The sequence below is a fragment of the Lampetra planeri genome, chromosome 36 (assembly GCF_965212315.1).
Source record: "Lampetra planeri chromosome 36, kcLamPlan1.2.h2, whole genome shotgun sequence".
Classification (NCBI taxonomy): domain Eukaryota; kingdom Metazoa; phylum Chordata; class Hyperoartia; order Petromyzontiformes; family Petromyzontidae; genus Lampetra; species Lampetra planeri.
This window is the reverse complement of record NC_136142.1, coordinates 9,458,858-9,586,338: the sequence shown is the minus strand read 5'-3', so window position 1 is coordinate 9,586,338 and position 127,481 is coordinate 9,458,858. Positions and strand designations below refer to the sequence as shown.

The following is a 127,481-nucleotide window of genomic DNA, read 5'->3' as shown; positions in this document are numbered from 1 at the left end:
GCACCGCCAGAAGATCCAACCGATGATGGAAATTCACCAATCCCGCACTGAACCGGCGTGGTGAAGTATGGTTAAACCCCCCCCCCGACCCCCATAACAGACGAGCAATTACATCAGCTCGCGTGCCGGTGCTAAGTGGATAATCAACATCGCAGGATTGTGAGAGGTAGCGGCAGCTTGGGGGGAGGCATTTGTGAGGGTCGCTAGCCCCCGAGATCCCTCCCTCGATAATGCTAACGGCCGGGCTAGCATCATCAATCGCCCCCCCGCTGCTAGGTTCCTCACCCGTGGCGTGGGAACCATCGCCCGAGGATTCCCCTCCCCCGCGGGTCCGCGTAGCCGGCATGGCTAATTACCGAGTAGTATTCTGCCCCTCCCTACTACGATACCTCCCTGTCCTAATCGCGCGCCTGCAACCCACACGGAGCGAACGTACGCACGCCCACACACACACACGCCGCTCCGCGCACTCCAACTCAACTCGCGTTATGATCGCGCACCTGTATCGCACACGGGGTGGTCGCACGCACACACACGCAGCTCCCCACGCGACACACTGCTCAACAAGATCACGCGAGACCACGCTTCGCTATTAATGATTTATTATATGCTACCTGCGAATTGATGTTGAATCAGTGAGTCGACGAGGCTGGCCTATTCCACCCAAACCTGTACCTATTCCCTATTTATCGGCTTACGCTACCCTACTTCACCTCCCCACTCACTGTTTGGTGCCCGCGGTGGTTCGCTGCTCCCGGTGCTAACAGCGCACCTCGACACGTCGCACGGACGTCCGGGTCGCTGGCTGGAGCTGCTGCGGGTCCGCTGGCCTGGAGAGAACCGTCCGATTTCCCCTTTGCGCTTCCCATTTATCCTGATTCCCGGACCCCTACCCCCTTCCCACGCACCGTGCGCCTTCGCTATGCTAATTAATCCTTTGTCCGCGCGGCGTGAACTCCAAACAATGGCACGCGCCCCCCTCGCCCGGGCCAGGCAGCTCCGCGGTGCCTTTGTTCCGCTAATCAATGAGCGACCTGCACGGCGCAAATTCCAATCAATCCTTTTCTCACGCAGGCCCCCATCATCGAGGTTCATGCGGCGGTGTCCATCACAAAGGCCCGTCGTGGGAAGCTGTGCATGGCTCCTCGCGCGCCTCCCCTCTCCCAATTATTTATACTAATAGCCTTATCCTTTAACTCCCCTAACAATGGTGCCTGCGCGCTCAAGCGTAATTATCCCAACCCTCCATGACTATGCGCAACAGCTCCTGCGGTCCCGCTATTCGTGCTGTCCCGTCCCTCCCCTGCTTGCCCCGTCGACCCGTGGGGGTGTGTGTGGGGGGAAAATGCACCTCAACCGCGGTGGCCGAATGCCCCATGCCGCGACCACACCATATTACGGCTGGTCGCAGCGCCGCGGCGCAACGTAGCACGGGGGAGGTCGTCCAATTCCCTGATCGCCGGAAACCGTGAGAGTTAACCCCGATAAGAGTTTCTCGGATAAAAACCGGTCGGCCAGGTGACCTCCCCTCGGAGCTCTATGGGGGGGGGGGGGGGAATGCGTGCGGGTGTGTTCGTGTGAGGTGAGGTGAGGGGGACGCGGGGTTGGCTCCGTTGCTTGGTGGTGGCGAAGTCGGGGGTTTGGGCGCCTGCCGAACGGCTTCGTGGCGGCGGCATCACACATTCTCCCAGCAGTGGATCGATTGATCACGGTTGAAGATGATGATAGGACTTTGAAATACGCAGCTGGAGGACACCTCTAACTTTCAGAGTGTAAGTAACTGTTCCCGCGGTTTCAAGAGAGACTACACTCGTGACAATGTGTGTCCGTGTGTGTGTTGTTGTTGTGTGTGTCCGTGCGTGTGTCACCGTGGTCGGGCGTGGGGAGCGGTAGTGTAGTGGTTAGCGCGCTGCGCTACGAACCCGGCGACCCGAGTTTGATTCCCGTTCACGGCTAATATTAGTAAAGATGATCTGAACGGGTCCCTGGGCCTTCCCTAGGGAGACAAAGGCGGCCGGGCGTGGTGTTGGCCACCCACCCCCTCGTATGCCGTGCCGGCCTTCGTAGGTGCTCGCTAACAGCACTTGCCCCTACAGTCTGTTAAGGCTATACGGGGGATCATTGTCTTTTTTTTGTCACCGTGGCGAGTGGTGGCGCAGTGATTAGCGCACTGCGCTACGAAACAGCCCACCCAAGTTCGATTCCCGCTCACGACCAACCGGTCCTGGGCCTTCCCTATGTCAACTCAGCCTTAAATGGCTACCTGCTGCGGTGTGTAATAAGCAATAGCACCGGGGAGACAAAGGCGGCCGGGCGTGGTTCTGGGAGCACCCACCCCCTCGTGTTGTTGCCTCAATATCGGTGCTCGCTCACAGCACTTTCCCCCAACAGCCTGTTGGAGGCTACACGGGGGATCTTTGTCATTTTTGTAATGTTTGGTGCGTCACTGCATCACGCACGCACCTTCCCCGCGCCACAGGAGCAACTCCCTTCATGCCTGAGCGCTGACACTGCGAGCCCTGAATAGGGCTTTGTTTATATACACGCCTCTCCCTCGCTGCCATGTCACGCGATTTCACCGTCCGGGACCTTTCGGAAATCTGCCACTCCTCTTGCCCTCGTCGTCTGCTGCCCATGCGGAGGCACGGTCGAACCCAGCAGTGGATAGACCATGGTTTCGTGATGATTCAAATCGTTGATTGACGGTCACATTTTCACAGCGGCGACGACGATGTCGCTGTCAGCAGTGGCATTTGGAAATGTGACTGGCGGTTCTCGTCGTCGTCATCATCAGCAACAGCAGCATGAGCCGTGATCCAAGGCCGTAGCCATAGAGTCAACATTGGGGGGGAGCAAATCTTCCAGGGGGTTTGGGGGTCTCCCCCCAGAAAAAATAAATCTAAATTTGAAAATAATTTCCTGCCTAAAATATTAAAAAAATTCACTAACACATAGGATGGACTTTTAGTTTATTTTTTTACAATAATATCTAATATTATAATTGCGGCCTTGCCGTGATCTATCCACTGCTGGATGAGCACCTCCACCGTCCTCCACCTTTGGGTTATTGCGATTCCGCAGTCCGTGTCGCGTCTTGCAAACGAGCTGATCTTATCGCTCCCGCTGGGGACGTGGTACTGGGGGCACGTTCTCTCGAGCGGTAGCGCCTTTGCCGCTTGTTGACGAAGTTTGTGGGTGAAACGATAAAAATAAACTCGCGGCCGTCCTGGTAAATAACTGCGGGTGCTTTGAACAAACTGACCGCGGCGTCTCCTTCACAGTGGGGGCCTTTCACAGACCCCTAGACGTTTTTTCCGTAAATGAGTAGCAGGCCAAAATGGGACCTTATTGCCAGTATCAAAGTATGAAAAAACAAGAGTAGGTTTTATAAAACACGTGTTAAGATGTTCAAATGCCAATAGAAACATTTTGCAATGTGTCTATAAGTCTGCATAAACCACACACACGTACTTGTGGCTTACATGCAAACAAAACATGCTCTGATAATATAAACATTGCCTCGTCTCGCCAGTATCAGAGCAGAGAACGCCAAAAGGCGAACAGCACAAATAAAATGCCACTATCAGGGAATGTATAGCTCGGAATGAGCAGCTACGAAATGGGACCTTTTGCCAGTATCAAAATATGAAGACATAAGACGAGGTGTGACCCTTTCTGGCAATAAAACAGGAGGTGTATTAGGATGTTCAAACAATAAACAGAAACCTTTTGCAAGCAACCAAGTTAGTGCGTTAACCACACGCACACATGGTGCTTGTGTTGAACACGCAATAGCAGGCCATTGTGCGTCGGTGTCACGGGTCCTGATTTGACAAATCTGAAAACGACCCCACAAGTTACTCAATTGGGTAAAAAACCAAAATCACGGAGCAACATCGCCCCCCCCCTACTGGCGGACTTCAACACACCAGTCAAACGTAGCGCCAACGTCATCGCCGTTGCGCTATAAGAAGTGTGGGAATACCTCACGCATTCCATAAACAGTATCGTCCCTCAGCCATCGCCCCCCGTCGAAGCCACGATGTGACCCTGACCAATGCCCTTGACACTGTCTCTCAGACTTCCCAGTGTCATTTCTGGCTTGCATCTGTCCAGCCTTCCTTGCGGAATGCTCAAGTCCATGGGGGTTTCACTGTCCGTGTCTCTCGCCACGGACAGTGAACTTCTCTTTAGTTTGTTGTCCTTCCCACGCACCTCCGACGAGCGCGGTTGGCTACGTACGGTGCGAAGGAAGTTCAAGATACACGCATACCTACACAGCCGATGGGTCACAGCTATCAATATGCAATTAGATTCTTGTTATGATGGCAATGTGTTGAAGAGTTAGGGTGATATCTTCTGGCCACGGCGAGGGTCCTTCAGGAGAGAGTTCGTGTGGTTCTGCTATTCCTCCTCTTCCGTTGAAGGAGCGCAGACTGTAGTGGTTTAACCAAACGGTCCAATGCGCAATTACCGGAAATGTTCGGTTTACTGCTGCTTGCCATCGTATATAACCACCATGACTCTTAGGGCGTGGAGAGGCCCTAATCATCCAGCAGTGGATGAATGACAAACACGGCTTGATTCCTCTGGGAATATTTTCCGGACGACCCCCGCCCAACTGCCCCCCCGCCCCACCACCACCACTAAACCTTCAAGCCACCGAAACATTTTCCGGAGAGTAGCCCCAGACGACTCCGGCTTCAGTGAAGCCACTGGCTGTGCGTGCAGCAGTGGGTGTGCTCTTCTCAAAATACTGAGCTCCTCTTGTTCAGACTCCTGCCATTCACAACTCTGGAGCAAGCCATCACATTTCACGCGCGCCGATTATTGCGAGCTGTGCTGGCAACAGAGGTAATTGTTTTCTTGCTCAAAGGACTTCAGTGAGCTTTAATTCGTTCCGTTATAACATTACGCTATATGTGTACACAGTTGCCGAGCACAGGGGCCAACAGCCAGCAACGTCAATCGGACAGCAACGAACAGCACCATCAATGCTCTAATATGCATATGAGTAACTGAACGCGTTGATTGAATTGGCCAAAGTTATGATTATTATTGTTGTTGTAAAAGAGCTTGGGGAAAAGAGACGACGATGATGATGGGAGGGGAATTTCTCAGTGATCAGTGTGGGCAGAAGCAGAAAGGAAAGTGAGGTTTGGTGGGGGCCTCAGTAGGAGTGAGTGAGTAGGTGGGTGGGTGGGTTGTTGTGACCTGCAGTGTGGTGAGTGGGTGAGTGGGTGGGAGCCTGAGTAGGAGTGAGTGAGTCAATCAGTGAGTGGGCGAGTGGGTGAGTGGATGAGTGAGTGTGTGAGTGGACGAGTGAGTGGGCGAGTGAGTGGGTGAGTGAGTGGGTCGGTGAGTGAGTGGGTGAGTGAGTGGGTAAGTGAGTGGATGAGTGGGTGAGTCAGTGAGTGAGTGGATGAGTGGGTGAGTCGGTGAGTGAGTGGGTGGGTGAGTTGTTGTGACCATAAGTGCGGTGGTGGATCTAGAGGTACATTGAGAACGAAAACAGTCTTACCATATGACAGTACTGTAGTGTATATTGCATTTCTCACGGTGTTTATGTTCGCGTGCGTGTCGTGTTGCTTTGCCGTTACTTCCAGTGCTCATGAGGATTTACTCAAAAGTTATTCGGCTGCCATCCGGTCGACGCTGTGAGCCTGGGAACTCCACAAATCAGCAATGATGCACAAGGCTGCCAGTCACTACGAAGAGTTCCGACGTCGTGGGTGAAATTGTTGTTCATTTAAAGCAGTGGTTCTTCCCCTTCACTGCAGCCTTGCACCCCTTTGGTTCTCAATAGTATTTTTTTTACAATGTTAATAAATACAGAGGGTTTTGATGAAACAAAGTAGTTGTTGCGCTTACGTGTCCGTGCTTAATTTGTGTTTTCGATTATTTACCTTCTAAAATACAATGTGGCCATGTCCCGCACCCCCAGAAAGGGCACCACGCACCCCCAAGGTAGTGCGTGATGCACGCCAGGTTAATATTACCACAGATTTAGATCGTTCTTTCACATTTGGAGAAAAAAACCCACATGCAATTGGGAGACCCGCATCAGTCACAATATACGAATGACACGATCATATTTGGTGCCTTATAACAATAACAATTATTCCTGTGTTATGGTTGGTTACCCAGAAAAGCCTCACCGAGTCTCGAGATTACTTTTTGCAGAAGGTTCGTGCCAAGTTTTCGGAGTAGGAGGGAGGCGATTCTACTGCCGTTGTTGCAATGCCAATTGAGTCATTTGGCAGGTAATTGTTTTTAAGCATTGGCAATGTTTTGGCCAGAACCGTTTACATGTGCATATATATAATCGTACGGTAAACTAGGTTTATTTTACCAGGTAAGGCCCACTGAGCTATGTAGCTCTTTTTCAGAAGCGACCTGGCCACAAATGATTGCCCAATGAAGTGGCTTATCGAGTGTCAATGTATTGCAGCCAAACACTCTAAAACGCGTAATGTTTATAATGTGAAGGAATAAACGGGAGGATCCGGAGAGAAAAATCCACGCGACCACGGTGAGAGAGAGGGAGAGAGACACCGCAAATTTCAAATACACAGCAGCAGGCGTCAGGGTCGGGATGGAACCCACGACTTCCTGCATACCAAGCGAGGTAGTTAACATCTCCTGTGTACCAGGCGAGGTAGTTAACATCTCCTAGCCACCACGGCACTCTAAGTCATGGCAGCGCCGTAAAGCTCGATGAGACGACAAGCAGCGGAGCATTGCGCATTGAAAAGAAACATCATTTCAATCAGTGCACATTTGAAGGCGATGGAAGGGAACGGGGTGATGGGAGGGACGTGGTGGGGTGATGGGGGTGTTTGGAAGTCTTGAGACGATGGGAATGATCAGAGGGGTAGATGGAAATGATGGGATACCACGTTGGTCCAACGTTTCCCACCACAATCCCACAGCGTTGTCGCGTCTCCCCGTGTGGGCGTTGGGAGGGGATCCTCGCGAGGGGAGGCGGCGACGATTGGAGGGATGAGAGAGTGGGCCGCTGTGGACAGCGCCGTGCAGGGAGAGGGGAGGAGATGAGAGGGGAGGTGATGGAGGGGAGGTGATGGGCGAGAGAGGCGCGTGGTTATTCTCGCGGCGCGTCGCTGGGGGCAGCAGCAGCAGCGGCAGGAGCAGCAGGAGCGAGCTGGGTGATTGCGGCGACAGCGTCAGGGATGCTCGGGGCCTGTGGCCGCGTGGGCCTGAGCTGTGGGGAGACGCGGCCCGGGTGAGGGGCGGTCGGGGCGAGGGGGACGATCCCGACACGGGGACCAGGGGCCGGGGCCGCCTGGGGCTGCGGGGCGGAGCGCGGCGAGGTGAGTCGGGGGGCCGCGCATCGCCCGGCCCGCGTGTCCTCGGCGTCTCCCGTGTCCCCCGTCTCACTCGTCTCCAGCCCCTGTCTCCCTGTCTCCCCGTGTCACTCGTCTCTAACCCCTGTCTCCCCGTGCCCCCCGTCTCACTCGTCTCCCTCGTCTCTAACCCCTGTCCCCCTGTCTCCCTATGTGTCTCACTCTCTCTTATTTCGCTTTCCTACTCTCCCTCCCTGTCTCCTCCTCCTCCTTCCCAAACGTTACCAACTCCACTGTCCCCGTGTCTCCCCTCTCTTGTTTACATCTTTCTCCCCCCGTGTCTCCCTCTCCCCTCTCCCCGTGTCTCTCTCTCCCCGTGCCTCTCCCTCTCCCCGTGTCTCCCTCCCCCCGTGTCTCCCTCTCCCCTTGTCTCTCTCTCCCCGTGCCTCTCCCTCCCCCCGTGTCTCCCTCTCCCCGTGTCTCCCTCTCCCCGTGTCTCTCTCCCCGTGTCTCTCTCCCCGTGCCTCTCCCTCCCCCCGTGTCTCCCTCCCCCCGTGTCTCTCTCTCCCCGTGCCTCTCCCTCCCCCCGTGTCTCCCTCTCCCCGTGTCTCTCTCTCCCCGTGCCTCTCCCCGTGTCTCCCTCTCCCCGTGTCTCCCTCTCCCCGTGTCTCTCTCTCCCCGTGTCTCTCTCTCCCCGTGTCTCTCTCTCCCCGTGTCTCTCTTTCCCGGTGTCTCTCTCCCCGTGTCTCTCCCCCCCCCCGTGTCTCTCTCCCCGTGTCTCTCCCCCCCCCCCGTGTCTCTCTCCCCGTGTTTCTCCCCCCCCCGTGTCTCTCTCCCCGTGTCTCTCTCCCCGTGTCTCTCTCCCCCCCCCCCCGTGTCTCTCTCCCCGTGCCCCCCCCCCCTCCCCGTGCCCCTCCCTCTCCCCGTGCCCCCCCTCTCCCCGTGCCCCCCCTCCCCGTGCCCCCCCTCTCCCCGTGCCCCCCCCTCTCCCCGTGCCCCCCCTCCCCGTGTCTCGTGTTTCCCTTCCTCCGTGTCTCGTGTCTCCCTCTCCCCGTGTCTCGTGTCTCCCTCTCCCCTGCCTCATCTTTCCCCCAAGTTCCCCTTCTCCGCCTCCTTGCTCTCTCCATGACCGCCCTGGCCCCGTGTTCCTGTGACGGTGTCTCTGTCTGTGCGTGTCTTGAGTCAAAGCTGGCAACAGTGGGCAGCTCATGCGGTGCATCTGCCAAGCCGTCTGAGTCGGTTCACCCCGTTTCTACGATCGCCTTCTGGCACCTGCAAGGTGCACATAGCCTGGCACAGGCACCGTGGTGACGTCACGGCGACTGTAGCTGCTGTTACGTAAACGCGTCTGTGCTCTGCCTGTCGGCGATTGCACTCACACGTCACAGTAGCTTCCTACCTGTTCATTCGACAAACCCCAGTATAATGCACTAAACTAAACGACATATTTAGTATTTTACCAGGTGAGGCCCCACTGAGCTCTGTAGCTATTGTTCAGAAGCGGCCTGGCAATCACAGCTCGACGAAGTGGCTTATCGTCACGTGCAAATGTACAGCAGCCAGACGCTTTAAACGCGTGACGTTGTTGATGCTAAATGTGGAGGGGAAAACCGCAGGACCCGGAAGAGAAATCCACGTGACCACACCGCAAACTCCAAATATACAGGCGCCAGGGTTGGAATCGAACCCACGGCCTCCTGTATGCATGTTGAACTTCTTTCGCACCGTATGTGCAGCCATCCCTGCTCGTTGGAGGTGCTTGGGGGGAAGGACTGGCGCGGTAGTTAACATCTCGCCACCGTGACACCCGCACAGCAGTGTAGAATGGTCCGGCCGCTTTGTCAATCCACTTGCAGGTTGTGAAAGTCGTTTGTCCATACTTCACCACACTGCTTCGTGCGGTTTTGTTTGAAGGTGGTGTGGCAGGGGAGACCCAGGAATGGTTCGGATGTCCCTCGCCACTGATGGTAGCCGTGGCTGGGAATCGAACCGAGGTCGCGTCGCCGGGCTTCGTCGAGCGCTGCGCTAACCGCCGTGCCACCGCTCCGCCACCCTCTCACATTGGCCGACACTTGTGGAAGAATGTACAGGCTGACCCTAATCCTGACTATTAACCCTAAACACACAGAATCCCTCCCGGTAACCCTATCTAACCTCTAACCCTATCTTACCTATAACCCTATCTTACCTATAACCCTATCTTCTCAGCCAACCTCATATCTAATCAACAGTAGCAAACAAGCCTCTATTTATATCCCTAATCATACACATGCCTGTAACTCTAACCCTTAGCCATGTCTCTAACTATAACCGTAAATTCATCTCTAACCATAACCCTACACATGCCTGTAACGCTTACCCTAATCCTTAGCAAGTCTCTACCCATATCCCGAATCATACACATGGCCTGTAACTATGACCCTAAGCATGTCTATAGCTACAACCTCAAACAAGTCCCGAACTCCAAACATGACCAAGCCACTGACTCACAACCATGACGGGCGTCTAGACACCTGGCTGGCTCTGGCGGGCTGCACGAGCGTGCCCAGCTTCGTGTTGACGCTGTCGTCACCAAGCGCCTCCACGTGGACCTGCTGCTCGTCCCCATTCTCAATAGGGAGCTCTTCAAGTTGCCAGCCGACTCGTCAGCCACCGACTCTTTTCACGGTTGTGTGTGCGGGGCTTATCTTTCCACCCAAGATTTCCCGGGTCACTCGTGGAGTGGGGTGGGTGGCACGTGGCTAGTGGCGGCCACAGACATAGCGAGAGGTGTGCAAGGGGTGGACACATTTTTTGAGTCTCTGGTACGGTGGCGAGATGTTACTGCCTCACCTGGTATACCAGACATGAGTTTGTGGGTTCGATCCCGACCCTGACGCTTGTATACTTGGAGTTTGCATGTTTTCCCCGTGGTCGTGTGGATTTTTCTCCGGGTCCTCTGGTTTTTCCCTCCACAATTAGAAACACGCGTTGATGGTATTTGGCGGCTAGAATTTCCACGTGATAAGTCTAATCGTTGAGCGATCATTTGTGGCCAGGTCGCTTCTGATAAGAAACGACATAGCTCAGTGGACTTGTAGCAGCCACAGCCATCGTGAGGTATACAGGATGTGGTGTGCCAGGTTCTGTAATTCAGCCCTGATTGTACGCAAAGCCTCCAACGTGAAGGGTACGGACGGCTACGGTAGTTTCTATTTTCAAGCCTTTATTTTTTGGTGTTTCTGGATAGTGTCCGAGCATTACACAAAGTGTGCGCTGTGTTGTGGCGGCGCGACTCGCTTTGTTGACGCGTTAAGGGGCTGCCGTTTGCTCTGCTCCTGGATTGAGTGGTGCGTTCCGGCCGGTTCGCTCAGAGCTAAGCAGGGCTGAGCCTGGGCTGCGTGTGGGCTGGTGACTCCCTGTGCGTGCCTGGCTGTCATAGGCAGATGCAGGCCTCGGTGGTGGGCAGCAGAGAGCCAGTGCAGCAAAACCCATTTTTGTGTTGTACTGTACTTCCATGCTTCCTCGATGTGTGCCTCCTGCCTTCGCCAACCCGCGCTGACCAGCCTGGTGAATTGTTCACGTGTGCTCCTCCCCTCTTCCGGTATTCTGGAGAAATCTTCTACTTCCCATTATATGTCCCAGTCTTTATTTTGTACTTCAGAGGTGACAGCTAGACGCAGGGCAGTGGCGGTGGTTGTGGTGGTGTTTGTGTTGTTGGTGGTAGTGGTGATGGTGCTGTGTTGGTGGTGGCGCTGGTGGTGGTACTGGCGGTGCTGGTGGTGCTAGTGTTGCTGGTGATCAAAACCACGTGTTTGTCCCAATGCCAGTGTGGCGTGAACACTATTGGCCTTGTGGAGACGGGGGGCAGCCACACCTCACCCTGACGCAAACCTGGGAACAAGGCGCCACTTTCCTGAGGTTCGGTGGAACAGATGGCCCATTCGTACAGGCAAACCGAGCTCGCACACATGCCAGCAGTGTGCAAACAGCCGCTAGCATCTTCGTACACACCCTGATGGGAGTCGCGTTAAGCTTCGATTGCCTCCACTACCTTCACCACCACCTTCGCCAGCATCATCACCAAAGACAAAGATCCCCCATATAGCCTTAACAGACTGTAGGGGCAAGTGCTGTTCGCGAGCACCTATGAAAGCCGGCACGGCAAACGAGGGGGTGGGTGGCTTACATCACACACCGCACCAGGCTCACGCTTTGAAAGCTGAGTCGACCTAGGGAGCGGCTCAGAATAGATTACATTATGAAACCTCTTTCCGGAAACGGGTACGGTGATCAAAATCAAGCGGCGAAGTGCACGCGCGTCTGCTCTCCTCGCACTCCCACACTCCCACACACGCAACGGCAACAACAACAACAGCAGCAGCCTTGCGCCTGTGCCAGACTAGGTGCGCCACGAGGCCACGTGAAGTGTCGACGACTCGTTGGCAGTAAGTCATGGGACAGGCCCAGCAGGTGCCACGGGTTCACTGAAACAACTGGCAGATGCACCAGCAGCTGTGGCCCCCTGACCATGCCGCCTCGCTGCGTTTTAGCTGCCCGACGCTCCGCTCGTTGTTGTGAGCGTCACTCCTCTTTCCCACCATTGTTGCTGGAGGGCGACTGCTTCCAACTGCCCAGCAGCAGCAGCAGCGTCCTTCACGAGCCTCCTCCATAGAGGCCGATCTCCACTCTGCCTGTAGCAGTCATCGGCAAGTCCACTTTAGCTCCTCATCCTTCTTCACCGCGCCTTTCGGATTAAACACCTGCACACGTGAACACATGCACATCTACAAAGGCAACAACCGCCATTCGCCACTAAGTGGCGGTGACGTCACCACACCGCTTGTGCCAGGCCATGTGCACCTTGAGTGTCGAACGCCCGCTGGCAGGAGGTCACGGGGCAGACCCAGGTGCCACGGGTCGACTGACTGAGATGACTGGCTGATGCACCACCTGTGCCCCCTACTGTGCCAACTTGCTGTGCTTTAGCCACCCGGCGCTCCACTCGTTGTTGTGAGCGTCGCTCCTCCGCCCTCTGTTGTTGTTGGAGAGCGACTGCCTCCAACTGCCCAGTAGCGTACTTCACGAGCCTCCTCCACAAAGGCCGATCTTGACACCACTGGTACCAGTCATCGGCAAGTCCACTCAGCTTCACATCCTCCTGTACCACATCACTCCATCTCTTCTCTAGCCCGTGCCGCGGCCGTTTAGCCCCCTCGATCCGGCCGAACAAGAGCTGTTTAGGCATGCGGTGGCTGGGCATGCGGGCTACATGGCCCAGCCAATGCAGCCTTGCCTGCCGGAGGAGCTCACCGATGCGACTTTGTCCAGATCTTTCGAGGATTTGTGAGTTCACACAATCCAGCCTGGTTATACCCGGGATTGATTGTAGGCAGGCCAGCCTAAATGTTTTTAACCGGCGGAGATGTTCCATTAGGGGGGTCCACGTTTCGCAAGCGTAGAAAAAAGAGGGAATGACCGTGGCCGAGAAGACCCAAAGCTTTGTGCGGAGCGACAGACCAGGTTACGCAACCGATGAACAGATAATGCCGCTTGACTGATTCGGAGTGAGACCTCTGCTGTTAAACCAGAGCCGGTCATGAGCACACTGCCCAGGTATGGGAAACTCTCCACTCTCTCCACAACTGCCCCATCACCGATTGGCAGTTGTGTGGGTGGAGTGCCCGATGGTACAAAATACCCAGGCAGGTGCTTCGTTTTGGTGGGGCTGATGGTAAGGCCCCACCTCCTAGTGGCACACTCCAGTTTCAGCAGCAGCGCCTCCAACTCCTCCTCTGAGTGAGCCGCAATTACCAGGTCGTCGGCATACATAACGTGGTTGACCAATAGGGAGCCATCCCTTGACGGCACCCGGGCATCGATCAGCCTCCCATTGTATCTGTACCAGATGGAATTTCCTCCGGTACAGCTACTGAAGGCTTCACTAACTACATGGTCGAAATAGATGTTAAATAGTGTTGGAGCCAGAGGACATCCCTGTCGCACCCCAAGGTGTACAGGGAATGGCTCTGACTCCTGGCCACGTAGTTTTACCCGGGCCTGCTCACCATCATGAAGGTCCTTAATGAGCGTGAGCAGAGGGTCAGGGACTCCGAAAGCACGAAGAACAACCCAGAGCCCAAGCCTACTGATGGTATCATAGGCCTTGACCAGGTCAATAAAGCATAGATGTGGGTCTTGCTGGAATTCCCTACACCTCTGCTGTAGCAGACGGACAGAAAATATGGCATCTGTGCAGGATCGCCTTCAGTACTTCCTCAACGGATGGCACCTCAGCCAGCCACTCACAGGGGGTGACTTCCTCCTCCAATATTTGAGGCACCACAGCCTCAGCAGAGTCATCCCCACTTTGTCCCACGATGTTATCCAGGCTGAGGGGTTCCCCCTCCCCCAGGACCTCACAGAAATGCTCAGCAAATCTGCAAGCCTGTTCCTGGGGGTCGGAGATTGGATCACCGTTTTTCCCCTAATGATGGTAATAGGTGTGGCGCTGCAGGTTACTTTTTTGATGGAGTTAAATAGTGATTTGTGATCGCAGGCCACTGAGGCAGACTCCATCTCCTCAGCAACCCGCGATCACCACTCATCCTTGCAGCGCCTTACGGCTCTCCGAACCTCCAATCGAAGGCTGCGGTAAGCCTCCTCATTCTCTGACGTGGGATGCTGTAGACGATTAGAGTGGGCCTGTCGCTTTTTCTCAACCATCCTGAATACCTCCTCTGTCAGCCAGGGTCTCTGGGGAGGTCTGGACCGTGTACCCAAAGCAGCCATTGCAGCTGCATGAGTCACAGTCCTAAACCTCGCCCATTTCCCCTCGACATCAGGAGGAGTGGGGGACGATGCCAACCCCAGCCGCAAGCGATTATAAAAATTCTCTACAAAGACACGCACACACTCACACACATATATACGTGTAGCCTTAACTATCAGGTGGGGCGAGAGCTGTAAGCAAGCATTTATTAAGGCTATCGGGGTGCACACGAGGGGGTGGTGTGGCCAGCATTGTGTCCAGCCGCCTTTGTCTGACCATTGCTGATGATTACACACCGCAGCAGGTACTCATTGAAGGCTGAGTCGACCTAGGGGAAGTCCCAACACCGGTTCACACGATTGCCGCTGACGTTAGCTGTGGCCGGGAATGGAATTGCATCTGTGGCACTGCGTGTCGACCGCTGCGCCTCCGCTCTTTGTCACACATAAAGAGACACATTCACACACGCACGCACTCACAGACACAACGATCGCCTGTGTAGCCGTGCAGGCTAGTTACATAAGTCAGGGGCATCGGGGGTGGGTGCGGAGGAGGGGAAGCAGCATCGCTGCGCTGCAAAGCTAGTCATCTTGAGTTCGATTCCAGGCCAGGGCTAACATCAGCCAGCAGTGGGTTATGTCTGAACCAGTGCTGGACCATCCCCCCCCCCCATCTTCACCAACCTACGCTAAGTAGGGCCAAAGAGCCCCCAAGACTTGCGCACAGCGTTAGGTGGGACCTGGGACAGACTTTTGGGGCAAGTGCTGTTCGGAGCACTTACGAAGGCTGGCAAGGTACCGAGGGGATGGGTGGCCAGCACCACACCCGACCACCTTTATCTTCCCAATGGCAATGTTTAAACACCATACCAGGTACTTATTTTATACTTGGCCCTGAATCGGTTCAGATAATTGTCGCCGGGACAACTACAACAACCACCGTTTGCCACGATGTCGCGGTGACGTCACCACGGCGCTTGTGCCAAGCTAGGTGCACCTACACACACATGTAGAAACATCCACACATCCGCACACACGCACGTACAATCATACCCCCATGTCGCCTGTTAGGATATTTTCATAAATCTACATGCTTGTGTAAGACATGTATCCAGAGAGCTGATCAAACACATTCAGTCATTCTTGGCATGTTCCCATGAACTTCTCTTATTGATTCCTTCCCCCGGTGTTGAGGACTCGGGCTGCCAGACACTGTTTCATCTCATCCACCACGCTGTGTTCAACCACACCACCTCACTGCAGGTCACAGCAACACACCCACTCACTCGCTCGCTCACTCGCCCTATCGCCGACTCAACAACTGCAACAATCGCTTGGTGGTGAAAGACGTCACCACGACGCTTGTGTGCCAGTCCAGGTGCACTTTGAGGCCACGCGAAGTGTCGAAGGCTCCGCTGGGAGAAGGTCAAGGGACGGACCCAGATGCCATGAGTTGACTTGACTGAGATGACTGGCAGATGTGTCGCTCCTCTGTCCTCTGCTATCGTTGCCTCCAACTGCCCAGCAGCGTCCTTCACGAACCTCCACAGAGGCCAATCTTGACACCGCTAGTACCAGTTATTGCCAAGTCCAATCAGCTCCACATCCTCTTGTACCACATCACTCCATCTCATTTCTAGCCCGTGCTTGGCATGCGGGCTACATGACCCAGCCAACGCAGCATCCCTGCCGGAGGAGCTCACTGATGGGGATGTGACCAGATCTTTCAAGGATCTGTGAGTTCCTCACAATGCAGCCGGGTGAAAGCCAGGATGGATCATTGGCAAGCCAGCCTGAATGATTCACTCACGCACTCACTCCCAGTCATGCTCTTACTCACCGCACTGCAGGTCACAACAACACAACAAAGACAAAGATCCCCCATATAGCCTGAACAAACTTTCGGGGCAAGTGCTGTTGGCGTCTTAGGATATGAGGGATTTCCCACACCTTACCCCACCGCACGTGACCTGCCGATTGACTAAGTGCGGCGATGTCTGTATATATGTATGTACGTTGAGCTTATTTCGCACCGTACGTAGCCAGAGGTGCAGGGGAAAGACAACAAACTAGACACAAGAATCAGTTCTAAATAAATGAGTTTGTCAATCTAGATGATGATGATTGAAAAGTGCACACAGCTCTCAGTGGCTTCCTCATATCGGAAGGGGAAGAACGTTCCAGACGGCCGCAGAAGCGCATCTGAAAGCAACGCGCAATGCGGTGACCACCGTCTTTGTTTGATGGTTCGCCAAAAGCCACTGCGAGGATGACGGAGTTCTCTTGATGGTTTATGCTCCTCGACGAGATCAGCGATGTATCTCGGTTCGTTTGTGGCGAGCACTTTGCGTGTAATGAGTGCCACCTTACAATGTATTCGTTCTGCAACCGGAAGCCATTGCAGCTTGGTGAGCACTGGATAGACATGGGGGGGGGGGCGGGGAGGAGGGGTGTAAGAAACGCGCACCCCCATCGTTTTGGCTGCCGCGACGGGAGATAGAATCGAACCGGCGACCTCTGGATGTCAAGTCCAGTGCGCGAACCCATAGCGCTGTGCGGTATTGTGCAGTCCAAACTATCGGCCACCGTAGTCTGCGCTGCTTCCACGGCTGCAGGAGGAGGAACGGCACAACAATTCACGAGCTCTCTCCTGAAGCCCTCGCGGCGTGAACAGCAGAGCCCGACATTGGCGTCTATCTCCTGAACGTATTGTCACGTACAGGAATAAGAATAGTCTATGGGCAATGTTAGCCTACTGCCAATATTAAGTCTATGGGCAATGTTAATCCATGGGCCATGAAGTAAATCGCATTGGCGTTTAGCTGCTGGACACATTGCTGCGCGCCATCGTGCGCGGGGATCGATCGGTCTAACAGTGCAATGAAACATTCTTGGGAAAGAAAAAAAACTGTAAACACTGAAAGGTAGAAGTGACGCCGGGGGCCATGGGAACTGGCAGAAATTCCTTCGGAGGAATCGCGAATTGTCGATTAACGACCTCGCAACGACGTCCGGGGGCGAGTGCGCGCGTTGCCGCGTGTGGCCCGGCCACGGGGGCGTGGGGGAGGGCCCGGCCGCGAGCGGTGGCACGGCCGTGGCACTTCCTCGGCGCTGACGCAGGTGACACAGAGTTGTGGCGGTTCTCCTGCGTCGTGACGAGGCCGTGTGAAATGTCTCTGTTTGGTCTCATTTCTCACAGATTTTATGCCGGGGGGGGGGGGGGCAGGCAGGGGGGGCAGGCAGGGGGGGGGGCGGCAGGGGGGGGTTCCCATCACATCACATTTAGAATCAACAACACGCGTTTTGAGCGTTTGCGCTGCTGTAAATGTCTCCACGTGATAAGCCACTTCGTTGAGCTATAATTTGTGATGGCCAGGCCGCTTCTGAAAAATAGCCCTATAGCTCAGTGGGCCTTAGCTGGTTAAAATAAAAAAACTGTTTAGTTTTATAGTTTATAGATGCCCCTCCGTCAGCACAAGGTGTGCGCTGCATCAGCCTACAATTGTACATCGTTGAGGTGGAGGAGTGCGGGCGGGGGTGGTGGGGAGAGGGGCAGGGGAGTGGTGAATAACGAGACATGACAGCGATGCGCACACGCCGTGCTCTCTCCCTGTTGTGCCAAGAAGTGTTGCCGGCCGCAGGGTTTCCCTGTCATCGAACCGGGGCTCTTCCCCCGGTGGCTGCCGTGACAGCGCGGCGCAACAAACCGCGCCGCGATAAGCCGCCCGGGCGTGCCGCTAGGGAACCCGTCCGGCAGCGGCTACCCGTTTTCCATGCCGTCGTACCGCCCCCCCCCCCCCTCAGTGGTAACATCATGGCGGAGCAGTCGGAATCGCTCAGAGAAGGGCGCATTTGGTGCCGTGTTGGAATTTGCCAGAACGTCACACCGTCTCGTATTTACAGGCATTCCTTGACCTACGCCAAAGAGGCGTTCCTGGAAAAGCGCACGTTTTATCTCAAAATTGCATAGGTCAAAAGCAATTTTACCCATAAGGAATAATGGTAAAGGAGGGGGTTAGGGGATTTCACTCACACTCGCAGACATAATCTCCTATATTATCCTCGCATATATCAACACAATACAAGCACCCACAATATTATACTCGGTCATCAATTCTTAACGACCTGTGTCCCTTGCTACAGTACCCTCTCAATAATAACCCCCTTCCACTCCGGATGTTCGCCATCCGAGCCACCTGCCTTCTTCATTATCCCTTCACACTTCGTCATCGTCCCGCACCGGCAACACCATTGGGTCGCAGTGCCAGGCGAGGGTGGGGAGTACGTCGCGTTGCGGGTGACGTTATTCCGAAAATCGCCTCGCGTACGTTAATAAAAGATCTAAAATATTTCCAGAGCGCCGACGCGTTACTCCAAAATGGCGTACCACAAAAGTGCGTGAACCGAGGGCTGCCTGTCCCGGCACATCTCCACCGTCGGTACAATACTCGGCTCGTGATGATCGCACACAGCCCGGTGATGCGGTCTCATGTACATTCATAGAGCGTTTTCACTCGAGGCGCTCAGTGGCGTAGCTTACAATAACGGTGACGCAGAATGGAGTGGTGTCGTTGACAGGGGCATGCTACATGGATTGAGGAATGAGTGACCGCGACAGAGGGGTAGTTAGGGATCACGGAAGGTTAGCGGAGGGACAGGAGGATGTAGTGGAGGGGCGAGAGGAGGGAAGAGAATGGATGATAGAGAAGAGGTGAGGCTTTAAGAGCGGAATGGAAGGAGGTTAAGCATGACAGCCAATGCTAAATAAACTGTCTCGGCCTACTCTTCTAAGCTAGCCTGATGTGCCGCGCCTCGCCAACGTGTTCTACCCCCGGCCAGACCCTGCAGCTGCTGAACAGGAGACACGCGGTGACCTCCAACATCTACACTGACAATGTCCCACCATAGACTCACATTAACTTCTTTTTTCGTATGGCTGATGTAAGATGCAGAGCATCAACTACATTTTCACATTGAGGTGGTCAAGCACAGATAATCGCATCAGGAGCAGCGGAGCGTATTGCTGTAATGTCTTCTAGACTCGCATACAGACCCACATACTCACACGGAGACCCACCGACCCACACGGAGACCCACAGACTCACAGAGAGACCCACAGACTTGCCCTGAGACACACAGACTCGCATGGAGACCCACAGACTTGCCCGGAGACCCACAGACTCGCACGGAGACCCACAGACTCGCATGGAGACTCACAGACTTGCATGAAGACCCACAGGTTCCCACGGAGACCGAGACTCGCACGGAGACCCACAGACTCACAGAGAGACCCACAGACTTGCACGGAGATCCATAGACTTGCACGGAGACCCGCAGACTCGCCAAGATACCCACAAACTCACACAGAGACCCTCAAGATCTGCTTCACAGTCTGCCACCATCTGCCGTTAAGTCTTCTATTCCCTTTCGTTGCTGGACTCGTGGAGATCGCTCCAATGGCCATCAAGACAATCGGCCATCCTCCCCTCTCCCCCCACCCACTTCTGTACTTGCGCACGTCCACCCAGATTCTCTCGTGATGATATTCGACGTATGAATACAACAAAAACGCGCGAATGCCGGGAGACGGCGCGTCGGGTCGTGACGATGGTCCCTGTCGGCGTGCGTAGAGATGCTGCCGGACGAGAGCTCCGAGTGGCTGCACGAGCTCCTGCAGGAGGTGCAGCTGGAGCAATTCTTCCTGCGCGTCCGCGACCAGCTCAACGTGACGCGCCCCGAGCACTTCGACTATGTCAAAAGCGATGACCTGGAGAAGATCGGCATGGGCAAGCCGGGTGAGCCGCGGCGCGGCGTCGCCACCCCCCGCGCTTGGGGAAAAAGAAAGTGAACGCGTTTGTAAATATTTGGAGGGGGTAAAGGAAGCGGCGCTGCAATCAGTGCCGGATGGAGCTAGTGCGGTGCCTGTAGCATATGTTATAAAGGGGCCCTAAATAAATGTAAAAAACGCATAAATATTAAAACACAAATTTTTTACTTGCATAGTAAAGTAATTGTGTTTTTTCATTTGCTATACAGCCAGATAATACGAAAAATCGCTCACCTTAAACACCCAGTCGTTATTAAAAGTTGAAGGCGGTATAGTACTATAGTAATAGAGCAAGTGCAGATTCACTGAAACGGAATTGATAGTTTGAAAGAGTATAGTGCGGGGCCCTTGAGAGTGCGGGGCCCGTAGCATGTGCTACTTTGGCTACTTGGATAATCCGGCACTGTCTGCAATTGGCTCACTCACGCCGCTGCCGGCGGAAGGGGCCCTCCGCTCGAGGGAGCTCGAAAGGAGCGCCCCGCTAGCTAGAGGATACTTTTGGCCTACTCTTCCACGGTGGGCTGGACGTCACCGGAAAAAAAAAAAATCTGGCGCCAACCCACGTTTTACCCCCTCCCCTCCTTCTCACACCACGCGGCCTGCCAGTCGACCAACCGCGGCGGAGTTTCTGTCGACCCTACCTACGGTTTGTCCGCGGCGAACCGATAGTGCCGCAAGTGGGTTTTAGCGGTGATGGTGGCGGCGGCGTGATGGTGGTGGTGATGGCGGTAGCGTGGTGGTGATGGTGGTGGTGGCGGCATGATGGTGGTGGTGATGGTGGTGGTGGTGGCGTGATGGTGGTGGTGGCGGCGTGATGGTGGTGGTGGCGGCGTGATGGTGGTGGTGATGGTGGTGGTGGCGGCGTGATGGTGGTGGTGGTGGCAGCGTGATGGTGGTGGTGGCGGCGTGCGCTGTGCCTGCAGGCCAGAGGCGTCTCTGGGAAGCTGTCAAGAGGAGGAGGACCTTGTACAAGCGCAAGACCTGGATGCCCAAGGTCTCCTCTCTTTTCAATGCTTCCCATGCCGAGGTTGAATGCCTCCGTCCGTCCACCTGCTCGTCTGTGCGTCCGTTTGTCTGTCTGTCACGTGGGGGTCTGGGCAACTCTCGCAAGAAGATGGCCCGATATGAACGCAGCTGCACCATCGGGTGTCTTTGCCGTTAGCGGGTCGTCCTGTAGGCGGCCGCGCAAATTGACGAAAGGGTCGCCCGTAGCTCGGGAAGATAAAATGCGGCGATGAACAGCGGCAGAGCCGTCTCGGCGATGACAACGACGTCAAACGCCGACCGCGCATGCGCGCGGCCCGGCAGCATTGTTACACGTTACGTAAACTCGCTATCGGCTGGGAAGATAACGCTGTTCATCGCCATGATCGTCGGCCATGGTGCAGGTGACCTGATGGCGGCAGTGGTAGTGACGCAGGTAACCTCCAGGTGGTGGCGATAACTCAAACAATCGCCGCCACCAGCAGCAGGCCACCTGCACCACCAACAACAACAGCCGCCATTCGCCACTAAGTGACGGTGACGTCACCACAGCGCTTGTGCCAGGCTACATGCATTTGGAGGCCACGTGAAGTGCACCACCTGCAGTATACCTCCACCTGGTGAACTGCAGGTGGTGCAGGTGGTGTTGGTGGTGCAGGTGACTGGTGGTGGTGTGGGGAGCGGTAGTGTAGTGGTTAGCGGGCTGCGCTACGGCGATCCGAGTTCGATTCCCACTCATTGCCAACACGAGTGACGATTATCTAAACCGGTCCTGGGCCTCTCCTAGGTCGACTCAGCCTAAAATGAGTGCTTGGTGTGGTGTGTAAACATTGCCACTAGGGAGACAAAGGCGGTCGGGCGTGGTGCTGGTCACCCACCCCCTCATGTACCGTTCCGGCCTTCATAGGTGCTCGCTAACAGCACTTGCCCCTACAGTCTGTTAAGGCTTTATGGGGGATTTTTGTCTTTGTTTTTTGCTGGTAGTAGTGCTGGTGGCATAGTTGTCAACTCCTTATCAGTGCCCTACCTTATTACAGACCAATTCAGGCCTCATTGGTCACCCCATGCCCGTTATACATCTCAACGTTCAACCTACACATCACAAGGGAGAAACACAAACAAATAGACAATTTTTTTCACCCGCATTGAAACGGCTGTCCGCCGTATGGACCTGAAAACTCAATCTCCCTGTTCCAGAATCCGGGGTAAACCGTGTGCGTTGACAGCTTCGTTTTGGTGGTACTTGTGGCGGTGCTGGCCGTGGCGGTGAAGCTGGCGGTGGCGATTGAGACCGCGTCGCCGACACCCGGAGCGATTTGCCCGCCCACAGGTGTTCATCGGCAAGCAGAGCGAGTGCCCGTCGCACCCGTCGCTCACCTTCCGCAAGGTGTCGCCCACGCCGGGGGGGCAGGACCCCCCTCCGCAGAGCCTCACGTGCCTCATCAACGAGAAGGAGCTGCGCCTGCTGGAGAAGCTGGGCGACGGCTCCTTTGGAGTCGTGCGGCGCGGGGAGTGGTGCTCGCCCTCGGGGCAGCTGGTGAGGACTGTCGTGGCGGCGTCCATTGTGCCCGTCGTCCCCATCATCCGCATCGCCCCCATTGTCCCCATCGTCCCCATCGCTCCCATCGCTCCCGTCACGCCTATCGTACTGTCGTGGCGGCGTCCATTTTGCCCGTCGTCCCCATCGTTCCTATCGCTCCCGTCACGCCTATCGTGACCAGCGCGCCCATCGCCCCCATCGCGCCATCTCGCCAGTTGTGTCCCGATGAAGCGCCCGCCAGCTCCCCCCGACGCGACCGGGCTGCACGGCGGTTGTTGTTGTTCTAATAATAACAATAGGAACATTGTTTATCCAGGAGAACCATGCCGCTGCTACATTTAGTGTTTATTTGTGAGACGTTTTCAGCCGATTAATGACGACGAGTCGTCGTGTTTATTATTCACGTGGGAGGAGGACAACGGAGCGCCCGGAGAAAACTCCACGCCTCGCGCAAGGGGGCAACGCTCGATCCCCGTACAGACGCAAACAGGTGGCGATTAGTCCCCTTGCTGTGCTGCCTTCTCCTGGCCAGCCAGCAGTACGGTGCCTCTTCGACACCCATGGGTATAAAGGAGTCTCACAACGACATCCATGCGGTGATCCCCACCAACCCTCGCTGCTGCCTCCACAGCGCCGGGTCACGGGCAGCAGCCACGTGCAGCGCGGCCGCCGCCGTTGCGATGCTCGTAGTCGGTGCTGAGGTCGTCGTCGTCGTTGTGCGCAGGTTCCCGTGGCGGTGAAGTGCCTGAAGACCGACATGCTGAGCGCCCCCGAGGCGCTGGAGGACTTTGTCAAGGAGGTGAACACCATGCACATGCTGGACCACCCCAACCTGATCCGCCTCTACGGGGTCATCCTCACCTACCCCATGAAGATGGCAAGTGCTGCATCACCTCCCAACTCTCTCCCTCTGAAACCTCCCCCGCATCAACTCCCAAACGTCTCTCCGCAATGTCTCTCTCTCTCCCTCCATCATCTCTGCCCTCCCTGTTGGTGGTGGACCAGCATCATGGTGGTGGTGATGGTGGTAATGGTAGCGGTGATGGTGGTGGTGGTGGAATATTGTGGTGATGGTGGTGGCGATGGAGGAACGTGGTGGTGGAGCAGTAGTGGTGATGGTGGAACACTTGTAGTAGTGGGCCAGCGTGGTGGTGGTGGTTGTGGTGAAGGTGTTGATGGTAGTGGTGGACTACCGTGATGGAGCAGTATGCTGGTGGTGCAGGAGCAGTAGTGGTGATGTGGGACCACCGTGGTGACAGTAGTCGTGGTGGTGGTGGTGGTGGACCGGCGTGTGGTGGCTGTGGTGACGGCGGTGGTTGTGGTGATGGTGGTGTTGGAGCGCCGTGTCACACCGCCGTTCGTCTCTGCCGGCGCACGCAGGTCACGGAGCTGGCGCCCCTCGGCTCGCTGCTGGACCGGCTGCGGCGGAACCAGGGCCGCTTCCTGCTGTCGACGCTGTGCCGCTACGCCGTGCAGGTGGCCACGGGGATGAGCTACCTGGAGACGCGGCGCTACATCCACCGCGACCTCGCGGCGCGCAACATCCTCCTGGCCGCCAGCGACCTCGTCAAGATCGGCGACTTCGGCCTCATGAGGGCGCTGCCGCAGAACGACGACCACTACGTCATGTCCGAGCACCGCAAGGTGCCCTTCGCCTGGTGGGTGGCGCTCCACCCCTCCTCCCGCACCCCCCCCCCCCCCAACAACTCACGCAGACGTTCGGCGAAGTCCGCTAGATTGGCCCCCTCCCCCCGGATCGGATCCGGCCGGTGGCATATTTATTATTTCGTAGGACACGCCAGATTTATCCCCCGGGGTCATGAATTAACCTTGCTTTGCACAGATAATAATATAAATATATATGTACGCAGGTTTCCCCTCGCTTTGTGCGGTAGACCCGTTTCGGGAAAAAAAAGTGGGCGCGCAAAGCGAAATTGCGTAGCGGTCACCCAACCCACAATGCACCGCGCGAGGAGACAGCTGCCCGCCGAATGGCGCGCTCAGTCCACGGTACACACACGATGCTGTCCCACATCCCACCGCATAGCCGCAACGAATTGTGGGTAGAAGTAGGTTAGCTGCTTATATACAGTATACACAAAATCGCAGAAACCGAACCTGCAGCTTCAGGAAAAAATATGTTTTACCGGACATTCAAATGCACAGCCCACTCTGAGGGACACGACCGGAGATTGACGCAAACCACCACAAGATGTGAACTGCAACATCGGCGTCATCGGCGTTTGTGAACGCCGCACGACGACGTTTATAACCGTGAGCCGCTCCTCACTCGCCGAGGGCCGGCGATTCGCCAGCCACGTGGCCACAGCTGTCGGGCGAGTGAACCGGCGCCTTGAATGAACGACGGAACCGGACGACGCATACCCTAGTCTTCACCGCTCTCCTGAGGATGCGGACGATGAATAAAGCAGCAGAATTCGCGCTCGTCTAGCGTCGTCCGTGCTCGTGTTTTGTCTGTGCCACCCTTCCCCGCGCCCTCCCCTTCAACCCCCACATGGCCCCGGATCACCGCGAGTTCACTTTGCTCGCAGGCTGCCGCGGGGGCGAGCACACAAGCCCTGTCGTTCATCCAGCAGCGGGTAGAGCCTGCGTTGGCTGCAGGTCTCCGACGCGTTCCCGGGTCGTACCGCGCGACGTTCGGCATGATGTCCGACGTTTTGCTTCGCGTGCCGGAAGCCTCTTCTGGAACTGAACCAAGCCGCTGACCTTCTCGCGTGATTGTACAGCGTTGTAGCCTCTTGCCTCTGATTGGATAATCGATGGAGAAAGTGAACGCTTTCAATTCAGCCACCTGAAGACGCGGTGGCCTGTGCCCCCCCCCCTCGCTGCGTGTGCCACCCCCCCCCTCCTCACCGCGTCTACCACCCTGGCCCCTAGGTGCGCCCCCGAGAGCCTCAAGACTCGCACGTTCTCGCACGCGAGCGACACGTGGATGTTCGGCATCACGCTCTGGGAAATGTTCACCTACGGCCAGGAGCCTTGGGTGGGCCTCAACGGCAGCCAGGTACCGCTACAGGCAGACACCCCGCGATCGCTCTCTCTCTCACGCTCTCTCTCGCGCTCTCTCTCTCGCTCTCTCTCTCGCTCACTCTCTCACTCTCTCTCGCTCTCTCTCTCTCGCTCTCTCTTGCTCATGCCAGAGTCCCTGGTGCGATACTCGAGTCCCGGCAGCTATAATTTAATTGTCATGCCCGTAATACGATCGTATCGCATCGATGATCGCGACGCTATCGACGTTCACGCTGCGGCAATGGAACGGTGCCGCGACAGATCCTGCACAAGATCGACAAGGAGGGCGAGCGGCTGCCCAAGCCGGAGGACTGCCCGCAGGACATCTACAACGTGCTGCTGCAGTGCTGGGCCCACAGGCCCGGCGACCGTCCCACATTCATGGCCCTCAAGGACTTCCTCAAGGAGGCACGGCGGCTCACCCTCACCGCACACGGCTCGCCCTCGCCGGGTAAAAGACGGGTAGTGATCATAACGACGTCAATAAATAGATAACGTGGCTGCCCCTCGCCCCCCCGCCGTGTCCTCCTCTCCCCGCCCCAGGCCCAGCCCACAGAGATGCGGGCACTGCAGGATTTCCACGAAGCGGAGAAGCTTTCCATCCAGGTGAACGACGTCATCACGGTGCTGGAGGGGAGGTGCGCCCAACGCCTGTTCCTCCGCGTCATCGTGACGGCGCGCGGCGCGCCGGCGGTCGCCACGGCTCGGCGTTGGATTATTTTGCGAGTCCGTCCGTCCGCACGCCCGCCCGTCACGCCTGCGAGGACGGGCGGCCGCGACGGGGGGTCTGGGTGGCGCACGGCGGCGGTAGCGAGCGCGCCCTGCACTGCGCTCCAGAGGTTCGCGGTTGGAGACCACCGGGCGCCCCCCGGTTGATACTAACCGGGTGCGGTGACCAACGCCGGCCCGACCGGCCGGCCGGCTCGTGGTCGCAAGGTCACGGGAGGTCAAATGTCGGTTGGGGGCTAAGTCCATCGTCCCTCCTGGGTTGACGGAATGAGCCAAATGAGTAGCACATCGTGGAGGGGTGGGGGGGTTGGAAACCAACAGTGCTACAGATAGACTCGCCCCCGTCATAGGAACGTGGAATTTCCGCAAAGCGGGTTCAGGGCTGTAAAGGGGATTTGAGCACCGACCTCATTGCTCAACACCCGAGCAGCGGGGGAAACCACTTTAGGGAACTTTTGAACCCAAAACACTCGCCGCCTGCTTCAATGCAGACGTCACAGATCCCGTGACTTTATTCCACCAAGAGGAGGAGGCCGTTGTGAGCCGGCGTCGCGTTCCAAGTTTGACAATCATAACAAGAATGTGACGTCGCTGTCAACCCCTTATCAGTGCCCTACTTTATTGCAGACCAATTCAGACCTTATTGGTCATCCCATGCCCTGATAAATCTCAGTGTTCACCCTACAAAGGCCCATCACAAGGAAGAAACGCATACAAATACAAATTTCCCTGTACAAGAATACGGGGTAAACCATGTCGGTTGACAGGTATGATGATAATGGATTTTTATATCGCGTCGTTCACGACGCTGTGCAGGACGGAACAATCAATGAACAAAAAAAGAATATAGCATCTCGCAAGATGCCACGGTGGCGAGATGTTAACTACCTCGCCTGGTATACAGGAAGTCGTGGGTTCGATCCCGACCCTGACGCCTGCATATTTTGAGTTTGCGTGTCTCCCCGTGGTTACATGGATTTTATCTCCGGGTCCGATACATTTCCACACGATAAGCCACTTTGTTGGGGCTATTGATTGTGGCCAGGTCGCTTCTGTGGGCCTTACCTGGTCAAATTAAATATTGTTGAGCAGTTTAGTAGTTTAACGACGACACAGCGCGACCGAACCAAGGTCAACGCAATGAAAAGGCCGAAGTAAGTGATCAGATTCATCTTTTGTAAGGGGACTCGAACAAGTGGAGGCGACTTAACTCGGCATATATACTGAGCGGTGAGCGCGTTCCTACGCCGCCGCCGGAGCTGCGGACGCGTGGCGCCACCCCACAGCCTCGCCGATTGAGCGGCTCCCATAGCGGAGGAATGAAGCACCCACGGACGGGGCGCGGGCTGCACCGAGGGGGAGATCGAATTACCCTCAAACTACCCGGTCGGGTAAAACCGGCAGAGCAGCATCGCGCTCTTGCAGACTGATGCCCGCCTGTGAAACACTCAACTAGTGCCTTCCTTCCTCCCTGCTGCGATGGCGTTTGCGCCGGAGGAACGGACGCGAGTAGCAGGCGCTCTCGCCCGTTTGATTGACGTTGAGAGCGGCGCTCGCCCCACACACCACAGCGCCTTCCTCCGGTCACCTCTCGGCTCTCGGCCCCCAATCCGATCGTCTGCCGCAGTCCGGCCAGGGGGATTCCCCGCCGTGGGGGGATGTTAACTCCCTCGCCTGGTATGCAGGAAGTCGTGGTTTCGATCCCGACCTTGACACTTGCTGCATATTTGGCGTTTGCGTGCCTCTCTCCCCGTGGTCGCGTGGAATTTTCTCCGGGTCCTCCGGTTATTTCCTGCTGTACATTTCCACGTGATAAGCTACTGCGTTGAGCTATCATTTGAGGCCAGGTCGCTTCTGAAAAAAATAGCTATATAGCTCAGTGGGCCTTACCTGGGAAAATGTACAGTTTAGTTTTATATTTTATAGATGCCCCTGTCAGCACAAGGTGTGCGCTGTGTGTACGCATCGCTGTGCGAATTTGTGCGATGGAGCGTGCGAGTGTGAACGCACGAATGAACGTGCCACGCCGCCCTCAATGGGTGCTCGCGAACAGTACCTGCCCCGAGCGCCGCTCGCCGAGCTCGCATGGAGACCTTTGACCGCGCGCGTCCGCGTCCGTGCGTCCGTGCGTGCGTTTGTGCTTTCAGAGCTGAGAATTATTGGTGGCGTGGACAGAACAAGCGGACGCTGCAGGTGAGTCGGGGAAGAGCCCGAACCGGTGGTGCGGTTGGCATGGGCCCTGGCGCAAGGAATGAGATGCTCACTCCCGCCCCCCACCACTCCCCGTCCCCCTCAAATTCCTCCCCCCTACCAATCGCCTGCCTCACTCAAATTCCGCCCCCCCCACCAATCCCCCGCCCCCCTAAAATTCAACCCCCCCCCACCAATCCCTCGCCCCCCTCAAATTCCACCCCCCCCCCACCAATCCTCCGCCCCCGCAAATTCCACCCCCCCCACCAATCCTCCTCCCCCCTCAAATTCCACCCCGCCCACCCGATCTTCGGTTCACCCCAAATCTCCTGTGACGCTCTGGCCGCGACGTTCCGGCCGCGACGCTGAGATCCTGGTGACGGGCCCCGCAGGTGGGGCCCTTCCCACGGAACGTGGTGACGGCCGTGGCCGGGCTCTCGGCCCACGACATCAGCCTCCCGCTCAAGAACAGCTTCATCCACACGGGGCACGGCGCCGTGCGGCCCGAGAACAGCTGGGGCCACCCCGACCGCATCGACGAGTACGCTCGCTCACCCTCGCTCACCCTCTCGCCCTGTCACCCTCTTACCCTCGCTCACCCTCACTCCCCCTCAACCACCCTCACTCTTGCTCACCCTATCACCCTCAATCACCCTCACTACACAGACGAGTGCGTGAGATCAACACTGACCCTCACTCACCACACTGACCCCCAGTCACCACACCAACAAGCGTGTGACCCTCTGTGTGTGTGGGAGCGTGTGTATACGTGCGTGTGTTTTCTACCTTAAATGAGTACCTAGCGCGGTGTGTAGTAAACATCGCCACTGAGTGTGGTGCTGGCCACCCACCCCCACGTGCGCCGTGCCGGCCTTCATCGGTGCCGCTCGCCAACAGCACTTGCCCCAACAGCCTGCTCAGACTATACGGGGGGGATCTCTGTGTGTGTGTGTGTGTGCGCGTAGCCTGTACCTGGGCAACCCCATGGAGCCACCGGACGTGCTGCAGGGAGCCACGCTGCCCACCTCCCTGCCCGGCCGTGTCCGGAGTGAGTGCTGGGGGAACCCCACACGCGGTCCCGCGATCTCCGCGATGCACAGCGGTGCCCGGTGACGTGGGCCCCGCTCCGCACGGCAGGGCGCGTCCGCCGGGCAACGCTCCCCAATCGCTCACGGGCCGCTCGCTCGCAGCTCACAAGCGGCTCGTTTACTGACGGCTCTCCGCACGCGGCGTGCGTGTCTGTGCGTGCGTGTCTGTGCGTGCGTGTCTGTGCGTGCGTGCTCGCTGGAGTGTGCACGGGGAGCGGGTATCGTGGTGGTTATCGCTACGCTGTGCCTACGAACCCGGCGACCCGAGTTCGATTCCCGCTCACGGCTAACACCGGTGACAATAATCTGAATCGGTCCTGGGCCTCCCCTAGGTCGGCTCGGCCTCAAATGAGTACCTGGTGCGGTGTGTAAACAACATCGCTAGCACTGGGGAGACAAAAGCATCCGGGCGTGTTGCTGGCCACCCACCCCTTTCGTGTGCCATGTCGGCCGTTATAGGTCCTACTCGCTAACAGCACTTGCCCCAACAGCCTGTTTAGGCTATATCGGGGGGGCTTTGTCTTTGTCAGTGGGGTGTGCTCACCAATGGCTCACTCAGGCTCACTCACAGCTCAGTCACTAAGAGTTAATTTCCTGGCAGCTCACTCACTACCAGCTAACTAACGCCTCGCTTGCCGTGTGTGTGTGTCGCACGCTCGCCGTGTGTGTGTCGCACAATTGCCGTGTGTGTGTGTGTCGCACGCTCGCCGTGTGTGTGTCGCACTCTTGCCGTGTGTGTGTATCGCACTCTTACCGTGTGTGTGTGTGTCGCACTCTTGCCGTGTCTGTGTGTGTCGCACACTTGCCGTGTGTGTGTGTGTCGCACTCTCGCTGTGTGTGTGTGTGTGTGTGTCGCACGCTCGCTGTGTGTGTGTGTGTGTGTCGCACGCTCGCCGTGTGTGTGTGTGTGTGTCGCACGCTCGCCGTGTGTGTGTGTGTGTCGCACACTCGCCATGTGTGTATGTGTGTCGCACGCTCGCTGTGTGTGTGTGTGTGTCGCACTCTTGCCGTGTGTGTGTGTGTCGCACGCTCGTCGTGTGTGTGTGTGTCGCACGCTCGCCGTGTGTGTATGTGTGTCGCACGCTTGCTGTGTGTGTGTGTCGCACGCTCGCCGTGTGTGTGTGTGTGTCGCACGCTCGCCGTGTGTGTGTGTGTGTGTCGCACGCTCGCCGTGTGTGTGTGTGTGTCGCACGCTCGCTGTGTGTGTGTGTGTGTCGCACGCTCGCCGTGTGTGTGTGTGTCGCACGCTTGCTGTGTGTGTGTGTGTGTCGCACGCTTGCTGTGTGTGTGTGTCGCACGCTCGCCGTGTGTGTGTGTGTGTCGCACGCTCGCCGTGTGTGTGTGTGTGTCGCACGCTTGCCGTGTGTGTGTGTTGCACGCTCGCCATGTGTGTGTGTGTGTCACACACTTGCCGTGTGTGTGTGTGTCGCACGCTCGCCGTGTGTGTGTGTGTCGCACACTTGCCGTGTGTGTCGCACACTCGCCGTGTGTGTGTGTGTCGCACTATTGCCGTGTGTGTGTGTGTCGCACTCTTGCCGTGTGTGTGTGTGTCGCACTCTTGCCGTGTGTGTGTGTGTGTCGCACTCTTGCCGTGTGTTTGTGTGTGTCGCACTCTTGCCGTGTGTATGTGTGTGTGTGTGTGTCGCACCCTCGCCGTGTGTGTGTGTGGCACACTCTTGCCGTGTGTGTGTGTGTCGCACGCTCGCCGTGTGTGTGTGTGTGTGTGTCGCACGCTCGCCGTGTGTGTGTGTGTGTGTCGCACACTTGCCGTGTGTGTGTGTGTTGCACGCTTGCCGTGTGTGTGTGTCGCACACTTACCGTGTGTGTGTCGCACGCTCGCCGTGTGTGTGTGTCGCACACTTGCCGTGTGTGTGTGTGTCGCGCGCTCTCTAACCGCTCACTAACGGCATTGCGTTCCATCACTGTGTTCCATTCCCCCCCTGTCGTTGCTCAACCTCTGTGCCTCCCCTTTTCTCTCTCTGTCTCCTTGCTGCTTTATGCTGCTGGGGTAGAGGAGCCCCCACCTCGTCCCCCACAGCCGGCCATCATGGGCAGCAGTAAGCACGGCAACGCGATAGCCACCGCCACCGTTGTTACGACCGCCACCGCCACTACCGCTACCACCATCACCACCGCCACTATTGCCACCACCACCACCGCCACCATCACTACTACTGTCACCACCGCCACTACCGCTACCACCGCCGGCACCGCCGCTACTACTGCCACCACCACCGCTACCACCACCGCCACCACCACTACCACTGCCACCACCGCCACCACCGCCACCACCGCTACCACTGCCACCACCGCCACCACCGCTACCACCGCTAACCAGCTGGATCGCAGTTCAAGGAGCTCACAGACGCTTGAAAGTGCTGAAAGCAGTGCCTATTATCGGCAAGCTCCTCTGGCAGTCGATGCTGCGTTGGCTGGGTCACGTAGCCCGCATGCCCAGCCACGGCTTTCCCAAGCAGCTTCTGTTTGGCCGCATAGAGGGGGCTAAACGGGCGCGGCTGATACCAGCGGTGTCAAGATCGGCCTCTATGGAGGAGGCTCTTGAAGGACGCTACTGGGCAGTTGGAGGCAGTCGCCCTCCAGCAACAACGGAGGGTGGCACCTAGGCTGCCACAAGAGCCGTGAGGACATCACCTCCACTTCGTGGTGAATGGTGACCATTGTGGGGGCATCTGCCGATATCTGCATACTTGTGCGCGAGTGTCTTCACGCATCTTGTGTGTTAATACGTCATAGTGCCTGCGTACTTGCGCGTGACCGAGCTGCATGCCTTCGTGTTTGTGTCTGCGCGTCCGTGCGTGCAGATCCACTGTACGACCCCGTGGCCGCGGAGGAAATCGGGGAGATCGTCCCCTCGGCCGCTCGCGATTCCGGCGGCGCTGGCGGCGGCGGCGGGGGCTCCGTGCCGCCAGTGACAGGCGGAGGCGGCGGCGGGGAGTCCGGCGGAGTGCGCAAGCTCAACCTCAGGAGGCTGGCGCTCCCCCGGCCGCACCGCGGCGCCGCGCGCCCCTCGGCTCGCGTGGCCGCGGTCCCCTCGGAGCGGTCGCGCGATCGCACCATGAGCGCCTTCTGCGAGGAGGTGTCGCTCATCGACCTGAGCGACGAGGGGCCGGCGCCGCCGCGCCCGCGCTCGGCGCTCCCCTCGCTGTCCGCGGGTTCGGGCTGCCTGCTGGGCAATTCCCCCCCCGCGAGCCCCACGCGCTCCCTGCCTCGCCCCCTGCACCCCATCTCCCTCTCGGGCTGGGAGCTCTGCTCGCCCGACGGCGCCCCTCCCTACGACTGCGTCCCCCGCGAGGACGAGCGAGACGCCTGCCGCGGCGACGCGGGGTTCGCTCCCGACGCCCCCGCCGCGGGCTCCGGGCGAGGCTCCCCGTGGCCCCGCGACGGCCCGGCCTCGCCCGCGGCCCGCGGCGAGGCCAACCCGGCCTTCGAGGCCGAGGCGCCGGCGTGGCGCCCGCGCGACGACCGGGGGACGGGCGCCGGGGAGCGGGGGGGCGGGCCCGACCCGCGGCAGGCGGTGGAGCTCTTCGCCGAGCTGCAGAGGGAGTGCTTGGCCAGCCTGGAGCTGCCCGCCAACCCGCGCCTGCTGCCGCCCTCCGTCTTCGCGGCCCGATCCTCGCTCTCCTCCACCCCGCGGGTCCCGCCCAGGGCACCCCTGGAGCCGGACGCGACGGCGCCCTGCGGGGGCGGCTGGGGCGGCCGCGCCTCCGCGGCGCCGCGCCTCCCGCCGCGAGAGTCCGCGTCGTCGCTCCCCGCGTCGTCGCTCCCCGCGTCGCGCACCCCGAGCCCCTGCGGATTCCCGGCGGACCGGCGCGGCAGCGTGAGCTCCGTGTCGTACCCTCGGCCTACCGTCGGCGCGGGGGGAGTCGGAGGCGGCGGCGGCCTCGGCCTCTTCCTGCCGTTGTCGCAGTCGCACTCGGAGCTGAGCTGCGCACGAGAGAGAACGACCCCCGACCTCTTCCCCGAGTCGCTCGGCGCTCCCGGAGCTCGAGGGCCCTGCATCCTGCCCATCATGCGCGACGGCAAGCAGGTGAGCGCTGGCTGAGCGGAGCCCTCGCGAGTCCCCGTGGCACGGCGCTCCGTGCGGTTCGCCGGCCACGCGCGCACGAGGGACGTTTCTTTACGACGGGCCGAGAGCGGTTCGACTCGCGAACGCGCGGTCCCGACGCCCCGAGCACGACGACGCGGCGGACGTGAACGACCGCCGGCTCGCGTATCGCGGTCGTAGCCCCTCGTCAGGCCCAATGTCGTTTACCGTCTCCGGCGTTGACGCCCCAGGTGAGCTCCACGCACTACTACCTGCTCCCCGAGCAGCCCGGAGGCGTGCCAGGAGGAGGAGCGGGCGCCGTGGGCGCCGTCGGGGCGGCGGGCGAAGCGGGGGGCGCGTCGCACTTCCCGGGGGCTGGCGGTGGGCACCGCCACGGCGACGCCAGGAGGCCCGTCACGGCCGCCGTGCGGCCGCTCGGCATGGAGGAGCGCGGAGGCGGCGGCGGCGGCGGCGGCGGCGTGGTCGTCGCGACCCCGACGGTCGCCCCTCCTCCCGACGCGCGAGCCCTGAGGCTGGCGTTGCCGTTGGCGCTGCCGTTGGCGCGGGCGGGACAGCGGGGCCAGCGGAGCGGCGGAGTGGGGGGCGGCGTCGGCAGCGCGGCGGATCCCCAGACGCCCCAGGACAAGATCGGCCAGGTACACGGCGGCCGACCGCCTTCCGGCTACGGCCCTTCGTAGCCGTTTGCGACGCGAGACGCGCCGACGCGGTCGCTCGCCTCCGCTGCCCCGGCAAACCCCGAGAGCGGGCCGAGCATCGCGCCTCGGAACATTCGATGGGGCAGCCACAGCGGCAGCTATCCCCTGTGTGGCCCAAGACGGCTCGGCACCGCGAGCAGGAATGTGTCGGCCAGTAGGGGGGGGCCGATGTTGCAACGTGGCTTTCACCCATTCAAGTGATTTTCGATGAAATGTTGGCAAATTTGGACCGTGACGCCGGCAGGCGTGCCCTCCTCATCTTCAGATACCATCACCTATTTACGGTTAATGCATCCGCAGTTTGAATCAGGGCGGCCAGCCACTGGGGCTTCAAACACAAGCCTCTGCGACTCACCGCTCGTTCGTGCCGTGACGGCACCCCGCGGGCAGGTTGGGTGCCTGGGCCCGAGGAATTTGTGCGTAGGCGTGCGTGGGAGCAGGCGTGCGTGGGAGCAGGCGTGCACGTGTGCGTGCATGCATGCGGAATGGTGCTGCGGTGGTTAGCGTGCCGCGCTACGAAATTTGATTCCCGGCCACAGCTAATATAGGTGGCGAGTGAATTTTGGACCGGTTCTCGGTCATCTCGGTTTTAAATGAGTACCTAGTGCGGCTTGTGAACATCGCAATTGGGGAGATAAAGGCGGCCGGGCATGGTGTCGGCCACAGCGGTATGTTAAAGGGTGCACGGGGGATGTTTGTGTCCGTGCGTGCAGGTGCAGCTGCTGGTCCATGGGGTCACGACGGACGAGTGCCAGGCGGCGCTGCAGGCGCACCTGTGGGACGTGCCCCGTGCAGCGCACTACCTCAAGGTACGCGCGCACTGCCTGCTGTTAGCGAGCCGCTGTGAAGGCCGGCACGGCACACGAGGGGCTGGGCGGCCAGCACCACCCCCGGGTTGCCTCTGTCTCCCCAGCGGCGATGTTCAAACACCGCACCGTGCACTCATTTGAGGCTGAGTCGACGTTGGGGAGGCCTAAGACTGGTTCAGATAATCGTCACCGGCGTTGGCAGGAATTGAACTCGCCTTGCTGGGTTTATCGCGCAGCGTGCTGACCACTGAGCTACCGCTGCCCACCACCTCAACGCGCACACACACACAGTGTGCGATGCGTGACGTGCGAGCGAGCGTTCTGACGGTGCGACGGGCAGGGCTGCGTGTTCGCGTGACGCGTCGTGCGACGATGGGGGCGGCAGGGTCGTGGCAGCAGCGTAGTGGTGACACTTGCGGCTCGCAGCAAGAAGGCCCTGAGTTAGATTCCCCTCTCGGGTTCCTTTCTGCTCGGAGTTTGTGATGTTCTCTCCCCTGTTGTGCAGAGTACGAGGGAGAGTGTCTGAGCGTGGGTGTGAGCGAGTGAGTGGCTGGGTCATGTAGTCCGCATGCCCAGCCACCGCATGCCCAGCCACCGCATGCCCAAACAGCTTTTGTTCAGCCGGATAGAGGGAGCTTAACGGGTGTGGCACGGGCTAGAGAAGAGATTAACTTTTGCGATATGGGAGGATGTGGAGCTGAGTGGACTTGCCGACGACTGGCACCAGTGGTGTCAAGATCGACCTCTATGGAGGAGACTTGTGAAGGACGCTGCTGGGCAGTTGGAGGCAGTCGCCCTCCAGCAACAATGGAGGGCAGGGGAGCGACGCTCACAACAACGAGCGGAGCGCCGGGCAGCTAAAAGACAGAAAGTTGGCACAGTAGGGGGCACAGGTGGTGCATCTGCCGGTCATCTCAGTCAGTCAACAAATGGTACCCGGGTCTGTTCCTTGACCTCCTGTTAGTGAACGTTCGACACTTCACGTGGACTTAAAGTGCACCTGGCCTGGCACAGGTGCCGCTTAGTGGCGAATGGCGATTGTTGTTGTTGTTGGAGTTTGTCTGTTCTCCCGTTTTTCTGCATCGATTTCCTTCGGGTTCTCCAGTTTCCTCCCATTCTAAACAAAAAAACTCCATACAATGTAACTGGTATTGGCTGTCACTTTCTCAGTGCTAAAAACAAATACTGCACCTGCAAATGAATTTCACAGCAGCGGCAACATCGCCCCCTACTGCGAAAACTTGGCAGGACCCTCCTGAATAAACGTCTTAAGATTCAGTGATAGTTTTGCTGGGTAAACCAGCGTAATAATAATAATAAATGATGATGATGATGTTGGTGGTACCACGTGTCAGGTGGAGCAGCTCTTCTGCCTGGGGTTGAAGAGCCGGGCCGAGTGCCAGCGAATCCTCGAGAAATTCGACTGGAACCTGGAGCTGGCAAGCAGCTTCCTGCTCGGGCACTACAGCTCCCTGCGCTACCGGTACCCTGGAGCCCCCACCCCACCCCCACCAACACACCCCCTCTGCCCCCCCACTCCGCCCCCCCACTCCGCCCACCGTGAGCCTCCTCCCCAGTAGCAGGGCCTCGTCGAATGCGAGAAGCCCGTGGCTGGTGTGCTTGCATCAACGAATTCATCATCGATTCGAACTGATGATTCTCGCATGTTACGGGGGGGTGGGGGGCACGTTGTCGAATCGCGTGCGTGCGTGTATGCGACTTCGTTTTCGAGCCGCACGAATTCTCCCCGCCGCTGGGGTTTTGCTCAGGATTAACGGAGGTGAACCGCGCAGTTGAGACGGGGGACAAAAAAATAACCAAGCGACGATCCAAAAGGACCGCAGAGAAGTCGGGCGGGGGAGGGGTTGGAGGGGAAACCACTCGCACGCACGGATTTAATGTCGGATTTTCAATCTGATCGTCCCGCAGCTCCAAGCCGCCACCACGAGGCGGTCTCCCATCGAAGTGACTAAACCCGGCTCAAGCCTGCTTGGCTTCTCAGATTCGATACAGTCGGGCTCGCTGGAGATGGTCGGGTCCGCCGGGGGCGACCTTGCCGTTAGCCGGGTTTGCCCGTGACGCCGCGTGCGGTGCGTGTTGTGCTCCGCAGGCGCTGACGACTCCGCCGGCGGTCCGAGCGGGGCCCAGGTGGCCGGGGTGAAGGGGGACACCGCCCCGCTGGGAGTGAAGGGGGCGGGCGTCCTGCACGGGGTTGGGTCCCCCTGACGCGAGGACGGGCGGCGGAATGAATGTGCCGTCGTCACCGCGTGGCGCGGCGGCCGCCGCTGCTGCTGCTGCTCCTGCTGCTGCTGCTGATTATTCTGGGACCAGCACAGCTGGGCCCTGTCTTTAGGCCTCGCCTATCCCCACCACCCCGCGGGGCATCCCGTATATTTATTTACTGTTTGTTTAAATATCCATGCCAGTCGGTGGGGAGAAGAGGAAAAAAATATGATTTTAATATAGCAGAGTTAATATAGCAGAGTTGTGTTGACCTTGTTTTTGTTGTTGTTCCAACAATTGCAATCGTTACACAATGTGCAGAAATGGATTCCTGTGGAGTTGACTCGGACCAACCCTGCGTCACCCACCAAGATCCCACCACCACCGCTGCCGCCGTCATCAATGAAACCACGGTGGGGAACGTCCGGCACGCCGGGCGGGCACGTCAGGAGACCGCGTCTCACACGGGCCCCAGATTTAATTTCACACGGTCCCTGCTCACACCCCCTTTGTGAAACGGGCCGCAAAGGATATTAACCCCCTGCCCCCCCCACCCCCCCCCCCCCCCCAGCTCTGTCATCCCAGTAATACAAGTGGATACGCGACGGTTAGTCGATCAGCAGGTTACGTGCGGTGGCGTAAAGTGTGGGTACCTCCAAGATGTCTTGCCGGCATGCGAGAGTGGGCCAAAGTCCTCTCCACCAGGAGTGGCGTGAGCAGGCACTTGCAGCGGCTGACGTTTTTCCCCGCCGTTGAGTTTCAACATTTCACCAAAGGTCGATCCTCTCGCCTGTGTCCGCGGCAACGCGCGGGCAATCTGCCGCGCCATGCTCTCGCGTCCGCCATCGTCGTCGTCTGTGCGGTCGCCTCCATCTCCTGCCACGGTGGCGAGCGGCCACGCCGCGGCCACCCGGGGAGACTGGGGTCTGGCGGGCCCCGGTTTAGATCACCAGCAAGACACGCTCCCGACCCGCGGGCGAGCGACGTGGAAACTGCTGAGCCCCTCCGCTGCCGAGCGCCGCGTGTGCCCCTTCTGGCTTTTGTGACGAGGGGTGCGTGGCGCGTGGCGCGTGGCAACTTGCAGCTCTGTGCGTTTGTAGACAACCGGTAGTTTGTTGCGACGATGCGTCGATATGTCGCGCGACGTACGATCCACGTGTCGTCGGTCAGCGGCGGGTTGTACTTGCAACCCGCCGGTTCCATTCGATCTCCAGGCGGCGGCGACAGTTGAAAACGACGGTGCAGGTTTCTTGTCAAAAATAATCCCCGCCCCGCTCCACCTCCTCTTGCGTCTGTCTGCCGCGCAGTACGAGTGGGTGCTTCACCGCAGGTCACGTGTGCAGGGGTAACAGTGTGAGTACTCCCAGCTATTCAAGGACGTCCGGCCAGTGTGGAAGAGTAGGCCAAATACCTCTCTGTAGAGAAGGCCCTTCTCTCACCAGCGATATCCGCAAGTAATTGCAGGGTTGCGCCTTTTATCTTTTTTTATTATTATCGCGGGATAAAATCGTATCGCCCGTTTGTTTTTATTTCCTGAAAAGGTATTCGCCGACAAGCACGATATCATCCGTTACAAATCAATTAACATCCTTGCATAAAGTTAGCGCTTTCCAAAAGGCATCCCGGTGCAAGTGGCAGCGTGGCGTTCACGATGCCATCGGTTGTTTCTAGCACAGCCGTTCATTTCATGATTCACGCATATCGCGTGCGCAACTGACAGCATGTGCTCTGCAAGCATTACACTTTGTAAAGTTGCGGTGATTGTACGGCTTATTGACCAGCTCTAGGTTGAGCGAAATGCAGCTGAGGAACTTTGAAGTCAACTTCACATTCAGACTGGACGTGGGGCAAAATCACGACGGCGGTGCCACGCGGCCTTGCCCGGTGACGCCGACATCGCGACGGTCGTCACGACCGAGATCGCCGTACCGTGGGAACTGACATCGCGGTAGGGGAGGCTGGGTGTGCCGGCTACTCCCCTGGTGTTGGCGTTAAACCCGGCAACTGCGGGAGACTTGATCGGTCATTGGATTCGCAAACCCGCGGTGTGACCGGCCACGTCGCGCAGAACTTGCCACCAAACTCAACTCGGAAGCTCAGCGGGGTTGTTGGTCCTGGACGGCGCTCGGATGACGGCGTGACCGCCGTGCGCGCCTGGGTTTGTGTGCGCGACTGGAGCTGCGCTGCCCGGTACCCATCGAGCATTGGGTCAACGTTGGGCCGACGTTGGGTACGTGGTTGGAACCGTTGGGCCCAACGTTGACACGTGGTTGGTCCCATTGGTGCCAGCGTTGGCTCGGCATTCCACGCTTGCTGGATACGTGGCAGTCGGTGCTAGGCAGTGCAGCAACGCCGTCGTTGTACCGCGCTTCTACGCTCCCACGTCTACGGCCCTCCGCCTTCACCAAGCCGCGTTGGGTGGCGGCGTGCTAAAATAACTAGGAGCGGCTTTAACCGATGCACGTAGTGCTGCCTCCCGTGCGCCGTAATGACCTTGCGCGAGCGGTATTGGGTGCGTGAACGCGCGTGCAGGTGACCCGCTCGCCCATCTCCCGTGTTGGAGGCGTCGAGGTCCGCCTCTGGTGCGCGGTGGCCCCCACAGCGACCCCACAGTGGCAGGGCGCAGGACCGTGGTTTTGTTGTAGACGTGCACGCGTGCAGGGCAGTATTGTAGGCCGGCGTGGATGTGTCCATAAGTTTTGTTGGTGGACCGCCGTCGTTGTTGTTGTCGTCGTTCGGTGGTGGTGGTGTAAGAGGTACGGAACGCCACGGCACCGCCCGAGGTGGTGTAGTGGCAGTGTGAGAGGTGCGGAACGAGGCTTCTAGAGGCACAAGCGCGGCTGCTATCCTGTTACAGTCTCTGTCTAAAGAGGGCAAATTGAATCTGTTGGGGGGTGGGGGGGGGGGCATCTGTTCGTAGTGGGCGATGTAATGAATGTGTGTGCTGTGCAGGCGAGGTTTTTCTCAGTGTTAGTGGCTATGTGCTGCTTGTGTGTGTGTGTAATGTGTGTGCTGTGTCGTGTATGCTGTGTTTATGCCGTGTGTGCTGCGTGTGTGCTGCGTGTCTATTCAGTCGAGAGCGGCGACTCGGTGGTTGGGGCACCGCGCTACCAAACCGGCGGTCCGAGTTCAATGCCCGCTCGGTGACAGATATTTGAACCGGTCCTGGGCCTCTCCTAGGTCGACTCGGCCTTCAATGAGTACCACGTGTGTACACCTAAGCCAGGGGTGGGGAACGTCCGGCCCGCGGGCCGTATGAGGCCCGCGAAATCATTTGGTGTGGCCCTGCCAAGGCAACCGCAGGCGGGACTCGAAATTCAATAAATCTCAGAGCAAACCTGGAAAAGCAGTTGCGAGTAGCAGCAGCATCATCAATACCAGCTAACATCACACGCCTCGCCAAAGAGAAGCAGTTCCAGCCATCACATTAGGGGCGAGTTAATTAAATGTTTGACCAAATATAACGGGCAATTTTTAAGTTGATAATTTTGTATGGCCCGCGAATGATGTCACCCCTGACCTAAGCATTGGGGGGACAAAGGTGGCCGGGCGTGGTGTTGGCCACCCACCTCCTCGTGTGCCGTGCCGGCCTAAATTGGGTGCCCACTAACAACACTTGCCCCGACATCACCGTTTAAGGCTACACGGGGGATCTTTGTCTTTGTCCTCTTCGTGTGCAAGGTGTGTACGCCGGGTCATGCGTGTGGCACGTGTGTGTCGGCTGCGCTGTGTCTTGTATGCACCAAGTGTTGTGTGTGTGCTCGGTGTGCTATGTAGTATCTGAGTGGGTTGTTGAATCTGTGTGCTGTCTTGCGTGTGCTGTGATGTATGCCGGTCTGAATAGGTGCTCGCCGACAGCACTTGCCCCAATGACCTGTTAAGGCTATACGGGCGACCTTTTGCCCTTTGCTGCTATCGACTGCCTGACTCCTGTTCCCGTGACCGCGGACTCTCGCTCGCGCGTGTGTGCGTGCGTGCGTGCGTGCGTGTGTGCGTGTGTGCGTGTGTGCGTGTGCGTGCGTGCGTGTGTGCGTGTGTGCGTGTGCGTGTGTGCGTGTGTGTGTGTGTGTGCGTGCGTGTGTGCGTGCGCGTGTGCGTGTGTGCGTGCGTGCGTGTACGTGCGCGTATGTGTGTGTGCGTGTACGTGTGTGCGCGTGCGTGTGTGCGTGCGGAAGGAAGGAAGCTTTTATGATGAAACGGTATTTATGAATTTTTATCTCGCTTGAAAAAGGTCATTTTTATTCTTGTTGTTGTTGTTGACACGCGCGAGTGTCGTGTGGGAGGTTGCCGTGAGCTCTTGCCGACGTTGATGACCGAGTGCGTTGCTATCCCCGTTAGCATCGTCGGGTTGTTGTTGTTTGTTGTTAGTGCCGTCGTACGGAATGACAGAGCCCTTGACACAATGAACACGACAAAGGTCCCCCGTGTAGCCCTGCAGACTGGCGGGGCAAGTACTGTGAGCGAGGAGCGCCCATCCTCGTGTGCAGTGCCCGGGACCACTCCTGGGCCGCCTTTGTCTCTCCCCACCCCCACCGTGTACACCAGGGGACTCGTTTAAGGCCGAGTCGACCTAAGAGTGGCCCAGGATCGGCTTCGATATTCGTCACCAAATGTTGGGCCAGTGAGCGGCTTTTGGCGAGCCCAGGTTCAGCAGCGTGGGTGCGCCAACCACTACATGACCACTCCCCAGAGCACTTGCCCCAACAGCCTGCTGAGGCTACACGGGGGGCGGGAGGGGATCTTTGACACACACACACCGATGAACATTCCATGTTACAAACTTACAATGCAAATATAGTGGCGGCAAGAGATTTGAGATGAGCGCGCTCTCTTCGAGGTCACGTGTTCAAGGGGGTCGCGTCCATCGAAGAGGTCTCCTTCCCCTCCGCCTCGTCTGCTCTGTCGTGTAAATAAAGCTGCGTCGTCGTGTATCTGTCGGGTCGGTCTCTGCGTGCGTGTGTGTGTACGTGTGTGTGCCTGCGTGTGTGTGTGTACGTGTGTGTACGTGCGTGTGTCTGGCTTGCAAATGGGCATCAGGCTGAAACATAGTTTCTTTAAAACTGCTTTTTGTTTAGTTTATTGTCCGTCCACCCACGCCTCCGATTAGCGCTGTTGGCTACGTACGGTGTGAAAGAAGTTCAACGTACATACGGTGGGAGGGGGGGGTCCCGCTCCACCACCGTGTGTACGGCGGTGATCGCTGATGTGTGTATATCTCCCCCCCCACCCCCGAGTCATTTGCGGTGTCATTTTGGAATTTGGCAATCGGTGCATGGTGCCACCACCACCTCCTTGGCCAGCTCTCTGCCCACACTCGGCTCAGGCTCTAAACCAGTCTGTAGGTTTACTGTGTCACTTATACAGGGCGCTTCCAAATCGTTTTAACACTTATATGGGACTATCGTTTTTAATGGAAAGAGAACGGATAATACACTCTAACCTGGTCACAAATGTTTGTTAATTGCTTCGAAAAGTGAAAGAGTCTCCACTTGTTCGCCATCGTTGTCAAAGCGTTCCTGGAATCTTCTCCAGGTGGCCTCCAGAGCCCGGCGGCAGCACGTGTCTCTGTGGTGGTGTTGTCGCAAATTCTCAGAAGTGTTCACAACTTTTTTTTACGCACCCTGTATCCTCCACTCCAACGACAGACACTGGTTATTTTGATATTTTGTGTATTACGTAATTCTGCGTCGAACCAGCAAACCATATCTAACAGAGAGGGACCCTTGCCGATATGGCCCAGCAGTTCGCCAGCATTGATGCAAGCAAGCGTGGGGCCTCCTGCTTACGAGACACTGTGCGTTGAATCCGGCACAGGGTGTTGCTTGCATCTAAGTCAATGCTGCTGAAGTGACGCACTCGCAGAAGGCTACCGGGGGCCGACGGGTTGTGTGCTGTGTCATAAACAAAGTAATCTTTGGTTCTTTCGGTAAAGTCACGTAGGTAGAAAAATAAAACAAAAATAATAGATCACGACATTTCGATCGCAACACAAGCGGTCGTCCTCAGGCGGAAAAAATAATCCAGCTCGGTGACTTTACCGAAAGAACCAAAGAGTATGAATTCCAGCAGTCACGAAAGCTTAAAATCAAGAAAAAAAAAAGTACTTTAATGTTTTTTGTTAACGTGGAGAGACGGTCGTGTGGAGCAGATGAATTTGCTGCTTTATCGAACCGATAGACGAGGGGTGACCTACAGCCGTACGCCACTAGAGGCCTCGCACCCCGGGCCACACTGATCAGAGCCTCGAGTCAAAAGTGGTTTCTCGCTCAGGATATTCATCCCCTGTTTACAGTCCTGCAAGGCCAGTGGTGGAAATTCCACATTTCTATGGCGGGGGGTGAGTATATCCAGAGGTTCAACCACCGTTATTGACTTCGCCACACAGTGGTGCTCATTTTTATGGGGATGATGAGCCGATTCAACCCAAAATGTGAACTTGCAACCTTGCGATTGAGAGCCACTCCATCACCGCACTCAAGTCACTAATGTCACTCCCAAGGGCCACCTCGTACTCGGGCCGACGCGCTCGTTACGCGAGTGCACGATGCCGCGGCGTGCGTTCCTTCACGTGCAGTTGCCCGCCTAAAGGTTTCTGAAAGTCCTGTTTGGCCCTCGGTCGGGACGAGGTTCCGCACCGCCCCTGTCGACGCCTCCGGGCCGACCGTGCGGTGTTGGTCGACGCGCCCGACCAGGCCAACTGCACAGCAGCGTGCACTCTGGGCAGGCGATTTCTGTTCCAACAATCGAGTGGTGGTTTCCCGCTTGGAGGGAGCAGGCCACGACGCCGCTGGGCCGCTGGGCCGGCGGGCCGGTGGTCAGATCTGATAGACGACCTCATGGCGCTGGTCCTGCGACGCCGGCGAGTCGGAGTGCCGGCTCGGGAACACGCTCTCGCGCACGACCTCCCAGCCGCGGCCTGACGAGCAGCTGGTGACGATGATGGTGGGCGGCTCCAGCTGCTGGCTCCGCTGCTGGGGCTGCGGATTGGTGGGGGAGCGCGTGAAGTGGCCGCTGACGCCCCCCGCTCCCTCGGCGCCGCTTGCCATGTCCTCGACGCTGCCCCCGCGCCCCTCGCTGAACGCCATGGCGTAGCGCTTGACCTTGTGGATGGCGCGCTCGTTCCGATCTTCGATCCTGCAGCACGCCCAGCGGGCGCATTGAACACACGTCACATTTCATTACGTATCGCGGTGCACTTCGTGCAGGTCGCGTACGACGGAATGCTCGGCACGTCGACGTAATCAAGCGTTTGTTGTAACCTGGCTGAAGGGAGCAAAACTAAACCACCAGGATATTCGTCCAAAATGTTCCGGGTGATGTCTCTCGGCCACCCGCGGCACCGCCAACAGTGGCCGGGCACGCACCGGTTGGCACGAGGTGTGGTGCATAAGGTGCGGGTCGCGGTGCACGAGGTGCGGGGCGCGGTGCCACCCACCGGAGGAACCGGCGGTCCCCCAGCCCGTACTCTTTGCCGCTCACGCCGGCGCGGAACCGCAGGCAGCGCGGGAGCCTCCGCTCCAGCAGGATGGTCGTGGCCGCCACCTGTGGGCGCGCGCCGAGAAAGAGAACGGAGTTGCCGGCGGGGCTCAGCGGCGCACCTCGCAGTAACCACCGCTGCGGCCAGCTCAAGTCTCGATCCCCTTCCGGGGGTCACGCCGCCGCCGCTGCTGTGACCACCCTCCCTAGAATCTATAAAACTAAGCTCAAACTTTTTTTTTTTATCTTACCAAGTAAGGCCCCACTGAGCTATCGAGCTCTTTTTCAGAAGCGGCCTGGCCACAAATGATAGCTCAACGAAGTGACATCATCATCATCACGTGAATATGTATAGCAGCCAAATATTCTGAACACGTGATATTGTTGATTCTAAATGTGGAGGGAAAAACCGGAGGACCCGGAGGAAAACCCACGTGATCGCGGGGAGGGAGACACGTCAACTCCAAATATACAGCAGCAGGCGTCAGGGTCGGGATCGAATCCACGACCTCCTGTGTACCGGGCGAGGTAGTTAACATCTCATAGCTGCCGTGGTGCCCCAATCCAGATCCGGAGAAACGCTGCTGCCAAACAAAGTTGAACAAGGCAGACGTCTGGAATAAATAAACCCTTCCTCATTCGAGACCCAAATCTCATCATCGCGCCTCCTGGCGTTGGAAGTTCCTCCTCTTCCTCAAGGACACGTGTGTGTGTGTAACATGTGTGTGTGTAACATGTGTGTGTGTAACCTGTGTGTGTGTAACATGTGTGTGTGTAACCTGTGTGTGTGTAACCTGTGTGTGTGTAACATGTGTGTGTGTAACCTGTGTGTGTGTGTGTAACCTGTGTGTGTGTGTGTAACCTGTGTGTGTGTAACATGTGTGTGTGTGTGTAACCTGTGTGTGTGTAACCTGTGTGTGTGTGTGTAACATGTGTGTGTGTGTGTAACCTGTGTGTGTGTGTGTAACCTGTGTGTGTGTAACCTGTGTGTGTGTGTGTAACATGTGTGTGTGTAACCTGTGTGTGTGTGTGTAACATGTGTGTGTGTGTGTAACCTGTGCGTGTCTGAGTTACGTGTGTGTGTGTAACCTGTGTGTGACCTGTGAGTGTGTGTGAACTGTGTGTATGTAACCTGTGTGTGTGTTACCTGTGCGTGTGTGCATAACCTGTGTGTGTGTGTGTAACCTGTGTGTGTGTGAACTGTGTGTGTGTATTACCTGTGTGTGTGTGTGAACTGTGTGTGTGTGTGTGAACTGTGTGTGTGAACTGTGTGTGTGAACTGTGTGTGTGTGTAACGTGTGTGTGTGAACTGTGTGTGTGTGTAACGTGTGTGTGTGAACTGTGTGTGTGTGTAACGTGTGTGTGTGTAACGTGTGTGTGTGTAACGTGTGTGTGTGTGTAACGTGTGTGTGTAACGTGTGTGTGTGTAACGTGTGTGTGTGTAACGTGTGTGTGTGTAACGTGTGTGTGTGTAACGTGTGTGTGTGTGTAACGTGTGTGTGTGTGTGTAACGTGTGTGTGTGTAACGTGTGTGTGTGTGTGTAACGTGTGTGTGTGTGTAACGTGTGTGTGTGTGTGTAACGTGTGTGTGTGTAACGTGTGTGTGTGTGTGTAACGTGTGTGTGTGTAACGTGTGTGTGTGTAACGTGTGTGTGTGTAACGTGTGTGTGTGTGTAACGTGTGTGTGTGTAACGTGTGTGTGTGTAACGTGTGTGTGTGTGTTACCTGTGTGTGCCACAACTGCTCCTTTTCCACTGCCATGCGCGAGTAGGTGCTGCGCATCACGGCGATCAGGAGGTTGATCATGAGGACGAACGCGAACAGCATGTAGAAGGTGTACACCACCTTGATGAAGTCGGAGAAGTGCAGGCGGACGTTAAACCAGTGGCTGACGAGGCCGAGGAAGAGCTGGTACATGGTGAACCACGCGGTGTAGAAGTCGCGCCACTGGTTCCAGTTGTCGGGTATGAGGATCTGGAAGGTCAGATGGAACGCTGTGGGAAGGGACGAGAGGGGCGGGGGGGGCCACGGATTCTCAATGGGGGTTTCCACCTCGACGAACTTCTCCAGCGTCAACGCTCTCCCAGGGTGGACAGCGCTGAGTGTGCAGGCGGTGCAACTGGGCTGGGTCCCCCCACATGACAGGCCCCAGGCGCCGTGCTATGAAGAGGGCAGGTGGGGGGTGGTGGTGGTGTGGGGGGTGGTGGTGTGGGGGTGGTGGTGTGGGGGGGTGGTGGTGTGGGGGGTGGTGGTGTGGGGGGTGGTGGTGTGAGGGGTGGTGGAGTGGGGGGGTGGTGGTGGTGGAGTGGGGGGTGGTGGTGTGAAGGGGGGGGGTAGTGTGGTGGTGTGAGGGGTGGTGGTGTGGGGGGTGGTGGTATGGGGGGTGGTGGTGTGGGGGGATAGTGTGGTGGTGTGAGGGGTGGTGGTGTGGGGGGTGGTGGTGTGGGGGGTGGTGGTGTGGGGGGGGGTAGTGTGGTGGTGTGAGGGGTGGTGGTGTGGGGGGTGGTGGTGTGGGGGGTGGTGGTGTGGGGGGGGGGTAGTGTGGTGGTGTGAGGGGTGGTGGTGTGAGGGGTGGTGGTGTGGGGGGTGGTGGTGTGGGGGGTGGTGGTGTGGGGGGTGGTGGTGTGGGGGGTGGTGGTGTGGGGGGTGGTGGTGTGGGGGGGGGGGGTAGTGTGGTGGTGTGGTGGTGTGGTGGTGTGGGGGATGGTGGTGTGGGGGGGGGGTAGTGTGGTGGTGTGAGGGGTGGTGGTGTGGGGGGTGGTGGTGTGGGGGGTGGTGGTGTGGGGGGGGGTAGTGTGGTGGTGTGAGGGGTGGTGGTGTGAGGGGTGGTGGTGTGGGGGGTGGTGGTGTGGGGGGTGGTGGTGTGGGGGGGGGGGGGGGTAGTGTGGTGGTGTGGTGGTGTGGTGGTGTGGGGGGTGGTGGTGTGGTGGTGTGGGGGGTGGTGGTGTGGGGGGTGGTGGTGTGGGGGGTGGTGGTGTGGGGGGTGGTGTGGTGGTGTGGGGGGGTAGTGTGGTGGTGTGGGGGGTGGTGGGGTGGGGGGTGGTGGTGTGAGGGGTGGTGGGGTGGGGGGTGGTGGGGTGGTGGTGGTGGTGTGGGTTGGTGTGGGGGGTGTGGGGGAGTACAACTGGACCAGGGGGTGTCGTTTTATTCCTGGCGCCAGGACCCATGCCAACGTTGTGTTGACACAAGTTCAACAAACAGAATCAGCATCTGTATTTGCACTGCAGGAGGAATCCGATGAGCTATAAAACTCTTCTTCACAGACAGGGGCACGGGGTAAGAACGTTACAACAAGAAACATTACAGAAAACACGACAGCAGTGCAAAGTACAAGGAAGTTTAACATGCCTACGTGTTAAAACTCAGGTAAACAAATCACATAAACGCATACAAATAAAACTAGACATTTATAGCACGGTCGGCTATGTAGGGTGCGAAAGAAGTTCAACGTATTGCAGGGTACATACACACGCACGGTTACGTGCGTGCACACAGAGAGAGAGAGAGGAATAACGAAGGCGTTGTACCGCAGGTGAAGCCCATGAGCACCATGAACATGAGCCAGCAGACGCGGAACACGTCCTCGAACAGAACCTGCGGAGACAAAAGCGGAGACGGCGGCGGAGGGCATCACGGCGCGACTCGTGTGAACGCGATTTGTGTTGCAGTGACTCGCAACACAGCGAGAGCACGTTTTGGGAAACATATCACGACGAAGACGACGAGGATGACGACGTTGTCTTGATTGACATAAATTTGATTTCAAGTACTCTACAGGTTTCCTCTCGCTTCACGCGGCGGTCGCAGTGGTGGTGGTGGTAGTAGATGCGTTACAAGAAAAGGGCGCGCAAAGCGAAACCGCACGAGGAGACGGCTGCCTGCCGAGTAGCGCACACAGTACACACACACAGTACACACACACAGTACACACACACAGTACACACACACAGTACACACACACAGTACATACACAGCACACACACACAGTACACACACACAGTACACACACACAGTACACACACACTACACACACACAGTACACACACAGTACATACACAGTACACACACACAGTACACACACACAGTACACACACAGTACACACACACAGTACACACACACAGTACACACACAGTACACACACACAGTACACACACACAGTACACACACACAGTACACACACAGTACACACACACAGTACATACACAGTACACACACACAGTACACACACACAGTACACACACAGTACACACACACAGTACACACACACAGTACACACACAGTACACACACACAGTACACACACACAGTACACACACACAGTACACACACAGTACACACACACAGTACACACACACAGTACACACACAGTGCACACACAGTGCACACACAGTACACACACACACAATGCACACACAGTGCACACACAGTACACGCACAGTACACACGCACAGTACACACAGTGCACACACAGTACACACAGTACACACAGTACACACACAGTGCACACAGTACACACAGTACACACAGTGCACACAGTGTACACACAGTACACACAGTACACACACAGTGCACACAGTACACACAGTACACACAGTGCACACACAGTACACACAGTACACACACAGTGCACACAGTACACACAGCACACACAGTACACACACAGTGCACACAGTACACACAGTACACACACAGTGCACACACAGTGCACACACAGTACACACACAGTACACACAGCACACACAGTGCACACACAGTGCACACACAGTACACACACAGTGCACACACAGTGCACACACAGTACACACACAGTACACACAGCACACACACACTGTATGTGTCTGCGTGTTCTGAGTGAGACAGCTGCCCGCATACGGTACGCAACACAATGTCAGTCCCACGTCCGACCACATGTCGGCGAGTGAGTGAATTCAAACCGCGTACTACCGTGAATTTTGGGTAGAACTAGTTTAGCCTCGTGCACAGCGTGAAATCGCGTAAACCGAACCCGCACTGAGCGAGGGGAACCTGCAAATCTGGCAGGGACATGATTGTTCAATTCCATGACAAATACGACATCGAATGATAAGATAAAATAATGGATCTTTTGTAAGTCTCAAGTAAATGCAGGAGTCATAGCGAGATGTTGAGTCGCGTAACGGTGCTTGCTCTTTCTTATAACTCTTTTTGACTGCAGCCACCAAATGATCTGGGGCAGGCGAACCAGCAACCACCCAACATAGCTGGCATTGCATGATCATCGCCCCGCACTCGCTGTGGAAGTGATTCCTGTTCATGCCATTGGTGATGTTCATATTTGCGATGTTCTTAGTGTTCATTGAAGATGTCGGATCGCCATGTAGCTCAGGTTTTCCGCGGGGTGTGGTGGCGATAGCTTAAACGGTGTGGATTTATATTCGGAACAGACAGACTTTCATTTTTATATAAATATATAGAAGATAGTAAGATTATTTGTTACTAATAATGCAATATAATTTATTCTTATTGTTACAATAAATATTAAAGAGTGGTCCTGACCACTCGTACGATTTATCGTAACTGTCCTCCGCGGGAATTATCTTATTTACACGGGAGTTAGGAGAAATCTCATCGCAAACCTAACAGGCAACAACCGCTACCAAGTCGTAGCAGCAGCACACCATTCTTCTTTGCAAGGTCTGCGGACCACTGGTGGCCCCTGGTGGCCTTTAGTGCGGCCCCCCAACAACACACAAATTGTAAAAACACCCCCCGCCCCCCATCATCACCGTGCTGTCAGTCAAACCCCCAATGGCTTCGAATAATGTGAGTGGTGGCCCCTCACACTGACGACGTCTCATCGGCGAAAGTGAGAATTCGTGAGGAGCACTGCCGTAGCACGTCGTGCCCCCGGGAGGCTCCGTGGCTTCGCGTCGCACCTTCTGTATGGTGACCATGAAGGGTCCCAGCATCTCGACGCCATGAGCGAAGAACAGCGTGTAGCACCAGCCGAGCACCAGCGCCAGCGACATGGGCACGGACTCCCCCTGGGCGCCCGCGAGCCTCATGACGAAGAGCAGTCCCACGAGGCACGCGTAGCACACCCTGAGGGGGGGGGGGGGGGGACGCGGCACCACCGTTGTCATCGTCACGGAGCAGCAGTGCGACACAGCTTTGGTGGTGCACCTCCGATGAGCACGGATCGCTACGTATGGGCATGCGATGAACACCTTGGGGCCGCGCGCGAACACAGCCTCCGTGTCATTGAAACTAAACTGAAAACTCTTTTATTTTATTTGACCAGATAAGGCCCACTGAGCTTCGTAGCCTTTTTTAAACAAGCGACCTGGCTATCACAAATGATAGCTCAACAGTAGCGGCGTATTTATCATCATGTGGAAATGTATAGCAACCGAAAACTCTGAACGCATGATGTTGATTACTAAATGTGGAGGGGAAAAACCGGAGGACCCGGAGAAAAAAATCCAGGCGACCACGGGGAGAGAGACACTGCAAACCCAAAATATACAGCAGCAGGCGTCATGGTCGGGATCGAACTCATGACCAGCTGTGAACCAGGCGAAGGAGCTAACATCTCACCACCATGGCTATTCGCGGTGACGAGATGTTGACATCGAACCACAGCGAGCCCTTTGATTTCGTCTCACAGAAGAGAAGGCAGCTTCAGGTTTCCGCTCTGTCGCGTTTGGGTTCATTCGTGTGGAATGGCGGTGGCGACGCTATGGAGGCTGCTTGCTGCCGGTGGTACAAATGGCACCTGGGCCCATGGGCCCTAGCGGCCCAGACGCTGGGCTACGGAGAGGCGGGAGAATTTGGAAAGGGGGACACCCTGTTCCAACCCTTGCACCGAGGGTCCATGCCACCCTTGCCCCCGTAGCAATTTGAATGTAATTAATGGGGGCCAATCACCGCGTAGCCATATTGAGCGTAACTTTTAGCACTGCAGGACCGCTCCTCAAGTGACATCAAATATATCTCATACAGCTGCACAGTGCAGGTGTAAAGATTCCACATTTCTGGGAGGCTCAACTGGGACACATGGTGAGCTTTCTATTAACTCCGCCCACTTGTAATAAGCACGGAGACAAAGATCCCCCGTATAGCCTTCATCAGACTGTTGGGGCAAGTGCTTTTATCGAGCACCTATGAAGGATGACACGGCACACCAGGGGGTGGGTGGCCAGCACCAACGCGCGACCGCCTTTGTATTCTCTAGCAGTCAATGTTCGCACACTGCACCAGTTTCAGATAATCGTCACCGATGTTGGCCGTGAGCCGGAATCGAACTCGGGCTCCGGGTTCGTAACGCAGCGCGCTAACCGCTGCACCACCGCTCTCCACGCCCACTCATCCACGAGGCCCTGCTCACACTGACGATGGACTCATCCACTTGCCATGCCGTGATATCAGAAGACTTTAAACCGGGGGCAAGATCCCAATTTTTACAAATAATTCGGGGATAACCGGGACATCCATTCTGTGAAAATGGGGACTTGCTGAAGCCACTCCAGGACGTTTAGTAGTTGCTCGGTGATCAGTGTGGTTGCGAGGGTTATGGAAGCATTTGGGGTTGAGTGTTTTGTGTCTTTACAGGATCATGTGGAAATGGCCGCCAGTCACGATGTTTCCAAAATATCGCGAGGCCCCGACGCGAATGACATCCAGCATCTGAGGGGCAGAGAGCGAGGGAGATAGAGAAGACTCTGGTGCACACAGCTGTAACAAAACAAGTTCGCTTCCCAAATGCAAATCCTATTTTCGTTCCCTTTAAATTATTTTTTTGCTGTAATTAATGTCACGCTGTCCATTTTTTTTTTATTACCGGTATGCAGTGCCGGATCAAGCATATGCTATAAAGGGGCCCTAAATAAAAAAATATATAACAGAAATATTAAAACACAATTTTTTTTTTTTTCATTTTCTACACAGCCAGATAATACAACAAATCGCTAACTTTAAACACCCAGTCATTCATTAAAGTTGAAGGCAGTATAGTACAATAGTAATAGAGCAGAATCACTGAACCGGAATTTATAGCTTGAAATAATTATACGCGGGGCCCTTGAAAGTGCGGGGCCCGTAGCATATTTAGCTCCTTTTGCTACTAGGATAATCTGGCACTGCCCGTATGCATGCCGCAGGTGTTCTTCATTGCGGGGGCCGTGGGCCACTGACGGCCCCTGGGAGGCCTTTAGTGTGCCCCCCCCCCACAATCCACAAATAGTGACAACACCCCACCCATCATCATCATCGTACTGTGAAACCCCCCAAGGGTTTCAAATGTGTGATGGCGGCCCTCAAACTGGTGATGTCTTATCAGCGAAACTGCCCCACCCCCCCCCTCTGAAAATTAGTGAATAAATCTGGCACACTGGAACATACCGCCCCACTCTAATAATTATAGTTGGGCAAACACAAAACAAACATCCCCCGTGTCGTCAAAACAGATTGTTGGGACAAGTGCTGTTAGCGAGCAGCACTTATGAAAGGCCGGCCGGCACAGCCTCCATTTAACACGGACTGTTGGCACAACGTCGCCATGCGCACTGGGCCACTGCGACCTTGTAAACACGAAATCCCTGAACGCCCGCAACCACACTGAATCCGCAACAACAGCCGCTGTTCACTAAGTGGCGTTGACGCCACCACGACGTTTGTGCCAGGCTAGGTGCACGTTAAGGCCACGATTTTTCATAATCGTTATTTTTTAACTGTATAGAATAGTTAATTTTTATGTTTAAGCAAGTGACGGCGCTTTGACCCGGCAGATTTATATGCCAGAAAGGCGCCACATGTTAACCAAAAGTAAACGGACTTGATTTGAGATGTGTCGAAGGCTCGCTGGCAGGTCACCGGACAGACCACCCCGAGTGTTATGGGTTGACTGACCGAGATGACTGGCAGATGCAACACCTCTTCTGTGCCACCTCGCTGCGTTGTATCACACGCACGCACGCCTTCTCGCTCCCCCTCTACTTTCTGACCCCGTGCCCCTTCCTGGACATCTGTGAAATAAGGAGCTCTGTAGATTATCGGATTTCTCCTCCAGTCTAAATAAACACATTCTGTGTGGGCTCTCACCTCTAGCACGAGGATGAGAATGGCCCCGAGGATGCTGACGATCTCGCCCCCGAGTCGCACAAAGTCCTGCTGAGTCTGGTAGCTCTCCTGCACGGCCACGTCAAACAGCTTCCCGTCAGTTCTGCAGAGCATTGAGGCACTTCTTCGGTGCCGTATCGAGACGTGTTGGTGCCCAGGGGAGGGAGTTTGCCCTTGCCACGACACTGGCACACTTCATTCACATGGGCCCTTTCACAGGACAATACCCAGTAAACATGGAAGAAAGTTGGTTTGACGTTGAGCCAACATTGGCACGTGGGGCTCTGGGTCAATTTAACGCGTCAGCCTTCGTGACCAATATTACATTTAGTTTTTTTTAACTGCTTCAACGCACCGGCGGTGGGCTGAAGCGGTAACAAACTGACCACGTTCATTCACGTGGCAGCTTTATTAATTGTCTGCGTCAGGTGGTGGAGGCTTTATGACACACATTTCAACTTGGGCGGCGATCTGATGCAAATGAAATAAATTGTTTAAAATCATGTTTGCTGGCGAGTTGAACCTTTTCAGGACAGAGAGGCTGTCGGGGCAAGTGATGTTAGCGAGCGCCTATTAATGTCGGGCATGGCACAAGAGGAGGGTGGTGTGGCCAGAACCACGCCCGGCCGCCTTTGTCTCCCCGGTTCTGATGTTGTTTTGTACTGAGTTGACCTCGAGGAGGCCCAGGACCGGTTCAAATATTCGCCCCTGATGTGAGTCGTGAGTTTGGGTGGCAGTTGTTACTTGTGTTCAAAGGGGAGTCCATTGAGTGCAGTCGTGTTAATGCGGTGGCCATTGTGGGATCGAATTTCATACCCGTCAACCCATTACAATTTACCCCATATTCTTGTATAGGGGAATTGAGTTTTCAAGTCCATACGGCGTACAGCCGTTTCATTACGGGCTTTGAAGGATGAACATTGAGATTTAAAAGGGCACGGGGGTGACCAATATGGTCTGAATTCGTCTGTAATAAGGTAGGGCACTGATAAGGGGTTGACAGCTATGGAATTTAATCACCGGAGGGTGAGGTTATTCCAGTGTTCTTCACTGATGTTCAGAAGGGGGGGGGGGCACTTGTGCCGATAAGACATAATTAGTGTGAGGGCCCGCCACACACATTATTTGAAACCATTGGAGGTTTGACAGCAGCACGATGGTGATGATGATGATGGGCGGTGTTTTCACGTTTTGTGGGGGGCCGGACCATCAGGGGCCGCTCTAAAGGTCACCGGGGGGGGGGGCCGGGCCGCCAGTGGCCATGCGGGCCTCGCAATGAGTGAGGGCCACTGGGTTACTGGGGACGTTCTGAAGATTTGAACGCGCACCCGCCCGCGCATTTGCGTGCGACACACGGCCGGCGTGGCGCGAGTTGGCGAGGCTTTCCCGCCCGCGCGCCAGCCAGCAAAACTTTTTTGTTGTTTGTTATTTTCTCCTAATGGTCGTACACAGCTACTCGCATCGTGGAGTGTGATATTTTCTAAAGTTGTAGATTGTTATAGTTGGTTGGTAGTGTTAAAATGTTGCGCTGCATTGAAAAGTTTGGAAGGTACACGTGCATATTGAATGAGACTGATTTTACCTTCGTAAAAAAATTACGTTTTGCATTTAATAATGCTTTAATGTGCAATTTAATTGAATAATAGTCGTTATTGTTTTACACTGTAATGACGTGTTGTCAAGTAATTGCATAAGCAGATTTGTTTTAGTAAAGTTTACCTCAGAATTGTTTATGCGTTCGCTTGCGTTTAATCCAAGTTTAGTTTGGCAATATTTAGGTGATTTTACAGATTAACTTCATATGTTTTAATTTACTGTGTGAGAATAATGCATCACAAGTTTAACGATGTTTTCCCTCAGAATTAATATGCACAGTGGTAAAGGTAAGGCCCGAGGCTTTCTCGGCATTACAATTAATGAATTACAAATTGCTAAATAAATACGTTACGGTCATGGTTCACTGTGTTTGTTACAGAGTTTGTACAGGATTAATAAATTAAATGTCGGAATCTAATGTAGACACATTTGCCTCAGGGTTGTGGATGTGAGGGGTTTGAGGAGGTGCCAGGCTTGCGCCTAATCAACATTTATAAAATTAAACTTTTATAAGTTTAAATGTTTTACATTGTCTAACAGTAAATTAATTGCGAACTTAATCGTGACAAGTGTCACGTTTTTGAGGACTTTTGGCTGCTATGTAAAATGAAAAAGATCGTGTAAGGCTTTGCGGTTACAATATTGTAAGCATTACGTTGAATAAGTTATAACACAATTTGAAAAAATTACGTTATCACAATGCGTTGTATGTATTAAAGTTTATGTTGAAAAACAAGTGTCAAATTATTTTTCGTGTAAAGTTTAGCTCAGCGTTGTTGACATTATAATTGTTTAATGATGAGTAGGTTAATGTGTAGGTTGTCACATGCACAGCTATGAGTCGTGTACGTAGGGTGTAGTTTTCATGGGTGTAGTCGGTAGTGTTGGGCTTTAATGTGCACAGGTTATCACCAATACCAATAACCGACATTCTCCACTAAGTGACGGTGTCGTCACCATGGCACCTGTGCCAGGCCAGGTGCACTTTGAGGCCACGTAAAGTGTCAAAGGCTGGCTGGCAGGGGGTCACGGGACAGACCCAGCAGGTGCCACGGGTTCACTGACTGAGATGACTGGCAGATGCCCCAGCTGTACCCCCCCCCCCTACTGTGCCAACTCGCCGTATTTTATCCACGCGCTTCGCTCGTTGTTGTGAGCGTCGCTCCTCTGCCCTCCGTTGTTGTTGGAGGGCGACTGCCTCCAACTGCCCAGCAGCAGCAGCGTACTTCACGAGCCTCCTCCATAGAGGCCGATATTGACACCACTGGTGCCAGTAGTCGGCAAGTTCACTCAGGTTATCAGTGCAGTGTACACAGGGTGTAGTTTAAATGAGTGTAGTATTAGGTTGAAGATTATGAAGATTGTGTATGATGTTTACGGAGTTGTTGTTATATATAGGAATGTGGTGTTGACAATGTAGCTTTTGAAGGGTTTATGTGCTATTAAACAAGGGCCATTTCCCCAAAACGTCGCCTGGTATATACTTGATTAAGGCCACGGTGTTTTGTTATTTGTCCTTGTGTACCACTGTCAGTTGAGTACATTTAAACTTACATTTTTGTTTAACATTTTTCCAGGTAAGGCCCACTGAGCTGTATAGCTCTTCAGAAGCTAACTGGTCATAAATGATAGCTCAACGAGGTGGTCTTATCGTGTGGAAATTTAAAGCAGCCAAATACTCTAAATGCGTGATGTTGACTCTAAATGTGGTGAGAAAAATCCACGCGACCACAGGGAGAGACACACGCAGACTCCAAATATACAGCAGGCGTCAGGGTCGGAATCGAACCTACGACCTCCTGTAGACCAGACGAGGTAGTGAATGTCTAGCCACTGCGGTGCACATAATTTGTTGAAGGTTAGTAGCTCTGCACAGTGTTGATAGGTAGCAACGTGTGCGTGGGCATGAGGTGTCGCGAGTTAGGTTTAACGTGTTGGCAGCGAGTCTTGAGAGTTTCCACGTACGGACAGGGGTTTCTGGACAAGGACGACGTCGTCGCGTGGATCCGTGACGTTGTCCGTGCGCATCATTAGGGGTCGGTAGATGCAGGCGAGTGAGAAGCTGGTGATGTAGACCATGTAGAGCATGGTCCACATGCGGAAGTAGCTCCGCCCATACTGCGTCCACTTGATTATGGTCAGTTCCTTCACGGGGGTTATCTCCAGGATCTGGCGAGCCTGAGGGGTGGCAAAGCAATTTGACCCCGTCGTCAGCAAGTTGCCGGCGTTGTTGGACGTTTAGCCCAGCACCAGCTCAGAACCTTTAATGAGACTGGAAGAATCCCATGAGCTGTGAAGCTCGTTTTGTCCAGTAGGGGCAGGTCAGAGAGTTTCAGCAAGAAACGATACAAAAACCGATAGAAGAGCAAAATATCGGGAAGCCAAGCAAGTCACTCAAAAAAAGTAAATAAAGTATAAAAGTACAAATTGCACAAACACATCACGTGAGCATGTGGCGGTCGGTGCCTCTCTGAGAAAGAAGCACGGTGGTGGTGCAAGGTGGTGGTGCAAGGTTGTGGTGGTGCAAGGTGGTGCAAGGTGGTGGTGGCGGTGGTGGCGGTGCAAGGTGGTGGCGGTGGTGATGGTGCAAGATGGTGGTGGTGCAAGGTGGTGGTAGCAGTGGTGGTGCAAGGTGGCGGTGGTGCAAGGTGGTGGTGGTGGTGCAAGGTGGTGGTGGTGCAAGGTGATGGCGGTGGTGCTAGGTGGTGGTGGTGCTAGGTGGTGGTGCAAGGTGGTGGTGGTGGTGCAAGGTGGTGGCGGTGGTGGTGGTGCAAGATGGTGGTGGTGCAAGGTGGTGGTAGCAGTGGTGGTGGTGCAAAGTGGTGGTGGCGGTGGTGGCGCAAGGTGGCAGTGGTGGTGGTGCAAGGTGGTGGTGGTGGTGGCCCGTGGTGGTAGCAGTGGTGGTGGCGCAAGGTGGTGGTGGCGGTGGTGGCGCAAGGTGGCAGTGGTGGTGGTGCAAGGTGGTGGCGGTGGCGGTGGTGGCGCAAGGCGGCGCGCTCCGTCAGACCTCGGGCTTGTGGCTCGTGGTGATGATCTCCAGCACCGAGCGATCATCCTCCCACGAGTCGATCTCGCTGAGGTCATACAGGGTGGACGTCACGGTGCCCACCGACCACTGCACCACTCTGCGACGCTTCACCAGGTGCCTGAACATCTGAGGTGACAAGGAACATTCATCATACGTTGACCCCTACCTAACGCCCGAAGGCCACGCGCCTACTACGCAGCGCAGCAGGGGTGGCCAACCTGTAACAGACCAACAGGCAAAAAGTACTCGTGAATTCTGCAAACAGCCAAGGTTATATATACGTTTATATATTTACAGTTTTCATCAAAGCACGGGATACATTCATTTTTCTGTTACTGTGATAGAACGTTCTATGTTATGCCCCTTCGATAGAGCCGCGTGTGGTGTATTAAAGCGCCGCATGCGGCTCGCGAGACGAAAGTTGGCCACCACTGCAGTACACAGAAGTGTGGACTGACAAAATCTGTCTGATCTGTAGGGGATTAAGTGTTGCCCCCTCACATGCGTAGAGTTTTCTCCGGGTGTTCTGGTTTCCTCCCACATGGACAAATACTAATTGGTTGAAACCATGTTCATACAGAGAGAGCTGCAGAGCCCGGTATGTAGGAGGTCGTGGGTTCGATCCCGACTCTGACGCCTGCTGCTGCTGTATATTTGGATTCTAGATTTGAAACTTTCGTGACTGCAAGGATTCATACTCTTAGTTATTTTGGTAAAGTCACGTAGGTAAAAAATGAAATTAAAATTAATAAAAAATTAAAAAAAATAAAATCACAATGTTTTCGGAGGCAACACAAGCTTCCGTGCAACCCAACGTTCCTACCAGCTCCCTCCGCAGGAATGTGTTATCGGCCACCACCCTCCCCCACATTACTCTGGATATCCGAGTTGCAATGCCCTATCTTTATGGAGTAAAGTCTCATTGAGTCTCAAGAGGGTTCTCCATTGGGACGTTTAATAATTGCTATAAACTAGCCTCAAGATCTTCGTACTATTTTTTGCCTGTGACTGACCCTTCTCATACTATAAACTGTTTTTATTTTATTTTACCAGGTAAGGCCCCACTGATAGCCACCTGGCTATCACAAATGATAGCTCAACGAAGTGGCTTATCATCATGTGGACATGTGGACATGTGGACATGTACACTCTAAATGCGTGTTTCTAAATGTGGAGGGAAAAAGCGGAGGACCCGCAGAAAAATCCACGCGACCACGGGGAGAGAGACATGCAAACTACAAATATACAGGCGTCAGGGTCGCGATCGAATCGACGACTTCCTGTATACCAGGTGAGGGAGTTAACATTTCGAACCGTGGCGCCCCTTCAACTGTGCCTTTAAAAATATATATATAGACCTCAATTTCTCAGTTTGTGCCCATGAAGCGCACGTGTTGCTGTTGTATATAGTATCATAAGATATGGTTGTATTGAGACATTCTGTACTTTCTGTTGGGATGCAAGGAGAAAGCAAATTGTTGTGAAACTACGAAAGACATGATAAAGAGGAGAGAGAGGTACAAAGAGATGCAGACGCTTGACAGGGGGGGCCCTAGACGGGCTGCCAGCTACTGGCGCCCATGGTGAACCACGCAAGAGGCGACCCCCACCCCCAAACCCCAAGGGCAGATCTAGGCTGAGGTGTTTTGGGTAAACTGGGCAACTTGTTGCCCTATTTAACATTTAATGTTTTTGTAAGCGGATTTTTTTTTTAACAGAGGCCTAATTATTCGGGTTTGTGCGTCCGTCCGGCTGTCAGACCGATGTTTCTGAGATCAGATCGAATAGAGACACGCGACATTTTCAGAGTAGATTTTGTACACGACAGCTAGATGATATTTCAGTCCGATGTATGCTATTCATTTTTGCAGTAAATAAAAGACTTCACGTGAACAAACTCTTAAAAATGTTGAGAAATTTATTCTACTTAATATTTGCTCTGTACACGCACGGGAATTGAAATAACGACATCTTCGTTATTTTATTTGTATTTTTTTTATTTTGTTTTTTTTATTTGTATTTTGTCCCTCCAATTTGGCACCCCCCCTCCCCCCCACTTAACTTGGGACCCTAGGTGGCCGCCCTAATTCGCTTGTACGGACGAGTGGCCGCCCCTGACGCTTAACAAGGAAATGAATGCACAGAACTTCGTCACTTTTAGGAAAAAGGTTGAGAAAATATGTCGGTAAAAACCACACAATTTTTAAGATGGCATTGCAAGCAATAACAGCATGAGAGTAGCATAAAGACAGTTTGACGGTGGGCAATCCACAAATGTAGCCCTGTGGGAGAAAGAGGAAAACCTTGAAAAAGAATATAGATTATAATCTTAAAATGGCTGGAGGAATTTTATATTCAGGATGGTCCAGATTTCTTGTGACCCAATTTAACACTCTAAAACGTAACATTTTTGCATACCCGATGGGTGTCAAAACAGAACTGAATAAGCAGAGGAAACAAAATGTTCAGGTTGCCCCGGATTTTAAAAAACACGGGATAAGCACCACATCATTATTTTAAACAGCTTATTTTTGCACATTCTTGCATAACATGTTTGAGGTGTTGTGTATATGTTTTTGTTTTGTTTTTTAATTCAGTAACTATATGAAATTGACATAAATAAGCATACAAATAGACACAAATTTATATCCTCCTGTAAAAAGTTACTGTATTTACTGTGCCGTACTTACCACTCTAATGTAGAAGACTCTGCATGGGGTGATGTACGCAGTACTAACTACACTCTCGTTTCAACAACTTGTGTAACTGGGTTACAGCCCTTGGAGCGGTTTTGCCGGATCGGCCCGGGACCACCGGATAACATTGAGAAGCGACAGCCGGACAATCGCGCGGTGCCGGATAAATCGATGGTCGACTGCATGTGCATCATACCTGTCAACCCCTTATCAGTGCTTCCTCCCTCATTACAGAGCAATTCACACCTTAGTGGTGACTCCGTGCCCTTATATATCTGAACTGGTACTGGGCCTCCCTTAGGTCGACTCAGTCTCTAATGAGTAACCTGGTGCGGTATAAACATCGCTACTAGGAAGACAAAGGCGGTCGGGAATAGTGCTGGCCACCCACCCCCTCCTGTACCGTTCGGCCTTCATCGGTGTTCGCTCACAGGACTTGCCCCAACAGTCTGTTCAAGGCTATACCGGGGATCTTTGTTTTGTTTTGGTATTGATGGTACTGGTGACGATGGTGGTGGCGCTGATGATGGTGCTGATGGTAGTGCTGGTGGTATACCTGTCAACCCCTTATCAGTGTTTCCTACCCTATTACAGACCAATTCATACCTTAGTGGTCACCCCGTGCCCCGTATACATCTCAACGTTCATCCTACAAAGTCCAATGACAAGGAAGAAACACAAACAAATAGACATTTTTTTTTCATTTTATTTCCTATAATGAAACGGCTGTACGCCGTATGGACCTGAAAACTCAATTTCCCTGTACAAGAATACGGGGTAAACCGTATGGGTTGACAGCTATCGCAATATGAATTATGACGATGGCTTGATGAAAGCCTGCATCCAGCGGTATTTTTTGTATCACGGCTGGCCATGATGATGTAAGCGGTGCGTTTTTGCGAAGGATGGTTTCAGGGTGACTGCGGGAGGATGAGGCTCTCACCACCACGTTGCCCTTGGCTGCAGCGAGCTTGAGGGGGGTGTAGCCTTTGCAGTTGAGCACCGCCTCCGGGCAAGGCTGGCCCTTGCCCCTCTGTGTGTTCGCCAGGATGAAGTCGTACATCTGGCAGGCGATGATGCGGTTCTTATGCAGCACCAGGGTGTGGAGGACCGTGTTGCCTGAGTTGTGGGAGCACACAATGGGCGCATGGTGGTGGCGCATCAGCCGGTCATCTCAGTCAGTCAACCCGTGGCACCTGGGTCTGTCCTTTGACCTCCTGCCAGCGGGCGTTCGACACTTCACGTGGCCTTAAAGTGCACTTAGCCTGTTACAAGCGCCGTGGCGAATGGCGGTTGTTGTTGTTGGTGGTGGCGGCGGCGGCGGCGGCGAGAGAACGAGATGCTTCTCGCCTCGCACGTGGAGGTGTGGAACAAGGTGCTTGCATGTTTGACCAAGTGTTGGACTAAAGCTACCGAATGTTTTGGTTTCGACCAGAACAGGCCTGCTGTCAGAGGTATCACGAAACATTTGCAAAAAAAAGTCTGGAATTTTGTCCCAGTATGATATTTTCTGCCCTCACGCTTGACTTATCAGAATATTAATCTACTAGGGGTTGTTCGGGGGTGCCTGCGGTGCCCCTCATAACCATTTACGGCCTTCGGCCAGGAAAGCCACGAAAAAAGAATTGCACACGAACGACACATTCACGCAAGCACACGATGCTCCGTTTTGAAGTTTTAAAACGACGGAAAGTGCAGCATTCATCACAGATAGATAAAGTTGTGCGCTTATATAAGAGTATACTGGAGGGGCGGGTCAGAACGTTACAACAACAAACAGTAAACAAAAACACACAGGAGTGCAAAGTACAAGAAAGGTAAACAAATCACCCAAACACAAACAAATACGACACTAAACCATCCCCATCCTACCACGCAAAGCCCACTGAGGTGTTAGGTTACTTTTCAGAAGTGACCTGGCCACAAATGATCGCTCAACAAAGTGGCCCCATCATTTGGACAATTATCGCACCAAAATATAGCAAAGGGGTGGGACTACCTGGTAAGTGGACAGCATTGGTAGTGGAGTAGGTGGGTGGCCTATGAGCGAGACCATTCGTGTTGAAATTTTTTCCTGGTCCTCCGGTTTTTCCCACCACATTTAGAAACATGCGTTTAGACCATTTTTTTTTAACATTATTTTGCTGCTATAAATGTCCAAATGATAAGGCACTTTGTTGAGCGATAATTTGTGGCCAGGTCACTTAAAAAAAATAAGTGAATACCTCAGTGGGCTTTGCCTGGTAGGATGGGGATGGTTTTGTTTTATTTATTTGTGTTTGGGTAATTTGTTTACCTTTCTTGTACTTTGCACCACTTTCGTGTTTGTTGTTGTCATGATGTTTTTACCCCGTGCCCGACCAGACATCTTTGAAAAAGAGCTTCATAGCTCATCGCATTCTTCCTGCAGTACAAATACAGATTGTGATTCTGTAAAAGTGGGCAGGGCTGATGGGGTAGAGGATCGCCAGCTCGCCATGTCTCCTTGTTGAGCATCCAAGGATTTTGGCCGCTCAACGTTTTGAGCGTCGCATTTAAGAAGGGGTTGGGGTCTAAGTGTCCGGTGCGGTCGGGGGACAAGGGCACTTCCAGGAGGTTGCAGCTTCTTACCTTGGGAGTCCTGCGCACACACCCTGGCCCCGTGCTTCAGGAGGAGTCGCACCATCTCCAGGTTCCCCGTGCTCGCGGCGAATGACAGCACGTACTCGCCTGGGGGGCACGTGGCACACGCAGCACGTGTCGTGCAGTGACCACTCGTTATACAGAGCTTTAGAGGTAGGGATTTTGCAGATCCACGAACCGTGTGAATTTCCTGCCGACGGATAGCTAAAACCACTGAAATTCCTCGCCACGGTCAACTCTGGTGCCGCGGTGAATGCGGTTATCCGTTGTTGTACCGCGGCGGTACGTGCAATACTGTGGTCGCACCGCGGCGAGCGTCAGTGCGCTGTGGGTGTACCGTAGTGAGCGTGGCTGCGGTGTTTGTCGGTGAAGTAGGTGCCGGAGGCACGCGGCGACACTGCATTTGCCCCACGCGCCAGGAGCTGTTTCGCCAGCTCCACGTTCTGGTTGAGCACGGCGGTGTGCAGCGCCGTCTGACCTGCGGGGACACACGGGGCCGTACGTGCTTCGATTCGGAAGCAGAGCTTTTCACTCGTCGGTACCACCTGACGTTGAAAGCCATCGGTGGTTCATGGTTTTGGGGGGGGGGGGGGGGGGGGTGGGAATCTTTTGTAATAAACAGTGGGAAAGTGACACCGTTTTTTTGCAAATAGTCCACAGTTTATCGTTAAGCTTTGCAAAACCCTTTCGCTTGCACGCAGGCTTGTGGATAACGAAGCCTTATTTGAAAACAACATCCCGACATAGAGAGAACAATTCGTTTTCAAGAAGAACTTATGAAACATTAAACATATGCGAATGCACCGTACTGTACCTATGGGTACAAACAAATTGTGATTTTTATTATATATTGTAACATTGATCATGGGACCTTTTTGCCAGTATCAAAGCATGACACATAAGAATAGGGTTTACCCATTCTGGCAATAAAACAGGTGTTAATATGTCGAAACAAAAAGGTATCTCATGATATAGCTGCTCACCCTGAGCTATAAATGCTCTGATGTGTGCATTGTCTGTGTGCATCGTCTGTGTGCATTGTCTGTGTGCATCGTCTGTGTGCATTGTCTGTGTGCTGCTCGCCTTGTGGCGTGGTGAGACTAGGCCACATTGTCTGTGTGCTGTCCACCTTGTGGCGTGGTGAGACTAGGCCACATTGTCTGTGTGCTGTCCACCTTGTGGCGTGGTGAGACTAGGCCACATTGTCTGTGTGCTGTCCACCTTGTGGCGTGGTGAGACTAGGCCACATTGTCTGTGTGCTGTTCGCCTTGTGGCGTGGTGAGACTAGGCCACATTGTCTGTGTGCTGTTCGCCTTGTGGCGTGGTGAGACTAGGCCACATTGTCTGTGTGCTGTTCGCCTTGTGGCGTGGTGAGACTAGGCCACATTGTCTGTGTGCTGTTCGCCTTGTGGTGTGGTGAGACTAGGCCACATTGTCTGTGTGCTGTCCGCCTTGTGGCGTGGTGAGACTAGGCCACATTGTCTGTGTGCTGTCCGCCTTGTGGCGTAGTGAGACTAGACCACATTGTCTGTTTGCTGTTCGTGGTGATACTAGGCCACATTGTCTGTGTGCTGTTCGTGGTGAGACTAGGCCACATTGTCTGTGTGCTGTTCGCCTTGTGGCGTAGTGAGACTAGACCACATTGTCTGTGTGCTGTTCGTGGTGAGACTAGGCCACATTGTCTGTGTGCTGTTCGTGGTGAGACTAGGCCACATTGTCTGTGTGCTGTCCGCCTTGTGGCATGGTGAGACTAGGCCACATTGTCTGTGTGCTGTTCGTGGTGAGACTAGGCCACATTGTCTGTGTGCTATTCGTGGTGAGACTAGGCCACATTGTCTGTGTGCTGTCCGCCTTGTGGCGTGGTGAGACTAGGCCACATTGTCTGTGTGCTGTCCGCCTTGTGGCGTGGTGAGACTAGGCCACATTGTCTGTGTGCTGTTCGTGGTGAGACTAGGCCACATTGTCCGTGTGCTGTCCGCCTTGTGGCGTGGTGAGACTAGGCCACATTGTCTGTGTGCTGCTCGCCTTGTGGCGTGGTGAGACTAGGCCACATTGTCTGTGTGCTGTCCACCTTGTGGCGTGGTGAGACTAGGCCACATTGTCTGTGTGCTGCTCGCCTTGTGGTGTGGTGAGACTAGGCCACATTGTCTGTGTGCTGCTCGCCTTGTGGCGTGGTGAGACTAGGCCACATTGTCTGTGTGCTGTCCGCCTTGTGGCGTGGTGAGACTAGGCCACATTGTCTGTGTGCTGTCCACCTTGTGGCGTGGTGAGACTAGGCCACATTGTCTGTGTGCTGTCTGCCTTGTGGCGTGGTGAGACTAGGCCACATTGTCTGTGTGCTGTCCACCTTGTGGTGTGGTGAGACTAGGCCACATTGTCTGTGTGCTGTTCGCCTTGTGGCGTGGTGAGACTAGGCCACATTGTCTGTGTGCTGTCCGCCTTGTGGCGTGGTGAGACTAGGCCACATTGTCTGTGTGCTGTCCGCATTGTGGCGTGGTGAGACTAGGCCACATTGTCTGTGTGCTGTCCGCCTTGTGGCGTGGTGAGACTAGGCCACATTGTCTGTGTGCTGTCCGCATTGTGGCGTGGTGAGACTAGGCCACATTGTCTGTGTGCTGTCCGCCTTGTGGCGTAGTGAGACTAGACCACATTGTCTGTTTGCTGTTCGTGGTGATACTAGGCCACATTGTCTGTGTGCTGTTCGTGGTGAGACTAGGCCACATTGTCTGTGTGCTGTTCGCCTTGTGGCGTAGTGAGACTAGACCACATTGTCTGTGTGCTGTTCGTGGTGAGACTAGGCCACATTGTCTGTGTGCTGTTCGTGGTGAGACTAGGCCACATTGTCTGTGTGCTGTCCGCCTTGTGGCATGGTGAGACTAGGCCACATTGTCTGTGTGCTGTTCGTGGTGAGACTAGGCCACATTGTCTGTGTGCTATTCGTGGTGAGACTAGGCCACATTGTCTGTGTGCTGTCCGCCTTGTGGCGTGGTGAGACTAGGCCACATTGTCTGTGTGCTGTCCGCCTTGTGGCGTGGTGAGACTAGGCCACATTGTCTGTGTGCTGTTCGTGGTGAGACTAGGCCACATTGTCCGTGTGCTGTCCGCCTTGTGGCGTGGTGAGACTAGGCCACATTGTCTGTGTGCTGCTCGCCTTGTGGCGTGGTGAGACTAGGCCACATTGTCTGTGTGCTGTCCACCTTGTGGCGTGGTGAGACTAGGCCACATTGTCTGTGTGCTGCTCGCCTTGTGGTGTGGTGAGACTAGGCCACATTGTCTGTGTGCTGCTCGCCTTGTGGCGTGGTGAGACTAGGCCACATTGTCTGTGTGCTGTCCGCCTTGTGGCGTGGTGAGACTAGGCCACATTGTCTGTGTGCTGTCCACCTTGTGGCGTGGTGAGACTAGGCCACATTGTCTGTGTGCTGTCTGCCTTGTGGCGTGGTGAGACTAGGCCACATTGTCTGTGTGCTGTCCACCTTGTGGTGTGGTGAGACTAGGCCACATTGTCTGTGTGCTGTTCGCCTTGTGGCGTGGTGAGACTAGGCCACATTGTCTGTGTGCTGTCCGCCTTGTGGCGTGGTGAGACTAGGCCACATTGTCTGTGTGCTGTCCGCATTGTGGCGTGGTGAGACTAGGCCACATTGTCTGTGTGCTGTCCGCCTTGTGGCGTGGTGAGACTAGGCCACATTGTCTGTGTGCTGTCCGCCTTGTGGCGTGGTGAGACTAGGCCACATTGTCTGTGTGCTGTCCGCCTTGTGGCGTAGTGAGACTAGACCACATTGTCTGTGTGCTGTCCACCTTGTGGCGTGGTGAGACTAGGCCACATTGTCTGTGTGCTGTCCACCTTGTGGCGTGGTGAGACTAGGCCACATTGTCTGTGTGCTGTCCACCTTGTGGCGTGGTGAGACTAGGCCACATTGTCTGTGTGCTGTCCACCTTGTGGCGTGGTGAGACTAGGCCACATTGTCTGTGTGCTGTTCGCCTTGTGGCGTGGTGAGACTAGGCCACATTGTCTGTGTGCTGTTCGCCTTGTGGCGTGGTAAGACTAGGCCACATTGTCTGTGTGCTGTTCGCCTTGTGGCGTGGTGAGACTAGGCCACATTGTCTGTGTGCTGTTCGCCTTGTGGTGTGGTGAGACTAGGCCACATTGTCTGTGTGCTGTCCGCCTTGTGGCGTGGTGAGACTAGGCCACATTGTCTGTGTGCTGTCCGCCTTGTGGCGTAGTGAGACTAGACCACATTGTCTGTTTGCTGTTCGTGGTGATACTAGGCCACATTGTCTGTGTGCTGTTCGTGGTGAGACTAGGCCACATTGTCTGTGTGCTGTTCGCCTTGTGGCGTAGTGAGACTAGACCACATTGTCTGTGTGCTGTTCGTGGTGAGACTAGGCCACATTGTCTGTGTGCTGTCCACCTTGTGGCGTGGTGAGACTAGGCCACATTGTCTGTGTGCTGTCCGCCTTGTGGCGTGGTGAGACTAGGCCACATTGTCTGTGTGCTGTCGTGGTGAGACTAGGCCACATTGTCTGTGTGCTGCTCGCCTTGTGGCGTGGTGAGACTAGGCCACAAGAAGACTGTCTCTGGTGTAGGTCAACCAGTTTCAAAGACAACGCATCATATATTATCAGAGATATACTTATTTTATACCTACGTGACTTTACCGAAAGAACCAAAGAGCATGGATTCCTGCAGTCACGAAAAATTCAAACCAAGATTATATTATCAGAGCTTGTTTGTACGTTCACCACAAGTACGTGGGGTTAATGCAGACTTGATTCCTTGCATAAGGTTTCTATTTGGTGTTTGAACATCTCAACACCTCCTGTTTCATTGTCAGAAAGGGTAAAACCTATTCTTATTTTTCATATTGTAAAATGTATATTTTCTTCTGTACAGCATATGGGCACCGTGGTGTAATCCCCACGTCTGGATGGTGGAGGCTGGATAACAGACCTAAGTGGGATTCTCTCAGAGTGAAGCATGGAGGGGATTTGTTGTTTCCTCGAGGCCGCTACAGGAGCCGTGAAGGTCTGTCAGGTACCCTGAAAATGGTTTCCAAGGTAGAAGCTCATGATTGTATGTATGTTGAACTTCTTTCACACCGTACGTAGTCAACCGTGCTCATCGGAGGAGCAGAAGGACAACAAACTAACCCCAAAAAGCTGTTCGAAATAAATGAGTGTTCATTCTAGCCGATTTAAACGTGCATAGATCCCAGTGGCGACCTAATATTGTAAAGAAGAGCATTCCAGACGGCTGCAGAAGCTGCATCTGAAAGCGCGCGATGCATCGACCGTCTTTGTTCGATGGCCAGCCAAAAGACGCTGCTGCGAGGATGACCAGAGTTTGCGTTCTGATTTCCACAGTAGAGCGAGTAGTTACCTTGCTGCTCTGTGGTTACCATGGTGGAGTGCGTGGTTACCCTGGTAGAGGCTGGAGGTGATGCGCTCGTTGATGAGCGTGGGCTCCGCGTCCAGGAGGGCGAGCGCCGCTCCAAGGTTCTCGTACTGCACGGCCACGTGGAGGGCCGTCTCGCCCAGCACCCCTACACCACACCGCACCACACGTTACACCACGCGTTACACCACGCGTTACACCACACTGCACGTTACACCACGCGTTACACCACACGTTACACCACGCGTTACACCACACTGCACGTTACACCACGCGTTACACCACACTGCACGTTACACCACACGTTACACCACGCGTTACACCACACTGCACGTTACACCACGCGTTACACCACACTGCACGTTACACCACACGTTACACCACGCGTTACACCACACGTTACACCACTCCGCATCACACCGCACCACGCGTTACACCACGCGTTACACCACACCGCACGTTACACCATGCGTTACACCACACGTTACACCGCACGTTACACCACTCGTTACATCACACCGCACGTTACACCACGCGTTACACCACGCGTTACACCACACCGCACGTTACACCACGCGTTACACCACACCGCACGTTACACCACGCGTTACACCACGCGTTACACCACACCGCACGTTACACCACGCGTTACACCACGCGTTACACCACACCGCACGTTACACCACGCGTTACACCACGCGTTACACCACACCGCACGTTACACCACGCGTTACACCACACGTTACACCACACGTTACACCACGCGTTACACCACTCCGCATCACACCGCACCACGCGTTACACCACACCGCACCACACCGCATCACACCGCACCACACGTTACACCACGCGTTACACCACACCACGCGTTACACCACACCGCAGCACACTGCACCACACCACACCACGCGTTACACCACGCCCACCACACTGCACCACACCACGGCACACCGCACCACGCATTACAGCACACGCACTACACTGCACCACACCGCATCAGACATCACACCGCACCACACGTTACACCACCCCACAGCAGACACCCCACGCGTTACACCCCGTGATGGGCACACGCGACGCGCCCATCGCACTTCGGGGCTCCACACACACACAGGGCAGCGTGGCCACCGCTGCTGCCACATCCTGACATCTGAGAACTCTCCCCAAGCCGTTACTGTGGCTCATCGGTCATGTCCCTGCTTGTGATCGTGATCAGCAGCGATGGCCCTCGTGGATCGTGGCCTTCAGAAGCAATAATGTTTTTTGCCCACCGCCTTCCTTTCATTGTAAACATTTCTTAACTTGAATTGAAACATTTTTGTTATTAAATAAAAACGTTAATTTTTTGTTGTTACCACAAACCAAAAAATTAAATAGCAACAACACCAAATACGCATGTTAAAAGTTCCATCTTAAATAAAAGATTACAGATTTTTGCCGGTAATGTAATCAGTTATAAAATACACTGCACCTTACGGCGTCTTTCCCTATCCCTTGACGTTTCTCGAATACGTCTTCATCAGTCCCTTCGTGTCTCTGGGTCTCTGTGTCTCTCCATGTCTGCGTTGTTACCTCTGCTGCCCGGTGTTGACGTATGTCTCATGCCTCTTCCATGTCCCTCCCACGTCTCTGTGTCTCTCTGTCTTCACCGTGTCCCTCTTGCTCTCTGTGTCTCTCTGTCTTCCCGTGTTCCTATTGCTCTCCGTGTCTCCCCGTGTCCCTATTGCTCTCCGTGTCTCTGTGTCTCTCTGTCTTCACCAGATCCCTGTGTCTCTCTGTGTCTCTCTGTCTTCACCGTGTCCCTATTGCTCTCCGTGTCTCTGTATCTCTCTGTCTTCCAGTGTCTCTATTGCTCTCCGTGTCCCTCCTCGTGTGCCACTCACCGCGCTGCAGGAGGTCCGTGTCGCCCTGCTTGTGCAGCCTGTCGATGGCCTCCACGTCATTGCTCTTGGCGGCCGTGAACAGCGGGGTCTCCCGGATCCTGCGAGACGGAGCCGTAGGGGGCCACAGGAAGGGCAGCGTGAGTGGGGGGGGTCACGGGAATAACTTAATGATTATCATGGAAACGTTCCACCAGCACAGATCGATCACGACAAGCGGAGAGGCCCCTTGACACGGCACGGGTCCGAGCACCTGTCGCACCACCGTGCTCGTCGCCTGCGACGCACAGAAATCGCCACTCGTGTTGGAGCAGGTGACGAGGAGGAACCCTCCTCGACTACCGGACCAAGTGGCGCAGCGGACCGCAACAGCCGGGCAGGACTCACTTCTTGTGCTGGAGCAGGTACAGTTCGTCCTCTGCGTTCACCGCGATCTGCTGCTGCAGGTTCATTGCACGGCTCAGGAGGCCACCCAGAAATCCACGCTCCAACATCGCTGGGAAGGAGCTGCGCCCTGCCGCCCCTCCTGCTTCTCGTCTTGCAAGTGGCCTCGGGTCTCCTCGAGTGGCCTCACGTCACCGAGTGGCCTCACGTCACCGAGTGGCCTCACGTCTCCTCGAGTGGACGTCTCAGGGGGCCCAAAGACATCGAGAACTGCGCTGTGACCGGTGAGCGACGATGACACGGAGGAGGAGCTTGAGGAGGAGGAGCTTGAGGAGGAGACAATGGGAGGAGGGAGGGGCGAAGAGAGTTCGAGGCACGGCGTGGCACAGAGGCACCCGTCCAGATTGTGCCTCGATTTACGATCGTAAATATTTGGGTCATTATCTTGCAAAGTGGGGTGGGGTGAGGGGGGTGGAAATGTGACTGGACTGGTCAGGCGAGTGATTGCCTCCTCCCACTGGGATATATTAAAAACAAAACCCCCTACCTGTATGTTCACACGCACACGCACGCAAACCGGTTTGCCAGGGAGGTGACATGGGGCCACGGGCCAGAGCGCGCACGAGGCCGCGGGCACGCGAGGGGCGAGGCCGCTCAGGATCGCGCCACGCCGGACGCAGCAGCAGCCACTGCCGCCGCTGCTGCGTCTGCTGCTGCTGCCGCAACTAAAACGCGTTTGGTGGGGAGTTTCACGGGAGCCGGTGAAAGCTAAAAACTCAATTTGAAGCGAAATTGATTCGAATGTCATCATTTATCTTCCCCGTGTCGTGTTCGCTCAAGAGTGACAGCAGCGTTTCGTTGCTTTTGTTTCATTGATTTGGTATAGTCCTGTGAGCCATTCGGCTCTTGAATCGGGTGCAACCGCAACAAACAAACAAAAAAACAAAAACATGAACAAGAAAACATCTTAAAGTGACTATAAGTGACGGCATACTCCCACCGTTCGTGTCAATTCCATTCTTTCACGATGTCATTCTTTCTACCTCCTGTGTTCGTGTTAGTTTTGTTGTCATTGAGTTGCGAGTCATCCGTGCGGAGTTGGTGTAAAGTTGCTAGTGCGCAACTCTCGGCCGAATTTCTGCAAACTCCCGTTTTGAATTCCTTGTCTCTGGTGCGATAGAGCGAGCGCGCCCATTGCCTCTGCGGAGTCACGCGGCCGTCATCATCATTGGGACAATACATTAACATCGCTGAAATGTGAATGAACTATTACAGCATTGGGATGTTTAATAAGTCTATTTTCCATCTTTTGAAATTAAGCATTCACCTTGGTTAATTGCCATATATATTCTTATATTTTACGTTAGTTCTCTAAATTGCCTGTTATTTGTTTATTTTAAATCGGCCCAGCAGACAGATTTCCTTGTATAGAATTCCATAGCTGTCAACCCCTTATCAGTGCCCCACCTTGTTACAGACCAAGTCACACCTTAGTGGTCACCCCGTGCCCATTATCAATCTCAACGTTCATCCTGCAAAGTCCCATCACGAGGGGGAGAAACACAAACAAATATACACGTTTTTATCATTTTTGCCCGTATTGAAACGGCTGCACTCCGTATGGACCTGAAAACTCAATTTTCTTGTGCAAGAATACGGGGTAAACCGTGTGGGTTGACGGCTATGGAATCCCTGCCATGCTGCCTACGTGGAATGTGAGGACGAGGGTTCGAACCTTTTGCTATCCACTGCATTTATTGAAGACGTAGGCCCTCATTGAGTTTGTTGATAAATTGTGCCCTTATATTCTTAGGTCTTTGGGTAAAGTCACGTCGATAAGTTCAAAGAAAATAACAAAAAAACTATCCACGCGACTTTACCGAAAGACCCAAGAACATGAATTCCTGCAGTCACGAAAGCTTTAAGTCAAAATTTATGTGCTCTTGTTACGATTTAGTTCCTACATTGTTACGCATTATATTGAATCATTGTCCGTGTTACATCACATCTCGGATGTGAACACGTGCTTGGTGAACCAATTATTCCAGAGGGCCTAAGGGAATGCATTTGTTCTTTGCAATTGAGATATACGCTGCATGACATTGCAGAGCATACAAAGCTAAGAATGAAAATGCAATCCAATGTGTAATGCACATAATAATAACTCCATTCATATCGCGGCTTTTCATCAAGGATCTCTAAGCGATGTACAGGAAACAGCAGCAGCAGGCAGCGTACAAATTATTACATCATAAATACATTTTTTGAAGCCATTTACTAAATGAACTGAAAGTTTAGTAAGCGGAAAGGTATAAATAGGTTTTAATACGCATTTTTGAATTGTCCACAGAATCAAAGATAACTCTGATATCTCGTGTAAAGTACAATGCCGCATATCTGACTCTCTATGGCATGAGGTATAGATGGGTATGCGAACAGTGAGCTATGTGAGCATGTACATACATCGTTTTTTTTTACTGTGCACAAATCGATCACTAGACAACAGCAAAGTTCAGACTGCTGTCAACTTGGGGGAAATGCTTAGCGAGGTGACTTAGATTACAAAACTGGAACTTTAACTACGCGGTTTGCAATATCGGCCTTCTTCAAGCAAAACTCCAAACGTAACAAGAAATATGGAACGAGCGGTAATAAATGAACGGTAAATATCAGAATATGTATTTATACCGGAGGAATCCGATGAGCGATTTAATTGACGAGGGGACTTCATCAAGGCTGTCGCTTTGCTTTTTTTAAAAACTCATCGCGGGCTATTTTCTCGGAACTGGGCGGGCCACATAATTGGTCCGGACAGATACGTGACAGATGGGCAATGCATCGTGTCAGCAAATTCCTTTCTCAATGGTATTCTCGCGCTGCGCAGTAGATGTCTCCCCGTGTTGATTTTCGCCACGAGTGCACTTTGTGTGATCTTGTTTCTCACTCTCTGCTGGAAACCCAGATGAGGATTTTTTTTTTACCTTTGTTGAGTTTGACGGCTCGGTAACAGTGCGACCGATGGGAAAAATAAGAATAGGTTTGACTCTTTCTGGCAATAAAACAGGAGGTGATAATAGGGGTTTCCTCCTTTTTTCTGGCAACAAAACAGTTGTTAAGATGTTTAACAATTCTGTGCAGTTAAAAATACATGTACTAACAATGAACGTCAAGCAATAGAAACAGCGATCGGAGTGCAAAGTGTAGGAAATGTAAGCAAGTCACTAAAAATAAACAAAAATAAATACAATGTAAGAACAAATAGCAAAAGTATATCAATTCCTACCGATTTTTCAACACTAAATGCAAGTTTGGGCAAGGCAGAAAAACAACAGTCCCAAACCACAGCAATAAAACAACACAGTCCCTCAATAAAATTGACACATTAAAATTGTTATTACGCTACTCAATGCCATAATACAATCCAAATACATAGTTTACAAATGTACCATTTCAGCAGATTTTAAATGTATGTTTAGGGTACATTGTTGCACATTGAAAAGAACCGTTTTTTAATGCCTGCAATCTCATGGGTCAAGCCTATTATTCGATAATAAAACCACTCATCAAAGTTCATTATGAGGAAACAACAAGCAACGAGGCCAATCGGTGGCCTGAAAGAACCTTTTCAATACATTGCTTCGAGTGATCATCAATGCGGCCGAAGGGCAAACTGAATCGGCCTCATCCGATATCTGAAATGAATACAAAATCTCGCGCAGCAAGTGAACAAATCACCTCGCATCTGGGGATCACACAATGGGGATCACACAATGGGGATCACACAATGGGGATCACACAATGGGTGATCTCATCTCATGAAATTCGAGCAATAATATAGTACGCTTCGATTTGTAGAGATTTTTTTTTGCCCGAGGTTCAGCGACTGGCCAAACGGATGATGTAAGTCCATTTGGAAGGTAACTTTGTTAACAATGTGGAAATGACATTTGCTAAATTAACAGCCTATTTCTAAATTTCTTTATAAATTTCTGACACTTGGTGTTATGGGTGTTTAGACCCCCCCCCCCCCACAGCAACATTTTTACATATGGCCAAGAGACGCCACGACATTTTTGTATCACAGTGCTTAAACTTTGACTTAAAACTTTCGTGACAGGAGGAATTCATATTCTATGGTTCTTTCGGTAAAGTCACGTAGATAGAAAAAAATAATAATGCAATAATAAAAATAAAGTGAATAAAAAAAATGACGACGTTTCGATCGCAACACAAGCGGTCGTCATCAGGAACAGGGAGGTTAGCCTGTGAGGGCAAGCTGTTTATAAAGGTTTAGAGATGGGCGGGGCAGCTAATGTTAATGTAGGAGAGGGCGACGACACGAGCAGTAGGTCTACACCAATCAAAGAGCTGTTTATAAAGGTTTAGAGATGGGCGGGGTAGCTAGATTTTATAATGTGTAATTTATGGCTCGCTAGCTCTGTCAAAATAAATAAATCATAAAACTTTAAAGATGTAATTCCTCCTTTCACCACACGGTGGCAGCACCATTCTAATGCTACCTGGCTCTGCATCCGTGCCGCGAACCCTTCTCGAATAATTTCTGCCAAGGCGACTGCAAAAAAAAAGAGAAAAGTTGACAGTGAGGGCCGCCGCTTTCAGGAGCGGTGGGAATTACAATACTTCTTCACTGAAAATCGAGGCAATTGTGTTTGTCTAATTTGTAAAGAGACGGTTGCCTTGTTTAAGGATTTCAACATAACGAGTCACTACAAGACTAAACATGCTACAACATACGACAAGCTAACAGGGAGTGACCGTGCTGAAAAAGTGAAGCAACTCCAAGCTGCTCTGGCATCGCAACAGCGATTCTTCACGCGGGCCTGTGAGTCAAAGGAAAACATCACCAAAGCCAGCTACTAAGTGCCCATGTTAATAGCTAAACATGGCAAACCTTTTACTGAAGGTGCGTTTATCAAAGACTGTGTCATGAAAATGGTGGAGAACATTTAGCCCGAGAAGAAGCAAGAATTTATGAATGTTTGCCTGGCACGCAACACTGTGGCATGGAGAGTTGAGGACATATCGTCAGATATTCAAAGACAACTGGGGGACAGGGGAGTGGCTTTTGATTATTTCTCATTAGTCTGCGATGAAAGCACCGATGCATCTGACACTGCACAACTAGTTATTTTTTAAAGAGGAGTTGATGACAACATGAACGTGACAGAGGAGCTGCTTGACCTCAAAAGCCTTAAAGGGAAAACCAGAGGAACAGATTTATTCGTTTCTGTTTGTGACGCTGTTGATGATATGAAACTGCCATGGAGTAACGTTTCTGGGATCATTACCGATGGTGCGCCTGCCATGGCTGGTGAGCGGAGTGGATCGTCCACACTGATCTGCAATAAAGTCAGCGAAGAAGCAGGTAACGCTATTAAACTTCACTGTATCATTCACCAGCAGGCTCTCTGCGCCAAACATCTCAAATTTGACGATGTTATTAAACCAGTGGCAAAGGCAATCAATTCTATTCGCTCTAAAGCTCTATGCCACCGACAGTTTCAGCAGTTCTTGCGTGACATCCAGACTGAATACGGTGACGTAATATATCACAACGATGTGAGGTGGCTAAGTCGGGGGTCCGCACTGCAGCGATTTTTCTCTCTCAAAGAGGAAATTGGAATTTTCTTGGGTGAGAAGGGACAACCAATGGAAGAACTGTCCGATCCTGTATGGCTGGCAAATCTGGCTTTTTTGGTTGACATAACGAAGCATCTGAATGCGCTGAATGTTAATCTTCAAGGAAAAGATGCAGTGGTGAGCCAGCTATACGCTCACATCAAGGCCTTTGGAACCAAACTGCAACTTTTCCAAAGAGATTTGTCCAAAACAGAGCCCTGCACCGCGCACTTCCCAGCTTTGAAAGAGGTCATTGACAGTTTCCCACAGGACAACATCGGTGCGCAAATGAAGAGTTATGCAACAGCTATCGCATCTCTTTCTGTGTAATTTAACAAACGCTTTCGGGACTTTGCAGTTATTGAAAAGGACATGTTGCTTTTCTCTTCTCCCTTCTCCGTGGACCCTGATGATGCTCCTCCACAGCTGCAAATGGAGTTCATTGAGCTGCAGTGTGACGATGAGTGCTACTGAAAACACCAGCAGTGTTCTCTTGTTGACTTTTACCGGCAGCTGGACAAAAGTAGGTTTCCAGAAATGCGTTCATTCGCTAAGAAAATGCTGAGGTTATTCGGCTCCACATATTTGTGTGAGCAGACATTCTCAGTCATGAACTTAAACAAGAACCGATTAAGGTCAAGGATGAGTGACTCCCACTTGCGTGACATTTTACGCATCTCAACCACTGCCCTCAAGCCAGACCTGGTCTCTTTACTGAAATCTAGATCTCAGTATCACCCTTCTCATTAGTGTTAGCAAGTTATCTGTTCCTTGATCAATCTGAAATTGAGTGTTTTGAACGGTAACATCTGTCACTATTAACAGTGAAAAGCCTAAAGCACACTAATGCACTTGGACTTATGGCACTTGTTTTATTAAACTCTTGAATAAGATTTGGTTATAACTGGTGATGTTATGTACCTGTAGATGTGACAGAAACTATTGCTTTCTGAAAGATCTTGTAAAAGACAAGGGCAAAATTCACTTGTTTTAAAGTTTAATGATAACAGACCACTTTGCATTACGTATTACTCCTGTTTAAAATGTTCATGATACAAAGATATTTAACTCATGGAAATTTAAGGTATTCTATACAGTTTGTTCAAAGTTATCTGACTGAATGAAAGGCAGAATTGTGTTTTTAGAGTTGTTCACGTCTGCCTGAGTGGCTTATATTTGGTTACATTGTCATTTGAAAAATAAAGGTAATTGTGACAATGAAAATTGTTTTATAACAGTGTGTATTTTAACGTAACTTTTGTGGTTAAAAAAATGTCAGAAGAAACTATTGACCCCCGGGCATCTTCACTTTATCAAATTTGGCCCTCTTTGCAAAAAGTTTGGACAACCCTGGTCTACACAAATCAAAGCATTGCACCTCGCTCCACACACCCACACTGCTGACGGTGGAGGTGGACAAGAAAACACAAATCAAGTCATGACCCAAAGTGGAGGGGTGTTGAGGTCCGTGTCTTGGTGGACACGGGAGCCTCGGCCACCATTATTTCCGATGTTATTTTTAAATTGTTGCCGAATTCTGCAGGACAAGTGCGACCTGTCATAAATGCTTGTGTCGCGGGAACGGTGGGAGCATGGGCATTGTTGAAATTGGCGAGGTCGCTGTGGTCGGGCCCGTACTAATCTCAAAAACGCTGGCAGTACCCTGCCTTTTGGGTACCGATTTCCTAAAAAGAATGCCTATTAAGATCCTGGTCGATCAGGGTTGTGTAGAAATGCCGTCAGGTCGCAAATAGTTTTTTTTGGCGTCTCCGCATGTGCGTACGGCAGCGTGTGTCATGGTCCAAGCCCTTGTTAGGGACTCGGTGGAGATCCCGCCGGGCTCACAGATGCTTGTACCGTTACGCTGTCGCAAAGAGTTGAAAAATGTTGATCCGACGGCTGGAGTCCTTTTGACTCCGTCGAATATGGCGACCCGTGGATTGGCGCTAGTAGGCACACAGGCGGCCCTTCGCCCCGACCAAGCTCCATTTTTACGAGCGCTTGACGTGGGTACGGTTGCGGTTCAGGCGGGTACAGTATTGGCTCACGCTACGACCGCATTTTGTGAGAATGATGCCGTTGCGCCGGGAGGTGTGGTTGGTGCAGGAAACAGATTGGATTTGTGAATGGGATTGTGGGCAGAAGTGCTATGTCAAGAGAATTCGCAGTTGTCTTGGGAGCAGCGAGGTGAATTGCGATCGCTCCTGTGCGAATTCTCTGACGTGTTCAGCAAAAGTGAATTTGATATTGGCCGTACCTCCCTGATGCAACATCATTTTGACACGGGGGAGGCCGGCCCTATTCGTCAGAACTCGTACCGATTGAGTCCACGAGAAAAGGAACGTGGGCAATGGGCGGTCGACGACATGTTGGCGCCGATATTATTTCTCCATCTACTCGCCCTTGGGGAGCTCCTGTCGTGCTTGTTAAGAAAAAGGACGGTAGTCTTAGGTTTTGCGTTGACTTCCGTAAATTGAACAAGGTTTCCGTAGCCGACGCAATCCCACGTTTGTTTTCTACTCTCGACTTGTGATCGAGGTTTTGGCAGCTTCCCCTTGACGAGTCATCGAAGCCCAAAACCGGGTTCTGAACACCCCAGGGACTCTTCCAATTTAATTGCCTTCCGATGGGCTTGAATTCCGCTCCGACCACCTTTCAACGATTCATGGAACTCGTCTTCAGCCGCACTTTGACGAGCATCTCCGGCGGCTGCGATCTGTGTTTGTAGGATGCAAACAGCTAATTTGAAATTAAAATCGGCGAAATGTCATTTGCTGCAAAATTCTGTGCACTATTTGGGTCACATTGTTAGCGCTGAGGGCATAGCCATGGATCAACCACCAAATCCATGGGTGATGTGCGCAGTTTCATCGGGTTTGCGTCGTACTGCCGCAGGTTCGTACCGCAATTTGCCACGGTTGCTAAGCCCTTGCATGCCTTGACGGCCAAAAACCAGAGGTTCCGATGGGGAGTGGAGGAAGAGGCTGCATTCCTGGCCCTTCGGGAGCGGTTGTTCAACGCGCCCACACTCGAGTATCCTGATTTTTCCCTGCAATTTATTCTTGACACAGACGCTAGTGATGCCACGGACTCAGCCTCAAATGAGTACCTGTTGCGATGTATAAACATCGCCACTGGGGAGACAAAGGCGGCCAGGCATGGTGTTGGCCACCCACCCCATCGTGTGCCGTTCCAGCCTTCGTAGGTGCTCACGGACAGTACTTGCCCCAATAGTCTGTTAAGACTATACGGGGGATATTTGTATTTGGTGTTAGTAGTGAGTGGGTTTTTTTTATGTGAGTGATGTGCGTGTGTGTGCGCGCAAGAGGTGCGTGATGAGCATGTGTTGACGTGCGTGAGAGAGGTGTACGTGTGTGCATTTTTATCCCCGGGGTTGTGACCGTGCTATCAATGCTGGTTGGCGCCACCAGATTGATCTGGATCTGTCCACGTCGGCACCGCCAGCATGTGATGTGCTCAAGTGATTCCTCCACGTCAGCGCCCAGGGTGCAGTTCACACGGGGCCTATGGTATTCCCATCATGCTTGTCATTGCTGTGATGAATTTACTTTTGTTTCGTATGTCATGTGGGAGGAGGGGGTGTGTGTGAAGCAACAGTTTGTATTGATGTCACAATTGAACGTTGAGGTCTTTCAAAGCAATCCAAGGCAGCAATAGACGCTGTACGGATTGCAGCGATACCGCCAGGGTGTGTGGCATGTATGGCGCACACTCCACAAATATCTGGCTCTCACCTGATGATGCTGCTTGTTGTTGTTGTGGTTGTTGTTGTATTTACCGGCAAAACGTCACAGTACTCAAATGTTGTAGTGGGTTTACTCTCCAACGCACAACCGGTTAGTGCTGTATTAGTGTAGTGTACTAATTCACAGACACTAGTAGGAGGTACTCGCTCTCTCTTTTATTCGGGCACATACCGGGACAGCCAACATGCTGCCAGACCCACAGCTTGAAGAGGACGAAGATCACGACGACGACGGCACGACGAGTTCCACTCCAGATCGCAGCAGCCCCGACTGTCAGTCGGCGCTCGCCTTTTATCCTGCCCAGCGTGGCCAGGCTCTGCCCTCTGCCCCACACCCGTCTGGATCCCCCAGAAGGCTCCGTGCCTTGCCCACAAGTCCAACTGATAGAATGGGCTGTTACCCCTTATTCTATTGTCTACCAATCTCCCAGTGGCACGTGCTACAGTGACTCATTCAATGTCACTACACTTATTGGCTGTGTCAGGTGGTGGCGGGTTTAATGACACATTTATATGTACGCGATCTAACCCAAAAAGCCTCTATTATACATTTACACTTTTCAAACAAAAAGTGCGTTAGAGAAGCCAGACATCTGCTCTGTGGCCGCACTCGGGCTGACATCGGAAGTGGCGGCACTCATAGATCACGTTGGGTCACTACCAACTTTGAGGCGTCAGCGTCTCGTGACTCAGCAGTCTTGAGCGATGTTTCAGAATGTGCTGGCTCTGCTTAAATAACAGTTTGCACTTTGTGAGGCGCATTCCACAGGTCACATCAGCCGCACTGCTACCACTATCATCACGGACTCGACAGCGATGAGGGCCGTGAATTTGGTGACACCGCAGAATCAGACACTGCTTTTGTCTTTCATCGAGACTTCTATCGGAGCGCTGAAAGAAGTGCTCTCACGAGAGCCCGTAGACGGCTTCCTTCAGGTCGCGCATGGAAGCTGCTGCTCTCGTCTTTGCTTCATGGCCACTGCCTGAAATACACTTCACCCATAGTCGTAGGTTTTTACCCTTTTAAACTGGTACAAAACTGACACCTTTATTCAAGGCATCATGTTTGCAATAACCACAACACAAGTAGTCAAAAAAGCAAACAAAAAGAAGCAACTCTGATAATGATAATAATATGCACTGTCCTTGAAGTTGATTGGTCCACACCCGAGACGGCTTTCTTTAGAGCCTAGTCCCCATTGGTGTTGGACCAGATGACACCAGAAGGCGTACAACTCAAACACAGTGCAATATCAGAGTATTGAGAGCTCGGGGTAAGCATTTACACTTCACCCACCCAAGAGCTGTCATCGCCTGTAGTATCCATGGGTATAGGGACCATAAGAAGACAGCGAGAGGGGGCGGTCATATAAAATAACCCCTCGATACTAAATTAAACGATTTTTATGTTTTATTTTACCAGGTAATGCCCCACTGAGCTGTGTAGCTATTTTAAAGAAGCGACCTGGCTAACACAAATGACAGTCCAACGAAGTGATTCATCACGTGGAAATTTGCAACCGCCATATACTGATTCTGATTGTCAAAATCCTGCTGATCTTGCAGTTTTGTGTGCCTTGTGAGGTCACCTCTGCATGTGATCGACCTGCATTTCTCTCATTTAAACTGATGGTAGCCAATGTTAGCTTATACCGGAGTAGGAAGGTGGCATATGCGGGACATATCCTAAGAGGGTTTGTCGAAAATATGGCGAAGATGATTCTATAAAAAGAAGTGGAAGGAAATGGGAAAGAAACAATAGTTGGTGGGGCAATATGAGCCATTGGGATGGGACTCTCTATAAGAGATGCTGAATATGGCAATAAGTGTGTAATGACGACTTGGAAGCACTTGTCTTGAGATGGTTACTTGTATTAAGGAGCCACGTGCTCACACACGAACAGGCAGAGACCCACTGCAACAGTCCCGAGTCTCCCGTGCATCTTCCTTATATACGGCTCGAGGCCACACCCCCATTCCTGAACCTTCTCGCTGGTTCTAGATGCTCGCTTTACCAGCAAACTCCACTGTCCTCTTCCATCATCTGGCCACGCTCCTATTCTCGATCATTCCCGCAGCCACCAGTCCACTCGTACTGCAAGCTGTCTCCCTGGTCATTACCTCCTGTGGCCACTAGTTCACTCACACCGTAGATTGACTCCCCTGTCGTTACCTGCCGTGGCCACTAGTCCACTCACTCCGGAGGTTGACTCTACTGTCAATACACGTGGAAAGAATCACACCTCGGTTATGAGGGTGATTTCGGTGGCGAGATGTTATCTCCCTCGCCCGGTATGCGGGAGGTGGTGGGTTTGATCCCAACCATGATGCCTGTATATTTGAAGTCCACGTGATCTCTCCTCGTAGGTCACATGAACCTTTCTCCAGGCCTTCTGGTTTTGCCCTCCACAAGAAACATGCGTTTAGATTATTTAGCCACCATAAATTCCCACTCTCTCTTTAAACCACGGTTCTTCCTCCCCCTCCCAGTTGGTATCCCCCAGGGTTCTTTACTTGATCCGCTACTGGTGTCCCTCTACACGTCCCCCCTCGAGCCCATCCTTACTTCTTTCACCCTCTCATATCGCAAATTCACCAACAAAACTCAAATCTTCTATTCATTTCAGGCTCTTACCCCTGACCTTTCTGACATCTCAACCTGCCTAACAGCCATCCAAGCGTGTATGACACAACATTTCCTTTCCCTTAAGCCTTCTAAAACCACGGTCCTCTCCATATCTATATTCTTAGGTTTTTCGGTAAAGTCACGTAGGTAACAAAATCAAAATTAATAAAAGTAAAATAAAATAAAAATCACGACGTTTCGGAGGCAACACAAGCTTCCGTCTTCAGGTGGAACCGTCACAGCCCGACAGCTGTATCAAGTAAATGAGAGATTACAGGAGATACCACTCCGTATATATAATGGTTGAGGGGGGGGAAGGACCAGGAATGGCCCACTTTTTATTATTATGGTAAGGTGCGGTTTGAGACTATGAATAGACTGCATAACAAAAGACTGAGCCTTTATTATGGAGAGGTTCGGTTTGTGACTACACCTAGCCTACATAATAAAAGTGTGAAAAAAGAAAGCTAAACCTGGTAGAAAGCTAAACCTGGTGAAACAACTGGCTGTCCATCAGTAACCTGCAATAGTTTTCTGTCAAATAAGATGGTCCAAATAAGTGTAGTTAAATCTTTTTTGCATGGTTAATCACATCTTTCCAATGATTACTCAGTTTGTAACCATCATCACGGTTGAAATTATGTCTGTGTTTGTATATTTGTATGGCTTCGTGTACCCCCGCTCAGTCTCACTCCAAATTCTTGGCGTCACCTTTGATTCCTCAATTTTCTTCACGTTCCACATCGTCAACGCCACTCGCACGTTGCCGCTTCCATCTTAACAACATCAAGAAAATTCGCCTCCCTCATCACCGCTGCCAAACTCCCCTTAGTCATCGTTTGTCTGGATTATTGCAACTCGCTCCTGGTCGGTCTCCCTGCCTACGCCCTCGCCATCGCCCCTCTTCTACAAATTGAAAACTCGGCTGCACGCACCCCGCCGTCTTGCACCTCCCCTTCACCTTTCATTGCTTCCCCCTCCTTCAACAATTTCACCGACTTCCTATCTATCGCCGCTGCCTCTTTAAATTGCTCACCTTAGTTTTCAAAGCTTACCTCTCGTCTCTCATTTTCCTTTTATGTCCCATCACGCCTGCTCCGGTCAGAAGCTGCCCATCTTCTTGCTGTCCCTCCTCCACCCTGCGCACAATCTCGCCTTCGCTCCTTCTCTCTGCTTGCCCCCTTCCACTGGAGCAAACTCCCTCTCCACATCCGCCTCTCCCCTTTGCTTTCCTTTTTTCGCACTGCCTTCAGGTCCTATCTCTTTTCTATACTTCCTTTTCCCGTCCGATTCCGCCACCCCTACCAGCACCACCTAACTAACCAAACCCCCAGCCAGTGTGAAGTGCGGACAAACAACAATCTTCACTGACGTGGTGTGAGCGAGGCATCATACAGCAGTGCATTTGTAGTGACTTCATAGATGTCACCATGCTGTGGGTGCAGTACCGGCCCTAGGGAGGCACGGCGTGTGGGTAATGACATCAATGGATGTCACCAGGCTGTAAGGACAGTACCGGCCCGAGCGGGCATGGTGTGAGCTTGACCCGAAAGGAAGGTCATGACAGTCTAGTTGACCCGGGTGGACACGTGACCAGTTAAGGTAACAGAGGGGCCCCCGAGGAGGGGGCTGTAAGGGTCACGTGATGGAACCGAGGTTCTTCGTGAAGGTTCTGGAAAGGAGGCGTGGCCAGGGATGGAGCCGGCCACGCTGGAGAGAATATAAGAATATAAGCCGAATCCCGAGACGGCTCTGGGCTGTCCATCCCGGGGAAGAAACCCTTCATCTTCGTTCTGAGGTTCGCGAGTCTTCAAGCACGTGGTCCGGGCAGTATGCTGTTAGCCCCGGCCCACGTTAGCAGTTGTTACGTAGTTAGCCAGGGTGGTCACCACCCTGGGTCGTTGTGTTAAGTTGTCCTGCTGCGTTCAAGAATAAAATACGCTGCCTCCAAGTTGAAGAGCACGTCTCAGTTGAACCCACTGCACATTGACAGAAAAAGTTATACATTTAATCGATGCTATTGATTGATATTTCAAATCTGTATGCAATTGAACGTGGCACGGATTTGAACAAATTAAGTTGTAGAGGAGAGTCTTGAATATCCGCGGGTGGTTATGTTTTGAGAAAGTGCCGCGAAAGACAAAACCACGATATTCAACACTTAAGCCTTACTTAAATAATGGGGTTAACTACATGGCAACCAAAGATCTACATCACAAATGAAATAAGTACCGTACTGTATGCCAAATAAACTAGAAACAAAACAATGGAAATAAACATTTTAAAATCGATACAAAAACATTCCTAGACAATAAGTAGTAGTATATATACTGAATAAATATTGTGCTTACCGATGATGATGTTGATCCAAAAGCATCTGTGTGCGTGTCTTTGTCCGCGAGTGGGGGAGCGGTGGTGCTACGGTTAGCGCGCTACGAACCCGGCGACCCGAGTTCGATTCCCGCTCACGACCAACACCAGTGACGATTATCTGAACCGGTCCTGGGCCTCCCCTACGTCGACTCAGCCTCAAATGATTACATGGTGCGGTGTGTAAACGTCACCACTAGGGAGACAAAGGCGGCCGGGCGCGGTGCCGGCCGCCTGCCGCCCTCATGTGCCGTGCCGGCCTTCATCGGTGCTGCTCGCTAACAGCACTTGCCCCCCAGCAGTCCGTTGACAGGCTACACGGGGGATCTTTGTCTTTGCCCACGAGATGCTCGCACGGCTGTGGGGTTGAGGTGCCACCGACTGCCTCCTGTCCCATGTCCGCCCCGCACCACGCTGCCAGCCGATGAGACAGTTCGTAGTAGACAACGATGCAGTACTCTCGGGTCGAGTATAGTCGTGAAAGGCCAAAATTAACCCCCGCGATAGATCAATTGGAACACAAATAGGTTGCCCACGAGAAGTCGATGAACCCGCGGTATTCGAGGGTCTCCTGTCTTGACAATGTAGCAACTCTCATAGATGGCACCTGGGGTCTCGTTTGTCTCCACGAAGGAGCGCCCAGTCCACGAGGTTTGATGGCACCCATTGCTCACGACGGGCAGTATCGATGTTTGCCCCGCTGCTAAATATAAAACTACAAACTGTTTTGGCGTAACACGTAGCAGGCTTTCGCGAACAATATTATCCATAAAATAAGTTTTTTGGGTTAGATCGCCTAAATATAAATGCAAGGCCGTACGTAGCCATGGAGTCAACATTGGGGGGGACTGAATCTTCCAGGGTGGCTGTGGGTCCCAACCCAGAAAAATATCTAAATCTGCCTAAAATATAAAAAATGTCACTAACACATGCGATGGACCTTTTTTTTACAATAATGTCTGATAGTGTATTGTATTACATTGCTCTGTTTTTTTCTTTTTCACATTTTCTTGTTTCATTGTATGTAATGGCAGAGATTAGTACAACCGTAACCACAATCATATAAACAGAAATCTATGCATTGATGTATATGAAGACAAGTCCAGATATTGTGGCCAAGGTTTAGGAAATTGTTGTTTTTATTTACATAGCATAGCAATTATTATTATTTTAAAATATTTTTATCGAAATATATTGGGGGGATATTTTGAGCATATTTTAATATTGGGGGGGGGGGATGTGTCCCCCCCCCCCCAATATATATTATAATTACGGCCTTGTATAAATGTGTCGGTAAATCCGCCACCACCCGACACAGCCAATTAGTAAGGTTTGTCCCGTGAACAGAACATGCCAATTCGTTACTAGGGGCCGTCCATAAATGACGTCACGCAACTAGAGGGGGGTTCAGACATTTGTGACGATGTGTGGCAAGGGGGGGGGGGGGTTGAGAAATGTGACGTCACATCAAAATGCACAACTTTCAATAAATATAGACAACACATAGTAGTAGGTTTTTACCCTTTTAAAGTGGTACAAAACTGACACCTTTATTCAAGGCATCATGTTTGCAATAACCACAACACAAGTAGTGAAAAAAGCAAACAAAAAGAAGCAACTCTGATAATGATAATAACTCGGCAAGACCGACTGAGCAGCTCGTTGCCACAAGCGACCTGGCGATCACGAATGATGGCTCAACGGAGTGGCTGCTCACCATCATCACGGGGGACATTTATAGCAGCAGCCACGTACTCTGAAACGCGTCACGTTGATTCTACAACGTGGAGAGAACAACAAACGTAAGGACCCAGACCAAAATAAGTAATACTAGATTTGAAGCTTTCGTGACTGCAATGATTCATATTCTTAGGTTTTTTCGGTAAAGTCACGTAGGTAAAACATTAAAATTAATGAAAGTAAAATAAAACAAAATAAAAATAAAAATCACGACGTTTCGGAGGCAACACAAGTCTCCGTCATCAGGTGGGACCGTCACAGCCGAATTAGCTGCATCAAGTGAAGCAATGATTCAAGATGTAATCCCTTATAAGCAAGTTGAAGGGAGGTGGAGAGGGGGGGGGTTTGGAGAGCTTATCAGACTGTGGTAGCCAATGAATGGAAACGTATTGGGAGGGAGGAGGAGCGGTGATCAAAGACTGCACGTAGTGCTCAACACAATGAATGGAGACGTGTCGGGACGGAGGGTGAGCGGTGATCAAAGACTGCACGTAGTGCTCAACACAATGAATGGAGACGTGTCGGGACGGAGGGTGAGCGGTGATCAAAGACTGCACGTAGTGCTCAACACAATGAATGGAGACGTGTCGGGACAGAGGGTGAGCGGTGATCAAAGACTGCACGTAGTGCTCAACACAATGAATGGAGACGTGTCGGGACAGAGGGTGAGCGGTGATCAAAGACATCACGTAGTGCTCAACACAATGAATGGAAACGTGTCGGGACGGAGGGTGAGCGGTGATCAAAGACTGCACGTAGTGCTCAACACAATGAATGGAGACGTGTCGGGACGGAGGGTGAGCGGTGATCAAAGACTGCACGTAGTGCTCAACACAATGAATGGAGACGTGTCGGGACAGAGGGTGAGCGGTGATCAAAGACTGCACGTAGTGCTCAACACAATGAATGGAGACGTGTCGGGACAGAGGGTGAGCGGTGATCAAAGACATCACGTAGTGCTCAACACAATGAATGGAAACGTGTCGGGACGGAGGGTGAGCGGTGATCAAAGACTGCACGTAGTGCTAAACACAATGAATGGAGACGTGTCGGGACGGAGGGTGAGCGGTGATCAAAGAACAATGAAGAGATTACTGTTAAACACTGGGGATGTTAACATTCGGTGAAGTAAATTAAAATAGTGCCTGTCAGATAAGATGGTCCAAAAAGTGTAATTAAGTCTTTTTTGCGTGGTTAATAACATCTTTCCAGTGATTACTAAGTTTGTACCCATCATCACGGTTGAAATTGTGTCTGTGTTTGTATATTTGTATGGCTTCGTGTACAAACCTTTGATGGTAGCCAGTAGGTTTGCAGAGAACCTTGGTATCGGAAAAGACAATTTCATGAGAGCCCACAGAGTTGTAGCAATGATCGGCAACGGCCGAAGAATCAGTTCTGCCGTGTTTCAGATCTGACTTGTGCTCGCGGACACGATCAGAAACATGACGTTTCGTTTCTCCAATGTAGCAATCACCACAAATGCAACTCAATTTGTAGACTCCAGGATACTGTAAGTCAGGAACGACATCCTTCACAGATGGAATCAGATCACGGATTTTATGCACTGTACTGAATCGGACTTGGATCTTATGTTTGTTTAGAATTTTAAAAATAGCAGGCGTGACCAAAAAGATCTCCAAAATTCTAAACAAACATAAGATCCAAGTCCGATTCAGTACAGTGCATAAAATCCGTGATCTGATTCCATCTGTGAAGGATGTCGTTCCTGACTTACAGTATCCTGGAGTCTACAAATTGAGTTGCATTTGTGGTGATTGCTACATTGGAGAAACGAAACGTCATGTTTCTGATCGTGTCCGCGAGCACAAGTCAGATCTGAAACACGGCAGAACTGATTCTTCGGCCGTTGCCGATCATTGCTACAACTCTGTGGGCTCTCATGAAATTGTCTTTTCCGATACCAAGGTTCTCTGCAAACCTACTGGCTACCATCAAAGGTTTGTACACGAAGCCATACAAATATACAAACACAGACACAATTTCAACCGTGATGATGGGTACAAACTTAGTAATCACTGGAAAGATGTTATTAACCACGCAAAAAAGACTTAATTACACTTTTTGGACCATCTTATCTGACAGGCACTATTTTAATTTACTTCACCGAATGTTAACATCCCCAGTGTTTAACAGTAATCTCTTCATTGTTCTTTGATCACCGCTCACCCTCCGTCCCGACACGTCTCCATTCATTGTGTTTAGCACTACGTGCAGTCTTTGATCACCGCTCACCCTCCGTCCCGACACGTTTCCATTCATTGTGTTGAGCACTACGTGATGTCTTTGATCACCGCTCACCCTCCGTCCCGACACGTCTCCATTCATTGTGTTGAGCACTACGTGCAGTCTTTGATCACCGCTCCTCCTCCCTCCCAATACGTTTCCATTCATTGGCTACCACAGTCTGATAAGCTCTCCAAACCCCCCCCCTCTCCACCTCCCTTCAACTTGCTTATAAGGGATTACATCTTGAATCATTGCTTCACTTGATGCAGCTAATTCGGCTGTGACGGTCCCACCTGATGACGGAGACTTGTGTTGCCTCCGAAACGTCGTGATTTTTATTTTTATTTTGTTTTATTTTACTTTCATTAATTTTAATGTTTTACCTACGTGACTTTACCGAAAAAACCTAAGAAAATAAGTAATATTACAAAAAAACTTTTCAAAAACACGCTTTAATGAAATGTAGCGTACGAGTAATGGAAGAACTCCACGACTCCAGGAACTGGCCCCAAGACTTGCCATAACGTAAGGGGCCGTGGCCGATTACAGCCAACGTCAGTTTACCGTGGACAATTAGACCCAAGCCGAAACATAACATATAAAAAATAATGTTTTAAAATGTGTTTTATATTTTTTATGATAGAATATAGTATTGTCATCAGTGTGACATAAGTATACCAAGTTTTCAGTCGATACCACATTGGGAAGTGGGTAAAAGTTGAGTTACAAGATTTGAGGATACAACAACGACAACAACAGACAGAGTGAGTTAAATTAAAGCGTGTAAAAATCCACGCCACCATCATCATCATCATCACTTGTGCTCGCTCTTGGCGGTTTGCAGCTGCTGCTGCTGCTGGTCTAAGCGACTGTCCCGCACGAAGCTGGAATTTATTGTTTGGGTGTAATCGCGCGCGTGCGTGCGGTGTTTGGGCTTTTCTAAAGAGTCAAATAAATAGCGCGCTCCATTCGCCTCTCTGTGTCCTCTGACCAAATCGCCTGGCGCGCACGCAGCCTCTGCACATCTTGAGCCTCGATATGATTTCGATTGGCAACTACCTGTGCATACAACAGAGTTGCTTGTGGGCTGCTAAGGGGAAATGAGACGTTTTGGCGGTACACCGGTGCAGCATAACACACACCCGTCCTCATGACACAGTCTAAAATAATAATCTAAATTTTAACTGACGTTCTTTTTCCGACTGCTTAGACATCACGAAAACTGATTTTGACGAACCAGGACCACCCTGCAAGATTTTCTCACCGGGGTTTTGCGAATCGCGAGATAATAAATTATTTTTTTAGCTTATTCTATACCGCACACCACCAGTGCACCGCCGATACGTTCATAATAAATAATAATAATAGTTCAATTTGTAACGCGCGCAAATTTGCAGACGTAGTGGCCGCAACTCAGAGGCGCGGAGCCAAGCTCAGAGTCGCTCAAAAACATGATTGTAGAGGTGAGTTTTTAAGTCTCTCTTGAAGGAGGCGATTGAGGTGATGCTGCGAATGTGCAGAGGGATATCGTTCCAGAATGTTGGGGCTGCCATAAAGCGACATACATCGTTGTTATACTGTTCTGTCTATGCTCCGAGCTTTCACGACTCGCTCTGCACAGACTCGTCATCGCCGTCGTCTCGCGTGGCAATTAAAGATTTCATTCAAAGAACCGGTCCAGGTCCCGCTGATCCTGGGCGTCTTCGTGTTTTTGTCACGAAAAATTGTTTCCTTCATGCAGCCGAGAAAGGCCTCATTCTGAAAGAAACATTGGACCCCCTCATGGGTTTGACGAATAACGACGTATGACCCTAAATGATCTTTGAGCCAGAACAAAAAAGAACCCAAACAAAAAACGTCACCACAATTTTACGGATATTATTTTTTTATAATCATTCCACCGATATCTTAAACGCTTTTGGAAATAAAATAAAAACGTGCCGTGGACATGTGGCTCTTTTGGAGGGGATTGAAATTTCACGGATATTTTACGGCATCATTCATATAGCCAGTCGTCGGAATTCGGCTGGATGGCTTGTTATTGAGAGAGGTCGTGGTCATCGTAGAATCGCTGGAATGTGGTTCTATGTTTAAAGGGCAAAATTAAATGGGGCCATGGGAGTGGGTGATGGGGTGCAGATGGGTGCGAGTGGCAGTGTGGCTGACAATTTGGCCTGGCGGCAAAAACGCAGCGAGTTGACACGAGTTGGTACAGGTGGTGCACCTGCTAATCATCTCTGGCCAGCTAGCCCACGACATCTGGGTCTGCCCTGTGACCTCTCGAGCGAGCCTTCGACGCTTCACGTGGCCTCAATGCGCACCTAGCCTGGCACAAGTGCTGCGGTGACGTCGCCGTTATTTCGTGGCAGCTGGCTGCTGCTGTTGTTGTACAGTTAAAGGAGTTGCAGTGAGTGGCTTTGAGCAATGTTTGTAAGTCACTGCTTGGAATATAAGCAGATTTTCAGTCTGATAAAAAGAACAAGTGCAACTTCATGGGAAGCCAAATATAATTAACGCTGGGTTATCTTTGAACAGCGTATCCAGGTTGTGAAGTAATCGTGTTTGTGAAAAATTCATATAAATGTACTTTGATGTAATTCTACTAATGCGAGCTTCTACCATTAGCTGCTTGTAACTCACGACTCTATTACTATAAGAATCTTAAAAACACAAACATTCTGTGTCTACACTCCCATTCTACATACGTACACAATAACATGTTTTTTTTAATTTAACACGTAGGCTTTCGCCACCAATATTATCCATAATAGAGCTTTTTGGGTTACATTGCGTACATATAAATGCGTCGTTTAACCCTCCACCACCCGACACAGTCAATTGGTAAACAAAACGAGCGTGGTTAATTCGTTACGAGCACATTGGCATGTGTTCTTTATGTGACAAACCTTACTAATTGGCTGTGTCGGGTGGTGGCGGGTTTAACGACACATTTATATTTACGCAATGTAACCCAAAAACCTCCATTATGCATAACACGTTTTTAACGTTTAATAGAAAAAAAAATATTATCCGTATTTTTTTTATTTATCTGTGACAAAAATCAATGCGACTACCACGGTGAGAGAGAGAAGACACACGCGAACTCGTCGGGGTTGGGATGGAACCCACGACCTCCTGCGTACCAGATGACATCCAAGGACTCGCTCGGGGGCCTTTTTAAAACAACTTTAATTTTTTCCTAAAGATGTCAGGCACACAGCGTGTGTATGCGCAACTCGACAAACACACTTGTCGGTACAGCACCATTGATAACACGTGGATAGAGTATACAACACATCCTGGAAATCTCAGTCTCTCGTGCTCGCAGGCCATAGATGTGTGTAATGTGGATCACAGCATTGATTAAAGGGCTTACCTTTAATTGCAATAGGTTGTTTGTAATCACAGTACAGACAGGGCCCCGCAGTACAGACAGGGCCCCGCAGTACAGACAGGGCCCCCCAGTACAGACGAGTTCATTTCACATTGATTCAGGATTTTTCTTGAATTGCAGGAATTTATTTGGAGGCCTTTCATCTGCCAGGCCAAACCTCAATGCTTCTGCACTTGGCAGCGACAACACTGGAACATCAGAGGGGCTTGTCAAACCCATCAGAGAGTTTACATCGCCCCTTAAGCCGTCGAGCTGCCTCCATCGCAGAGACAGCCTCTTGTTCCTGGTTACAAAAGTCGGCATTTCACCATATAATACAGTGACATTACATTGTACAGTCATTTTCTATCCACCGCTGGCTCAAGGCATCCCCCCCCCCCTAAATGCATCAGTCACAAGGGATTATTTGACCATGCTTCACCATTCGTGTCGGTGTTGGGGGGGGGGGTGTTGGCGCTCAGGACCGGGTTCAGATATTCCACCCACCAACTGACATTAGCCACGGCTGGCAATCGAACTATGGGAGCTTTGTCTTGTTTGTTGTCGGGTTTAGATGGCGAGATGCACCAAAAACTGCTCCAACGCCTCGCTCAGTGATCGCTGGCCGGAATAGTTTTTGAGCCCACTCAGTGGCGATTGCAAAAGAGGTGCTGGTTGGATGCAGCAGGCGCCAAATTAATTGCCTGCGTACGAGCAAGCGAGCTATCCTACGGGCTAAGCGTGACCGGCGTTTTGCTTGAACGCCGGCAATGCCGAGCGACGTCACCTCGCGAGGTTCCGCTGCCTCGTGGCCACCAGCGCATTCACCGCGCCGCGTGGCACAAAAGTTACCCGCCTCTACTGAACGTCTATGGAAAAAGAGCTTTAGAGCTCATCGGATTTTTTCAGTATAAATACAGATTCTGATGCTGATTCTGGAAGCCGCTTGCTTTGTATTGTGATCAGCAGGGGGGGGCTTGTGCCTGAAATACTTGAAAAATTGTAGCTGGTCTCAGGAAGGGTCATATTTTATTTAACAATAGTAGCTATGGTATTTCAATTAGAAGTGGCCATCGAATTGGTCCAAAGCCATCCGGTCGAAATCGTCGCCTTGCACTACAAGTGTGGGATTGCTTTTTTTAGTTTTGAAATCGGTGCGATTACCTCACACGTCACTTCCCCTTGGCACAAAACTGGAACCCACAGATCTGCCAAGTCGAGAGAAGAAACAAGAACCAAGCCCCCTCCTGCGTCTAAACTGTGGCGCGTGCCGCTGGGTTCGGCGCGGCCGCATTCAGATCTGGTAGACGACCTCGGGGGCCTGGTCCTGTGACGTTTGCGAGTTTGAGCGCCGGTTGCGGAACACGGTTTCTCGCAGGATCTGCCAGCCGCGGCCTGACGAGCGGCCGGCGAAGATGGAGGGCGGCACCATCAGCAGGTGCAGCTGCTGCGGCTCCTGCTTGGCGGGGCTGTACGTGTAGTTGTCGCTCCCGTACTCCTCCTCGGGCCCCTCCGCCTCCGCGGCGCCTTTGCCGCCCTTTGGCTTCGATTTTTGATTGCGGCTCGTGTAGCTCTTGATGTTGTGCATGGCGTTGTCGCTGCATTCTTCTATCCTGTGAACAGACGGCACACCGATCAGCTCCGCCACGGAGCCAGATTCGCGCGTCTGCCGTGGGCCGGTGAAGGCTCACGGCAGCTTTGTTTTGGCTCTTCGCGTACGCGCCTCTCCAAGGCACTCGTGCGCAAAAAACACTCCGCGGCGCGGAACGAAGCAGCCGCGGCACTTGGCGTGACACGGAAGTATGTAGGAACATTGGTCATGACTAGTCCAGTGCATCGCGAATGCGCATCGATCGCACACTGAAGTAGGCTCTCTGAAACAACAGCGCCGTTTTGAGTTCATTTCAGAATTGGTTCGGCGATGGATCTCGAACGTGAGCTCGGTAGCAGTGTTCCAGGCCTTTGGGCCGGAGACCCCCGAAACTGCGCCGGCCGTATCGCGCGCGAGGTTTACACGCGGCGGTCGCAGCGGGAGGTCGCCGCGAGCCGCGGATCGGAGTCGGAGTCGATTTGGGTCTGTTGAAGATGCTAGGCACTGATCGGCGAAATGGGATGGAGCAGCGAATGACAAAAAATGTAATTGTACGGGTGAAAATTGCGCGGGTGCCGTCGATGTGTGGCAGTGGGGTGGACCCGGTGAGGGGTGAGGGTGTCGCACCGGAGGAACCAGCGCTTATCCAGGTCGTAGCCTCCTCCGAACCAGCCGATGCGGGGCCACAGAGCGCGAGGCATCCGCCTCTCCAGCAGAATCGTGCTGGCCGCCACCTGTTGTCATTGTCGTACCAAAAAAAAACCTTACATGAGCCAATCCTCTGGATGGGAAAGCAAGCACAGCCGATGCAGTCCCCTCTGCTTCATTTACACCCAAAGCAAATTCCTCCATCTGAGTCTATTTCAAGGTCTCCCCCCACCCCCCCATACCTCTCCACCCTTCTCACTCCACTCACCACGACAAAACCACCGCGCCCTACGGAGCACGTGTAACAATCTGCTCATCGCACCCAGAACCAGGCTGAGCGGAGTCTCTCCGTAGCTGCACTGGCAGCCGTCTGGAACTCTCTCCCACTACTGCACATGTGTAGCATCCAAGCACCTAAACTTATCCTAAACTTAACAAACTTTTACATTTTTATATTTTACCAGGTAAGGCCCCACTGAGCTACGTAGCTCTTTTTCGGAAGCGACCTGGTCATCACGAATGACAGCTCAACGAAGTGGGTCATCGTGTGGACATTTATAGCAGCTATATACTTTAAACGCGTGTTTCTAAATGTGGAGGGAAAACCCGGAGGACCTGGAGAAATATCCACGTGACCACAGGGAGAACATGCAAGCTCCAAATATAAAGCAAGCGTTAGGGTCGGGATCTAAAACCATGACCTCATGTATACCAGGCGAGGTAGTTAACATCTCGCCACCGTGGCGCCCCATATTTAAGCAGCAGTCCAAGACTTTCACTTATACAGGCTCAACTGTTCAGACTCACCTATTCATGAGTAACTGTTCAGGCTCGCTCCATGCCTCTTGAGTTCTCGATTGAACAATGCGCACGATTTGCGAAATGTACACGCGTTGTAAATTGTGTTTGTTATATCGTGCAGGCTGTTGATGCGTATGCACACGTGTGTGTGTGTGCGTGTTAAACGCAGCTTGTGGTGGAGTGGCGGTACAAGTGGTTCACACACTGTGCTACGAATCCAATGGTCTGAGTTCGGTCCCTGGCCACGGCGAACGTCAGTGGCGATTACCTGAACAATTTCTGGCCCTCTTCGAGATCAACTGAGCCTGGAATGCGTACCTGGTGGGAAGTTTAAAAATCTCCGTACTGGGCAGGCGGGGCCACGCGCCGCCCTTTCACGCTCCACCAACACCTTTTATCTGTGCTCGCCAACAGCACTTTCCCATCAAAATGTAGCTATAATGGGGGAGGGGGGGACTTTAGTATTTTACACGTGCGTGCGTGCGCGTGTGCCGCGTGTGTGTGTGTGTGCACGCGTGGGCGCGCGCGTGTTTGACCTGCGTGCGCCACAGCTCGTCGTGCTCCTGTGCCACTCGCCAATGGGTGTCTCCCATGGAGGCGATGAGCAGGTTGATCATGAGCAGAAAGGCAAAAATCATGTAGAAGACGTAAAGGATTTTGATGATCTCGGGCGTGTTGAGGTCGTAGTTGATCGGAATGTCGAGCAGGCCGAGAAAGAGCTGGAACATGGTGAACCACACGCTGACAAAGCTCTGCCACTGTGGCCAATTTTCAGGATTCATCGTCTGAAAGGTCAGGTGGAATGCTGTGGGGAAAAGGGGGGGGGGGGGGTGTCAGGCAGGGAGAGGGCGGTATAGCACGACGTCACACTTTTGTGTGGTTTGTCAGACACGTGAATGGAGGCCCTATGTTTTGATTTTCGCAAATAGATGAAAACTGCACACACACATACACGGCATGCTCTGACTCGTCACAAAGAAGTATGCATTGTGGTGCCGGTTCGTATTGACACTGCCAACGGAAATAAAAACCCAAGGCTACCGACACAAAAACTAAATCTGCAAAGCGAAGGGAATCTCAAGGCCAACCAAAATCTGCATCCATGAGGCATTGGTGATGGCAGTTCTACTCTATGTATTTAAATTCAAGACAAAGACAAGACAAATATCCCCCATATAGCCTTAACATACTGTTGGGGCAAGTGCTGTTAGCAAGCACCTATGAAGGCCGGCACTTTGAAACCTTTATTAGTCCTTACCTTCGCAGCGCTCCCACCATATATTCTCAGCAGCTCTCCCGCGATATTTCTCACCTGATGACGATTGCTTGTGTTGCGATCGAAACGTCGTGATATGGTTATTTTTATTTTTAATATTTTTTTTATTATTTGATCTATCTACGTGGCTTTACCAAAAGACCCAAGAATAGAAAAATGTATACATTATTATTAGATCATGTTTGTTTGCATGTTTACCACAAGTCTGTGTGGTGCATGCAGACTTGATGGTGTTTCAACATCCTAACACGTGTTGTATTGCCAGAAAGAGTAAAACCTATTCTTATTTTCTCTCCATTAACTTGGCCGGGCTGGGACTTGTTTTTTTTATTTCCGTGGCTGTGTCCCCCGTGAGGTCTCCCAAGAGACTTAATGACGACGTCTTTACCGCAGGTAAAGCCCATGAGGACCATGAACATGAGCCAGCACACCCGGAAGACGTCCCCGAACAGCATCTGTATGAGAGGGGGGAGCGACGCACACACACACACACGAGCAGCCAATTTTTGTTTTCGAATTTCAAGGAGCCGCGCTGCAGCCCCTGAATGAGCCGCCCGTGGCTCTGGAGCGGCAGGCTGCCGGCGCCTGGCTATGGGGGACGGTGACACAGGGCTCGCTGGCAACGTACGGCTTGAGAAGTTACGTGGAATACATTTGTGGTGCCGTTACCGGAACCGCTACCGATTAAAATAATTCTCATCGACCGCCCATAAATGGGATTGGCCAAACGCGACTTTTGAACGCAGCCACCCCGAAGAAAGTCTCACGAGGGCTGTCCTGTCCTTCGATTAGCACGGTTGGCTACGTACGGTGCGAAATACGTTCAACATACATACACTGTTATTATTTACATGAAACAAAAACATAAAAATTAACCCAATTAACAAGTTGGGTTTGCTTTGTGCCTTGAAAATCAGGGGTCAGAAACCTTCAGCCCACGTTCATAATTAACCCTGTGAATTAATTTCATACATTCCACAAGCTCGGCCACTTCTGTTGCTGCAAAAGGCCTCTCTCTCTCTTGGAGTGACTGAGGTCTGTGTGTGTGTGGTGAGCGGTAGTGGAGCGACCCGAGTTCGATTCCCGCTCACGGCCAACACCTGTGACGATTATCTGAGCCAGTCCTGGGCCTCTCTTAGGTCAACTCAGCCTCAAATGAGTACCTTGTGTGGTGTGTAAACATGGCCACTAGGGAGACAAAGCTGGCCGGGTGTGGTGCTGGCCAGCCACCCCCTCGTGCGCCGTGCTGGCCTTCATAGGTGTTTGCTAACAGCACTTGCCCCAACAGTCTGTGAAAGGCCACACGGGGGATGTTTATCTTTGCTAATATATCGCCCGCCAAAGATATTTGAAAGTCCTATTCAGCCTTCAGTGTTGAATAGTTTCCCCACCTCTGCTATTGGACATCTGTGAAAACAAGCTTGATAGCTCTGATTCTGATTAAATGCACAAAGCGCGCAACCGGAATATTGGGGATTCACGTCGCACCTTCTGTATCATGACGGTGAACGAGCCCAGCATCTCGATCCCGCGAGCGAAGAACAGCGTGTAGCACCAGCCGAGCACCAGCGCCAGCGACATGGGCACGGACTCCCCCTGGGCGCCCGCGAGCCTCATGACGAAGAGCAGTCCCACGAGGCACGCGTAGCACACCCTGAGGGGGGGGTCCACGCGGCACCACCGTCGTCACGGAGCAGCGGTGGCGGCGGTACAACACCGCGTCGCACAGCTTTGTGGGTGCCACCCAATAGACTGTGGAGCCCGCCCATTCCCTGTTGCCGTCTGAAAACGAATCTCCTTAGAAGCGCTTTTTGCGAGTTTCATTTTTTGTACTCCCCCCACCCCCGCCGCCCGCAACTTCGATTCAGCGTGGTTGGCTACGTACGGCGCAAAATAAGTTTAACATACGTAAATAGGGTACGTATTAGCTCTAGATTGATCGTGACGTGATGATGCATCAGTTCGTCAATTAACATTCACTATTTCTCTCGTTCCCGCTCGCGTATTTGCCCACTACCGTGGGGGTGTCTGCCGCCTCTGTCAAACTTCTCCACTCATTCCTGTCCCTAGGTGCCATCTTCACGTACTCCGCACAGTCCCTCAGATATTCCGGCTCACCACTTGGAGCCCCCTCTCTACAAAACCGGCTTCTCTACGCGGTGGGCGGGAGGGCGGCAGGTGCCTGCGCACAGCGCGGCGCTTGTGGCGTGAGCGTGGAAGGAGAGGTCGCGCTGCAGACGTGTGACCCAGTCTGTGAACACGACGCCATCCCAAGAAGCGGCTTTACACTCGCACTGCCTCCTCCGCTTGGAATTGATTACGGGAGACCGAAGGCTGCACTTTTGGGCCGCCTCCGAGAATGAAAACGAATGCAGTTCTTTTAATTTAGTTTTTATCTCCCGACGGCGTCCGAAGAAGACCTCTGCAAAAATGTGTCCAGCGCCGCTCTCGCGCCCGGCGACTCACGCCCGAAGCAACAACAAATCTGCCGTGTGGTGACAGCAACGCGGGCCGCTCCGGGGGCAGAAAAGTGCAAAGGGCGGGGGGGGGGGGGGTGAGGGGGGTTGAAATGCACCGGAGGGGCATCGTCCCCTCTCCCCGCACGGGATCTTTGCTTGTGTGTTTCGTGCGAGACGCGTGAAGGTGCCGGGGGGGGGGGTGGGGTCTCACATGATGATGTGGAAAGGCCCTCCGGTCACAATGTTTCCAAAGTAGCGCGAGAACCCGATGCGGATCATGTCCGGGATCTAAGTGAGGGCACAGGAAACACGCACAGCCATAACAGTTCATAAAAAAATACAAGTTCGGGGGGAAATAAATCACACGCCTGCCCACGGATGTCATAACGACGCGGCAACATGCGTTCGCTCCTCTGATGTATCTCATTGGCAGCATGTCAGCTGACGGGCTAGCTGTCAAAGCTGTTTTTTATTTATATATGTATTTATATATGCGTAGTCCTTTTCCTCCGATGGCTTTTCTCAAACTTTGGGCAACCATTCATTCAACTGGTCCGGCATTTAACTGGCTAAATGTTCCTCAAAGCAATGAAACTTTACACTGCAGGTTCATTGACATTTTCACGAGAGTTGTGGTGACTCCCCTGTTACAGACGGATGTACCAGAGAGCTGAGCTCTAAATGTTTTCAGTTGTAAAGCTTTAAAATACACTCGATATGACATGGGCCTGTACTGATGCCTGTGTGTGTGTGTGTATGAACCATACTTCGCAATGGTTAGTGCACTACGCTACAAACCTGGCGACCCGAGTTCGATTCCCGCTCACGGCCAACACCGGTGACGATTATCTTAACTGGTCATGGGCCTCCCCTATGTCGACTCAGCCTCAAATGAGTACCTGGTGTGGTGCGTAAAAACATCGCCACTGGGGAGACAAAGGCGGCTGGGCGCGGTGCTGGCCACCCACCTCCTCGCGTACCGTTCCGGCCTTCATAGGTGCTCACTAACAGCACTTGCCCCAACAGTCTGTTACAGGCTATAAGGGGGATTTTTGTGTGTTGTTTTGTGAACCGTAGATGTACGATGTAGATTGGCCACACCCTGTTTGTGTACTCTCATGTGTAAATTCTGGATAGAAATCGCGAAATAAGCCACATTTGTTTATTCCCGGAATTATGCAATTTGTGCACCATCTGAGCCGGCAAGATATGTCATCGGTGTAAGGCAACAGTTCGGTGTGGAAATGCAGGGAAGTAAAAAGGGGGGGGGGCCCTATTCGTGGGCAGATGCGTTGGCTGTCTCTCCGTCACCTTTGGCGGAGAGACGGAGGTCGTTTTTTTTTTGCTTGCAACAACGACAAAAGCAGTCGGTTCAAGCGTTTTGTTGTTGTTGTTTATAGTTCACGTGCCGGTCGATTCCACACGCGGAGAGACATATACACGCGAACCCCCGTTCCGTCGCCACGATTGTGGAGTCCGCCAAAGTGGAGAGAAGCTTTTTTCTGGGGGGCGGGGGGGGGGGGGTTGCAGGGTGAGAGGACGTGGCCAATGATGGCAGCTGCGCCTTTATCTGAAGTGTTCTCGTGTCAGGGGTTGCCACTCGGCGCAATGGCCGTCCACGCAAGCGGGGTCTGGCTGGCGGCATGCGCGTGGGTCTACGGGAGAGAGCGATCACCGTGGCCAGAAAAAACAAGAATAAGCCGCGGAATGAGACAGCGCAGCCTCGTTATTGGCCACGGCGCGACGACTGACGGAAGGGAACGGAGGGGAGCGTTCTGCACGCGTTTAGAAGTAAACATGCTTACTGAACTAAACTAAAAACTCAACTATTTTTTATTTCACCAGGCAAGGCCCACTGAGCCCTGTAGCTCTTTTTTCAGAAGCGACCTGGCCACGGATGATGGCTCAACGACGTGGCTCACCGCATGGAAATGTATCGCAGCCAAATACTCTAAACGCGTGGTGATGTTCATTCTAAATGTGGAGGGAAAAACCGGAGGACCCGGAGAAAAATCCACGCGACTACGAGGAGAAGCAGGCGTCAGGGTTTGGATTGAACCCACAATCTAGTATACTAGATTTGTGTTTCTATTTCATTGATACCTGATGATGATTGCTTGTGTTGCAATCGAAACGTCGTATGCTAGTATTTAATTTATTATTTTTTCTTGATACGTGACTTTACCGAAAGAACCAAAGAGTAATTCCTGCAGTCACGAAAGCTCCAAATTAAGCCACAACCTCCTGTATACCCGGCGAGGTAGCTAACATCTCCGAGCCACCGTGGCTGCTGACCTGCTGCACATTCCTCTCGTTGCGTTTCGCCGCAACCCAAGTGCAGCGTTTGCCGCTCGGCAAAGAGAGAGAGAGGATGGGGTGAGAGGTGGGGGGAGGGCCCCTCTCCTTTGCGAGCGACAGAGAGAGACCCAAAACCCACGACCTCCAGGCGAGGTAGTTAACGCATCGCCACCGCGGTGTGCTGAGAAACGTGGGCAACGACACAGAGATACTCGGGAGTACGGAGCGTGCGTGACACCGGGCGGGCTGGACACAGAGCGGACGCGGCGGCCGCAGGGCCCCTCTCACCTCCAGGAGGAGGATGGTGATGGCCCCCAGGATGCTTATGATCTCGCCCCCGAGACGCACAAAGTCCAGCTGTGTTTGGTAGCTCTCCTGCACGGCCAGGCACACGGGTGGGGGGGGGGGGGGCGGGGAGGGCACGGTACGTCCATCAAAACGATCGGGGCAATGTCACTCGCCAATATCATTCGCCAATGGTAGCCACTGCTCCACTTGGTCTTGTGTACAATGTCCAGGCAACATCTGAGACTGGAGCTTGCCCTATACACAGAGCGGTCGGCAGGAGTGGCCTGCTGCTGCTGCTGCTCCGTGTGTAGGTGTGGTGCAACAGCGCAGCGGCCGCATCGGCCAGTCACCTCGGTCAGTCAACCCACGGCACCTGGATCTGTCCCGCGACCTCCGAGCCTTCGGCCTTAAGGAGCACACAGCCTGGAACAGGCTCCATGGGGAGGTCACCGCCACTTAGTGGCGAATGGCGGTTGTTGTTGTTGTTTGTGCGACTGCACTTGGGAAAACGGACCAAGGGACACGTGGCGCTGGGCTATGGAGAGGGGTGTGGGGGTGAGTGCGAGGTGACGAGTGAAGGCTGTGGGGGGCTCTTGCCGGTGGCAGTGGCAGATTGTCGATAGATGCTGAAGGTCGCCAACGGTGGGACAAAAATGTCTGTCGTGTCACGAGAATGACGCCGGGTAGATTCGCTCCGTCCCACTGCACTGCAGTTTTTCGTCGCCTATTTGTTCTCGATAATGTTCAACATTGAATGGTTTCTATTTTCTAACTCTTTTACTTGGTGATTTAAATCACGCACTCAGCTCGCTCGGACCTCGCCATCTACTCCCGAGAGGCAGTTTCCCAGCTCGTCGCTCAGATGGCACGGGCTCTGCTGCACGGAACGGAGTAGGAAATCCACCTTGGTCCAATCCCCCCCCCCGCCCGCCCACGACCTCTTCACAACCCGACACCTCGAGCACCACCAGCCGACGGACCCTGCCGGGAGTTGCCACCACCTGGCACCCTGGATGGCTATGCCCACCCCCAGGTGCCAGCGTGATGGCTGCGTTAAAGACACGATGCCCTTCGCGGGGGAAGGGGGGGGGGGTCTGTGACTAAGCCGGGCAGCACCCGCCGCCACCTGGAGACGTGGCGTGCCATGGCAGCCAGACGCCCGGCACGCCGGAGTCACTCCGACACGCTTCCTCCCTCTAACGTCGCGAAGCCTCCCTCCAAAGAATGTCGAGAAGCACGCGATTTGGTGCTGGCGATAACAACCGCGTTTGCAAAATGCGATTTGTGAATTTCATGTCTTGCCTGTGCAGCATCGATTGTTCAATTGCTTGACGTGCACATTTTTATCGAGGGTCCGTGTGTTGTCTGTTGCTTTGCTGCCTTGCCCGAGAGTGGTAATCGGTGTAATTACCCACGATACACTTATACACTTTTATCTATTTGACGTATTTATGTTTAGTGACTTGCTCATCTGTCCTATACTTTGCACTCCGATCGTTTTTTTTGCATCGTTCGTTCTTGCAACTTTCTGACCTCGCGCCCCTCTACTGGAACATCTCACTGGGGAAAAAAGAGCTTTATAGCTTATCGGATTTCTCCAGGGATAAGTTAGATTCTGACTCTGACTGTGACTCGTCAAAAAACTACAACCACAGCAATTTACCGATGACTTATTAAAGTCATAGAGTAGAAGCCCTCTTAACACTACTATACACTACAATACACTACTATACACTACACTATACACTATAATACTAAACACTACACTACTACACACTACACTATACACTACACTATTATACACTACACTTCTATACACTACACTATACACTTCAATACACTACACTACTATACACTACACTATACACTATAATACTACACACTACACTACTACACACTACACTATACACTACACTATACACTACAATACACTACTATACACTACACTACTATACACTACTACACACTACACTACTATACACTACACTACTATACACTACACTACTACTCACTACACTACTATACACTACACTACTATACACTACACCACTATACACTACACTAAACACTACACTACTATACACTACTATACACTACACTATATACTACGCTACTATACACTACACTACTATACACTACTACTCACTACACTACTATACACTACACTATACACTACTATACACTACACTATACACTACACTACTAAACACTACACTACTATACACTACACTATACACTACACATTGGGCTCTACGGAGGCCCGTCGTTAAGCGGTTTAGACGTTACGAGGGGTTCTGCTGTGCTCTGTATTTTTGGCATCATTCACCAAAAAGAGAGGCCAACAACACAACACCTTTTGCCGTCTTTTCGTAAAAAATAAAAATAAAATGTTTTGCAAATGTCGCGCGTCGTGTGTCAGGTCAGGAGCGTAACAGGCGCGAACGTTGCGTCAGTAGGACCTGCCGGCTGTCACCGGTTTGGGCCACTGTGCCGAGTTGTCAGCCAAAAAACAAGAAAAACGAGAAAAAAAATCAACCAACCAACCCCCGAATAACGTGCGGCTAAGAAACCGGTTGCAAAAACTCACCCCGGTGGGTTTTTTTTTCGCCACCTGTCAGAGTCCACGGAAACCCTCGAGCAGAGAGAGCGAGAGGGCTTTTCATAACAACTCAAACGGGAGCCAAAAATGCAAAGGCGGCTGACAGCCGATACCGTGGCGATGGTATCGTCTGGCATCCGCTGATTCAGCCGGTTTGGTACAAATTAATGCCTGAGATAACAAATCGTGGACCTCTGTATGAACCCCCACCCCCCTCTCCCCCATTGCAACAGCTGCAGGTTTACTGTGTCAAGAGTGGAACAGACTCAGTGGGGCTCAAAATAGGGATGATTGCAAAATGCAGCTTAACTGACCCCCCCACCTCCCCCGCCCCAAGCGATGGGTGAAGTTGGCACGCACGGACAGGGGTTTCTGGACGAGGATGACGTCGTCGCGTGGGTCCGTGGCGTTGTCTCTGCGCATCATTAGGGGCCGGTAGATGCAGGCGAGCGAGAAGCTGATGATGTAGACCATGTAGAGCATGGTCCACATGCGGAAGTAGCGCCGCCCGTACCGCGTCCACTTGATGTTGATCAGCTCCTTCACGGGGGTCACCTCCAGGATCTGGCGAGCCTGAGGGGTGGCAAAGCAATTTGACCCCGTCGTCAGCAAGTTGCCGGCGTTGTTGGACGTTTAGCCCAGCACCAGCTCAGAACCTTTATTGAGACTGGAAGAATCCCATGAGCTGTGAAGCTCGTTTTGTCCAGTAGGGGCAGGTCAGAGAGTTTCAGCAAGAAACGATACAAAAAGCGACCGCAGTGCAAAGTATAGGGAAGCCAAGCAAGTCACTAAAAAAAGAAAAGTAAATGAAGAATAAAAGTACAAATTGTACAAACACATCACGTGAGCACGTGGCGGTCGGTGCTTCTCTGAGAAAGAAGCACGGTGGTGGTGCAAGATGGTGGTGGTGCAAGGTGGCGGTGGTGCAAGGTGGCAATGGTGGTGGTGCAAGGTGATGGTGGTGGTGCAAGGTGATGGTGGTGGTCCAAGGTGGCGGAGGTGGTGCAAGGTGGTGGCGGTGGTACAAGGTGGTGGTGGCGGTGGTGCAAGGTGGTGGTGGTGATGGTGCAAGGTGGTGGTGGTGGCGGTGGTGGTGGTGCAAGGTGGTGGTGGTGGTGCATGGTGGTGGTGCAAGGTGGTGGCGGTGGTGGTGGTGGTGCAAGGTGGTGGTGGTGCAAGGTGATGGCGGTGGTGGTGGTGCATGGTGGTGGTGGTGCAAGGTGGTGGCGGTGGTGGTGGTGCAAGGTGGTAGTGGTGCAAGGTGGTGGTGGCGGTGGCGGTGGTGGCGCAAGGTGGCGCGCTCTGTCAGACCTCGCGCTTGTGGCTCGTGGTGATGATCTCCAGCACCGAGCGATCGTCCTCCCACGAGTCGATCTCGCTGAGGTCATACAGGGTGGACGTCACGGTGCCCAGCGACCACTGCACCACTCTGCGACGCTTCACCAGGTGCTGGAACATCTGTCAACATCGGGCGTCGAACGTCTCCGGTCAAAGCCACCGGAACTGAAGATGGCACAGCCTTGAGACGCCGCCGGCCGTCCAAGTGCGAGACTCACCACCACGTTGCCCTTGGCCGCGGCGAGCTTGAGGGGGGTGTAGCCGTGGTGGTTGAGAATCGACTCGGGGCAAACATCGCCCTCGCCCCACTGCGTGCTCGCCAGGATGAAGTCGTACATCTGGCAAGCGATGATGCGGTTCGTCTGGAGCACCAGCGTGTGGAGGACCGTGTTGCCTGCGTGCCGGGGGAGCGCACATTTGGGTGGGGTGGGGGGTGGCGATGAGGCATTGAGGCGCCGAGACGCTGCTCGTCTCTCGCACACTGAGGGGTGTGCGCGGGCACGCGGCTCCCGATGATTCACGATGCGGCGAGACTGCCAAACGGCAGAAAGGCGGCGGGAGGGGAGCCGCTCCTCACCGCCAACTCTGGGAAGAGGACCGCGCGTGGGGGCGAGTGCTGCGGCCGCCTTCACCTGTCCCACGTGCGGTGAGAAAGGACGCGTTGTGTGACTGGCCGCCTGAGGAGGTGCGCGCTCACCGCGGGAGTCCTGCGCGCTGACCCTGGCCCCGTGCTGCAGGAGCAGTCGCACCAGCTCCAGGTTCCCCGTGCTCGCGGCGAACGACAGCACGTACTCGCCTGGGGGGCCCGGGGGGGGAGGAGGTGGGGGGCACACAGCACGCGCACCACACACCATGCACTCGCCCCCCACTCCTCACGTGCGCTGTCTTTGCACTTTTTTTTTTAATCTAAAGTTTACATTTTCACCAACAAAACGTCCCGCAGTTGACGTATTCCACAGTCGGGCGATTCCTTGCCGAGAGGCGCCGATCGCGTGGCACTTATGGCGATGCTCGGAACACCAATGATTCGGGTGGAAAAATGTCCCCCCTTCCATGTGCCCGATCAGCGTGGCCGAGATACATTTTAGGGTGGCGGGTGAACGTCGGTTGAGGGATGTTTCAAGGTAGTAGGCCTCGTGTGGCCGCAGGGCGTGTATGACATTAAGTCCTAACTAAACTGTAAAACTAAAAATATATTTTATTTTACCAGGTAAGGCTCCACTGAGCTATTTAGCTATTTTTAAAAAGCGACCTGGTCATCACAAACGACAGCTCGACGAAGTGGCCTATCGTCGTGTGGGCATTCAATGCAGCCAAATACTCTGAACGCGTGTTTCTGAACGTGAAGGGAAAAACTCACGCGACCACCTAGCCACCATGATGATGATAATGATGAGAGAGAGAGAGACGCAAACTTCAAATATACAGCAGGCGTCAGGGTCGGGATCAAAGCCACGACCTCCTGTATACCAGGAGAGGTAGTTAACATCTCCTAGTCACCATGATGATGATAATGATGAGAGAGAGACGCAAACTTCAAATATACAGCAGGCGTCAGGGTAGGGATCAAAGCCACGACCTCCTGTATACTAGGTGAGGTAGTTAACATCTCCTAGCCAGCGTTGCGCCCAAGTCTATGGCCCCTGGCCCATAGCTAGCCCACTCCTGTTTAAAATTTCTCTTTGGCCAATCTCCTCTCTATCAGGGCAGGGTACAAATATGTCGGGTGAAACCACAGTGAGCACGAGAGTCTGCTGACCCCATGATTTGCGTTGCTCCTAAAAATAGCCTCAGCCATGGCCTCATCGATATCAAAACTCAGCCCTGCGGCTCGAGAGAGAGAGAGCGCAAGTTTTTCTGTGCCGACGGGCTCACTTTAGTCGAGAACAGTGCCGGGTGGTGTCATAAATCTTATTTTTTAAGTCGTTGTTTAAGGCATTATTGCTTGTTTTCACATTTTGTTGTAAGTTCATGGCACCGGGATTTCACCTCAGCCGGTACGTCTCTGTAGATAGGACCGTGTGCTCGGTAGCGTTCCTCAGAGCAGAGTACTCCGATACTTATAGAATCATTGGGGTCACCGTGATCTCACATTATCCTGTGATCTCACGTACTGTGAGATCATATTCTTAGTATTTCAGATCTTAATAAGCTTTGCAACTGATGCTGTGTTTCGTCAAGTTCATTTTCATGGTAACTCGGCATCAACGCAGCCGTGACCACGGTCATAGCGTCGCCGGACCGCGTCGCTACCATCGCCGCGCCACATTGCCGTAGTCGTCACGGCATACTGTGGCTGTACCGTAGTGCGTGTGCTTGCGGTGTTTGTCGGTGAAGTAGGAGCCGGTGGTGCGCGACGACTCCGCGTCCGCCCCGCGTAGCAGCAGCTCCTGCACCAGGTTCACGTTCTGGTTGAGCACGGCGATGTGCAGCGCCGTCTGACCTGCACGGACCGGGGGGCGGGAGAGGCGACGTTAGCCGATTGTGACGCAGCTGACGGCTTCACGGCTGCACGGGGGGTGCCGCTGCCGAGTGTGCGGGCCGGTGTGGCTACACCGGGGCCCCTGGGCTGAAGGGGCTCAGGCACCAGGCCGCAACGGAGCGGGGTATTTGGCCGGGGGCACCCCCCGTTTACTTGCGTGCAACGGCGCCCATGCCCGCCGCCCGCACTACGCCGCCGCTGCTGCGGTCGTGGCGTCCTCATCGTCGATGCCCCGCGGTCGCCACGGGGCCACACGCCCACGTGATCCCGCTCCCTCGCTGCCTCTCCCAGGTTCTGTTCCGCGCTTCTTCCTTTTGGCGCTCCGATCCCCGCTTCCCGCTTCGGCTTCGTCATTCGGTGCGGCTCGCCCAACGCCGACGCGCCGTCATTTGTCATTCACGCCGCGGCCGCCGAGGGGTTCGCGAGACAACGGCGGTCAGGATGTCCTGCCACATCCTCTGGAGCTTTCTGAAACCTCCTTCCGGCACCATGCGTGCCAGCCCGTAACACCGCTCACCCTTTGTAACTCATCCGTGTAGAGTTGTTGTCGCGTTTGTCCCCTGATTATTTCTGAAAGTGTTTTTTTTATTGTTCTCGAATTCCCGCAGCGCTGATGCGCGCACGGCACGGCAAGTGCGCATTACGAAATTGCCTGTGGTGGGATATCCAGCACCGTCCGCTTCCCCTGATAAACTAAACTATTCCTATAAACGATGTTGTATTCTACCATGTAAGGCCCACTGAAAATGATAGCTCAACGAAGTGGCTCATCATCACGTGGACATGTATCGCAGCCAAATACTCTAAACGCGTGGTGATGTTCATTCTAAATGTAGAGGGAAAAAACGGGGAGAGAGAGAGAGACGCAAACTCCAAATATACAGCAGCAGCCGTCGGGATCGAACCCACAATCTCCTGTATACCCGGCGAGGTAGTTAACATCTCCGAGCCACCGTGACTGCTGACCTGCTGTACATTCCTCTCGTTGCGTTCCGCTGCAACCCAAGTGAGAGAGAGAGAAGGTGGGGTGGGGGGTGCCCTGTGGGGGGGGGGGGGGGGGCCTCATTCTCCCCTTCCTTGTCGAGTGATAGAGAGACCCACAGCGCGTGACTGTCATGCGCCGGGCTGACAACCGGGCTGACAATCAGGGCTGGATGAAGATTGTGAAGGCCCCTGGGCTACAGGTACTGTGAGGCCCCCAGTAATATTTTCAAAAGGAAAACTAAGTTATAGAAAAATGTAATAATATTTTTACAAGGCTAACAACAAATAAAATTCAGCATTCACAAATAAAAAACTTTTCACTTCATCTCTGGAGTCCTTCCAGCTGGCGAAGGCCCTAAAGCCCCGGGCCTGAATCCGGCCCTGCTGACAATAAACCAGCGGCAGGGGGGGGAATCGTCCCAAGTGCTCCCTCCCTCCCTCGGTTTCGCCACTTTCGCTCAGCTGCGCGCAAAATAAAATATAAACCGGCATTCACTCCCCCCCCCCACCCTTCATCTCGCCGGCCAGCCAACGCCACTTTTTAGGCGATTTAATTTGAGCGTCACAGGCGGCCGCCATGCTTCCAGGCACGCGCCCGCCGCGTTCATCGAAGAGCTCCATCTCGGCCATCTGGCAGTACGCGTAATCCGAGCCACTACGGCTTCCTGCTGACCACGGCCTGACAACAATGTTGTTTGTAGCCAGGCTGGTCCACAGTGGTGTCGCGTGATTGACCATGACCCCCCCCACCCCCACGTCCATATCGCAACCCCCCCACCCCTCTTCATAGTAGCTCTGTGTCTAGACCCCCGTGGCAAAAACAACCGCTACTCGCCACTAAGTGGTAGTGACGTCACCACGAGGCTTGTGCCAGGCCATGTGCACGTTGAGGCCACGTGAAGTGTCGAACACCCGCTGGCAAGAGGTCACGGGGCAGACCCAGGTGCCATGGGTCGACTGACTGAGATGACTGAGATGACTGGCTGATGCACCACCTGTGCCCCCTACTCTGCCAACTTGCTGCATTTTAGCCGCTCGGCGCTCCGCTCATTGTTGTGAGCGTCGCTCCTCTTGTCCTCCGTTGTTGCTGGAGGGCGACTGCCCCCAAACTGTCCAGTAGTAGCACCAGCGTCCTTTACGAGCCTCCTCCACACACTGCCCTGGGGGCACGTGCGGCACCGCACCACCAATGCCCCCGTGTGAGCCCCGGGGGCTCTTCTCGCCTCGTGCGTGGCGCAGCCCGCGGTCGCTCGCATACCGCGGAGCTCGCCCGTGACCCCCTCGTCGTGGAGGGCCACGCGCGGCGGCCGCGTTCCCCTGCGCGCGACCCGGACGCCGGTGTCGTCTCGGGTTCGCGACCTTCACGCAGCGCTCGTTACCCCGGTAGAGGTTGGAGGTCATGGGCTCGTTGATGAGCGTGGGCTCCGCGTCCAGGAGGGCGAGCGCCGCGCCCAGGTTCTCGCACTGCACGGCCACGTGGAGGGCCGTCTCGCCCAGCACCCCTACACCACACCGCACCACGCATTACACCACGCGTTACACCACGCGTTACACCACGCGTTACACCACACCGCAGCACACCGCACCACATGTTACACCACGTGTTACACCACGCGTTACACCACGCGTTACACCACACCGCAGCACACCGCACCACACGTTACACCACGCATTACACCACGCGTTACACCACGCGTTACACCACGCGTTACACCACACCGCACGTTACACCACGCATTACATCACACCGCAGCACACTGCACCACACGCACCACACCGCAGCACACCACGCGTTACACCCCACGCGTTACACCACATTAAGCTACATTGATCACAGCGCAGAAAAGACAAAGACCCCCCGTGAAGCCTACAACAGGCTGTTTGGGGCAAGTGCTGTCAGCGAGTAGCACCTATGGAGGCGGCACGGCACACGAGGAGGTGGGTGGCCAGCACCACGCCCGGCCGCCTTTGTCTCCCCAGTGCTGATGTTTACACACACCACCAGGTACTCATTTATGGCTCAGCCGACCCAGGGGAGGCACAGGAACTGGTTCAGGTAATCGTCACTGGCGTTGGCATACCTGTCAAACCCTTATCAGTGCCCTACCTTATTACAGACCAATTCACCCCTTAGTGGTCACCCCGTGCCCATTATAAATCTCAACGTTCATCCTACAAAGTCCCATCACAAGGGAGAAACACAGACAAAATCAATGTTGTTGTCCGTAATGCAACGGCTGTAACGCCACATGGACCTGAAAACTCAATTTCCCTGTACAAGAATACGGGGTAAACCGTGTGGGTTGACACGGTATGCGTTGGCCATGAGCGGGAATCGAACTCGGGCCGCCAGGTTCGTAGCGCATTGCACTCCCACTGCACTGCTGCGCCCATCACAAACCACACACGTGGCAGCGACGCATCACGTGACGCCACACTGTGTTACACGTCACACCACGTGGCACCGTGCAAACACAGCATAGCACACAGCACAACGCATCGCACCGCACGGCACACACCACAACACACACAGCACACCGCATGGCACAGCACAACACACAGCACACCGCACAGAACACAGCACAACACACAGCACACCGCATCGCACCACACGGCACACACCACAACACATACAGCACACCACACGGCACACCGCACGGCACACACAACAGCACACACAACAGCACACACAGCACACGAGATGGTACCACACAGCACACGACACATGGCACCATGAACCACGTGGCATAACCATTTGAAAGTGGTTTGAAAAGGTAACAGCATTTGCATTTTAAATACACATTATAAACACCACCTGATGAATTGAGAAAATCTAATTCATGTGTCTTTGTGATTCATAATAAAGTTTTTGGGTTGGATCGCGTAAATATAGATGCGTCGTAACCCTCCACCACCCGACACAGCCAGCAAGGTTTGTCACGTAAACAACGCGCCAATGAGTTTACGACTTCAGCCCACCGGTGTGTTGGAGACAAACCTTAGGGGCCGTCCATAAATGACGCCACACGGCGTCACAAAAATTCAGACCCCCCCTCAAATATGACGTCACAAAGCTGTGCCCCCCCCAAAACCATATTTCCATTTTGAAAATAAAACATGCTTCAAATCACTTTAAACTATTGTCATTGTAGTGCGTATTTAATGTGGCGCTGCACTCTGATGTTGTAGGAGTGTTGTTATAACAATTAGTGTTGTTATAACAATTCTATATTTTTTTCGATTTAAATGCGTGGGAGGTGGGCGGGGGGTTTTCAAAGTCATATTATGCACCTCCCACGCATTTCACAATTAGCACTATTCGCATTCCTGCATTTCCCATAAATATGCTAAATTCCTCTTCAAATGCAAATTATTTTGTCAAGGCGCTCTTCCTCCTCCCTCACAGCTTAAATAGACACTCCAAGCCTAAGACGTGTCATTTAGACTCTGTCTTATCGACAGACATGTTCTTCACCTGAGGACGGCTGCTTGCGTTGTGGCCGAAACGTCGTGAGAATTATTTTATTATGTTTTATTTTTATTGTTTTATTACTACCCTTCTACGTGACTTTACCGAAAGAACCAAGAAGATGAATTCTATATTTATTTAAATTTGCGCATTTTTACGTGACGTCACATTTCTCAACCCCTCCCCGTCGTCACAAATATCTGACCCCCCCCCCCCCCAGGTGCGTGACGTCATTTATGGACGGCCCCTTACTGGCTGTGTCGGGTGGTGGAAGGTTACGACACATGTCTACTTACGCGATCGAACCCAAAAACCTCTTGTGCATAATATTGGTTCGCGAAAGCCTCCTACGTGTTAAACTGAGCTCTTTGTGAATCCACTGCAGGTTAATGTCACTGACACCACCACGTCGGTCGTGGGGGGTCCGCCACCCCGATGGTGCAGCACAGCGCGCGTTGCCCCATGAACCGGGTTAACCCGAGTTCGATTCCCGCTCACGGCCAACTTCGGTCGGGTCTGGTACCGGCCGCCCAAACCCCACCTCGTGTGCCGTGGTGGCCTCCGTCAGGTTCGCTGCTCGCTAACAGCATTTGCCCCCCAACCGTCTGTTTTAAAGGCCACGCTGGAGGATCGTTTTGTCTGTGTTACCGTACATCGCGCAGGGTCAGAGCGAGCTGGAGCCGGCTCAGATCTCGGCGTGCGAGTGAAGGCTGCTGTCTGAACCGGTTCAGATCATCACGCGGCCCGCCCAATATCGGCTGTGGTCGGGACTGGAACTCGGGGGTCGCCGGGTTCGCGGTGCACTGCGCGAACCACTTTGCCACCGCTCCCCCTCCACGCATTGTATTCCGGTGAAGTTGGTATACAATGCAGTACATACTACGTAGGATGGTTTAGTGCGTTCAATATTCGTGGTTACGAGTGGATGACCCGACACATTCTCATTCAATGAATGTAACACGGAATGTTTCTGGTGATTTAAAAATATACTTTCATCAGTTCGGTGGGAATTGCTTATACGCGGTGCTCGCAGATTTGGCCCTTTTTAGAATCTGGATTCAGAACATCGCAGAGTTCGTTTCTTTCTCGTGGTCGAAAGCTTTTCTTGCCGCTGTGCCTAACCCACTCCAACTCTTACCAACTAAATGTCGGGGGGACACCACCACGGCGCTTGTGCCAGGCACGGTGCACCTTCCCCTTCATTCTGTTCTTGCGCACAACGGCAGCAGCAGCAGATGTTGTGGTCACGACGAGAGAGAGAGAGTGCAGACTACTTGACATTACCCATACTTACATTACCCATATACTTCACATTGTCCATAGATTTAAATTACGCATATTCTTCACATTGTCCAAAGATTAGCATTAGCCATTAAGGCAGATCTGAAACACTGTATCGACCAATACCTCGGCCGTGGCTGATCATTATTTTAATGCGGTGGGCTCACACGAAATTGATTTCTCTAAGACAAAGGTACTTTGCAAACCCACTGGCTATCAACAAAGATTCGTTCATGAAGCCATCCATATATATTGACACAGACACAATTTCAACCGAGAAGATGGGTACAAACTGAGCAATCATAGGAAGGACGTTATCAACCAGTTTAAGTCATAACTGGCTGTGATGTTCCAATTTCTGCCACCTTCCGATGTTAATTTTTAATCTTTTCCCCGTGGCTTCGGCTCTCCGATTTCACATTAGCAGGTAGAATTTCTCGCGCCAACGTGGCCACCTACGGACGCCGACCTCTGCGTGGCGGTGGCTCTGTGATCTCACATGAACATGCTAATTTATCTTACATGAACATGCTAATTTATCTTACATGAACAAGCTAATCACTCACATTAACATCACTAGCTCCGCCCACTTCGTCTATGACCCGACGACTACTACACCCGATACAACAGTCTGCATTCAGCAGCTTTCCTCCTCTTTCTTCCTGATGACGATCGCTTGTGTTGTGATCGAAACGTCGTAGTTTTATGTTATTTTCTTTTAACCATCTACTTGACTTTACCGAAAGACCCAAAGAACATGAATTCCTGCAGTCACATAAGCTTTAAGTCAAGAATTACCCATATACTTCAGATTGTCCATAGACTAACATTACCCTGAGACTTAACATTGCCCATAGACTAACACTCCCCCATAGACTAACACTGCCCCACAGACCAACACTTGCCATAGGCCACCACTTGCCATAGACTAACACTCCCCATAGACTAACACTGCCTATAGACTATTCTTGAACATGGCAATACGTTTAGGAATTAAATGCAGCGTGGAGGTATTGCTGCTGCTGCTACCACGACAAGAGAGAGAGGGGTTCAGCGGAGAGAGAGAGTCATGTCGCTGTTCCTCTTTCGTTAAAGGAACGCAGACTACCACAGTGGCGAACACCAGCAACGATTATCTGAACCGGTCCTGAGCCTCCCCTAGGTCTACTCAGCCTCAAATGAGTACCTGATGCGGTGTGTAAACATCACCACTGGGGAGACAAAGGCGGCTGAGCGTGGTGCTGGCCACCCAACCACCCCCTGATGTACCGTACCGGCCTTCTTAGGTGCTCGCTAACAGCACTTGGCCCCAACAGTCCGTTAAATGCTACACGGAGGGCATTTGTGTCTTTGTCTAGAGAAGATGACTGCCGGGCCGTGCCACTGCGCACAAAACGGTGACTTGGACCCAGAATAAAAGAGCGCAGAGCTTTGGAAATCGGCCGGCGTACGTGAGGTGGGTAAAAGTGTCGGATCCAACGTCAAGTGCAGACGCCCTTCCACTTGCCAGGGTCGCACATGCATTAATGTAACGCGCTGAAGGGCACGCAGGCAGGCAGCTCCGGGTAAAATACTGTGTAAAACATCGCGATGATGATAATTTATTGACTGTAAATGCAGCGTGGGCCAAGACGGGGAGCCGATGTAGATTCTCCAGCGGCAATGTTCATCATTCGTTTATTTGATTCATAATCCTCAAGCACCCGGCGACAGAGCCAATCAAATCAAGTTGTCACGTCCTGGGCAAATGTGCCGATTGGATGTGATGTATCAGCAAAAAGAGCGGGTAGTCAGGAGGGTTAGAGTTAAACATCGGTGCTTGACCTCGGCGACGATCCCACTCAAAGGAAGATATTTACAAGTCATAGTATCGGTCGTGGAAGCCCACGTGCCGTGTTCTCCCCGTGGTTGCGTGGATTTTTTTTTTCTCCGGGTCCTCCGGGTTGTCCCTCCACATTTAGAAACGTGTGTCTAGACAATTTAGATTATTTTGCTGCTATCAATGTCCTAATGATGGGCCACTTTGTTGAGCTATCATTTGTGGTGGCCAGGTCGCTTCTGAAGAATAAGTTAATACCTCAGTGGGCTTTGCCGTGTAGGATGGGGATGGTTCAGTGTTGTATTTGTATGTGTTAGGGTGATTTGTTTACCTTTCTTGTACTTTGCACCACCATCGTGTTTTTGTACTGTTTATTGTTGTCACGTTCTTACCCCCCCCCCCCCTTCTTACTGGACATCTGTGAAAAAGAGCTTTATAGCTCATCGGATTCCTCCTGAGTCTGAACTGAGAGCGTCGTGGAGACGTCGACGGCTACGTCAGTGTCGCTGTGCATCGCTGCCGCACTTCCCAATACCAAGCGCCGCATTGGGAAGTTGAGCTAACATGGCCCAACAATTCCCAATGCCAAGCGCCGCATTGGGAAGTTGAGCTAACATGGCCCAACAATTCCCAATGCCAAGCGCCACATTGGGAAGTTGAGCTAACATGGCCCAACAATTCCCAATGCCAAGCGCCGCATTGGGAAGTTGAGCTAACATGGCCCAACCATTCCCAATGCCAAGCGCCGCATTGGGAAGTTGAGCTAACATGGCCCAACCATTCCCAATGCCAAGCGCCGCAGGAATACTGGGCGATGAACCGGTGAGCGAAGCGGCTCACACGGAGGACTCGCGATCAATTTGAAACCTGCGTGGCTCAGGGTAAATCAATGAGATCTCCCGGGCTCTTCACAAATCAAGGCACTTTCCAGTCTTGCCCAGTATTATCCAACATCACAATTGGGTTTAAATTATTATTATTTAGCTAACAACGTGATGATGATACTACTGAATGTAATTCTTAATGGATGGTTTTAAAGTTTTATTTACGAGTGATAATTAACGTACGGGCGCCTTGTTTGAAGAAAGTCGCCTGTCAAAAAATCTAAGTTTGAATCTATAACCTCTTACCCACTATAAATCCACACGATTCGACTAATATTTAATTTAAAAAAGAGTCCCCACTACTGTTGTGCAGTAGACTCACGTGGAGACGAGGAGCACGATAAGGGCTGTTGCCATTTATTAAAACACTGACACACTCCACATCCTACGCTCACACCAGTGTAGGTGCACTCTATCTCGGCCCTTTACCTCGGACACTGAATACTATTTGGGTCCTACCCTAGGCTACCCTTTGGGCTCTCTCACTCGTCTGCTCGGAGCGGGGGTTCAGTCAACACCGCTTCTCGATGAGGAGAGAGAGACCCTCTTCCAGCCGACCCTTTACTGAACACTACTGAACCCTACCCCCGGCTATCCCCTTGGCTCTCCCACTCGTCTGTCCGGAGCGGGGGTTCAGCCAACACGGCTCCGCGACGAGGAGAGAGACCCTCTTCCAGCCGGTCCTTACCCTGGCTCCCCACGACGATCCCGCCTTCGTCACGGGTCCCCCTTAAGAACCCCTTGGGCGGCTCCTCCCCCCTTACGCAACCCGTGACGTTTCGTCATCTTGACTGTCAACCCGCTTGTACCTCCTTCTGTTTGCCTCCTCATTTGTTACTCACAATACTCCTCTACACTACCAAACCATCCCTCCACTGCACTTAACATTAAAGCAAGTGTCTCAATGGCGACCGTAGAGGGAGCAGGGGAGGCATGGCAGTGGCACGGCAATTTGCACAAAACACTACGAACCTGACAACCTGAGTTCGCCACAGATAATATCAGTGGCGAGTGATGTCCGAACTGGTCCTCCCGAGCGAATGAGTTCACTCTTTGGTGAGCTTCCGTTATAATTCAATTCAATTGAAGAGCATTTAGAGCCCCGTCCGTCTGTTGATGATAATGTTTTCTTGGTCAGTGCGATGCCGAGGCTTGAAAATGTTCCAGGCTGTACATCGCAAGTCTCTTGCTGTCGTGGTTTTGAATCTGCTGACCGCGTTCAGAAGCAGCTTGCCTCCAGATCTGCTTATGCCCTGTTAAGGAAGAGTCTTGACCCATGGTGCTCACCTCTCCACATTTCGTCACAGGGCCGGATTAAGGTTCTTTTAGGCCCTAGGCACTTCTGTTTCGTTGGTACTGCTGCTGCTTATGCGACTACTCACGCCTACTTCGTCCAGCCACTGGACAGATGTTATTACCGATACGTTAATTATTTAGTCTGTGCCCTCATTTGATGGGAGCGCACTGTGTGATCCAGATTTAATTTGAAATGAAAAAAAAGAAACAAGGTAAGCCTAAAGATATTATAAGCGAAAATTTCTTCAACAATTTTTTACTCTGATTATCAATTCGGATGACGCAGCCTTAAAAGGATGCCATTCATTTTCATCGATAACAAATTGAATGGCAGGACGACCGTGTGGTGAGCGCCATGTTGCTTTACTTTTGTTGAAGCTTAAATATTTGTTTGACTGTGATTTTAGGTGTAATATGCCTCACTTGCTATATAAATATATTTATTCAAGAAGATATCTCGGTAAAAAAAATGTTTAATCATACAACAACAACAACAAAACCTGGTAAAAATGTTTTTCTCATCGGCCCTTTAGTTTTCGTAGACTCTAGGCACAGCACCCACTGTGCCTATCGGACACTAGGGCCCTGCTTCGCCACAAGCCGCCTTCGTTTGCAAAAGATCAGCGAAGCCACGAAGGGCTCCGGTGACATCGAAGCCTCACGCGCTGCGGGCGAGCTGCCTCACGGCTAATTTCAGACAAATTGGAATCGCAATCATCGGCCGCAGACTCCTAACGGGTTTTTTGTTCGGTAATTGGCGTTGAGAAATTGTGGAGAAACTGAAAAGGCCGTTTAGCTCCATCGCATGGCTTTAGAGCGGTGTTCTTCACTCGTTTTCAGAGGATGGCGGGGCGGGGTGGCACTTTCGCCGGGAAGACATCGTCGGCGTGAGCGTCACCACACACATTATTTGAATCCATTGGGGTTTGACAGCAGCACGATGATGATGGAGGGTGTTGTCTCGTTGTGTAATGTCGGGAGGCGGCGCACATTACAGGGCCGCACTAAAGGTCACCAAGGGCCACTAGTGGCCCGCAGGGCCTTGCAATGGAGACTGCTTGCCATAGAGTGTGCAGGATGTGCAGATGCACTGGGGTCCATGGGCAGGAGGGGTTCAGATGCTAGGCAACGAAGAGGGGGGGGGGGGGTGAGGGGTTATTGGCCAGGGGGTTCACCAGAGCTCATGCCAACCAGCACGCTACCCCACCGATTCAGTTCACGCCTCTCGATAGGACAACGCGTGCTCCCTGCATTGTTCTTGTTTGTTTCCAGCCTGCGGACTTTCCTGTCCAGTGGGTTTCTCCATCATTCTCAGAAAGTGTTCAAATGATCCATTAGCATCGCACAGAAGTTTACCGTGGGAGGCCAGTGGCATGAATTGGTTTACCAGCAGCCTTGTTGGGCCCAGCTGTTCCGAGTCCAAAACCAAAGACAAAGATCCCCCCCACCCCCCCCACCCCCACCACCCCTCTACAGCCATGTCGACTGGTTGGGCAAGTGCTGTTAGCAAGAACATATTAAGGCCGGCACAGCGCATGCAGGACCAGTTAAAAAATTCATCACTGACGTGAGCCACGGCCGGAAATCGAACTCAGGTCACCGGGGTCACAGTGCAGTGGGCCAACCACCAAAGCGACCGCTCCACCCACCACTACCACCATCACACATGCATACACCACGTGACACTGCACTGCGCCACGGGACAAGCCACACGTGTGGCCGCAACGCCACTGCCCTCGCGGCCGTTGTCTCCGCGTGGGTCTTGCCACTCACCGCGCTGCAGGAGGTCCGTGCCCCCCTGCTTGTACTTGTTGCTGTATATCTCATGCCTCTTCCCTGTCCCTCCCACGTCTCTGTGTCTCTCTGTCTTCCCGTGTCTCTATTGCTCTCTATGTTCCTCCTCGTGTGCCACTCACCGCGCTGCAGGAGGTCCGTGTTGCCCTGCTTGTGCAGCATCTGGATGGCCTCCACGTCATTGTTCTTGGCGGCCGTGAACAGCGGGGTCTCCCGGATCCTGCGAGACGGAGTCGTAGGGGGCAACAGGAAGGGCAGCGTGAGTAGGGGGGGGGGTCACGGGACGAACTTAATGATGCTCATGGAAATGTTCCACCAGGACAGATCGATCACGACAAGCGGAGAGGCATAGATACGGCATGGGTCTGCATGGAAACGCGAGGGTGCTGCGAACTTTATATTGGAACCTGAGACCCCGTTATGGTCACCCTGCTACCCGTGTGGCCTGTCCTTGCAACTCCACCAGTGGGGGTCACCTCTTGTACTCGGGCCAAGTGGTGGGTCGACCTCAACTTGTAGTTCTGGATCAGGTGACCTGTAGGATTATCGTTGAGTACCGGACCAGGTAATGGGTCGGACTCGCCTCTGGTATTGAATCGGATGACTGATTGGACTAATTTCTAGAGCCGAACCCTGGGGCCTGAGTACAGAAAAAAATTTCTAAACATTTTGTCTGTAATTCGATCGTATATTTCATATGTATGCATTTACGACCATTATTCATGATTAATGTTGAGTTTTTTTTGTTGGGTTAGATTGTGTAGGCGATTTTTTAAAAATCTATAACCCTCCACCACCCGACAGAGCCAATTAATGATACATATAATTACGATTATACATGTGTCTTAAGAGAAAGGGGATCCCAAGTCAAGGTAAAGGACAGTCGATCATCGATTATGATCGATTATCATCGATTACACTGGTCAACACACTTTTTCTGGCATAAGGTATTCCAACGGTTTTAAGGTAATTTTGGGGTGCTGATTTCAAATCTTGCATCAGTTTTTGTCTACCACATCAGGTTTTTGAGATATCAAATATTGCATTTTTTATAAAAACTGCATAAGAAAAATATTAAATAAATGTGGATATCTACATAAAATTATATTATAAACACACTATCCTAAAAATACAGCACCATATTTTAACACTAAAGCAGTCACAGACTCGCAACAACTTGCGATCATAAGTGACAGAGTTAATTTCGGGTAAAATCAATGAAAATGGGGTATGCCGATAGCATAAAATGAGATGTGATATAGCAAATCTGAGATCAGATTTGGAATCAGCACCCTGAAATTAGTCTAAAACAGCTGCAAAAGTCCAGGCCAGATTTTTTTTGTTGACCAATGTTATCATTGATTAGCCGGCAGCTTCGGGGGGGAGGGGGTGCCGGATTTTCAAAAACGCCGACTAATCATTTATATTAAACATAGCGTATTTTTGCAACATTCTTGTATGACGTTGTGTTTGTAGGCGTTGTTATATGTGTTTTTGTGTTTTAAGCACCGTACTTATCACTCCAGTTTCGAAGACTTGGCATGGACTAATGGAATCACGCGTAGTTTGTTCAATGTTTACGTTGTATGTCCCGTACATAATATTATACACTGAAATAACGCATAGCTACATTTTTTTGTCATGCACATAGTGCCGATTGTCAGACTGGGTTACAGTCTTTTGAGCAGTTTTGTCGGTTTTTCTGGATCGGCCTGAGACCGCCGGATAATGTTTGAAGCAGCCAGATAATCGCGCAGTGCCGGATAATCGATAATCAACTGTAGTTTTAGTTTTAATTGGGGCGGGGGGGGGGGTCGTATTGAGATCGAAATTCTTGCGAGCGTAAAAGTGATTGCTAGGGTGAAACGTCATCGCTCGCACTGCACCAGCCAATCACCTAGCAGGAAGACAAAACGAGTGCTGCTCCAGGATGGCCAGTGTGATGTCATCACTCCGGTGAGTTCATGTTGACGTGTGCAATGTTTATTATATTCATGACGTTTGTATCGTCGGTGTTAGGGTCAGTATGCACATTGCGTTTAATTCTGTTATTAATTACGGCAGTTTTCAGTTACAATGAACTGGAGATTGGTCGCCAACCGCTCAGAAGATTTCTCGTCGCTTTATGAACGCTCAATATCCCAGCGCCGCTATTTGCCCAGAATTTCGAGAAATGGCACCTTTCGCCATACTTACGACGTGGCTGAGACGTCGTATCACGTTCTGTCCTCTGGCTCCCTGTGGCAGGGCTCACATCTAGTACCGGGACAGACTATGACAGGACCTGCATCTAGCACTGGACTAGATGATGCGTAGGACTCACCCCTAGGACTTGACCATGTGCAAATTAAGGGCTCGCTTCTGGGACTCAGACCAGTCGACGATTCAGTTTAACACGTAGGAGGCTTTTGCGACCAATATTATTCCTAACAAAGTTTTTGGGTTAGATCGCGTTATTTATAAATGTGTCGTAACCCTCCAGCACCCGACACGGCCAATCAGCAAAAAAGTATCACGTTGACAAAAGACAAATAGTTCACTACTTTAGCCTACCGGTGTGTTGAAGAGTGAATCCACAACATTTACAGGTGACGATTAGCATTCCCTTCCAGTATCAGATCAAGTGACAGGCAGGACTCCCTCCTATTAGTTGATGGGGTTATAACATCACAGGTAGGACTCACTTCCATTAGTAGGTCGTAACATCACAGGTAGGACTCACCTCTTGTGCTGCAGCAGGTAGAGTTCGTCTTCGACAGCCGCTGCATTCTGCTGCTGCGCGTTCGTGACCCAGCTCAGGAGCCGACCCACGACTCCGCGCTCGAACATCGCGGGCAATGGGGGCCGCGAGCTCCCTCCCTCTGCTCTCCCCTCGTGTCCTTCCTGCCTCGTCCACACAGGAGGCTGCCGATCTCCTCGTGGATCCGACGCAGCGAGAACCCCACCGAGCCCCGACGGTCTAAGAGGAGGGAGAGACAGAGGAGACTTGGGGAGGAGATGCGGGGGGAGGAGGAGCGAGGAGGAGGAGGGCGAGGAAGGAGGAGCTGCGCGCCGAGGAGGTATGCGTGCCGCCTTTGGGCACTGGCGTCCCACTCGGTTCGCGATTGTGATGCTGAAGATGCTGACTGCTGTCCAGCTGTCGCAGGAATGCGGCCACACTGGTCCAGCCGGTGGCGTCACCGGCTTCCACATTGCCCTCGGGGCTTCTTAGGGGGCTGCGGGCATGGCGGGTTTGGCCGTGGGACACGGAGAGAGAGAAAAAGAGAGTGGAGAATAGAGAGCAATGGAATTTTGGGGGTTCGGAGGGACACGTGCCCGTGTGACCACGTGCCCGTGTGACCACGTGATGGAGCGTGGAGCAAGAAGCAGGGGCACATGCAGCAGGAAAAGAGTGGAGTATGGGGAGGAGGGCTGATGGGATAGGGAGAAGGGCATTGGACCAGGGGGCATTAACAAAGGGGCATGAAACGGGCAGGGCAGAGGAAAGAGCAAAGGGCATGGAGCAGGAGGCAAGAGAGCACGGGGCAGGACACGCGATTGAGTAACGGAAAAGGTTGCGATGAAACAAGACGAAACCCCTTGGACAAATAAAACAACATACACTGAAATTTAGATAGCCAGGTGAGGGACTTGACTGTGAAGATGTATTGCGGAAAAGCCAGTGTAGAAAAACATTGCGTTTCGAGAACTGCCTGGGAGATGGTGATTGAGGTGACACGAGTGGGTCAGAGAGGTCAGAGTGACCCGCGATCATCTGGCTTGCCAAGCAAGGGTAGCGAGTTGATGGTTCTAGCTCGGTCACCAAGAACCGCGTCCAGCAATATCGGGCGGGTGAATGCTTTGTTTTTGTGCCTAATTGTGGCGAAATTCCAGTTGTGAGAATGAAAATTAAATCTCAAGTTTTCCTGTGGAACATTCCTCTCAGTGGCAGCGTGGGTGGCCAAGTGCTGCCCCCCCCCCATCCCCCCAACTCTGTGTGCCAACCGGGTCACTGGACTTCATCTCAGAAGTCGCTCCACCTACGGGAGAGGGCTCGGGGAACCTGCGGCTCCAGAGCCGGGCACGCGCGACTCTTCAAGGCCCTCCTCGTAACGTTATTTATTCAACTAAAATTAGCATCCTCTTGTTATTTGTGGTTGCCTGGTGTTCCACCTCCACGAGATTTTTCTCCACTGCGGTGGTGAGGGTAAACGTTGAAATATTCGTCTTATAAACGATAAACTACAAACTATTTCTTGACTTAATGCTTTTGTGGCTTTACCGAAAGACCCAAAGAATACAAACTATTTTTACATTTATTTATTTTAATAGGTAAGGTCCACTGAGAGGCTTTTTCAGAAGCATGAGCTGACTGGGCCACCACAAATGATTGCTCGACGAAATGGCTCATCACGTGGGAATTTGTAGAGCGGCCAAAAACTCTCTCGACGCGTGATGTTGAGTCTAAATGTGGAGGGGAAAACCGGAGGGGCCGCAGAAATCTCGCGACCACGGGGAGAGAGACGCAAACTCCAAATATACAGCAGCAGGCGTCAGGGTCGGGATCGAACCCACGACCTTCTGTACACCAGGTGAGGTAGTTAACATCTCCCAACCACCGTGGCGATGATGAGAGAGACGCAAACTCCAAATATACAGCAGCAGGCGTCAGGGTCGGGATCGAACCCACGACCTTCTGTACACCAGGCGAGGTAGTTAACATCTCCCAACCACCGTGGCGATGATGAGAGAGACGCAAACTCCAAATATACAGCAGCAGGCGTCAGGGTCGGGATCGAACCCACGACCTTCTGTACACCAGGCGAGGTAGTTAACATCTCCCAACCACCGTGGCGATGATGAGAGAGACGCAAACTCCAAATATACAGCAGCAGGCGTCAGGGTCGGGATCGAACCCACGACCTCCTGTAGACCAGGCGTGGTAGTTAACATCTCCTAGCCACCGTGATGATGATGAGAGAGACGCAAACTCCAAATATACAGCAGCAGGCTTCAGGGTCGGGATCGAACCCACGACGTCGTGTGTAGCAGGCGAGGTAGTTAACATCTCCCAGCCACCGTGGCGACACGATTCAGCAACGGGCTTTGCGTCTCCCGTCACGCCGCCGTCGTTCCGCTCGTGCTGAACAACGGAGCGCACAGCAGTGGGGAGACCGCGCTGTGGGAGGGGGCCACCGCCGGCAATTTGAGTTTGGGTGGTGGGTGGGGGGCGGCGGTGGTTGGCTACGCCGCTTCCCTGCTGCACGTGGCGGCCGCACCGTCAAATGGTAAAAAAGTAAAACAGAGCAATGTAATACAATACACTATTCGACATTATTGTAAAAAATAAATAAAAAGTCCATCCCATGTGTTAGTGAATTTTTAAATATTTCAGGCAGATTTAGATATTTTTCTGGGTTGGGACCCACAGCCACCATGGAAGATTCGGTCCCCCCAATGTTGGCTACGGCCTTGATTTTCACCAAATGTGACCTGCAGAAAGAAATGTTAGATTAAACAAATTCGATAGAATCTTGACATGTTTTAGTCTTTTTCATTAATTAATTTTTCATGAACCCGTCATATGACGGGCAATTGGACTCGTTATACAATGACACGAAATTAATCATTGGCGACTAGCAATTCCCGACTCTCAATACCGGTAATCGATTCTGTCCCTCCACATGTTTTTGTTCCTAGTTTTTATGCATCAGCCCACACGGCATTCCTTTCTGGGATCGCATTTTTTTGTGTGTAAAAAAAACAATCAAACAACCTTGCTCTCATATTTTCTACACGGGAGGGACTTTTAACGTGGGGAAGGAGACCGTCCGTATTCGCTGCTTGTTGACTTCAGAGCCCAGCCGTGTATATGTAATGTAGTAACTCGGCGGGAGACGACTTCACGGGTAGCACACTCTTTATTTCACCAACTTCGGTTCACAGGCGACTAACACCCACTGTAGTATCTCGGGTGACTAACACCCACTTGGTTACTCGGGTGACTAACACCCACTTGGTTACCCGGGTGACTAACACCCACTTAGCTACTCGGGTGACTAACACCCACTTGGTTACTCGGGTGACTAACACCCACTTAGCTACTCGGGTGACTAATACCCACTGAGCTATCCGGGTGACCAACACCCACTTAGCTACTCCGGCGACTAACGCCCACTGAGCTACTCTGGCGACTAACGCCCACTGAGCTACTCGGGACACACCCTGCCGGGGTGTCCGTCTCGACTGTGGGTCCCCCAGTCCCGACCCACGTGGGCGTCGAACCACGGGTCCCACAGTCTCGCCTCCGAGCCACACAGGGCCCCGGTCCCTACAAGGACAGCGGGACTAGGGGTCTCGGGGCACTATGTCTTCAACTCCGTCTTCGATCTTCAACTGGTTAACAACCCCGAGTGCTCTCGCGCGTCCCCCTTTATACCCCACCTGCGGACGTCGCTGAGAGCACCCATCCTATTTGACCAATCACTGGGCGCCGGCTACGATCCTGTTTTCCCACATCTCAGCGTGCCTCACCACCCACGCCGCGCCGCCCCGTCATCCGTCACTCCCGGCGCGCGCGTCCATACCACGCCCACAACGCGTGCCCAACCCCGCACCCCGTGCCGCCCCGTGATCCATCACTGTCACAGTCGGCGCGCGTCAACACCACCACTACATATACGAGAGCCCGTGGGTGTGCAGGGGAGCCGTGCACCCCATGGGCTGCGATGATTTGACGCAGCGATGTGAGCAGACGTGGCGGGGGTTGTGGGGAGCGGTGGTGGAGCGGTTAGCGCGTTGAGCTACGAACATGGCGAATCGGGTTCAATTCCCGCTCACGGCCAACACCGGTGACGATTATTTGAACCGGTCCTGGGCCTTCCCTAGGTCGACTCGGCCTCAAATGAGTACCCGGTGCGATGCGTAAACATCGCCACTGGGGAGACAAAGGCGGTCGGGTGCGGTGTTGGCCACCCACCCCCTCGTGTGCCGTGCCGGCCTTCATAGGTGCTAATCGCTAACAG

At 52.9% G+C, this 127,481-nt stretch overlaps 3 protein-coding genes across 3 annotated transcripts; 1 reads left to right on the top strand and 2 right to left on the bottom strand.

Annotated features, from left to right (window-relative positions):
• Window positions 1–7,257: 7,257 nt before the first annotated feature.
• On the top strand, window positions 7,258–42,166 carry LOC144730779 (activated CDC42 kinase 1-like). Its single transcript, XM_078611523.1, has 17 exons — window positions 7,258–7,331; window positions 19,685–19,849; window positions 20,805–20,875; window positions 22,196–22,402; window positions 23,130–23,282; window positions 23,786–24,063; window positions 25,304–25,430; window positions 25,697–25,843; window positions 25,979–26,073; window positions 28,312–28,357; window positions 28,747–28,895; window positions 29,320–29,402; window positions 32,265–33,490; window positions 33,739–34,143; window positions 34,917–35,012; window positions 36,368–36,495; window positions 37,123–42,166. Exons 2-17 carry the CDS (start codon window positions 19,687–19,689, stop codon window positions 37,127–37,129), a joined length of 3,381 nt encoding a protein of 1,126 aa, XP_078467649.1. The 5' UTR covers window positions 7,258–7,331; window positions 19,685–19,686; the 3' UTR covers window positions 37,130–42,166.
• Window positions 41,438–71,796, bottom strand: LOC144730780 (transient receptor potential cation channel subfamily V member 5-like). The gene is made up of 15 exons (XM_078611524.1): window positions 71,409–71,796; window positions 71,025–71,122; window positions 69,167–69,289; window positions 64,087–64,227; window positions 63,738–63,836; window positions 62,071–62,246; window positions 58,411–58,557; window positions 57,369–57,581; window positions 53,790–53,876; window positions 52,300–52,376; window positions 50,627–50,792; window positions 48,239–48,305; window positions 46,437–46,705; window positions 44,671–44,777; window positions 41,438–44,369 (listed from the first exon to the last, which is right to left on the bottom strand). Exons 1-15 carry the CDS (start codon window positions 71,513–71,515, stop codon window positions 44,051–44,053), a joined length of 2,196 nt encoding a protein of 731 aa, XP_078467650.1. The 5' UTR covers window positions 71,516–71,796; the 3' UTR covers window positions 41,438–44,050.
• A 21,171-nt stretch (window positions 71,797–92,967) lies between these two features.
• Window positions 92,968–123,609, bottom strand: LOC144730778 (transient receptor potential cation channel subfamily V member 6-like). The gene is made up of 15 exons (XM_078611521.1): window positions 123,200–123,609; window positions 120,600–120,697; window positions 111,314–111,436; window positions 108,771–108,911; window positions 107,166–107,264; window positions 106,687–106,862; window positions 106,442–106,588; window positions 105,491–105,703; window positions 102,532–102,618; window positions 100,157–100,233; window positions 98,975–99,140; window positions 97,875–97,941; window positions 96,747–97,015; window positions 95,389–95,495; window positions 92,968–94,783 (listed from the first exon to the last, which is right to left on the bottom strand). Exons 1-15 carry the CDS (start codon window positions 123,304–123,306, stop codon window positions 94,465–94,467), a joined length of 2,196 nt encoding a protein of 731 aa, XP_078467647.1. The 5' UTR covers window positions 123,307–123,609; the 3' UTR covers window positions 92,968–94,464.
• Between the last annotated feature and the right edge of the window lie 3,872 nt (window positions 123,610–127,481).

Bases quoted from the DNA above. Each gene is read 5' to 3' on its own strand.
- LOC144730780 (XM_078611524.1), bottom strand. From the start codon at position 71,515: ATGTTGGAGCGTGGATTTCTGGGTGGCCTCCTGAGCCGTGCAATGAAC. The intron at 62,247-63,737 runs GTAAGAAGCTGC...CCCACAACTCAG, and splicing joins GTGTGCGCAGGACTCCCAAG to GCAACACGGTCCTCCACACC. The intron at 58,558-62,070 runs GTGAGAGCCTCA...TTGTCACCTCAG, and splicing joins CAGCCAAGGGCAACGTGGTG to ATGTTCAGGCACCTGGTGAA.
- LOC144730779 (XM_078611523.1), top strand. From the start codon at position 19,687: ATGCTGCCGGACGAGAGCTCCGAGTGGCTGCACGAGCTCCTGCAGGAG. The intron at 23,283-23,785 runs GCAAGTGCTGCA...CGGCGCACGCAG, and splicing joins TCACCTACCCCATGAAGATG to GTCACGGAGCTGGCGCCCCT. The intron at 33,491-33,738 runs GTGAGCGCTGGC...TTGACGCCCCAG, and splicing joins TCATGCGCGACGGCAAGCAG to GTGAGCTCCACGCACTACTA.
- LOC144730778 (XM_078611521.1), bottom strand. From the start codon at position 123,306: ATGTTCGAGCGCGGAGTCGTGGGTCGGCTCCTGAGCTGGGTCACGAAC. The intron at 97,016-97,874 runs GTAAAGACGTCG...TTTTCCCCACAG, and splicing joins CCTCATGGGCTTTACCTGCG to CATTCCACCTGACCTTTCAG. The intron at 94,784-95,388 runs GTGCGACACCCT...GTCTGTTCACAG, and splicing joins GATAAGCGCTGGTTCCTCCG to GATAGAAGAATGCAGCGACA.